General features: G+C 41.1%; 2 protein-coding genes across 2 annotated transcripts; both read left to right on the top strand.

Annotated features, from left to right (window-relative positions):
* Positions 1 to 51,041: 51,041 nt before the first annotated feature.
* LOC119732106 (protein dispatched homolog 3-like) lies at positions 51,042 to 103,714 on the top strand. The gene is made up of 20 exons (XM_038205497.1): positions 51,042 to 51,239; positions 69,115 to 70,240; positions 71,072 to 71,218; positions 78,829 to 78,947; positions 79,714 to 79,805; positions 80,778 to 80,957; positions 82,379 to 82,539; positions 83,581 to 83,708; positions 83,882 to 84,078; positions 84,622 to 84,807; positions 85,615 to 85,916; positions 87,353 to 87,524; positions 88,672 to 88,902; positions 90,008 to 90,291; positions 90,782 to 90,914; positions 91,890 to 92,020; positions 93,198 to 93,363; positions 94,761 to 94,874; positions 100,690 to 100,856; positions 103,045 to 103,714. The coding sequence occupies exons 2-20, from the start codon at positions 69,206 to 69,208 to the stop codon at positions 103,408 to 103,410; spliced, it is 4,311 nt and encodes a 1,436-aa protein (XP_038061425.1). The 5' UTR covers positions 51,042 to 51,239; positions 69,115 to 69,205; the 3' UTR covers positions 103,411 to 103,714.
* Positions 103,715 to 131,038: 27,324 nt separating this feature from the next.
* On the top strand, positions 131,039 to 132,485 carry LOC119732560 (ski oncogene-like). The gene has a single exon (XM_038206127.1). The coding sequence runs from the start codon at positions 131,281 to 131,283 to the stop codon at positions 132,472 to 132,474; it is 1,194 nt and encodes a 397-aa protein (XP_038062055.1). The 5' UTR covers positions 131,039 to 131,280; the 3' UTR covers positions 132,475 to 132,485.
* The last annotated feature ends 11,694 nt before the right edge of the window (positions 132,486 to 144,179 follow it).

Below are 144,179 nucleotides of genomic sequence, written 5' to 3'. Positions count from 1 at the left end.
AACTCTGTTGGAAAGCCATTGCTTTTTGTGAGCTTAACAATGCATGTTGCTCCCGCGAGAACACGTTCTCATGTTCCAGTGTTTAATCCGATAAAGCACAACTATTAACATTGGTGCACGATGTCTTAAAGGTACAGTCCATCATTTGTAATTTGTGCATTTTGTTCGTTTGAAGCAACAAAAGTGCTCAAGATCTAAAGGGTGCTGAACAACTAACCTGATGAAGTTTCAGCTCAGCTTTAGCTGTATATTTCGAGAAAAACAACATTCTAGGATATCTCGATTCAAATCAAAAGTTGCTGAATCATGTTTTGAATTAGGCCTGTATTCAGCGTCCGAAACACGTTCTCACTGAGCCGATTCCACCTAGGCGATGTCGTGCACTGATCCGACAAATTACAGCAACCGCGCGTGCGTGTGCGTCGTGCCAATACTTGCGAACTTCTAATTTGAATTTGAATTTCCTACGGTGCTTCTTAAGAAGCACCGTTGGAAAGGCCTTCTTTTGTTGATTTCTTCAAAATGACAGCTTGCCAGAAAGAATAACTTCACAGGGAGTTTAGTCCCTTACTATCTTTCAACCTAGTATGTTTTTCAACAATAATTACGCCAGTTACTTTTTGGATAGCTGCAAATGATGGACTCTGGCTTTAATTGTACCGGTATAAAGGTTTTTTCGCGCGCTTTTGGGTGGTTCCCGCCAAAATGCCACATTGTATGTTGCCAATTATGAGCTTCTTTGATTGGCTGCCGCTGCAACGTGACTAAAAAAAAGTGTAAAAGAAGCAGCGAAGAAAACCCGAGGGAGGGCCAACGCGATCGCATGGATGAGAAGAAATTTGTCATATTAAGAGAAGAAAAAACCTTTCAGACCCGAGGCGAAGTATTTAACGGGGAAAAGTGAGATGGGTCTAGCGCGTGGCGCGCGGCAACGCGCGCTGAGGGTTTGTCGCACTCTCCACGGTGCCCGAGAGAACGCGGCGCTACTGTCACAGAAATTAATCCGATTTATCATTGTGACACACGGATCAGGTCTCTCCTGTCCAGAATTAAGCGGCATTTTCACAAGACACGAAAGGGAAAAATGGTGAAATTAGAACGTCAAGACTTCAAGGGATGTAAAGGGACTAAGCCTATGGTCATGAAAAAAATATTACAGGTTGAAATAGCGCTGCGTGGTGAACATTAGATACAAAAGACGTGTTTTAGCCATTGAGCTATATTATTAATTTAATATAGCTCTGTGGGTTTAGCCGACTTTTAGCTTCGCAGCCTGCAACCTTAATGAAAAAAATAGTATAGGTTGAAACAGCGCTATAGCTTATACGTGGTGCAAATTAGGTACAATAGAAGTGTTTTGGCCGACTTCGCAACCTGCAGCCTGCACACTTTTATATCCTTTTTGTTACGATATAAATGATTCTATATAATCGTTTGTAAGTTATTTGTTAGGATGCACAGATATTCAATGTCCTTCTCTGAATTGTCTTCAACTGTGGATTACAAGATTGGGCTTTTTATTGTTGGGGAATTAATAGCATAGCTCTGCTCAGTCGAGCGTAATATAGTGTGGCGCGGCACGAAATTCAATCAACGCATATCCTGCATACGTTAGAGAAGGAGCTGTGTACTCTGCTGTCGTTTCTTCTTCTTTCAAGTTATGTGCCAACTTCATGGTTAAGACTAAGGCATATTGTTGGATGTGCAGCTTGTGGATGGAGTGCATAGCCTACTAATTTAACATTGGAGACTATTAGTATCTGCTTAAACTTTGAAGGGTTGCAAGCCTCTACAATAGACTCGGGAAGCTTGTTCCATTGAGTTACAAAACGGGGAAAGAAAGACATCCGGAAATATTCTATGGAGTTCCCTTCGTTCCTGTTTTCAGCTGCATCACTTTTCATTTAACGTGCTTTGACTGAGAAACCTCACCTGTGTCTCACGTCATTAAGAGGACCGCAAGCCTTGGGCATGATCTTCAGGTGAGTTGCTAAACTATGTCACTAAGAAAACATTGATTATCGTTTTGATAAATGTTCTTTCTGCTCGACCAAGGATGTATTGCTATGGATGCTACTCACCTGGTTAATAACCAGGAAAATGAAATTCGATTTCTGTAAATGTCGAGTTACCCTGTCATTTTTAGGCAGAATTTGCAGAGAGTTTGTCCAAAAATGACTACGGTATTTTTCATGAGGTCGTGAGCGAATATGAAGTGCAAAACAACAGTCTTGGTTTCAAATTCAGGAAACGCAACTTTTCATGATTTTGTAGCATGCATTGGTGTATGGCTCACAATGCGGACGTAAAGGAAGTCCAATATTGGAGACATTTGTAATATGCGGCTAGCTTCAGGCCGCTCCCCCCCCCCCCCCCCCCGCACCTCGGCAAATTGACGCCTCCGTCAAATCTTCAGATTGATGGTGCCTCCTCCACCGCCTCGTGCTTGACAAACAGAGAGACAAGGGAGTATCTGTCCAATCTTTGGTAAATACAATCACAAGTGTTTGCTTGTTGGCCATGACTCGGGGCTTAATTGAACGCCGCAAGGAGAGGGCAATTTACGGTAGACCAAATATGAGTGGTTTATAAGAGGGCGGAACTGCTTTAATGGTGACACGCATTTGTCGTTGTCGATGCTGTTCATTGTGTTATTTGACTTCCCCCTAAATTTAAATTGCCTCAGTATTTTTGGGCTGCCCCCTATAACAACAATTGACTGTATCAGGATTTCAACCGACGACCTCCCAAACATGTACAATGTATTTGAAGCGACTTAAGACGAATGCATGTGAACTGAAGCTCTGTGAATCGTTGTAGCGTTACGTGTTAAAATGTTATCGGGATGTCGGAAGAGCAGCACAGCTTTAATCAGTCGGAATAGTCGGAGGGGAGGGCTTAATTTGAAGTCGGAATGTATCACTGAGTCAATGACAAAACCTTCTGACACGAACGCTATGTTGCTCTGGGCAAATGATGCACGCAGCAAGAGAGAGAAAAAGTACAAAGGAGAAGAAAACGAGAAACGAAAATTTGTATTGCGAGATAACCATCGCCTTGTGTGCAATTTCCTCGTCTTTTGGGCGATTTGTGAGCAAAGATCGAAATCAAAATGGGCTTGGATGTTTGACAAGTGATAGTGATCACGGGGGAGGAACCCCCCCCCCCCCCACCACTCGCCCAAGACCGAGAGCCAACTCCGCGGATACCCACGAATGTGTCATTTTTTACGGAGTGATTATCTCTATTAGACATCATCTTCGCCACAATCGGCCGGGTCGCGCGCGGAGCACCACCCGGCGCCGCGCGTCACGTCAGCTGCAAACCGTTCCGGTGTATTAATTCAACCCCTGCCCGTCAAGTTGCATCTTGACAGGAAACAAATCTGAATTGTGCACTTGATCTGAAAGAACTCCTGCTGCTCAAATAGACAGTGCGATGGTTTTAAAACAAGTAATACACGGTTTACAGTGAGCGAGCATGGTTTATAAATGAACAAGTGGCACCAATTTGTAACCTCTAAACAATTAAACGAGCCAGCGACATTCCTCCGTGGTCCGGCTATGAATAGTGCTTGTATAATGGAGTGTTTATTTGAGTAGAGTGGGTGAAAGCATTTTCTGAGGTAGCTTTTAAATCGAAGTTGATGACTGCCTGAACAAATTGCTGCTGCGCATCACACGGCATATTGTACAGAGGGCGGGCATTCTGTACAATTTCGCAATTCTCAGATCACCTGGCAGAGACTTTGTGGTTTAAAACTTGGAATAGTTTTAGTCAAGTGGGCTGTCGAAGTTGTAAAGCTGTAGCTAAAGTAGCATTCTTCAAGCATTTACAAAACGAGACACGCAAGTTAACTTGAAAAGACATCTTTGGATGTTAAAAAGGGGTTATTTTTTATCAAATCATGAAACTTTGATGGATATGTAATTCGGCCTGCGCCGCTTGTGTCTTTACTACTATTCGATTACGGCATTAAAATACAGCCATCAAAATTTAGACCTTATCCCACGAGATACGATGTATTTTTACAGACGAGTCACGATATTTCAGGGCAGTAAGCGCGCTTGAAAGGTTCAAAGAGAGGTGACAGACAGATCAATAAATGACAGATAACGGTTGTCATTAGATAAGGAATTACCGTTCTTTAACTCACGCCCACACGCTGTGTAGCTAGGGCGCATTCAGGATTCTGTGAGCTATAAAAAAAAAAGTACGATCTGCAAGCGTGGGTCTTTTTACATCATCAGGGGGTGCACCAGCGGCCACTGGCAAAGCCGGAGGGGTAAAGAGCCCTCAAGAGAGAACAATTGGCCAGTACTTCCCACTCTTTTACGAGTAAGTGCGTAAAATGTGACAGCGCTGCACGGTTGACATTTGATGAAAATGTTAAAAGGCAATTTCGACAAAGTCATACCAGAGACTATTACACTTTACGAGTACGAAGATGCCTTCTGCGGACGTGTAAGAAACAACATGTATGTATTGGTGCTGTGTGTAATTTATGTGACACACACAACGTGTATCGTACAATTAATGAAAACGATAGGAAAAACGTATGCGTACTCCGTCGGGTCCGATGCAAACAACCAGTTTTTTCCGTCTTTTCTCGGGAACAGTAAGACATTAGGTTAATTTCCTTTCACCAGACCTTTTAAATAGCACTAGTAAACAATCCAATACATAAAATTGTCAGGCATTTCAGGCCGTAACGCCCTATAAATCAGGGCTCAGAAAATCCGTTGTCTGTTTCTCTTCAAACAGGAGTTCTCATTTATACTAAACGCAAACACAAGACAGCCGGAATATATCAACGTTGTACGATAGCGCCAAAACGAGAAACTGCGCACTGCAAAACTACGGTGCTCCATTGTACCACCTGACATCTTTTGAATAACCAATCGGCCTTTTGCTGTTCATTTTGTCTTGCAGGGTGCGTACAACATCGCTGTACGTCATTCCGACGGTCAATTATCAAGCAACAAAAGGCAGACGATCAAAGCACTGTGTGCTTTATGTAGTCGGACTCGCTACAGAGACATAAAGCACTGGGGTAAATTTTAAAGCGGGAAAAACACACAAGTTGAGCCGGGCGTTAAACGTCAAAGAAGAGAACACGTGTGTGTCAATGATCTACACGGCCGCAAAGTAGGAAGACTCTTTTTAATATGAAATTCTAACGAACAATGAATGTCACTGAGGCCGGCTACAACCATCACACGAGGAAAGCGTTATTAAAGGACTGAGTTTTTTTTCACTTCATGTTTCGACAGTTTAAGGGGATTATGGAATGACAGTTATAGGTGGGCGGTCTGCAAAAAAAAAAAAAAAGTATAACAAAAACGTGAGCATGATAATGAAGGTGTTTTAGGCAAACAGTTTGGATATGTGAAAACAACCGTACGACTAAAATGTTGAAAAAAACACGTTTATATAAAACTGCAGAGTATTTTGAAAGCACATTTCTTGTTATTTATTAACTGCTCACTTTTTTTCGAATGCAAGTTTGGCCATGTATCTAAAAGTAAAATAGATTTTTGGGGCACAGATGTTCGTCAGTCTTTTTTGTGTAGATTCTTTTGGAATTGTGTTCCTTGCATTGATTTTTTCCTAGTTTACACAACGAAACCGCATCCTCGGAACACACACACAAAAAATCAATATAGATTTCGTTTTTATTCCTGGCCCACCTAAGTTCCAACTAAAATCCATTTTAAAAATCGGGTTGTAGGGAACATACATCGAATCTACCTATCAACTTTCTGTTATATACTTGCCAAGTTGAATTCAAGTTCCAACTTGTGCTTTTGCTTCGGTATTGTGTGGAGTCTTTTCAAAATCTTCCGCAAATTTTATTTTCTGTCTCAAAATTCAAGAAAAAAATTCTCTGACGGTTTTAGTACACCCTGGTAGGTACCTTGAGATAACAGACAAGCGTACTTTGTTAATTCAATATAGAGATTCCTACAGGACGGTATCTAAATACCTTGTCTCCCCGAGCCCTCCAACGTTTACCGATATTCGATACTGGGAGGCTGACATCGCTGACTCGGGTAATAACCGTAACCGAATAGCCCAGGGGGTGGTCTGTCTTAACCCGATGGACATGAACCACTCGATACTCGATACCTGAGGGGCTGACATCGGTGATTCGAACGATACTGATACCGAATACCCGAAGGGATGATTTCCAGTTGTCGATTTTATTAGTTCGCTTGAGTAGGTGCTGGGTTTCACGTGCGGAAACCACGAATTTGAACTCCTCTTTCAGTTTGTTGTTCCGCACATCTAATATCGAGTTTCGTGATTTTTCACGCAAACGGAAGTCCGCTTGCTGACAACAGTCGGTGAAACCTGATGCTATTTTCGTCTCTTTTTAATTCGCAGTTTCGTCTTTTCATGGATAATTCTTTTTTCTCATCTTTTATGTATTCCAAGGCGCGAACCATTTTAAACCAAGTAATTAAAAATTTACCTTTCACACAAACCTGACTGGCAGAGAAAATGTCAGATATTTCTGACTCTTCACGATTTTATTAGCAGCTGTTCAACGACTGTTTCATTATGAAAAAAAGCTTGCGTTGACGAAATATTAATTATTTCATTACATTCTTGCTTCTGATTAAGATTTCAATATAATTGACTTTGTATATTAGATTGAGCAAACTTAGTCCTACAAATTCTGATATGCTCTCGATCAACGATCAAAAAGACAGTTTTGTGAAGTGTGTGAGCAGTAATGAACTCAACACCAACATTGTAAACTTAGAACGATATCAAAATTGTATGCGACGAAAGACGGATGTTATTACAACTCAAATGTTAGTTTTTCTCTATATAAATGTTATTTTTAATGATTGTTCATCGCCCGTTCATCAAGGCTTCCTTTCCTCCAAAATTCCCCCATTTATTTGTCTTCGCTGACCTATAAGAGGAGAACTGAATCGCAAAATTTGCGCGATAATGTCATTAATTGCTGTAACTAAATAAATTCCCCGTCGGGCCGGAGTGCGAGGGCAAAAGCCTTGGGACGGCGATCCGGCCGCCGTGAATCGCGTCGCTATACGGTCAGTGACCAGGCAAGATCCCGCTGGCCACGCTGGAGGTAATAATTCTTCGGTCTTTATAATAGAAGAGAAAAGGTAGCGTACACAAGGGAGTCTTTTAATGGCCGTACTCTCACAAGAAAAATATTTTTATTACAGACGAGGTTTAGGCCTACTGCAACCTATTTTTTTTCCTATGACTCAGTAGCTATCTTTAGTATTAGAGAAATACAAACCGAGTAAACGTCAACAAGAGTTCTGTAAATCCACGGTTATATCCATAAAATTGCTTTTAAAAAATACAGACATAAAAGAATCCATTAAAAGACGGAAAGTGATAGAGTATCAAGCCAAGAAGGAATTTTCTTGATCCTTTAAGCAGAAGTAAGCGCAGAGCGTGCGCAGTCAATGAACTTCATCACGTGCGGGGAATTAGCCAATGACGATCCCGTAATCCATGGGGATTACAGCTGCGAGGTTTCATGTTTGCTATTTGATACATGCAATAGTACATAGATACCTTTTGCTAAGATACATCTTTTTTTTTAATGTAGCCGTACTCCGGTTATTAAGTAGACAAACATACACGAGTGTGTAACGCGAGCGTGCGCGGCATACTCGGCGAGACATTTACAATGGAAGGCCGCCTAATAGGTCTCGGATGCCACTGTAATTTACATAATGCTGGAGCAGGCCCTATAATGTTGCATCAGGCAGATAACACTGTAATTACTACCAAAATAGGAGGCATACATGCGAGAACTAAAAATTTAAAGATACGCATACTTCCAATTCAAGTTGAGAGGTTTTCCTGATGTTTTTCCAAAATTACCATGCACTTTTAGTCACTGTGAGCTTAATAAGACATTAATTAACTAGCTGGGTAGTCTGAAGAGCTATCTTAGTATGTCGAATTTCGGATGTTAGCTGGATCTATTTGCGTCAATCGCGCACGCGCGGTGGGTTTTGTATGTAAAGAGGCGCGCATCAATAGGTCGACCATTAATGAAAGTCAATACTGCGGACGAGCCTGGTTAAGGGATGTCTGGCATGATGCCAATATTATACCCCTTTAGCCTCGTCCGCATAAATCTTCCTAGAGCTGAACAAACAGGCTGACATCGGAACGCACACACAACGTGTGTTTAGGGGGAAGAACTGGACTGGTGTTCAAATATTGGCAAGAAGATGACAAACTTTGACTTTTACGAAACTACGGCAACGTATCCACTCAAGAGCGACGACTGTGTGAATTGCGGGCACAAGCCACAGATCTTCACGGGAGATTGGTTGTGTGTAGAGTGAACAATTAGAACCAAGGGGATGGTTCATTAATTTAAAAGCATCGTAAATAAGACTATAGTCTTCCTTACAAGACAAACAAGTAAATCATTCAACAGCCACCTCATCAGTCTTACAAACTTTTTTTTAATCTGAACGGTTGCGTCATGATGGATTTCCTTCTTCTTTTTGGCACTATCAAATTTTGTTCCCCATTTTTCACTTCTTATTAACAGTTTAGAGAGAACAAAAAATAAGATCTAGGCTTTCTTCTTTATTTCCGATTGTGTACGTATTCTGACATTAACACCACCAAAAACAAAATTGAATACAAATTCCTTTTTACTAAAAATGTAATCGAAGACTTTGGCAATATTCGATGTCACTCCTGCTTCAATGTGAACAACAAAATGTCATCCGGTTCGTCCGTCAACCAACATGTTATTGAACGAGCTTAATTGGGGCTCTTCATGACTCCAAAATATTACAAACAAAAACATGCGATATTCGCTTACGTGGGTTGAAAATACCAAATGTCGCGGCTCCAATTTGCTCTAGATTGCTATTGCTTGAAATAGCAATCACCGCCCTAGTCGCGACAACAATCAACAACAGTCGATATTATGTTATTGTTCATTTCTGTTCATTTATTGGGTTGTTTGTTTGTCGGTATCTGCCTGTTGATTAACGTAAATGCGCTGTGCCTCTGACATTTGAGTTTACTGCCGGTGCGATCAATTCAACTAACGGTTCGATGACAAACAGTTGTTTGTTGAAATGTCCAAAAAAAAAATCGAAACCATTTAGAGTTCCGTCGACTACATCTAACTTGCAATTATCAGCATTGTAAATACAGGGTGAGTCGGAATCATCTGGACCCAAATTTATCGGTTTTTGTCAATAGAGTATATTGAGAAAACCAACTGAGAGCTTCATATGAATGGTTATTACCTTATCTTCCACAGGAATTTCGAATTTTTCAAATTAGTGGCTGTGGTGAAGAATTATGCCATTCTCACTGAAGTGGCTCATTTTCCAGTCTGCACACGGAATTGGTTTTGCCTTAAGTGAGTCAATCACCATGACTAGGTTTTTATATGTTATTACACTGCTTCACATCAGAACGCGATTTCAATCAATTTGTTGAACCATGGAACCGTGGTCAGAGTGGTTTTTAGCGTGTGTTCTTTGCTAGCGCTTTTCTTCAAAATGGTACAATGGATATGCATGAAACTTTCACTAAATATGTCCAACATAACAGCCTAGAACATATCTCATTTGCACTTGTTTTGATAAATGCTACACTTTTTAATTTTCTTTTTTAATTGGGTCCAGATCATTCTGACTCACCCTGTATATCCAAAAAGAAAAGTGTCAAATTCCACACCTCCGAATTTTACACTTTAATAAATCTGCGGTGTTAAATTTACACCATTCTGTTAGCACCATGTGTGGCCAATTTGGAATGCTTACTGTCAACTCTGGTACCAGCCAAAATACGTGTGATGCATATTGTGTTTAACTGGTTCTCAGAATGTTAAGTGGGCCCTGTTGTATTATGTACGCATTGGTTTGTACAAAATAATATTCAACGTCAATATTAAAATATTTGTTCAGTGTTAAAAACGTATATTGGTGCAGAGGAACACCATTTAGAACAATGTCATTTTTCAATTAACACTATTAAATACGTATATAAAACCGCATCGGCAAGTTGGTTCTACACTCTTGACACACAATGTACCTAATTTTACACTGGACTGTGTAAGAACGTGCTGAGAAAAGTGGGCATTTTTAGAGATCAAAACAATATTTGAGACGAAAACAAGAATAGTTTAATCAGCATTTACATGAAAACAAACCAGGCAGTCTTCGGACAATATTTTTACCGTAACAGTTCATTTAGAAAGAAAAAAATGCTCGGATATCGAATGTTACATGTGATGGCATTGGCTGTATCTTGGAACTATCAGTTTACTTCGCGTGGGCGTGCACAACGTTGCTTACCGTTGGAAGATTTTTTTACCATGTCCATAAAAAAAAAAAAAAACCGAAAATGATGGAACATCTGGTTGCATAGCGGGGAGCCCAGTTACAATTTCCGAATTGATTTCTTTTTCCAAAACCAAAATAGAAATGATTGAAAGGTAAGGAATACTGTAATGTATTAATTTCATCTTTTTTCTCGGGGATTTAAAACATTGTATAATAATGCAACAATTCTTTTGAAATTTAATACAATTTGAAAACATTCGCCCGTTAAACCAGTCATTTTTTTATGATATTTTACTGGAAAGTGGATGTGAAATGTTTCCAAAACCTTATCAAAAACCTCAAAGATTCAATGCAGGAGGTAGCATTAAAACTCAATAAAACATTCAAGACACAATAATATTGATGAAGTCTCAAATACTGCTTTCAACAATGGAGCTATGTCTCGGAGGAATGTTTGAATTTACATGAGCGTTAAGGTTGGTGGAATACATTACTTAGAAGTCGATCATGAAATTCAAACAGATATCGCACTGGGATACCGGAGGACGACGAAAACATTTATTTCAGGAGGACCCTCTTACTGCGCAAAAGATGTAATCTTCCGAAATGACGAGGTATTTCACAAAGAATAAAACTTTAGTCGACAGCTCGACATTCGACCCTATTGAACAATTCTGCCTTTGATCATAAAGATTTTTTCTAAAGCTTTTGGTCCATCATTGGCACATGATAGAACCAAAATGTAGCACTGCAAATCTCTGAAAGATTCTTCGGACATATTGTAACACAATCATTACTTAACAACTTTTTAAAAAACACCATCAATACTTAAAAACAATTCCATGATACGAGAGTTCGTAACGAACGCTACGGTTAATTCAAAAAAATTTAAATTGACAGTTTAATGTGTAGATTATCGAATAAACGGCCTGGATTCGGTAACGGAAGAAAACCAAAGTGACCAGAATTTAGAGAAGTGAAATTTCACAGAAGTTGTCTTACCATTTCGCGTTGTTCCCTATTTGTGTCGATGGCCGTCACTAGGCACACAATCATCAGGGCAGAGAACAGAGTCAGCGTGATCGACTTCATCTTGAATTTGTTGAGCGGGCGGCCTTGCCGATCTTAACCCAAACGAAAAATTGGCGACTGTTGGCTTCTCTTGCAAAGGTTTTGGCGCTCACTTCGTGTACGTCTCGTCTGCTTTTTTTGGCGAAAGTATTAATTTGTGATTTCGTACAGGACGTGAGGGCATCTTATATAGACGGCTCAGTGGTGCCGTGGCTCCGCCCAGCGCGCATGCCCGGTGGCTCGTGTGCTGATTGCGCATGCTCACGGGAGATGGTCGGGGAGCTGCGCGCGCAGCTTTCTTGCTCTGACGTCTATTGTGCGTTGCTACAGTTGCGCAATTGCGATTTTTTTTTTCAAGAAGGCGGTGAATCGACCAGCCTTTTCAACGCGGTTAACTTGATTGCTGCTCCGGTAATTAACCGCGGTTCTCGGACGAGAAAAGCGGGTAAACACGCGGTTTGGGACTTCGGGACATGCATGCCCACCCCTTGTTTAGGCCTAAATCCCAGTCTACCGAATTATCAAGCCCGCGGCGCGATTCAACGAGAGTTTGACGGTGCTGGAGTTGTTCAGGGGAGGGAGGCGAAGGGTGGGGTTCACTCAAGCGGCGTGTCCAGCTCATAATTGCAACTTGTAAAACCTGGGATAAAATCTAATCAGCGGTTGACTTTTGGTCACGACTTTGGGGGCGACAACAGACTTTCAACACTTCAACGCTGCTGTGGTTACAAACCTTCAAGAAAATAATGAAGCTTGGGGCGGCGTTGCGATTATCCTGAAAGGAAAAGAGATGTTATGAGCGGTTTTTTTTCGGATATTGATGTAGAAACGTCAAGAAAGACCGGGTCTTTATGGTGACATATGTCGCCTTGAGTCACTCGTGTATAAAGGATCCGGTCGAGCGGATGAAATTAAACAACATTCCTTAATTAAAGTTTCTGATCCGAGCGATTAGACTGTGGACATTGGGTACGATTAATAAATACCGAACAGTGCTTGGAATATTGTGGTCTATTTATTTGAATGGTTAACAACGAGACTTGTTTCTTTCTTTCTGCCTTTCTTTTTCCCTTTTCGTGGTTTATTTGACCTTTTTTCTTTCTTTCTTTCTTTCTTTCTTCCTTTTTTCTTTCTACCCTTCATTGTCTCTTTCCTTATTTCTCTTTATAGAAAATCAAACAGCTCATCTCGCACATTTAGATTATATAAATATTTTGATGCAGAAAGTGTTATGTGAATTACTATGACAAACCCCTTCTTGAACTCGTATCCGGAAAAACACACACACCCTAAAAATGACACATGAATGATGATAAGTTCAAGCACTAAGAGAGTGTTTATATCTCTGTAAAAAAAAATCCATTACTTCGGAGAGAAACTCATCTCACTGCGAAGAGAAAATTGTTCCCGTAAGACAAAATTCATAAAACATCAATCTGTCAATGAGTTCTTTTCGGTAGATACGAAATTCCTCTCTCAGGTGTGACGATCCGAAAGCCTTGCATACTTAGTCGCGGAGATGCGATGAGTTTTGCGTGCCACGCACAAAATGACAACTTTGAAAACTATGTAGATAGCCTGTAATGGGCGCTAAATTGTCCGTTTCTGGTTTGGAATAGCAATCTCTTCGCCTCTGAACGAAAAGTAAGCGATCGAAAAGAACCTGGCCACTTAGGCAAAATGGCCGCAGGAAATTGGCTTCAATTTTTCCTCAAGGGCGCTGGAACTGCCGCTCTGTCTTTGTTTTCATTTCTTGAAGGAATAATGATCGTGAATGCACGATCCGCATGTTGCACGAGTGCATTGCATTTCAACGGTAAACATTTAGTGAGCATGCAGATTGATTTACGTTCGTGTATTAATTCGTGAAGATAAATATTTCCGATTTTGCTCGGCGGAATTGGTCGGGTATAAAATGTTTCCCTGTTTTACATTTAGAATTTTGAAATTAGATGTTTTTGAATGTTGTCTTTTCTTTACAAGGTCGACTCGTATGGGAAACGCGGGTTCCTTCACCTGATTCCGTGCGTACAGATAAAAAAAAAAAAAAGCGGGACACGCTATCAAAAAAACAATTTGCTAAAATGTTCAGGCTTTTAGTTTGAAATTAGTGACATTTCAAATAGGTTGGGTAGAACATAATGTTTCCTATCACAGCCGACCATCAACCATTGTGTAAGAGGTGAAAGTGTGCCGGCGGGCACACTTTTTGAAAACACCTTCAATGGTTGTTTTCTTTCGATCGAAACCATTTAATAATGTCACATGGTATTTGGTACCGGTCCTATCTTCACTTTGAGCGAGATTTTTTTCTCATGAAATCGGTAAGTGCGTTCACGGTTATTACCAATGTTCATGCGTGCCTTTAAACAACCCACGCATAAACCATGTCTTTTGCTTCACCATTTCCTGCTAAATTTGGACACATTCTAGACCTCTCAAGAATTGAAAACTTGAAAAACAAACAGAAATCAGAAATTCCATTAACAGTGTAAATTACAGGCAGCGCTTCAAGAGTGCGTGCAAAAGTGCACCGTCGGGGAAAAAAACGCAGTCGTGAGACAAATTTGGGAAATAGAAATCGAACTAAATTCGCTTAGAGCGCGCGCTGCCTCCCTTCGATAGTAACCACGTTCACTCCCGTCCTAAAACCAAGTAATGTGACGTGTCCGAATGTCGCTCGCCAGCTCTCCAGAAAAAAAGTCAATTTTCGCGCCTGTAGTTTCCTTGTTTGCGGGCAGATTCATCGGCAAAACAAGAAGTCATTTCTGCTCAGTGTTACATCGCAGTTCTTAAAACCGAGGGGCTGCCATGAACCCCATACCATTGTAAACTCGTACAGGTCTTGTAGACAACAACTTGAACATTTAGTCATAGAAGGATAGTATTCTTTGAGTCGTATGAGTAATAGTGATAAAATATAGTGCGTGTCAGAAAGAAAGTATATCTATTATAAGATGGAATTTTGCGTCGGGGTGATATAAATCAAATTAGGTTTTGCCCTTCACAGCAGGAGGTCGTGGGTTCGAGTCCAACCCGAGTGATTTATTCCAGCTTTCACTCGGGAGGTATACAGTGTTTAAAACGTCGGTGAAGGGCAAAACCTAATTTGAAAGTAAATCTAATTAGAAAAAAAATCTTTAAAATAAAGTACATGTTCATCATCATCATCGTCATCAGGCTGTGGTCATCCATTGTTGGATGAAACCCTCCTCAAGCAGTTTCCATTCTCTTCTGTTTGTCATTCTACTCCATGTTGCCGTGTTCTTGTATGTGGTGATTTCATCTCTCCATCTCCTTTGTCTACCTCTTCTTCTTCTGCCTGTCCTTGGTTGCCATTCTGTGAGTCTCTTGATCCATCGGTTGTCTTGTCTTCTTGCTAGGTGCTCTGTCCATCTCCATTTCATTTTCTTGATCTCCTCTAGGGTATCTTTGACCTTTGTTTTTTTGTCTTATGACGGTATGTCTGATTTTATTGACTAGTAACTGTGAAAATTTCACGTAATTTACATACTCTATTCCCAATTTAGGTCTATTTTTATCACAAACTTCAGCTGTCCACCACTGTATCATTTACCGTTGTACGAACTGATGAATACCCATAAAATACAATGAAACATGGCCGTTTCCCCACCTCCATGAATGAGCGAAAACTTGCAAAGGAAAACATACAAAAATCACCATCAATATTTCAGGGGGAAAAAGTTGACTTATTCCTGATATTCGAAACACAAAATCTGACAGGACAAATAATCTAAATAGGATGCCTCTAAATAGGAGTTGTGACATTAGGGACACATTGAAATGTCTGATTAAAAAAATTAAATAATACCATAAACCATATGGAAATTTCAAGATTGTGAAATTCATATATCTTCAATTTGGATCACGTCTTACGTATCGAGTTTCCTATAGGTGGTTGCTTCTCGCGTATGCGTGTGACCGAAGCCGATCCGAAATTTGGCCTCGTTTTCTTACGCAGTTAGTAACACTAGCAAGAGATCCATCTCTTCTTTCCTGGCCATAAATCGCTCCGCATGGGACATAAAAAAGCTGATTTGGGTTTTCGGATGTAAGAGGTATCTAGCAAAAGGTAATTACTTGTCACCTTAGGCGTTGGGCCATGGTGACTTTTAATGACCCGTAATCTGTTGACAAGTTCTCAGAAGGGTTACGAGATACATCAAAAGACAATATTTACTTGAGGTAGTTTGATAGTTCATTTCCTCCGGTGGCTTGGTTTCACAATCGTAATTACTTGGGGAATGGACGCATGCTCAAAAAAGAAGTATCAAGCTTTAAGGAGCATACCTTGTAACTTGAGAAATCGACAACGAAATCTGAAAAAAAATAGAAAGAGGTAGGATAGTTGAACTGGCTTTTTTGAAGGTTTTTTTTGGGGGGGGGCGGTTCGATATTTTTTGTTGGCAGATATCTGTAGATATTAATGGGGTATTAAAAGCCTCCCTCTCTGGCTGGCAAATTCAGCTTTGCCATCACAGCAGTCAAAATCAATCAAGTGACTGTTTTTGACAGTCAGAATTCCCTTGTTGATTTTGATATAGCCATGCTTTGACTGGAGGTGATTGATATGCCAGCTGTACCTACCAGTTACCTCTTTTGTCTGTTGACGGAATTTGACTAGTCACAGTGTTTACATGAATGTGATCTCACTGGGGTTTTTTACAAGCCATTATACAAATGCGTGGCAAGGGAAATGGAAGATATTTTTGACTGTCTGTGACTGATCGGACAACAATGTGCTTGATCTGACGAAGCACGTTTCATTCTTTCTGGCTGAGTGATAATCATGACATTACTCATAGTTATCGACCTTATTGTCACGATATCTCTGGTTGTCGTGTCTAATTGTCATCAGTGACATCGTCGATATTCTCCCGTCATTGTCATAACCATCATCGCCGTCCAAGGGCGGATCCAGAACACAATTTTGGGGGGGGCCAAAAAAAATTTTGGTCTCCCCCCAAAAAAAAGTGGGTCTAAAAAATTACGGCGTGGGGTTCGGGGCCCGTGAGGGCCACGAACATTTTTTGGATTCTAGATGCTCTGTGGTGCGATCTGAGGCAATTTCTGACCACTTTAACCAATTTTTTTGAGGAAAAGATGGGTGGTGTACTCATTGCCTGCCTTTATTGCGATGTCACATTAAAAAAAAAAAAAATTGGTTTCGTTTTTGGGGGGGGGGGCCATGGCCCCCTTTGGCCCCCCCCCCCCCTGGATCCGCCCTTGTCGCCGTCTTCGTCAGTGTCATTCCTATTTAGGTCAGGTCTCACTCTACTCGAAGGTGAACGGGAACGCCCATTCGTGACGTCACGGCAGGCATGCGCGCTGCGAATTCGCAAGAAGTTGAGCACATTTCAACTCCGGTGAATCTCGCTGCGAATGTTTCGTTTCGTCAAATTCGAGTCACGTTCGCATAAATGTTTTCGATGCGTTTGAACCGGCCTTGATTTCAAGAAGAGCGATAGTATGTATTTTGACTAACTGTGTCATGCAGGGGTGATATATTTATGCCGGACCTTCAGTTGTCGGTTAATTGATTCAGCTTCGAAAATATTTGCTGATCAGACGTTTTGTAATGAAACTGGCCAAACATTATGAATCTATTTGCTAACAGCTGATGAAAGATGGTTTTATTAGATACTCGAGATATCCCTACACGACACGTTTAATTAAGCACCAGGCGGCGCGTCTGTTATATTATGTGGTCAATCAAATCTAATCTATGAGGCTAGAACAATCAAGGGACGATCGGTTTAATGAAGCCGGTCACGTGATATTCACGTGTGAAGTGTTTGATGGTTACGTAAACGAATTTTGGCTGTGAGCTGCTTTAGGAAAGCTTTTTGAACGGCTTGACTTAACGTCTCGAAAAATATAAACCACACAACATTTTGATGTTTATATTTCATTTTCTGTGACTTTTTTCTTGTTTAAAGGTAGTAGGAACATTGGTAACTACCCAGAAAGGAACCCAGTGATTAAATGAGAACAACCTTGCTGAAAGTGAAGACAGGTCTGGTACCAAATACCCTGTGAAATTATTCCGCCTGAAATGGTACCGTTTGGGTAAACACAAGAAGTGGTTTTAAAAAAGTGTGCCCGCTGACACACTTTTTTACGTTCGTTAGCAACGGAATCCAGTTACGAAACCAAAAATTGTGCATATGTTTTCTCTGTGTTTTCCCCCCAAATGTATAGTATCCACTAGGCTGAAACGTCAACATATTACTTCTTATGCACCCTCCTTAAGATTTTGAGCAATGCTGTTGCTTCAACCGAAAACAAAATGCGTGTAAAGAAAATTATCCTATGTACCTTTAAGGTGTTCACTGACAACTGGTATTGAAACTAAAGTTTCGATCCGGTTCGTATTAGTGTGACGTCACTTTGGTTTAAACCACGCCCACTGCACATTAAGTAGCATTGGAACCATTGGAACCGGAAGCTAACGCAACTTGAGTGTTTATCCAATGGGCGCTGGTAATCAGTGGTGCGCGCGCGTGTATGACGAAGTCGCTTACGGACCGGATAGGAGACGGTGATAAGAATGTTTGGTTTTATAGGCGGGAAGGGAAAAGTCTAATTTGGAGAAAACACAATGAAACATGAAGAGACTGAAACCACTCCACATGTCATTCTTGAAGTGATTCGAAGAGTCCCACTTTCCCAATAAAAAAAACCACATCTTTTTACTCTGTACATTTTGTGTGCATGGCAGCTACATGATTGTATGTACCGACGCAAAGCGCACCTCTCCAGGATAAACAGCCGTTGCGCTCTCGTGCGGAGATGTCAACACAACAGTCTATCGAGTCCATGAATTCAAACAACTGAAAATTACATCGGTTTGTTCAGCTTTAATTGGCCATTTCGGGGAGTTTTCTCAATTTTTTGTTCTTGGAATTTTGAACGGGTGAATCGTGGTGTAAGGTAGTCCAATGAGGGATGACGAGCGATCTCGCCTCGGTATTTGGACAGGGGGAGATCGCGCGTTGGTACGGGGCATTAAGGCCCAACGACTCGCGCTGAGTTGGTTCGGAATGGGCACGTGGACACGGGAAAACACCCCAAGAAATCTATGCAGAAACACGAGTTAGCGGGAGTGCCATGTTTGCTTTTGGTCGTTCAGGATGAGCCAAAAGACACTCTTTAATAGTGTCATCAGAGTGTCTGGTGCCACTGCTCAATGGGCACACTTGTAATTATAGAGGAGTATTAGTCTGGACAAAGCTCTCATTGGTTTACGCAATGGGGAAAACACGATGAGGATTAAAGCTGGGTGGTTGGTTGGTTGAGGGTCTACAACCCGATTGGGCGATTGGGTGAATGAACGGCTGACCGACAGGCAGACCGATATACAAAGTGACCCAAAAAATGCAACCCTGAAACATTTGCCTTTTTTTCAAAAACGTGATCGGTGAGTTTTTATGTTTTGGACATCAAATTGAAGATGAGAGCTTTTTCTTTCAAATACTGAAACAATCATGAAAACAGCACATTGGGTTGCTGAGAAAATATAATTATGTAAATAAGTGATTGTTCATCCGTTCCAAAAGTGCTTCAAACAGTGAAACATGTTACTGTAAGCCCACTGTGCAATTGTCTTTCATTTGTGCAATTTCTTTACTATTTTGACATATTCTTGACGCTGAAAAGGTTTAAAATAGAGAACTAAAAAGGATAAGATACCTGTTCAGTTAAAAAATAAAAGGTATTTCCATCAAATTCATTTGTACCCTTGTCAAGTTAAGTGCCGTGTTGTTTGAAAGGATTTGGACACAATGCGCCACACGCATTTCATGCACAAACAGGCACAGTGTAAATCCCGTATGTAATGCCATTGAAATGAACAAGAAGGAGTTGTGTTACATACTTGACATTATCTCAGCAACCCAATGTGCTGTTTTCATGATTTTTGCAGTATTTGAAAGAAAAAGCTTTCAGCTTTGATCTGATATCCAAAACTGAAAAAAACTATACAGATCACGTTTTGAAAAAGGCAAATATTTTAGAGTTGCATTTTTGGGGCACCCTGTTTCGCAACGGACCGACAAACACATCTAAAACCAGTGACGTCTATAGTCCATCACAAGTCTATAGTCACAAGTAAATCACATGTCAGTCACATGTAACAGTGGATGAACAATAACAAAGGAATGCCTTTGTCAAACTCATTTAAATAGCTTGTGGGTTGAATTGAGGCTGGAGGAATAGACGTGACTGCAACACTGCTATAAACCGAAATAAAATATGTGCCTACGGTTTCTTCCGTTCAATTTTTTGAAATCAAATTTCGACCTACACCCTCCCAATAGCCCAATTCTGTCGTAACACAATACGTGACAAATTTCCCCAAAGCAGAAAATTCAGTATGCATAAATTTCGAGTAGTTCTTCGCACGACATGACAACAATCGTCTAGGGACAAATATAACAGTTCTCGATGTTGCCTCCTCTTCAGTGTGTGCCGTTGCGCAACGTGTGAAAACCTCTTCTCTCTCCGGTCAAATTTATGCCCGTTATTTTGACGGCAACACTTGTGAATAATGATGAAAAGAGAATGCGATTTTACCGAGCGCATGGAATGAAATACTGTTAATGACCTACATAAATAGTCTCACGGACGAAATAAAGGGTCACTTTGATGAACTTAAAGGGTCAATGTTATGTATTGTTTGTAATTCAATCCTTGAAAAAGCACCTCTATGTCGCATTTAACCTTATTTCCAATTTTCACTTTGCCATTTTTAAGGGCACGTCGGTGCCTTTTTGGTTTTTATGTTAATGCAAATTTCCATATTCATGAGCAAAAGTGTGATGTCACTTCTGGCAGAAACGATGCTACAGGTATTCCGGCACAAAAATTTGCCAGAAATATCCGATATTTTGCCGTCGTAAAGTTTCTTTTCATTGGTGATTCGTTGTTGTTTTGGTACATGAAATGTACAGTATGTTTGGTACAGCAAGCTAATGAACAAAGTTTTCTCACAAATGTTTTCAATGAGCAAATTTTGAGTTCACAATTAGAAAAAAAAACCTAAAATGGACAGTGTCCTGAAATGACATCACAGCAACAGCGCCCCATTTGCAAAGAAAAGCATGGACAAGTCTTAATGTTTGAAAAGTGCACTTTATTATAGAATTAACCAATAAGAGATATCAAATAGATTTTCATGCATTTAAGAGGAGTAGAAAGTTGCACAAAATATGTTCCCAAGTAAGATTCATGTCATGACCCCTTAAAGGCTTTCGTCTGAAGCCCATTCCGCATCCATTTGCAAAGGTTGTTACACGTATGTTTTTTACTTTGCTCAAAGTTTGAAATAATCGTTTCCACTCGATGGATTTTCAAATAATCTGGTTAAAAGTTTGTTCATTTTTAGATGATGCGGTTTTTTGTGGTATTATTCCACAGTTAGAGCTCTTGTTATTGTTTTAATAAAATAATTATAGCGCTTCATCATCGTTGTTCAACTCTTTCAATTTGTGAATTATGCAGCGTTATTTCAATCTCGAGAATCAGATGGAAAAAGTCGTTGGATATGGCGCGAATCCTGACAAATGTTAGCGAACCTTTTACCCCTTGAAAAGGTCTGCCAAAAGATTACACTTATATAACTTTCATTTTAGCAAACGTAAGTTCTTAACAGGAACTGCAACATATTCCAAGGAGTTTTGAGTGATTCTGTTCGGCTTCGGTTTGAGATATTCTACTTACGACGAATTCTAATTTCTAAATTCGTAAACGAAATCCTCCCGTCCTTGTGACTCTGAAAACCAGATAGTATTTCACGCCAAATTGAATTCAGCAAATCGGGGGCTAATTAGTACCGAGGTCCCACGCATAAGCCTCACATTTCCACAACTCCCTTCAATTAATTCACGACAAAACAGCAAAATAAAGGGTGAGTCAGAAAACAGCGTAACCCAAACCCCAACAAATATCATTTATAATTTAATAATTATGAATTTCAACATTCTTTTTCAAAAGACGGCCTTCAAAAGGACTTTGTAGAATATTTGTAACTTTTAAACTGAGGTTTTATCGCTGGAGATGTTTAAAGACAGTTTTGACGACGATTCTTGAAATCGCATTTTTGGACGAAAGAAGTTTTAGGGTCATTGTGTTTAAATCATAAATGGTGATATACTTTGAACGGATTGAGCAATTTCAGTATTTTTTTCATCTAAACGTAGGTTATGAAATTGGTTGTCCAGTCGTTATTATGTTTGGTGCTTCGTATTTTTTTTAAATATAACATATATTTTTTTGAGGTTTAAGTTCCTCTTTTTTGATTCGCCCCATGCAACTTGAAAAATCAAGTTTGGCCGATTCCCCGTATAAAGGGGCTATTTGGTCAGATATCTTTTTCCCCAAATGTACAGAATTAACACCGAGACATCGCAGATGTAGTGTCCTCTGCGAAGATTCTTACTGAAATTACGGTGTGCGGTTTACGTATAAAGTGTACAATGCAACATGTATATAAAAGAGGCAGTGCATTCAAATGCTCAAACTCAAAATAAACCCAGTAAGCTTCTTTTTGAGGGTAATTTAATAACTCAAAATTTAATTAATGGAATGATGTGAGCCAGTTGGATAGGCAAAAAAAATGATATCCGTAAGTGCCTTTAAGACCAATTTGCAATAACGCATATAATGATAAAAAACTGTCATTTGAGGAATATTCTCTTTTTAACCGCAATCTCTTCTTCTCATTTTCATCCTTGCCGCAGATTCTCATAAAAAACGACCAGCTCTCTGTGAAACCCTACCCAGAAACCAATTTGGCAACGACATTTAATCCTGGCCGATGCCCGTTTATGACGGAAAACGTTCCCGCCAAAATATTGAACACACACTCACAAATAACCGCGCGCAGCGCGGCGCTTCTTTTCACAAATCAGCATTAAGTTACAAGACCTTTCGCGCCTTAAAACACAGCGCGCTACTACTTCGGTTTTTTTGTTAAAGACCGCCGAGCGGGAAAGAATAAACCCGCCATGGGTGCAACAAAAATGTAATTGTTTGGTTCACGTTTCGTTTTTATGACTAGAATCAGGGTCCCCTCGGTGTTTTTACAGTAATAATATTATGCCTGATGGATTCAGGTACTTTCTAGGGAATCTGATGGCATTACAATACTCACAGAATGGTGTTTCAAAGAATTGGACATATAAGATAAACTTAATGCAAATGCTTTTAAACGTTCAACCACCAATGGAAATATATTGAAGCGCTGGAATTGAGTTTAATATAGACAGTATGTATGATTTATCGTCTACACATTTCAATTACAAAAAAAAAATTCTCCAGCCCGGGTTTATCAATTTTTTATCGTTTTTTAACGTGCCGAGTTAAGTAATTGCTGTATTTCGTGCATAATATGAACGGGGAACAGGAAGATCATTCTGGGGAAAAATTTGTTTTCATTCAATTACAAAAAACGTATCAGATGTATTTCTTCATCAGATCGGTCAATTAATATTCTTCTCTTGCAAGTTTAGAAATGGATATTAATTTCCCCGGAGCGTGTTTTTTTAATTTTCGACGGCCTTATGATGAAATTCCCAATACACAGAGTGGAATTAAAAACTATTTTGGGTGCGTTTTTTTTTGGGGGGGGGGCAAAACTGAGATTTTCGAGGATTAAGTTGTCGTATGGCGTGCAGTATAAAGACCACGTGAATTGATATGGGGCTTACATTATTACGTAGGTCTTACATGTAGTACAGTATGATGCAAATGAGCATGCGTACTTGTATCAAGTAACATAACTCGATTTCAGGCGGGACAAGATTTTAATCGCACACTAGTATCGAATGTCATTCTCAATCGGTATTCCCGTATATTCACAGATTTCAATAGATTACAATAACACGCCAAAACGGTGCACAATGTGCTACAGCACGTATTAACACAAATGAATATGATTGTCTTTTGTTCAGAAAAACAAAGCTGGCGTTGGTATGGTAACCGCAGTATGGTTCGGGGAATTGCAAACATTTGACATGTTAACAATGATAATAATGTGTATTTATAAAGCGAACGCATCAACAGTATTGGTGCTCAAGGCGCTACAACATTGTTGCCCCTGCTCATTGGGCAAATAAAACGATGCTGCCATTTCGGCCCAAATCAGTTACAATCAACCACAATAACCATCTCTGCCCTCATAGGTACTCATTTGCCCCCCGGATGGGTGGAGAGAAGCAATGAGTGACAAAGTGCCTTGCATGCCCAAGGGCACCCATACTGAAATTTGTATCCTTGTGGAGACATTTCTTTGTTCTCGTGTACTAAAGTTTTCGAGTTTGAAAGTGTAGTTTCAAAATGTTCTTATTTTAACCAGAATTTCCTTGGCTGAAAATCGGACTTAATAGGTCTATCCCTTTTCTAAAACTCTACCATTTACGACATATCGACATACCTTGGAAATTCCTATAGTTTTTGAGTAAAATCCATGTATCTATTTCGTGAAAACCTTGTGAAGACGTATTGACCTATAGAAATTGCCCTGAGGAGACGTATACAATCTTTTGTTCCCTATTGTGTGCATGTCTCAATCGTGGACCCCCTATTGTCCCTCTTTTTGTTTGAAATTTTTTTCGGAAGACCTCCCATAAGTTTTGTACACGATCGTCAATTGTGGACCTTCGGGAATGGTGGACCCTTTTGTCCTCTAATGCTCATACATAAACATACCCACCATAACCGAACAGCCTTACATACATACACATGTCGGGAAGACCTTTGTTTCGTTTTCTTTTGTTCTCCTTTGTTCAAAAATTAATTTAAAAAAAATTAAAAAAAATTACAATAGAAATGTTGCCCTCTACCCTTTACGCATGCTCAACGCCAAGTAAAGTAGAATAGAAGATGGGGAGAATTGTGCATGTTTGAAAACGCCAGTCAATCGAACACAAGGCGTAATGGACTCAATTTGCAGGGCTTACGTCAGACGAAATGTCAGACAAACAACATCCAGCCTTGATAGGGGCTTTAGGGATTTGAAAATCTCCCTTTTATTGTCGGAGTCGGGTGAAATTGAATGAAAGAGATCCTTACCAGCCTGCAATACATTTCTTTTTCTTCTTCTTCAATGGGATTTTTGGATGACTTCTCTTTTTGTGACAATCTTTTCTGCTTAGGAATCGTTGCACTGAAATCTACCGTAGGAGTGCAGCACAATATGTTCTGCGAATCGGAAAGAATTCAAATGTTAAGACCACATAAAGTCTGTTCCCCAAAGTAAATAAAAAGAGCAGTTAATGGATTAATTTATTATGTTCTATTTTTGATCATGAGTATCATACTACATGTATTACATTTAAACTATTGTATTTCACTAATGTGATATATATTTACTGAAATATTCCAATGGGAAAGTGTCATGTTTGAACAATGCTAACTAGACGTATCTATTAAAGACGTTCAAAGACCTAGTAAAGATAATAGGTTTTAAGATTAGGCGTTTTGTAGTAAAACCGAATGATAATCCACACTTCTGGTCATAGCCTACATAGATACTTCGCTTACAAAACATAACCTTGTACTTCGCAAAACCTTGAGTAAGTTAAGCTACTTGCTGTGTATCATAATAGGCTTATTATTATATCTATAAATAATTCAAATATGCATACTATTGGTCGTCATATAATCTTTACTGTCGCGCAAAGGTAAGTGGCTCAGACCTCACTTAACGTTTGCACGTATTCCGTGACGTCATAGGCCAGCTCATGGTTATTAATAAACCACTCGGATTTACGTCTTTTCTCTGAAATTAAATGTGCCCCTTTGACTAAAAATCTGTTTATCTTGATTGATGCATTTGTAACATATTCCCGAGTGTCACCGCCACACGCGATTGCGTATTTTACTCGCGGAAAATTAATGTGGGGGTAATTTTCATATGCAAAACTCAAGCGAGAGACGCATGGTTTACGCGCTGACTGATCTGCTAGCGCGGTGATTCGTTAAACGACAGCTTTTTGGCGGCGAACGGTGAAAAGGGTTTTCAACGGCTGATCGGAGGCCGAGTGTTAGAGTCGCAAGCCCCACTGACACTTCAATTACACGCTCAATTTACAGGCATTGATCGGTGATTTCTCTCCATCTCCACCCACGCCGTGTCTTCTCCATCTTCTGTGTTTTTGCAAATTTCATAACTTTGTTTTTCCTTCAAAACGAAATCCAGCCAATAACGTTCGCGTTGGTATCCCAGCCGTTTTGCGCATGCCCGAAGCAGCAATATTAAAATGGAGTGACGTCAGCTCGCAACTTTAATCACGCATGCGTACGATTGTAGTCGAGCGTTGCGTAAACCTGACCACAAAATGACCTCCGAATAATCAGAGCAGGTGAAATCAGCTGAAGAGTGTCCGCAGAAAGGGCTGAACACAACGGTCGTTTCTAGGTGAATTGCAAATACTGTGCAGGAAGCCCAAATGATGTAATTAAAAATTTACTATTAGCTAGAGAATTTTCGAAGTTGTCGTTATCTACCTTATTTTGGACCTGCTCCGCATGCTTGTACATTGGGCCGTAAATTGAGTAACTTTACTCCGTGTCAATTCGATATTGCCGAATGATCGATTTTAAAGCCAGTCTACAATGTTATGCTAATATCATTTTGCCAGGATTTTAGCATTGACATTTTACATATCCCACGCCAACATGTATGATTTGCCTTTCTAATGTATATTACTTGCCTTCGTAATGTTAAATATACCCGTCCCATGCACTAAAAGCTTCTAAGTTTTGTCACTGATGAAAAAAATTTCCAGTGAAGGAAGCATATCAAAAGTCCCCAGTGTCATCTCTATGCCTCTCAATGATACAGAAGAATAACACTTTTGCCCAGTAGTGGATATAACACCGTGTCACTGACCTGAACTACGAACAAAAACAAAGACGATAGATTCTAGATATTTCTATAGTTTTACAGTTTCTTGTTTATTCAACGGGTTTCGAGTTCTTCACCGGGCCCGATGTTTGTGTCCCCTTGCGGTGATTTCCGTGTGAGATCGCGGGCCGTTGCTCGCTCCCAGACCGCCCCATCCAAACGTGCCAGCCACGCGCCATTAACACCGTAAGGGGACGGGTTAGGCCGGACGACCGACCGCGCGTTATATCATGACAAACAAAAACGTTCCTGGCTGTTCTGCTGGGGCCTTCGGTGAGATAGATATGTTTACGACTAGACTTGAATTTCCAATAACCCACTCTCTTCGGTATTCAAACTGTGCATGCGCATATCAAGATTTGAAAATTCCCAGTTAAGAATAAACAAAGTCCCGTATTACTGCAAACATTAATTTTAGTGAAATTGAAGAAAAAATTCCAGTTCTATATGAGACGATAACATTTAGGAGACTATAATATTCATAATAAACTATAGGAGACTGTTACATTTTCCATAAACTTTATTCTCATCTTCCTTTTTTTTATTTCAACTAAACTGAAAACTGAGGTTTCAAAAACTCGTCGATTCCTTTTGTGCGCATGCGCAGTTGGAAAACCGAATTGCCTTGTACCGCAGTCTTTTATAATCCAGAGCACCATTGTTATTACAGTCTAACTCCGATTCCTTAGTCTAGAACTAGTCTTAGACAATTACAACTAGCCTAGACACGTGCTGACAATAGCCGTAGCCCTGGAGTCCCAATTCTTATTTTCAAAATGTTAGCCCCTTTTGGCCTCTTGGTGTCGCTTTCAGGTCTACCGTAGACTGGCTCCTAGTCCCTCCAAGAATACCTGATTGGTTTTTATCAGTTATTCGATGTTAACATCTCCTATAATTTACACTATAATAACCAAACTTGATAATAACGAGAACTAAACTTGACAATAATCAGATCTAAAGTTGATAATAACCAGAACTAAACTTGATAATAAACAGAACTAAACTTGACAATAACCAGAACTAAACTTGACAATAACCGTAGCTAAACTTGACAATAACCAGATCTAAATTTGATAATAACCAGATCTAAACTTGATAATAACCAGAACTAAACTTAAAAATAACCAGAACTAAACTTGACAATAACCAGATCTTAACTTGATAATAACCAAACTTAAACTTGATAATTAATAAACAGATCTAAATTTGATAATAACCAGATCTAAACTTGATAATAACCAAAACTAAACTTGATATTAACCAAAACTAAACTTGATAATAACCAAAACTAAACTTGATAATAACGAGATAACCAAAACTAAATTGTACGTTTATACCGCTTTGTTTTCAATCTTATCGTCTATCTTTCGTTACACTTTAACACTTATGATGCGACAAACACTGCTATCTATGCAATATGACGTCGATGAGATTTTGGCGGTGTGTGTGTTTTCACTCATCGGAATGCAGCAAGTGCAACCGGCCGTTACCGGCCCGGCGCGACGGCCCGAACTCTCCCTCGCCATTCATCGCTAACACCCGCTCACTGATTTGCCTGCTAATTATCGGCGATGAATGGCAAATCTTGATACCAATGTGTGAAAAGCGTGGCTGAAATTCGGATGCTTGTCTGTGGAAATCTTTGATTTGTTTGGTTTTGGTTTTATCTTTTTGTTTTTGTTGTGTATTATAATCGTTAATATTTTTGTTGGCCAGCCTTGCAGGCAATCAAATGTCTGGCATAGTGATTGTGTGTATTTACGATCGCTTGGTTTGAGATGCTTATTCAAGCAATCTTAAATTACCGTGTCCCCTAAGAGTGGTTTATGTTGGAAAATGAAGACACACTCTAGGAAAATATAAACTCGATGTCCGTCAAATTTACACAAGTCAACATTCTTTGATGAACGACAGGCCATTCCGCACGGATCATTAGATCCTTTAATCGGTTGACCTTTAAAAGAGAGCGAACCGTTTGCATCTTGACGCCAAGTTGGTGTGAATTACGCAAGGCAATATTATTCTGCAACTGTGTGTAATAAATAACGTAAATTATAGTTCTTGGCCATGAAACGTGTGTTAACCTTTCCTCATGCGTACTTTCTAAACCACTTCTGCACTTTTTATCTTCCACGCCATGGCCCTGTTTCGTGGCGCTGCTAAGCACCTGATTATCTGCTAACTGAGCCTCCGTCTATTTCATAAAGACTGTCAGCATAAGCACAACAAAATTACGCTTACCTCAGAAGAAAATTGCTTAAATCAGTGACGTCACAATAGAAATATCAATGCGTGCTAACCGTTATCACATCACGCCGTGAAATTAAGCGTGAGGTTAGCCCAATTTTCTGCTATAATAATCACAACTTTTCTGCAGGGCTATGAAATTGAGCCCTGAGTTTCATAAAAGTGGCTTTTCAGAGGAGACACAGAGGTGAAATGGTATCTTCCAGGTTAAACAAAGTATTATTGTGACCAGTCAAAGTGCGTCCCTTTCTATTTCTATGGTTCTCATTTGTTTTTGCCTCTGAAGTCGAGTCGGTCGGTCGAAAAACAAACAATAAAAATCTGAAGAAAACAAATTGCAGTGACACCCGTATAGATGATGCGTATTGTCGCTAGCTATGAGTTGATATCTCTAAATACAAGAACTAGAAAGCACTCAGAGAGCGCAAACCTCCGCCAAGGCTAAACAATTCCCCGCCATATTGTCAGTACACCAAAATAAATACTTGCATAAATAGTGAAGAATCCTGAAAATAAAATCCTGGATCCAGACCCAGATCCGGATCGCTTCCAAAATCTAATCGATTTGCACTTGTGCCAAGGACCACCCCTAAAAATGTTCATGCAAATTTGTCCATAACTTTTTGAGTTATTTTGTTACCAGACAAACTAACCAACCAACAACACACTGGCCAACGCCGATAGAAACATAACCTCCTTGGCGGAGGTACTAAAACCAAGGCAAGATGTAGTTGTACCCAAATGTCGGAACCATTGTCGGGACCATTTCATTTTGCTGAAAGAACACTGAACTTTTTGTGATCCGTGGGCAGAACCTTAAAACGGTGGTTGTGTTTAACATTCTGTAACATAAAAAGTTCATGTGTGATTTGAATGGTTCTTGTACTAAAAGAAAGCTTACGAATTGGGCTTTCATATCCTATATTTTAAAAGTGCTACATGCAGAACTTCACTAAAACAATGGTCCCAACATTTACCTAATACGATGAGAGGCAACATCCTTGATCGCATCTTCTGGTCGCTATAAGTCGTAATTCGCGTAAAACTCGGGTATTCATTTTCAATAGCTTTTTTAAATAACACCGAGCCTGATTGCCTGAATTTTGTATTGAATTATAATTTTTTATTGGTTAACGCAGTTTTCAGATAGGGTTGGCAGTTATAAAAAAAAAATTAAAAAGGTTGTTTTTTTCTTGGTTCGGGAACCCAAAATAGGGTTGGTCTTAAAGAAAACCAATGAAATACAAAGGGATACTCAAGCATACTGAAGATACTATCTCTTAACGTCAAAAGAGGGGGCACAAACTTGGTGAGCAATGACCCTTGGGCCACTGTTTTTGTTTATTCCTTGTTAGTGGGACGGTAACAAAAATCCATGGCCGAAAGCCGCTCTCAATACATTCATCCAGTCACCAAAATATTGAAGTGGTTCAATGGGGAGGGGGAATTCACACCGTAGCTGTCGGCCTGAACACAAGCCTCGAAAGCGGTCCTCAGCCTCCGCAATTTCCAATGACGTCATCAGATTGACGATGAATAATTCAACAGCGGTGTGAAATAGCCAATTGGGAGCGCAGCTGGGTTTGCCCACGCAAGATTTGCGCCGCTGTCAAAAAGGAGGTCAATTTGCGCGAGTAGATGGTGTCAGAATGGCTGTCGGGAGACTGTAATGACTTTTCGCTGGCAATGCCGATCCATCAGGGCGGCGTGGCGGCACCATCAAACGCACGTCGGTAAACTCTCCTGGGTAGGTGTTGGGGCAAGCAGAGTTGTAAAACAATTTTCATCGACACAGAGGTCTGACATAGCGCCACAAGGCACAATTTCACGAAATAGATGCAGCTATAGATCATGCGCGTTGGTTTACCTAAAATCAGCGAGATTTTGCGAGTTTATAAGGCTACCGGGCAACTTGCGTATATAGAAACAACCATTCGTGCAGCTTCTCATTATGGGACTAATTGGTAATTAATCAACAACAGAGACCTGAAGAGAGATTCGTGCAATTACTTTTTTTCTTCACAGTCATTACAGTTGTCTAATAAGTCATTTTTTTCCAATGCAGGAAAATATCTCTTGCGGCTAACACTAAAATGGCTATTTGGAAAATTTGTTTTTGGTAAGACGAAAGAAATGTAACTGTTCAAACGGTTTCTAATGAGTGGAGCATTAATGTCCGTTCTCTAAGCTGTGAAAACTTGGAAAGTAGGCCCAGTGGCAAAGTCGGCCTTCGAAACTTTCAACATGACGTCGTTGACGTCGTTGACGTCACGCACATTTTTCATTCGACAAAATCTTCGTCATAAATTTCAAGCCTTAAGTCTTCTGGAAAAAGAAAAGCAAGGAAGACCGTGCTCCGATGTTCAGGACCTTGGGAATTGAAAGAGACGGAATCTGTGACGGTAGTTAAAATGGTTGTGTATTGTTCTCGCCTTTCCTCACTACGTGCTCTGTCGGTGGGAAAGATCCTTAAATATTTTATTCCAACGTTACATAAAAAGGCTTACGTTCAGGCGACCGAGTTTGTTCACACAATAGATTGGGCTCATTGGGCGAACGAAAAGGTCACTTTATGACAAATTTTGAGTCTGCCGGCTTAAGGCTTGAAAGCTTAGTTGGTAGACTACCGGTACGATGTACGGACGTCGCAGGTTCTAATCCAGGTCCTTTGTCCAACCCTTTATTGACAAAAGGTCAAGCTGTAGACCATGCTTAATGCATTTCTTTACAAACTGGACGTTGTGGTCACGTAATGCATTCTTTCAGCAAACTGCTCTCTCTTGTTTACGAAATTCTCTAGTGTTGTTTACGAATTGTCTAGTGTTGTGATCAAAAGTTTACCTCTAAATGATATCTAACTACCAACACCGATGAGCTTTAACGCTAATGCTCTCTCTTGTGTCTCTTTAAATTTGATTGGTGTTCAAGTGGTGACATGAACTGTGTAATGTGGGCAAACTAACATGCCAGAGATGCTTAAATGTTAGGGTGCCCTGTTGGGTGCTCGTTGATGTGACGTCACAGGGCACATGTCTATAGTTTCCGCATTCATGATTTGAAGTTTCAGCTTCGTGAGGTTGATAACGCGAACTCACAGATGCGCGTTTGGCAGAATTCCAATGATATCCCGGCCAATTCCCAACTCCATAATAATCTGTCCCCACAGCCAGATTTCTCTGGCCCATCATTGCATTAGAAAGCTGTATTCAGGGAGATATTTGATGGGTAATTAAATCAACCAGACGTGGGTAGTTTGTGCAGCATACACCCCGCCAGCTGCGGCTCCGTGGGCGCCCGTTGCGCTGGCCACAGCCAAACAAACCCGCCGGTAGCTACAAGGCAAACTCTCCCGGATAATTCGCTGAAAACTTGGTCCGCGGTTTGTTTTTGGTCATTAATTTGGTTTAAGTTTGTATATTATAGGTCGATATTCGTTTTTATAAGGTCAATAAGGTTGAGAGTCTCCTTTTTTTTCTCCTAAGATTGAAACTAGAGGCCACACGATTTAAAGTGAGGTTAGTTGCCTAATGTCGATTGAAATTCTTTTGAAAAAAATCCCTGCAGTGAAACTCGATCCTAAAATTCATTCTAAATCGTCTTGTATCAGAGGGATGGAGTGAATTTTCACGCGAATACCGTAATTGTTCACACTTTGTAAATAAGAGACCAACACCCAGTGTGAGCGATCTTGAAGCAAAGGGTCTTGTTCACGGAAGTCTCGGGCGGGGTTCGAACCACCGAACACCCTGTCGGTTACTTGACAAGCGGCAGACATTGTGGGCATTTCGCCACTTGAGATGGCGTGCGTTGGTAGATGGTTCGAATCCTGTTTTGTGTTGAATGTAAACGTTGGGTCAGTCAGTCAGTCAGTGCTGGAAAGGTTAGAATAGGCACAGATAGTTCTTTTGGACGGTTGAGTGGACAGTTTGTCCGTTCATTAAGTCATTGGAAATTATACCTGTGTGGTATATGGTATACACTGTGTCAACTATGACGTCATGCAGTCGAGTACCAAGTATCTTTCTCATGTTTCCAACAAATTATAGAGCGTAACATGAAACTTTTTTGATCCAAGCCACATGAAAGCAATATACAGAACTATAATGTACATTACAGCGATTTGTTTTTCAGCGTCACGTGACCACAACTTACAATTGGTAAACAAACAGTGACACTATTCACGATTTGGTAGAGTTTACGAAACCTACTTGGAATAACTCTTTCCTTGACTGACAGTGGTATATTCTTGCTTTTACAAAGAAATTATGTTGTTTTACAAGACCAAAATAAACATAGAATCGTTGGGCACTACTTGTTAACAAGCCAAATACAAATGTTAAATTTTTACTTCTTTATTAATCCTTTGTGTTTAAAGTTCTGATATTTAAACGGGTTGTACCTGTCAATGGGTATTTTTTCACTATATTTAATCGGTGTACATAATACCGTCGTTCGTGTAATGCAATATGAATTCCAATACGTAAATAGAGCAATTTGACAGGTTTCGGAAACCAGGCAGTCTGCTCCTGTCACCGTATAAAAATCAATACTGGTACCCTTCCTCAATCCAAAGCATTATTTCACATTATGGCATTGACATTTTCGTACAGTATCCGTATGACAAGTAGCTATGTCGGGTACCAGCGTATGATGGGAGTAGCTGCATGAGCATGTTTTGTCTTTTTGGTTACCAAGGCTCTTTTAGGTAAACGAAAACAAAACATTTATTGCTGCACTGCTTCTCCTAGTCATTTTGGATCTAATCGCTTTGGTCTGTTTCCCGACCGTACGGCCACCCACGCCAAGTATTATTCTAGAGAGAGCGAGATAGCGGACTGAAAATAAAACAAAAACAAGACTTCCATTTTGAGGGCATTTTGATGTGTACGAACGTTGATAATGCGTCCGTCTTTGACTTAAAACCAGGTAGAACGTGGACATCGATAGAACGCAGTGACTGGCTAGACAATCGAAGCATAGAATTTCTGATCCATGCCATCAGACTAACTCCAGCAATTAAATCACGTATACCATCTCCCGCTTTGTTGTATCTGCTGCAAGAGACACAAATTGATATGACCGGCCGCGGAGAATGTCATGTTTATTTTCCTTTTACCAGATGTCTTGGAAATGTTGACATTTTACATCATAGCGGGGAGTGGATCGGCACTGAAGGATATTGGTTTACTCCGTTATTTTGAATCTGTATTTTGTTTTTACAGCATCCAAGTTATTATTGTCAACAAACCATGTTTTAATTTCCCTATTTACATTGGAGAAGGATGGATTAACAGTCACTGTAATGTTTTATTGAGAATGTTGAGTCTGGATAAGGGTAAGGGTAAGGTTTAGGGTTGGGTTGGGAGGGTTAGGGTTGGGGTAATGGTTAGAGCTAGGTTAGGTAAGGTTAAGTTTATGTTTGGGTTAGCGTTAGGGTTAGGGTTAGCGTTAGGTTTAGGGTTAGGATTTGTAAAGTTTGAGCCGTATATGTAGTCTTCAAGACGCTCCCAGAGACTTCATCAGGGCCGTAAAAGTATTAAAACCAGGATTCGACTTTAGCGGTAGCCCGCTAACCAAATGGTAGTCAAAACAGCGGCGGGCTAGTCAAACTTTTACGTAAGTAGCCCGGCTGGCGAGTCAAACAAATTTGGGCTACGGCAAAGATGAAAGGACAAGAAGAAATAAATCATTAATAATTCAGAAAGCAAACCTGTATCAATTTGTGTCTAGTTTTATATACTGTTTAGGGTTAAATTATTAGATCTGTTTATTAAAAACACTGACAAGATTGCCTCAGGATACACGTTTTACATGTATGCAATTTGTTGTTTATGAGACACTCTACAAAAGAAAAAACATGCGGGCTAGTGCAAATGCCCGCGGGCTGGTGAAGAGTCTGTTTCAGTAGCCCGGCTGGCTAGTAAAAATAAAAATTAACGTCGAACCCTGACTAAAACCCCTTCCACTAAGATGTTCCCATGTCCGTCTTTTTTTACAACCCTCGCGCGATAAAAACGGATCATTATGTCGACCTCAAAATGAATTATGGAAGCCATATCATGCACACGGGTTATGTGCTGGCTGATTTCCAATGTGTGCACATACATTTTACCTTAAAGCACCTTAACGTGTAGCGTAACTTGCAGTCACTTAACATTCCTACATAATTGACGCTGAAAATATCGTTAATCGTTTTGATAAACAAGTTAGTAAAAAAAAAACAGCTACGGTTGTGGCTATGGAAGCTATGCAGCCACTTCCAATAGATTCGTGTGTTATTTCCAGTCGTATCCAACTAATTCGGACACGGCCATGTACAATTATCTACCTAATTATGTTTGTTATGAACAGCGCCCTCAAATTTGTTATGAACAGCGCCCTCAAGTTTGTTATGAACAGCGCCCTCAAATGGGCATTGTTTCAGAAGTTCTCGTCCAACGTGTTTTCTGCCTCCATGGCCAAAATATTTACACTACCTTCACTTCGGGAAAAATTCTTCCCAAAAGTTGGTAAATTTTAGTTGAATCAACCAATGATCGAAGTAATTTTGACGTATTTGTCCCGTATTTTTCTTTACCATAAGTTCAATGTATTTGTCACTTTTTTCTGTAAGCGAAATTTCCAATGAGTTGGAGTTGCCAATGTATAGTCTAGGCGAACTTGAATGTGTTGGTGGGATTTTGTACGTCCAAACTTCACACTTTTTACAGAACATGTCAAAGCCTGCTGCAGAAGTATTGCCATTTTCCCCTACGCCGTGAAATCAACAGGCTAGCTCACAAAAGTGTTCTTAGATTTTTCACGCAAAATTACCCAATGCAATTCACCTTGGTCTGTCGTATAGAAACTGACGCACGTGAGTTTTGTTCCCAAACCTTCAAGGTTAAACATCTTTTGCCGGAAAGTGATTGTAACTTCAAATTCCCATCAAAGCGAGTGGCTTTTGTGCTCTTTCGAGTAGATTTTGCTGTCATGACAGTCGGTTGTACCGGTGTCTAATGTCAATACTTAAAGACTTCAATTCGCACCGTTGTTGCATCCTGCAATATCTCTTGAAAATGTCAATTTAAAGTGATAAGAGAGGGAATGATTTTCTGATCTGATCTGACAAGTTGAACATGAGCACATGTTTTAATGACAATCCATCTCCATGAGACGGCAGAGAGAGAGAAACACAGAGAAGAACTAAGTTCTGTGATCTTCCGCTGTCTCCCGTAGAGCAGTGTCCTTGGACGAAATTTTGCAGGTGTCGCCGGGGGCAGAAGGTGTAAGACTCGGTTCCTGTCCTTGCGGTCGTAATTCCGTCAGGTGAGCCGGGCAGGCGGCAATTTCGCACCAGGTGATGGGGCCCGCCGGCGCGAAACCCCGGGCCGGCGGCCGGCCAAACGCGGTAAAAATCACACCGTTGTGACATCCGAGTTGTCGGCGGGTCACCCAGCGCAGTATGTGAATACCTATATCGTTATCAGGGTCTAGTTGTATTTCCGTTGGAGGTGTCTCTGTGTGTGTTAATCGTTCCAGTAAATTGAAGGAGCGGTTAAATGATGCTTAGAATTCAGGTGCATAATCATTCAGGACTTTGTATCAACTTTCAGCATCCTCTTTCTTTTAGTCAAAATACAATAGTCCGTTGGGGAGTCAGTCAGTATGTCAGTCAGCTATTTAGTCAACCCATATCTGTCTATCAAGGTAGTTGAGCTGTCTGTCAGTCGGTCAGTCAATCAAACAGTTACGCTGTCTGTCCGACAGTCAGTCGGGGAGTTAACCAAAAGCCAGCCTGCCAGCCAGCCATAAAACAGTCACTCAGTATAAGTCAAACGGCCAGTCATTCAATTCAATTCAATACAAACTCACACTTATTTCCATACCAAATGAAAAAAATATAAGCAGAGAATACATGAATAAGTAAATGGAATTGTCGAAAAGATGTAATTAAGAAGCGAAAATACAAATAGGTATATAGGCATCTTCTCATAGGCTTTGTGGCGAGATGCCTTGAACGGACAACACAGAACAGAAACAAAAACAAGTACAAGTGGACAGTTGGACCAAAACAGAACCGAAGCATGAAAACTAAAAAACTACGTTTTGAAAGGGGATAAAAAAAAAATGCTGAAAAAAAATGAGAGATACAGGGCGAGTAAAAAAAAACGAAACCCAAATGTTGGGACCATTGTTTTAGGGAAGTTCTGCATGTAGCATTTTCAAAATTTAGGATATTAAAGCCCAATTCATAAGCTTTCTTTTAGTACAAGAATCATTCAAATCACTCATGTACTTTTTAAGTTACGGAATTTTAAACACAACCATCGTTTTAAGGTTCTGTCCACGGATCACAAAAAAGTTCAGTGTTCTTTCAGCAAAACGAAAACAAATCACATAGGGCTGTGTGTGAATTGTTTTCGTTTTGCTGAAAGAACGCACACTTTTTCTGTGATCCGTTGACAGAACCTTAAAACGAACGGTGGCTGTGTTTAAAATTCCATAACTTGAAAAGTACACAAGTGATTTGAATGATTCTTGTACTAAAAGAAAGCTTTATGAATTGGGCTTTCATATCCTATATTTTGAAAATGCTACATGCAGAACTTCCCTAAAACAATGGTCCCAACATTTGGGTTTCGTTTTTTTACTCAGCCTGTATTGGGAGATAAGAGCTCTTTTATTGGCATGTTTGAATCGACCCACAGATGAGAGGGATTGAATAGATTCGTCAATGGCATTCCATAGACGAGGCCGCAGAATTGAAGTGTATTGAATGAGTAGGATCTGCGAGCATACGGCACATAAAGATGTGATTTGCATATTTAAGTCAGTTTTGTTGTCAGTCAGTCGGGCATTATCTCAGTGACTAGGTTGTTCTATAAAGAAAAAGCTTCATTAGTATCCAAGAATGTAGCATTTCAATACATTTGATGGGGTTTTAATCCTCGCATGTGTAATGGCTCTCCAAACTAACTCTCTATATAACGGAGCAAGGGTGAAGCTTGACTTCGACATGATGCTGTGAACATAAATCCCCTGGCACAGGAATAGCCCGAGCTTCGTCTTCATCTTAATCGAAGCCGACCCCAATCAGGGAAAAGCGGAAATTAAAGGGAGATTTTTATCGGTTTACGTCCAATTTTATGGTGGCGGGGCCATCAAGACTGTCACTCATTACAACCGGCTGGAGTGCCGGGAGGCTTGAGACACCAGCGGTGCTGCCTAGCGACCGGGAACCAAGGCAAAAAAATCAATTAACGTTTAGCTCGTACTTTCCCGAGCTGTTCCTTGTCCGTTGCCCTTGGATACCAAGGGCAGGTTTTTTCAGCAACTGGAAGGCAATTTCTAGTGGGTGGGTTGGATTTTGTGTTCGCGTCTTGATTTTGTTGAACGGTCATGTAGGTATGTGTTTTTTCCTTTTGCAGCAGGGCCTATATGATTCAGATTTGCGCTTCGTTTAGTGTAAACTCTGAATGCATTGCATGGGTATGATGAAAACAGACTGCAATAGAACTAAAATCCTGATTGAAATAATAAATAATAATAATAAACAGTGTTTATAAAGCGTATTCCACACTAGGTCCCAATGCGTTGTACAATAGTCATTATTACCCCTGCTCATTGGGCCAATGAAACATTCCAAAGACCATCTCAGCTCCCTGGGGAGTACACAGCTCGATGCTACCATTTCGGCACAAAGCAGCTAAAATCAACCACAATAACCATCTCTGCCCTTACAGGTACCCATTTACTCCTGGGTAGGAAGAAGCAATGAGTGACAAAGTGCCTTGCCCAAGGGCACACGCACCATAACCCCAGGCTGGACTCGAACCCACAACCTGCAGAATTACCCGCAGACCATGAATTCAATGCTCAAAACCACGAAGCCACGTTTTTGGGGGAAACAGAATCGAAGAACGGGTGTTAAGTTTGCGTGTATATATTCAATTCCTCATCCTATGAAAACTACATACGTATAGGCTTTATTTATCCACTGTGAAGAAAATGTCATATTCATTGACATTTACCAGCAGGATTTTTGTTTTCATCTCGAACAAATCTGCAGCTTGGAGAGATGAGCATTTTTAGCGAGATTCCCCACCGAAATCCCGCGAGACTTTGTTCGATTTCTCCTGAGAAATTTGGATAAGTACCCGTTTACATCAGCAGGAATCTCAGAAATTGGGTTCAGAAAATTATTGTTCTTTTTTTTTTTTAATTATTTGTCTAGAGACATTCTAGACTCGATTGTCCTGTTATTAGATTATTTCATAATTTTCTAAATTCCCCATCTGTGACGGCTGGCAAGTCTTCAGAAATGAAATTTTTCAAAACCAATCTCTTGGGTTTAGAAAAACATGTTACTAAAATGATTCAATTTCAGAGAGTTGTGTATTAAGAATGTGCATGTTGCCGACGCTTTGTTCCTGTGTCCGTATAGACTACCTTTTTAACGGTAAATTTGAGCGTAAACATTTGACCTTCACCGACGTGATCTTATTAGCAAACTTGGGGGTCTATTTTTCTTAAACTCTCGGCGCATTTTGACATCACAATGGCGAAGGGTAAAGATTAATTTTAAAATGTACATCACGTGGAAGCAAAATTCTACCATACAATAGGCCTATTTGTTCACAGTGTTGACACTTTTTTCATGGAGTATTGAAAACGCGTGAACAACATACGTGCAAGATTTTATTGTGGTCGACGGAGTACAATAGTATGTAATGATCGCAGACTCTAGTCTAATGACGTCATTGTGGGTGTCGCTTTTCGTGTAAATGGCGCCCTCCACAAAGTGACGAATTAAAAAGATCACAGCTATCACTTCGTAAGCTAATCCAGGCGCAACCGTACCCTATTATCGGAATCAAAACCCCGTAAGTAAAACACTCGACTGCTCGTCAAAACAAAAATCCTGCCTCGGTCAGGCTGATTTACCGCTAGTCATTTCATATCGCGCTCGTTATTAGAGTTCTGTCTTCGTAGCAGTATATCAAAAACCAGTGGCGTGCCAGCTTGGGAGCTATGATCTTCGAAGAAATTTCCGCATCATGTTGTAATTTCTCGGTGGGAAGAAAATTGACGGCCTCAGTCGCTCGTGTACGTCGGTAGTCAGCCGTGCACTGACAGGATTCTGGTTGCTCCTTGCTCACTTGACTGCGCGCTGATGTAGATTTTTTTTTCAAGATCTGATATGAAACTATTTTACTGCATTCGTAGCCTGAAAGAAAACATTACCAATCAAGAATTCTACACGAGTTAATGTTTTAAAACTGGTCTGATTAGTTTTGGCGTTAATGCAGAGAATGCCTTATTAGGTAAACTAAGATTTGGTGTTGAATTGTGAAATATGAATTACTAGATAATGAAAAACTGTTACTACGTTGATTTTTGTTAAAGGCATATGGGATCATTTGCATTGATCCCAAAAGTAACCTACCGAATTATTGCCAACAAGTTTACTTGGATTAAAGATCATATTGGTACTAAACACCCCGTGAAATCATTTCGTCTGGCTTGCTGTCATTTAGAAGAAATCAAGAAATGTAGGTGATTTCCAACGATCAGTCAATTGACTGATTCTTGGGATCAGGAGTGCAATTGACGAAATCATGTTTCTTGATCAAAAGGTTGTGCATGGTTTTTCACTGTTTTCTCGAAAACTGTAATATCCACTGAGCTGAAACTTCAACCCAGGTTGGGTTTTGAACGTTCTTCTTGGGATTTTGAGTAGTGTTTTTACTGGAATGAATAAAATGCCTGAAAAGTAAATGATCCTATATGCCTTTAACTGCAGGGTGATTTAGTTGGCGTTCGTAGAATAAGGTATTGAGCGAATGAAAACATGTCTGATATTTGACTCAACTGCTGTTTCTGCAAATTTGGTAACAGAAACAGACAGTTTAAAGATTTCATTCGGTGAAGCAACGCAAGCGATATGTGGTAGGCAAGTAGAACATGCAGACGACACCACATTTAATCAGAATCATGTAGATAGATCTCCCGCCAAAAATAACTACAAACCAGTGCGCCGTCGTGACGTCACGCCTCGAGAAACATCTGTCCGCGGTACGTGCGTTACGCGGTGAACCCAAACATATGCTAGTTAGAGGGGGTCGGGGAACAGACATTCGGGCGGGGAATTAGTGGTATTAATCCGGTAAACTCGGCTTAAAACAACTGCGATGCGCTTGATTTATCCGCCGAAGGACTGTTCATGTTTCAAAGCCTGGTGCCGAGATTTCATTATCGAGGCAGTTTAATTCAATAACATCGATAGCAAAGGACTGTAATTTGTTTCGTTTTCAACTGTGTGTAAACATATGGACCCACAAGCTCTTTCGTGTGTTGTAATTTGCTAGATTATATTTTAAAAAAAATTGTGTCAATGACTTCTGGTAAACATAGGATAAACATAAACAACGGCAATGGTTTACTAAAAGAAATTATAATTGACCTCTATTTAAATCAGTCACGTAGTAGCGTGTGCAGCGTTGATTCACTAGATGAGCCAATTACAATATCCGTTCTATTTTGTTACTGCGTTGCCCGGCAATCTAAGCTGAACTGTGATTGGTTACTTGATAAACACGTAGGTCGAAAATTCTGATTACTTGACGTCACTAAAACTAATCTTCTGGTTTGTTTTGTTTTTTGGGGTCCGTTGAACACGAACTTTGGTGAGGTTAGATCTGTATCGGGACAAGAGGGGCTAGAGCGTGAAATTAGCCTCTTTAAATCTTACAACTGATAACCCCGGAGCAAGAAAGGAGTTGGGATGTACCACTTATCACAAGCCTGTCAGTTTTTTAAGGGATGCCTATGTGTCATGTAAACCGAAAATTATTTGAAATGCCTTCTTGGGAAATCATATCTGTGCTTAGATTGTTTGTCGTCTACAAATCTTGCAGACGTGTGTTATCACGTGGGGAAATCTGTGGTCAGTAAATTGTAGGTTTTTTTGGGGGGGGGGGGTTGAGGGGTTGTACTGTTTTACTTTATCTTCTGAAATGTGTTCAACAAAAACGCCATTTTGTACTTGTTCTACATAACCCCGAGGACAGACACACAAAGAGAGAACAACAGATCCTTTCAGTCCTCGGGAGTTGGGTCTTTTGTTCAAACGGTCCTCTGTAGTAGCTTTGTGTGCTTAGTCTACGGGAGAGTGTGTATTACAGGGACAAAGGAAACACAAAGCATTGACCTCGGGAGTATAGTAAAACAAGAGTAAGTGCGCATACACATACCTCGGTGCGTGTATAAACACTGCCTTATGGGGTACCGGAACAATGGGAGGTACCCCACAAGGCCATTTTGTGACCTTGGGGGGGGGGGGTTCTAAAGTGGTACCCCACAAGTTATTCACGAAATAGATATATGGATTTTACTCAAAAACTAGGAATTTCCAAGGTGGGTTGATTTGTCGCAAGTCGAAGAGTTTTAGAAAAGGGATATTAAGTCCGAATTTCAGCCCAGAAAATTAATTCTGGTAAAAATAAGAGAATATTGAAATTAGTGCGCGACATTGCAAAATTTTAGTACACGAGACCAAGGAAGTACCCCACTTCTATGCCTGTGTAAGGGTGTGTGGGTGTGAATAGGATTTACAAATTTATACGAAATTTTAGAATGCAATATTTCCTTGTAATTTACCCTTTTGTCACAAACATCTTAATTCAAATCTTGTTATTGCCATTTACAAGGTATTCTCCAGGCATGGTTTACGTTATTGTTGACTTTCATATTCAGTAGCAAGACCATGATATCAGTAGGAGTTGTGACAGCTCTTGAAGAATCCAAGTTTGCCAAAATTTGAGAATTTTCAATTGTTCAAATTCCTGTTTTTGGTGTCTTGGTTTTTTTTCAGTGCATTATAGCCAATTAATAAGCAAACATTTCGCACAAGTGTTTTCTATATTCAATCTATACATTTTCTGCAATCTTAATTTAAACAGAAAACTCACAATTGTGTGCCAAAGTGACATCCTAGCAACGGCACCCTCAGTTGTCGAAAACAGATTAGGATATTTGAATATTGAACGGTGCGAAAAGGATGTCTCATTGTTTTAATAGCCTAAACTTCATAGCACAAAAAAAGGTGTTTTCTGTTTTAGTTTATATATTACAATTGACATATTTGGCGGTTTTTGAAACCATATAGGAAATGCCAGAAATAACCGGCGAGTAGGTGGTATTTTAAAACTGTTTAATTGAGTAGTTTACTTGATGTAGATCTTTCCTTTTATATTAAATGAACGAAAGTACAACTTCAATGATACATCAATAAATGCCTATACATGGGAGAAAATCACCGCAGGCACGCGACATTTACAAATACACGTCGTAACTCGCAACAGCTGATGTCCAATTCAATTTAAAAATGCTATTGGCGTCACCAGAAACATGACTTTCGGCCGCTGATCGTCATTTGAATGCTCTGTCGGCTCCCTCACAACGTCTGAAAAGGGCGCAGGGTTTTAAGAATTCCTTTGTTTTGAACAACCTCGTGCGTAGAGCAAGGTCTTTAATGGGTCTAGTGGCTTGAAGATGCACGTAAGCTTCTTTTTCGTTTACAAGGAGGTTTAACCTTTTCCATCGCTTGTCTTGTGATCGTGACAAAGACTGTATCAAGCAGCAACAGTGACTCTTGGTGAACGATGTCGGTTCACTTTAGCAAAAATCTGCACCAGGTAGTGTTGTAATGGATCGCAAGTTCATCACAATCCTAGTCACAAGTAAATCACAAGTCAAATCACAAGTTCAGTCTAATAGCAGGGATGAACAATAACAAAGAAATACCTTTTGTTGTTGTTCATTTTGAATAGCTTATGAGTTGACTTGGGACTTGATAATTTGTGATGGACTTGTGGTGGACTTGAGATGGACTTGTGAGGACTTGTGATAGACTTGTAATGGACTCGTGATGGACTTTTGATGGGCTTGTGATGGACTTGTGATAGATTTGTGATGGTTTTGAGATGGACTTGTGATGAATTTTGATGGACTTGTAATAGGCATATTATGGACTTGTGATACACTTGTGATGGACCTGTGATAGACTTGTGATGAACTTGTGGTGGACTTTTGATGGACTTGAGATAGACTTGTGAAGTACCTCAACTTTACCACTGCTATCAATCGACGTAAATATCGATATAACAGGAGCTTGAGAAAGGGAAAGGGCTAGAGTTCAGTTGTATATATTCTTGGTTTTTTTTCAAGCATCATCATTTGCCAGGCATTCACAACTTGTAATATCTCAGTGTCATTTTAGTTTTAAACATATTTTACTTTATTGGCATACTGCGGATTTTACCCCACTACAGATAGTTCTGGGAAATAATTCAGAGAGTCTGTCCTAGTTTGTAACTAAGGAAGATGCTGCCCGAGTTTCGGACCGCTACAAGCCTTAACTTTCATTTTACCGCAATCGCGCATGGCGGCAAAATCTTCGACGATGCCCTGAAAGACATTACTCAACCCAAACCAACATTATAAAACATTTTTAATAAATACCTCTTCTCCTGTACGTAAAAATGTTAGCGATAGTAAAACAAAAGTGGACGTTGACCATATTGCAAGTGGGACAGACATCATCGAACATGGTCCATTAAAAGAAAACTGTTTAATTTCGAAAACCGGACCCAGTTATCTCAAATTGTGATCTTCTCTTGTCTCCGGCGCTGATTTTTAAAAGTATTTGCTTTTCTCAACCCTTGAAATGCGGCAAGCCGAGAGAACTTTCTGAGCATTTTTCACAGAGATAATAAAAAAAAAGGCCAAGTTGATCTATATTGAGATTGCACAAGTACTTTGTACGTAATTTCCTCTTTCCGGCCAGATTAACAAAAAGCAAGATCTTAAGATAAAGGAGAGGAATAAGTGGGGACGTGACAGTAGAAGATTAATTGGAAAAACCAATATTTGGTAACCAATAATTTGCTGTTATCTTTTTTTTCTGATGCTGCGTCACTTTTGCCTACGACACGACAGGACAGCTACACGCATGCGTAGAAAAAAATGGTACACGTCCACTCTATTTTGTTAAATGAAATGATGGGTTTTGCCTTCATTGACATAATACTTTCCATGTAATAAATAGCTTGGTTGCGGTACCATAGCTATTACGATTCGAACCAGCCACCGTACTTCTGCAAGCTCAGTGGTCGAGTGGTATCTGCACTAGTATTAAGTAGGAGGACATGGGTTCGAGTCCACGGAAAACACTAAGTACATATAGGTTTTCTTTTTTTCTTGTCTTTTTAAAGTAGGTTACGGCGAAACCCAATATTTATTACACGTCATCACTATCATCTACGAAAAAAGCCAGTGCAGCCATTTCCCACAACAGGGCTCCATTTCGGCTTTGAATTCTCTCTTGCACTGGCTTCAGAATCTTTATGAATCTTTATGTCTTAGAGGTTCTTAAAGCATAGAAATAACGTGGTTTTAATTATAAAATTTGATAATCCTGAAGCGTTAGGCCGAATCTCCCAAAATAGGAGCTACAAAACATTACAGCTTAATTAAGCCGATACTGGAGACAGAGCCGGCGTTTAGGGAATACCCTTTGCCTCAGCTGTATCCATCTCCTTCGAAAAACGTCCCGCATCCGAGAGACCGTGACGTTTCCAAGGCAACGCAATTTCTGCCTCCTACCTGAAAATGGCTCTTCGATTCGGATGGATGGCGGAATGTCAAACAGCGTGTCACTCCGGATGCGAGGAACCACACAAACACGGTAAACGAAGAGGGAGATAAGACCAAGCGAAATCGCGCTTTCATGAAGTGTTAAGCACATGGAACAGTTCATGACATGAAACATGCGTTACACTCGTGCAGCGCAGATTAGCATTAGCCATACGGCTGTTTTATGTACGACCGTCAGAAAAACCGGGTGACGTTTTCAGGTGTGTTTTTAATCAGGCATGAGCAAAATCTGAATTTCTGAGGGCGACAGAGCAAGGGCGCCCTCATTGTGGCCAGATTTTGTTGTTGAATTTCAGTGACGTTGAATGACCAAAGTTTCTACGCATGCGTATCACGGTGGAACAAATGAGGGCACGATGAGGGCGCTGTTTGCAAGCTGTCTATACAAATATCAGACACGATTTGTTTGAAAGCATGGCGGAGTCCCCAAAAAAACAATCACTCAAAAAGTGTACTTCATTATGAAAATAATTTGCAGACCGACTTGTTATCGTCACTTCACTGTGAACGACCGTTTCATGTTAGCTAAGCATTCAAGTATATAAGCATTCAAACATAAAAGACAACTAAGAATTATTGTTTTAACAAACGGAACTCCAAGACGACTGTTTGGTGTATCAAAGCTGATTTTGTTTTACTGCTTCAACCTAAATAACGTCCACATGCAACAGCCACCTGCTTTATCACTCCAAGTAACAGTTGAAGATTAGCGGGTAAATTTCCCTCTTGTTTACCCGTCAACCCGAAGCATTTCCAGCTTCCTCACCGGTTCCTCATCGCTCACTCCGCGTGGACACTCTTTTTATAGTGAAATCCGATCGTCAGGTCTAGCCAAAAACCCCGACAAACGCGGAATTACCAGGCACGTGCCAATTTGTCAACATTTTCTCCCGCCCCAAAAAGACGACATCGCGCCTCGTCTGTCGTCTGAAACCCATTCATGTGTGGCGGTCTCTATCCCTGTAACACGTCATAGCCAGCCTGGTTTTCCGAAAGCCATAAATTTTTACGTTACCATGAAAGTCTGACAACAGATATCGTCTGTTTCTGTTTTGTACACACTTTCAGATAAGCGCAGCAACTACGTTTCAAGGCATGCATTTGATCATTTGCATTTTATCCCAAAAGTAACCTACCGAATTGTCAAAAACAGCTCACTTGGATTAAAGAGCATACTGGTACTAAACACCCTGTGAAATTATTCCGTCTGGCGTGCTGTCATTTAGAAGAAATTAAGAAATGTAGGTGATTTCCAACTATCAGTCAATTGACTGATTTTGTTTTTAAATATAGAGTGCTTTCGTTATCAAAAAGGTTGTGCATGGTTTTTCACTGTTTTCTCGATAAGTGTACTATTCACTGAGCTGAAACTTTAACAAGTTAGGTTTGCTACATTTCTTTTTAGATTTTGAAAGGTGCTATTAATGAATACCGTCGAACAAAATGCACGAAAAGCAAATGTCTTGACTTTCATAGGACATGAATGGTTGATACTACGTCATCTCCTTTTTCCTCTCATTAATATTCTCCATGGGTAAAAGAAAAAGACTGGTACCTTGTTCTCCAAACAAGCTTCAGCCACGGTATTCAGGGAACCAGACAATAATGCCTGCCCGAGCGTTGAACCAAAATTCTCGACTTGTCATTAAAGGCCAAAGATTTACCTTTTTTGTCTGAGCAGAATTACTATTCCGGCGGGAAAAATAATTCCACAAGATCATCTTAGGCGCCCATTCGCAGGCATCACAAATTAAAACCGAATCGAGAAGCGACGTCAATAACTGACCGTTTCGAATGCGCTTGATCTGTTGCCATGGCAACTAATTAATCCTCTTGTTATGAAGTCGATGACGGGCATTCACAAATCGACGATAATTGTCTTGAATAATTCTAAAGGAGCGAGAAGAAAGATAAAAAACAAGATGCTGCCGTTGACCTTCGAAAAATAACTGCTCGTAGTTAGTGCGAGTGCAGCTCGACCCCTCACGCCAAAAGGGTGTAACTTCAATTTTGGCCTTTTTGAAATCATGTAATTTCTTGGGTTATTGGGGGCGCTGTTTCCATTAAACGAACCCTCCAGTCCACACGGCCTTCCGTTTCAAAGATAGCAGGGCGTATCTCGTGCAAAAAAACGTGCTTGTTTGGTTCAGTTTCTTTGACAAAAGTGTGTATACTGAGATACACCCTGTTTTGTGCTAGATGTGACCAGATGTGACAAGGCAAAAGGGCGTAACTATAAAAAAAGACAACATTTTGCCATGTTATTTGGCACTGTGTTATACGCATCGTAGAAATGCAACAATAGTGCATTTGGATATGCTTTCTCAAGATACACCATTTGCCAACTTAATCCTTTTAATCATGTTTGTGCTACTTCATGGTAAAAATGGTGTAACTGTTTTCAAATTGCCTCAATCCAAAACTCAGTAAAGACAAGAAACTGAAATGTGTACTGTTTATTAACAACATTATTCACAAAATTGTTTTAATTGATGGTCAAATACAATAAATAGAAGACATTGAACTTTCAAACTGATTTTTCTTGCAATGTTAGCTTGCTCATAGTACGAGATTGTGACTGCTATAGTCTTTGAAATTAAAATTGTGTGATCTAATGAATAGACCTTATACATAGAGCGCCCTCACTGGGGTAGATCGGTGCTCCTCTGTGATGTGCATGAGCATAGACACTATATGAGGGCGCTCTATTCAAAGGTCAATGTCGGGAGGCAATTTTTTCTGCAACAAGAAAAGTCAATAACCGTAATGCGCATGCGTAAGTCGGTGAGGAAATGGTTCTCAAACTTTACTGTCCTTTATAAAGCAAAAATCATCCGGAGCCAAATAAATCATGAAAAAAGATGAAATTTATTTCAACGAGGAAGAGGCCTACATGATGTGATTAAACACATCACGTGATATGTTCCACGCATGCGTGTTAAGGTAAAATGACTTTACTGACCTGCAGAAGAAAAGAAATGGCTGCTGGGATAACGGATCTGCGCCATACGAAACAGCCTCTTTCAATTGCTATAATCCCAGCACTTTAAAATTGCTCAGGAGCGGTCATTGATATTCCATCTACAGCCTATTTCTAATCTCGTACTTCCTTCTTAGCCTCGCCGAGTCAGGAAAATAATGGCCGTCAATTCCGCGCCGAATTACCGGTAAATGGCGATTAAATTAAGTTTTTCCGTTGTCGGCATTCAGTTCCTATAGCTCTATGGTATTCAACACTGCAGTCTACCCACGGATTTTATTCCCTGTAGCGTTGGTGAATAGAAAAATACCGTACTGTTTCCTTCAAGTACTTTGAGATTGAAAGAATTATGCAGTAATAATGGTTTAAAAGTGCAGTGCAGAAGATTATAATTGTAGTTGGTGCTGCATAATTTGTCAAAGAACAGGATCTTCTTTTTGCTTTTCGATAATTTTTTTGATCCATTTTAAGCTTCGTTTTCGTGACAACAGATTTTTTTATTTTTCTGATGAACAAAATTGGCTCGATTTATCGTTGCAGGCCTGCTCCTGTGCACAAACAAACATACAAACACATACGATGAATTTAAACGAAATTTTTTTGAACTTCATTATATCAAAATAAAATTGCAGGATAGCTGTCTTTTGGTTGTCATCGTGTACGCAATGCGCCTTGCAACTTTCCTTGCAGTTCCATTCACAAATAATTCACAAGTACATGTGAGGTACGAAATAGGAAACACAAAATAACAGGACCTTTTTAATGAAATCCTGCATGTTTTGAACTTGCATAATATAGGACATGATATCCCAAGTAATGAGCTTGCTTTTAGTACAAGAATCATTGTGTATCACTGTGTTTTGTAAATGGCGCCCTCTATAGCGGGAAGAAAAACTTGCCAATCTGCTGATACATTCTACGACATAGTCCTTATGGACACGCTAACTCATGAATTAAATGATGCATTGAATTGAATTGAGGCCAGATGATTGGCCATGACAAATAGAGAAAATAAACAGAATATTGAGACAAAATATTGTTTTTTCTTTCCATAGATAGTGTCGTGTGTCAAAACCAAGAAAACATTGCGAATCTGCAGTCACAGTACAAACAGAACATTAGGCCAAAAAAAAAAGGCTCCGGTTTCTGGTATGCGCGCGCGTCGCCGTAGCCATGCGCGTCGGCAAAATGAAAAAGTTTTTTTTTCAATGAAAGATGATGTCTCAAAACCGCCAAACTCACTGGTTTGACTGGAATCCTGCTGCTGCACAATTTTAACGTGTTTTTAGATGGGGTTATGATCGAGAATAAGCTTTATGTGGCCTCTCTGGACTCCCATATATTTGCACTAAGTTTAGTCGGGCACCATTTGCAGTCATCAGTCGACATTTGAAGCAAAAAAGTCGGGTAAAAAAAAAAAAAAAGCCGCGTCGCCGCACCACTTTTTGGACAAGCTCCATACCAGAAACCGGAGACTTTTTTTTCTGGCCTTAGCCTTACTTTTACACAGAAACGACAGTCCTTGTAGACACGCAAACTCAAAAATTAAATGATGCATTGAATTGAATTGTGGCCAGATGATTGGCCATGAAAAATAGACAGAATATTGAGACAAAATGTTGTTTTTCTTTCCATAAAGGCAAAATAAAAAAAAAAACATGTTTAGCGTCCTGCCTCTTTGACAAAAAGGAAGGAGGAGGCCCTTTTTTTTTTTTTTTTTCTTTTCAAAATGGCCGCCCGACACATTTTTCAAGACAACGCGGCCGGGCTATTTTTCAAGATGGTTACCAGCTTTTTTCAAAATGGCCGCCACTTGGACTCATTGACTGTTTCCACAGCTTTATACACGGTATAAAAGTCTAAAAATACGATTTCTTTCGTCAGAGATCGTTAAAATTTATCAATTTTTGTCTTTAAAAAAAAAAAAAAAAAAAAAAAAAAAGGAGGCGGCCTCTAAAAAGGAAGCGGGCGGGGACGCTAAACATGTTTTTTTTTTTACTTCGCCTAACAGTGTTTTGTGTCAGCACGGAGAAAAACTCGCTAACATCCATCACAGTCCAATCAGAACACTATACTTTTGCACAGAAACGACACAGCCCTTATGGACACGGTAACTCATTAATTAAATAATGCATTGAATTGAATTTCAGCTAGTAGATTGGTCATGACAAATAGAACAAACACACAAAATATCGAGACTACAAAGTGTTGTTTACTTCGTACATTTTTATTGTTTCACACCGCCGTGGGAAAAAGGATAGCGTGCGTGTCTCCGGCGCGAAGTCGCATTTAAGTAAAAACATTTAAACACAAACACTCGCTTGGGCCAATAACTAAAGCAACTGTTGTATTAAATAGAAATTGCTTGTGAGGTTTTAAAAATTTTTAATTACATATATCAGGAAGAATTGTCAACTAATAAAAATTAATAAATAAAGGCCGAAGTGTCTTTAGCGCGATTTAGGCCTATATTATTTTCTTGACGGGAATGCTTTGTTGAGTGGACAATAACTCAAGAAATATTAGTTGTATTTACTTGGATTTTCGTTCATAACTGCTTTTGATGTATAAAAGACGTTTGTGAAACATTGAGAATGATTCAGCATTTAAGTTGATATAAAGCGTACCAATTTCACGGTATCAACGCTCAGTGATGATATCAAATGAATAATGTATTTAGGGTCGCCCATTAAAGTGTTATAGCGCCCTCTTTCCGTTCACCGTTGGGAATGCAGCGCGCCCTCTATAGTTTCAAGCAGCACAGCTGGTCAATCAAAACACTATTGACCTTGAAATGACCTTATTTAGAATGTAGGCCTATTGCGACTGACGAGATTCATCCGGTTCAAAGAAAGAGCAAGAGTTCGCCTCAAAAAAGGCCAATTTTTTTGCTGTGTTTAGAAAGTCACTTGAGACAAACAGATTCGTAGATGAGGAATAGTTCAGACAACTCCCTGGGCTGAATCGAAGGACGAAAAGAAGCGAATTGATGGTGAGAAATTTGTGTGAAGTTTTACTGTGTCAATTCTAAATTGTTTCATTGTTTACATAATTTTCATTTTTCATTTCATATATTCCATATTTCTCAAAAAAGATAAAGTTAAAGTAGATTCATAAAATAGGTAGGCCCTTAGGTAACATGAGTAATTTTGGAAAAAATTCCATACTGGATCACCACTTTCTTTAAAATTAATTTTCGAGTGCCAAAAGTTGCATGCTAGTTGCAACTCTCACCCTCTCCTTTCCTTTATTCCTATTTATTAATCAGTCACTTACTTCATTGAGATTCAAACCTCGGACTCTTGCTCGAAACACGAGACCGCTAGGCCACGCACGATCGCTGTTGCAATAATCAATCTTTGGACGTATTTGAAGTAGCCACTGAAATAAACTAAATATTCATGAGAAAATAAATATTCATAATGACGTATTGGCCGGCACATGCGACGTCATGGTTGTCGATGTCATGCGTATAACGTACCGCTGTCTTTCAGCCACTTCAATCAGTTTTGACCGGCTGCTTCAACTTAGTTCTGCACGACGAGTGCATCCAAAATGTGTTCTAAAAACACATTTTGCCTAATTTTTTGTTTGTTAGTTTACACAGCTTCCTGGATTCCTCTTGGGTGAAATCACAAGGTGAGGTAAAAATTGATGTGTTTAGCGGCAGGTAAAGTGGTGACCTAGTATGGACATTTTCTCAGACAGAGCATCCTGACTATGGCGATTCTGTAGTGTAGGGCCCCGTTTTGTTTCGATCAAATTAGAATCAAGACACTTTTTATTACTAAAAAATGACGTTGTCAACCTAAGGCAGACTTGTCTCGATATAATGACACATTAATTTTTGAACAGTTTCTTGTGGTAGAAATTACGATTTTCCTACGCGGTTTACGGGCCGGTTGGTGCCATGCAGCGCGACTTGCGTGGCCATCTTTATTTTCATGTTGTGTTTTGTCGTTGTTATTGTCATTTTACCCCAAATTCAAAATCCTGCCCTTTATCTATGACATATCCTCGACCCTCCATTATCTGCGCAGTTGACGCTTGCATACAGGCGCGCGTTGTCACACACAAATTGAAGGTAAATGCGCAGAAAAAGGACCGCGTAGCTTTAGGGGGTCTGTGTTCTTAATTATGTTCTTAATGTCGCCAACTAGTTTGGTAGGTTGATTAATTGAAAAGTGGATTTTGTTCCCTTACCGTACCTCCATGCTTATACGAACCTTTGACTTGACTTTTTAGGACATGTTATCTCTTTCTGATGGCCAATAGGTCACTGAAGGGAAAAACAAACAGTGTCCATGAACGACATAGGTCCCCCCCCCCCCACCCCTCATTTCCCCTGGAATCTGTACAGCAATACCTTATTATATTGTCTAACAATGACCATGAAATTGGTTTTGAACAGCATCCCAATTGAAAGATGGCGTCCAACCATCTCCCCCACCCTCTCCCCCCCCCCCCCCAACCCCCACTATTTGATCTGACGAAGGCAGGGTGTCCGGTGAAAAACCTGTCTACCTTTTAGCACGGATGAAATTGGGCGCTCTTCCACATAGCATCCAGCCCCCCTCCCCAACCCCTTCCCCCCCCCCCCCCCCCAAACTCGCCCTCCTTGGATGAGAACCCTGCCACAGATGTCCATGTTTGGAATTCTTTCCAATTAAATCAGTTACATCCAACAAAAAGTTTGAATGTTTGTCTGCCTGTTTTTTAATCAACTTTTAAACATTGTTAATTTACAAGCATCAAAGTGCATCTTCAATCTTTGTGTGTCATTCTCGCCCATGTTGTCTGCCGATTTTGACGTTTTTACAAAACTCATATTAACCCTAAAAATTAACTGTGGTAGGTACATGTGGAATATAGAATTCTTATTTGATTGCCGTACAGTTGTTGACGGCATTGGACATTCGGCCTGTACCTGTTTCTATTAACTACAGTCAGTCCGACAGTTCCGGATCATCGACAGTTCCGGATCACTTGATTTAATAAAAATTAATTCAACTTTAAATAACCAAACTTTTTTTCAGGATTTTTCTTTTCATCAGTTTGAAGGTCTATCATTTTGCAATTGTCGGGGAAAAGAAATTTTGGAAATCGCTCAAACATTACCCACAATCCAGTTTGGTAAAATATCCACTTGTTTTGTAACTGGCCTACAAAAGGAAGTGTGTAAAGGCAAAAATCTGGTTTTCTATGGAACTTAGTCAACATAATTTAAGGAAATAAATTCTTGTAAGGAAATAATCTCAAGTATCACTGAGTAATAATGATTTGGGCATTTGAATTACAAAATTAATTGCCGTATTCGCCGAAAGACTTTAAAAGTCTTTCATCCCCGCGTGAGACAGCCATGCACATGATGCAGTTTTGTGTGCAGATTTAATACATGATAAAGGTGTGACACACGATGCACGCGTTGAGCGCGCTGTGAATGATGAATTTATGCACGTGTACCAGGTAGCGCAGCGTGGGTAAACCGGAACTGTCAAAAGTGATCCGCAACTGTCGGGTTCAATCCTGTACAAAAGCCAGAATTTATTTCCGTTTAAGTTGAGTCTGTGTGAATGTGTGTTTGGGAGTTATTAAAAACTCTGTTTAAGACAGGTTGGAGTCTGGATGGGTAATTATCAGCACTCCAGACTCCAACCAGTCCTAAACAGAGTGTTTAATACCGACCAAGCACATATTTATTCCCATTCATACCTTTTCGGTAAAAAAACAAAAACAAATCTTTTCAGTCCAAAACTCAAAACAAGTAAAATACTAGACGTTGCCACCATTTTTTCCCCACAATTTACTTCAAGTTTTATGAAACACCCCTCTGACTATGATATGGAATGTCCCTACAGTTCCGTACCTTATAAGGATATTGGTACGCGTGTCGCGAGTACTGCAACATGTCGCGCAAAACGCAGCTTGGCTGGTGTAGTGTGAATTTCGGACCATGAAATACTGATTCACTGATAGTATTGCGCATGCATACGTGAGGAATGTGAACGTTCAACCAATGAAATGTTAAAAAGCACCAGATTTCATGGGAGTCCAAATTTCATGTGACACAAGAAAAGTGTTTAAGACCAGCTAGCCATGTCTTTATCATCCGTGTAAGACTGGTCTCATGACGGGCTCTCGACCAATAGGAATGGGTAAATTGTATTAGGTATTTATGAATATGAAATGTGTCACTCAGACACGGAAACTTTGAACATAAACGGTTGCACAGTGGTTTGTATAAAAAATGATCAGGAACTGTTGCATTAATGTAAATTTAGTAAACGGAGGAGTCAAAAACAACCTTCAGCAAACTAAAAGTTTACTAAAACAAAATTGGCGTATTGCAAAAGTTGCATGTACAATGTATGCCATAATAACAGCAACATCCGTCTGCCAAATATTCACTGCCATTGAATATATGACCAAGGTGAAACGCGCCAGAAAATGTCCCAGAAACTAGTTCACCCCCAGAACACAAAGGGTTGGGTGTAGCACAAAAGAACATGAAGGTACCAGTCTGTACCAATGCTCGGTTTCCAGAAATCTGCGTCTGCCCCGCACCCCTTTCGTTGCTGTATTCATGCTGAATTTCTTTGGCTGTTGTATGGGGATTAGGGCCTATATGTGTTCACCACTACAGAGGAACATGAGTACTTTTATGTAATGTATGGCCATAGCTTGCTGAGGAGAATAACATAAAAATTCATTTTTGAAATAGAAAATACAGCTTAGGCCATTCAACATTGATTTTTAAGCTTTTCATCACTTAAGATTGAAAAACATCGGTCAGGAGGGGAATTTATATTTTATATTTTATAAATTCAACTTCTTCACATTCAAAGTGAATTGAAGGGATAACATCAGATTAACCTAAAAGAAGACCAACAAACATGAAAACTACTTAATATTGAGAACCAGTCAGCTGTTAAAATGACCTAGGGTTTGTGTCTAGAATTTAGAAAGGGTGATGAACCTCACAGTTTATAGACTAGGTTTGTTTATACGATGACATATTGCAATAGCATAATAAATTCTGCATGGTGCCTGGAGCATTGTTGTATCAATTACACATCAACCCGTAATGGTACCCAACTATACGATGACGTACATGCATTAAAGGGAAAATACAACATTTGCAAACATCAAAAATTAAAACTACCAAATCATGTTGAAATACCTTGCTGGACTGTGTTAGTGAATGACAGTGTAAAGCATCCTGTAAAATCATGGCACCTGGTATACTGTCATTTTCAAGAAAAGTGGTATTTTTGTATCAATTTCCAACGCTGGTCGGCCGACCAGCGTTGGAAAAATCTGGCTTTTTTCCAAATACTGGCCCCAATTGACCATCGCACTTCTTTGCAATCGATTACACACCTATGAACGGGTACAAGCCAGCTAGACTGGTTCCCTGACCTTACAATTCCCCAATGTATGTAAACTGCTCTGTTTCTTCTTATATGGAGTCAGGGAACCAGACTACAGGAAAATGATTGTTTTTCTTGGTTTTTATAGCATTTTCGAACCCAAAAACCTCATAAAAGTCAGTGTAACTATATTTGCTATATATTTCCAACCCCCCAATTCCATCCATTTCTGAAAATTACAGCAAAAGCCAATGATGTATATTCCCTTTAACACTATGATTTTGCGCGATGTAAACAGTAGGCCTATTAGTGGGGGGGCCAATGTACTTCCGTTGGCATTTCATGTTAATTTATGGCAACCATTATAAATGTAATCTTATGAGTCCTGAGAACAAGAAAATTGATGTTGCCATTTTTTCCATTGACCTTTAGTGACCTTGACCTGAGGTCAAAGTTCATGGGTCATTTTCACCTAAAATTTGCCTTTCGGAAGGGTTTGCGAAGATTTTCGAGGCAAGTGAGCACATATTGTATTTGGTTGAGAGTTTATCCATTATAATAAATGTTATTATTAATGTATTTATGGGTTTTCCTGAAGAAAACATGGGAAAATGCCCCCCCCATGACCTCGGCCATCGAGTGACGAAAAATTATGAAACTCGGTACATGCATAGAACAACTTAACATGAACAAACCCAAGAAATTTCATGACTATGGGTCAAAGGGTTTTGGAATTACGGCTAATTAATTATTCATAAGCACGTATGGTAATTCAAATGTGTACACTACGTATATGGGGAAATTCAGTTTTGACGGAGGGTAGCGCCGAAAATATTTCGCTGCGCGGCAACCTGTGGTTCGAATTTTATGTTTTTGGTATCAAAAGATGTGCAAGACTCGAGGCTAAAAAGTAAGGACAGCTCAGGCCGCGAAATAAATAACTTTTCAAGAGTATCGCGGAAAAAGTTGAAAGGGGGAAAATCTGCCCCCCCCCCCTTTTAGGGCCAAAATATGACCAACCCTTTAGTGCCTGGCATTTAAATATGAAATGTTGTAAAGTGTCCTCTGCAGTACCGCACTCACACAGGGTGTTTGTCGGTTGAGGAAAATCCCCACTTCTTCATGGTGCGTTTGGTGCGAGCCACTTCAGAGCGGTGGTGATTTAAGCACCTCCAGGTCTTCCATCCTAATGCCACCGCCACAATCCACAAAACAGCCAAAGCCACGCATAATTATCGGGATTTAATAGCCACAGCAGCATCATTGGCTATCATTCCAGCACAGACGTCGACGCTTTTGAATCGCTGGCGGAAGCAAGTCAACTGAGCCTTATTCACAATCAGGCATGCAACTTTTCCTCAGATCAGCTGATTTCCTCTTTTTTTATTCTCATTTCTGCCATTCAAAATTGAAAATCACTGTACAAAGTCTTCTGAATTTAGGAATTTCCTCTTTTTTGGTGAGTTTACAGTTGCATGCCTGCACAATGCGAAACTGTCGAAGTTTTTCCACAGTGGAGGCTGGAGATAAAGTTTCAACCCTACTCTAGCCCTTGTGAGCCACAACATTGCCTCACTTAGCAACAAGATGGTCCTTGACCCCATTCCAAAGACCTGACATCGCCGTATTGGAATCAAAGTGACTGCTGCTGTCTCTTCGCAACAATTCCATTCCACCGCTGTTTCAACTTCCAACTGTGAAGGCTTCACCAAAGAGCTCAAACACCATCTAGCTGACATTGATCCAACCCCTGATAACTATGACACCGGTTTGTTGATGTGGTGGTGCAAGAACATCCCTAGGGGCTGCCGCACTGATTACATCCCAGGCTTAGCATACCGTAGTGCTGAACTTTACAGGATATAGAAATGCATGTATGAAAATGACTCTCTTGCTGTCGATACCATCTCATCTGGGGAGCAATTAATAACAGCCATATCAGAACAGCTTCAAAGCTTGTGGCAAACCCTTGTGGTAACCACCAATATGGCCAAGAAGCCAATATGGCCTCCAAGCCTGGAGCATAATATTAAAAAAAAGCTCAGCCAAGTGAACATCATTGTAACATCACCACCAACCAAATAGCCCACAACAACTGCTATGTAAATGGTAAAGTGCCAAGTTCTCCTAATAAGCGACCGAAAGCCAAGCTCCGCCAGAAAGACCCCGCCATCGACCTAATTGGCTTCATCAAATCCTTCTCTGCTAATGAACTTGCGACTGGCATAAATGAAGAACAGGAAATCAACCAAACTGGATAACATTTTCACCAAAGAACTTAAACATCTTGGACCAAACGCCTCAAATTGGTTACTCCAGCTCATCAACACCTGCCTCGCCACACAAACAATAACTAAAGTGTGGCAAAAGTCGAAGGTCATCGCCCTCCTAAAACCCGGGAAAGACCCAATGCATGTCAAAACTTATCGTCCCAAAGTCACACATTCAAGTTGCTGGAATATTTCCTCCTCAACCTTCTTGCCTCTTCATTGAGAAAAAACTGATACAGGAACAGGCAGGCAGGCTTCCGTCCCAGCAAATCTACAACAGGAGAGCTTCTAAACCTCACTCAGTACATTAAGGACTGCTTCCATCAGAAAAAAAATAGATCACCGGCGCTGTCTTTGTTGATCTTACAGCTGCTTTTGACAGTGTTAACCGTTGCTGACTCCTTCAGAAGATCCTGGACATGACGGCAGACCTGACCCTTACCCAGTTATCGGTGTTCTACTGAAGAACCATCGTTTCTTTGTAGTATTCAAGGGCAGAGTAGAGTACGTCTTCAAAGGAACGGTCCCCCAAGGGAAGACGTTGACCGATGCTCTTGACCAGTCACAGCAGTGCTACACTGTGAGTCACCTGAAAGCGATCAATCCTGCTATTAAGACCCAAGTGTGTGCCTCCTGGGTTGACCAGGCTGGTGGCGTCTCCCCCACTACATGAGATGCATCATCAAGCCTGCAGAAGCCTTACCTACAGGATCCAATGCAGGATGGAAGACCTGGAGGTGCTTAAATCACCTCCGCTCTGGAGTGGCTCGCACCAAAAGAAGTGGGGATTTTCCTCAACCGACAAACACCCTGTGTGAGTGCGGTACTGCAGAGGACACTTTACAACATTTCATATTTAGATGCTAGGCACTAAAATAAAAGGGTTGGTCATATTTTGGCCCTAAAAGGGGGGGGGGGGGGATTTTCCCTCTTTCAACTTTTTCCGCGATACTCTTGAAAAAATTATTTATTTCATGGCCTGAGCTGTCCTGACTTTTTAGCCTCGAGTCTTGCACATCTTTTGATACCAAAAACATAAAATTCGAACCACAGGTTGCCGCGCAGCGAAATATTTTCGGCGCTACCCTCCGTCAAAACTGAATTTCCCCATATACGTAGTGTACACAGTTGAATTACCATACGTGCTTATGAATAATTAATTAGCCGTAATTCCAAAACCTCTTTGACCCATAGTCATGAAATTTCGTGAGTTTGTTCATGTTATGTTGTTCTATGCATGTACCGAGTTTCATAATTTTTCGTCACTCGATGGTCGAGGTCATGGGGGGGGGGGGGGCGGAATCTGCGTGAGATGGTCAAAACAACCCGGCTTTTTTCAGGCAAAAGTGACATTTTCCCATGTTTTCTTCAGGAAAACCCATAAATACATTAATAATAACATTTATTATAACGGAGAAACTCTCAACCAAATACAATATGTGCTCACTTGCCTCGAAAATCTTCGCAAACCCTTCCGAAAGGCAAATTTTAGGTGAAAATGACCCATGAACTTTGACCTCAGGTCAAGGTCACTAAAGGTCAATGGAAAAAATGGCAACATCAATTTTCTTGTTCTCAGGACTCATAATATTACATTTATAATGGTTGCCATAAATTAACATGAAATTTCGACGGGAACCCCAAATCTACACATTGGCCCCCCTACTATATATGTCGTGCACAATGTTTGCGTGCAAATCAGTGCGACTGTGCCAGTGGATTTGGTGAGAAACTTGTCTGGAAAATACACTTTTTTTGAGGAAAAAAACTCACTTTCACAAAAAAAATGTTAAGTATTTTTAAAAATCAGGGCGGGAATGAAAATTGAGGTGGGTTTTCATTTCTAATAAATCAGCACCACATTTTTTGCCAATTCAGTGTTAAAATTGTTCAACAGACAAGTTTGTTCGATAATTTCAGTTGACACCACTACGTAGGCCTATGTATTCATGATACATACACAGGAAATAGACGTATCATGAGCATTATTTGGTTAAAATAACATTTTATAATTTCCTGAAATAAAAAAGAAACATTTTTGAAACGGAAAATAATCTTTACAATAAATGCATACTTGAGCAAATTATAGTATCGAAATTATAATAAAGATTTTTGAAAAGTCATTTTGAATTCACTATTCGGTTCAGAAACCAGCCTAAAAAAATCAGGTCTTTTATTTTGTTGTGACACAGGCTAAAGAAAATAGCTTTTTTAAGCATCCCCTAATTTGCTCAACTACATCTGATTGAACCACCTTCACTCAGTGGTCTTGGTTCATGAAAAGCCTGCCCATTCCACTGATCAGAAAGGCCATTCTTTGGTCACTGTGACATAAAATTGGGCTCGTCTGATTGTTGAAGCTTTACCCCTTGTTAACTACATCTGACATATTACTTTCACTGATTCATCAGGTTAGTACTTTTTACTCCCTACCTCAGAGTATAGTTTCTACTTTCACAAATTGTGTCTCAATATTAGGAAGGGTCATGAAAGTTTGGTCACATGAGCACCTGAAAATGTGTGCAGGTCTTCACTTACATGTATAAGCAAACATGGTCACTCCCAAAGAGTTAAAACACACATCACGTCTTGTTCGTTACTGGCCAGCACATTTGAATGCATGAAGTTTACTCGTTGCTACATTGTACATGTACAATGAGTAAACTTCATTCATGTGTTCAAATGTGCTGGCCAGTAACGAACAAGACGTGATGTGTGTTTTAACTCTTTGGGAGTGACCATGTTTGCATAAGTGTAGACGTGCATACATTGTCTAGTACACACATCATGTGTGCACGTAAGTACACCTGTTTTTCTATGCCCAAGCCGATCGCCTGTATATGGCCCATCATGCTTCACTTCACAATATAATCAATCATCTGAATACTGTATTATTTATGTTTGCATTTGAAGATGAAAATTGTCAGGGCTGCGCTGTATAGAAAAACCGAGTTTGAGTCTAGTCGCATGCTGTGAGGCCTACATGTACATTAAAGTACAAGTTATATTTGCGAAAAGGTTTGCATACTACACGGAAATATTCCAAATCATGAGTTTCAGTGCAATATGAATGCAATCATATTATAATTTTTCCCAACGCCCATCTTGATTGTGATGTATATTTTTGTATGACATGAATAAATATTAATAAATAATACTAACAATTGCAGTCAGGGCATACAAAACAAATGCAGTAATTTTCAGGGTCCATGCAATGAATTTTTTCGAGGAACATATTTTGTGCAACCTTCTACTCCTCTTAAGTGCGTGAAAACTATTTGACATCCCTTTTTGGTAAACTTTATTGCAAAGTGCACTTCTTTAGACATTTAAAATGTCCGTGCTTTTCTGGACAACTGAGCGTGATTTGCTGTGATGTCATTTCAGGAAGACACTGTTCAACTTGCTTTTCAAACAAATTTTTAACAACAGTAGAAAATTGGTTTTCATCTAACCAACTATTTTCTAATTGTGCAGGAGGAAAATAATATTGACTTACAAAACCAACGATATCTCTGGTTTGCATTGATGGATTTTCTTGATATTTTCTCCAATTATAAACAACACCATCTATAGGCTTTAAAATGATATAAAATTTGATTAGCTAGTTTGACCATCTTTTGAGCAAATCAGCGACTTCTTCATGCACAATGTTTATTGGGACACACTGTACATGCTCACTACAGAATGTATGTTTTGTGTGAACTAACACCTTTAGAGGAAGTGAATGCCAGAAAGTACTCGAAAGAAAATATTTTTGCAAAAAAAAAGTCAAATGCAATATAATCAGATTATAAATACAGCCCTCCTGTTTCCTGTCGTGAAAGGAAATGAGGTATTAGGACAAATATTTCCGCAACAAAGGACCAGAGCAGCCAACCATACGAGTTTGAGGAACAATAATGAAATAATCGAGAGTATCGCAGAGTTGAGTTGACTTTTTCAGAAAAGGAAGCAACAGAACGGTGAGTCTCAGTTTTGCTTTTAGTAACAGGGCCAAATTCAGTGGGAATATTTCAAAGTAAACTTATTTTCTAACCCGCAAGATCTGTGGTTTGAACCTACCGGTATGTCCATTTTCATCAAATATTTGTGTTGGTTAGGATTTTGAAGGGAAAACACTAGTTACGAGATCCTAAGTGTCTTCCATCCACACAGCGTGATAAATATTCATGTTAGGGGTAAGGGTGCGTGATGTGATTGGTTAAAATACGATGTATGCTGCAAAAAACAGGTACATGTACGCGGCTTGGGACTGGGGTAATTAATTGAGAGGGTCTACCCGTGTAGAAAATCAAAAAATTGACAGCCAACCCATGTATAAACTGTGATAAGTGTGAGCGCCGCACCTGGCCTTCTCAGGTTCAATTCGGGCGATTCACAATGCAGTGGGCCACCAAGAGTTTGCCATGGAGAGTCCATTTTTCATATTTCTGGTCGACAAAACATGGCCCATTTGAACGAGTGTCAGTAGACAACTTGAGCTAACTTGTTATAGAATGGGGCATAGCGTTCTGCCGCCTTACAAAAAAAAAACCATATTGATAAAAAGAAAAGAAAAGGGCAAAACAAACATGCTTGATGCTTGATGTGTAGACTCCTAAAAAGCACATTGCTTGTCCAAGGAGAAACTTATACTCGAATCATACGCTTGCGAAACTACTGACTGGAAAAACTAACAATTTCAAATGAATTTGTCGAACATCTCCCACAATGCACTGGGGAAAATGAACTCTCTGTGGCAAACTCTTGGTGGCGTACTGCATTGTGAATCGCCCGAATTGGTCCAGTTTTCCTCATAGCGAGCCCATGTTGATTTCAACACGACTAGACGAGACCTTGTAATTCCCTGTAATACATGTCTGTCACTTTGTTTGCCCAGATTTTCCCCTAAAGCGTCCCTAAGGTCATCCTCCTTTGACTGTGTTCTTAGCAAATCTCTGACACCACGGCCACATTTCAAAGCTCGTCCTTGGGTGACCCTAATCTTAAGTCATCCCTACAATGCTGCAATCTCAACTCTTCCTTTTATTCTCAATTTGAGTATATTTGATCGTCAGGCAAGGTGTCCGAAAAACCTGTAAACAAAAAACACAAGTGTACGAACCTCGTCCTTGCATTATGTCAGTATACAGTGTAAAACTGTGGAGTAGAAAGGTGTAAGGTTTTTAAAAGAAATCAAATTTGGCAGAACAGGGGCAAGTCAGGAGAAGTTTGAAATACTGATCGGAATTTACCATCTTGGAACATATTTGCCATTTTGGTAAGTGTTTGTGATTTTATTTTTTTTCAGTGTTAGGCAATATAGGTATTATTGGGTTGTTGTTTTACTATTTGCCGAGGCGATTTTTCGGGTCTTTTTATGAAATGCGTCATGTTTTACCATATTTGGCAGTTGTGGGTCGTGTCTTCAAAAAAAGTTCCAAACAATGACCAGCTGTAGATTATTAAAAAAACTACCATTATAGACGTTTGGTAAGCCTTTTTTTGGGGGGGGGAGTGGCTTGTACTAGATAGAGATGGTTCACAACTGTTTCCAAATTTAGTTTTTTAGGTTATTTTGTTGAATTTCTCTCAGCAGCTATTTTAATTTCCACATTTTCTTTGCTATGTCACGCTTAGAAAGTTGAACATCATTTCCGTTCAGTTTATATTTTGTTGTCATTTCCTTCAGTTGTTTTTTTTGTGTACACCGTCCTCTTTCAGACTACATAGTTGCCGTGTTTGTTGTCGCTCGACATCAATGCACTAATTTGAAAATACATGTACGTAGCACCCAAAATAACAATCACTGGAAAGTGTATTTCATAAGCTACTTTTAGATGAAAAAAATTACTTAAATTGCTCAATCCGTTCAAAGAATATCACCATTTAAACGCAATGACCCTAAAACCTCTTTCGTCCAAGAATGCGATTTCAAGAATCCTTGTCACAAATTGTCCTCAAACATCACAATTGCTGGTGATGTTTGAATCTCAGTTCAAAAGTAAAACATATTCAACAAAGTTCTTTTGAAGGCCCGTCTTTTGAAAAAAAATGGATTTTATAAATCATATTGTTTGCCTGAGCAGGGTTGTTAATAAAGATATTGTGTGCTACAGTTGTTGAAACAGGTTTTTTTTGTCATTTTCTTTGTTGTTCCAAACAGTCATAACACAAAATAAATTGCTATTTTTTGGACGAAACAGATTTTAGGGTCATTGCATATATTTTTTGAATGGATTGAGCAATTTCAGTAATTTTTTCATCTAAAAGTAGCTTATGTAATTGGCTTTGCAGTCACTATTATTTGTGGTGCTAGATATTTTTTTAGATATGAAATATATTTTTGGGGGTTTGGGTTCCGCTTTTGTGACTCATCCTTTACTTCTTTGAAATTGAGACACTTCATGAAAAGGAAACAAAAATTGCAAGCATAATAAACAATTGATTCTGCGAAGAGGAAATTGCATTACCTGTGCACGTACTATAACTCGTTTCTGCTGTAGAAATTTCTTATCAGTCACTCACACAAACAAGACATTTATTTAAAGAAAAAAATATCAGTTTCTCTGTTGGGTGTCCAGCCAATTTTATTGCCTGGCTTAATCTAATCAGCATAAAATACAACATACATAAAAACAAAAGTACAATGTTCTTACTTTCATATAACATTTGTTAATACAGGAAGCTAGACCTTAACTCTTTTTTGCACCAGCCAGCCAGGCTACTGAAACTACTAAAACAGCCCGCGGGCAGTTTCCACTGGCCCACATTTTTTTGCTTTTATAGAGTCTCATAATAACCAACAATGTGAATACATGCAAAACGTGTACATCCTCAGGCAATCTTGTCATTGTTTTTAATAAACAGATCTAATAATTTAACCCTAAACAGTTAATAAAGTTAGACACAAATTGATACAGGTTTGCTTTCTGAATTTAATGATTTATTTCTTCCTGTCCTTTCATCTTTGCCGTAGCCCAATAATTGTTTGACTTGCCAGCCGGGCTACTTAAGGAATAATTTGACTAGCCCGTCGCTGTTTTGACTTAGCATTTGGCTAGCGGGCTACCGCTAAAGTCGAACCCTGATAAAAGAAATGTATAGATTTCATTTTTGCCCTTTTTAGAAACTTGAAAAAAACATGAAAAAAAAGTAAAACTGCTGCAAACTGCTTACTGACTGGATGGACCTGAAATATATAAATCTTAAAATTAATGTGGCCTGACGTTGCGAACTTAGCAAGTTCTTCTTCAGAGGCTAAAACAGAAAAGAAACTTGGGCTTTTATCAAGTCCAGAAAATCTACACTGACCCAGTTCAGTACTTCACTACATCCCTGGCCTGACAATGACCGTACAGTCAAAGATAACAATTCTGACGTGTCCAGACACAATTTCCTGCGAGTGACCACTTGACCGTCACCAGCGACAAAGTCATTTTCATGGTCATAGTAGATTCGCAGTGACCTCCTGTAACAGTCGTTCACTATCCCATTTCAAATTGTTCAATGTATGTACCTTTATAATTGTCAGGTAATTTCTTGTACAATTGACTGATTTGACTCCTAAAATAAATGTAGGTGTGCAGTGTGACTAAATGCAGAAATGTATTTTAATTTCCACATACACCAATAAAATGTGGTGCTTGTATACAGTGGAACGCTGCTATAACGAACATCGCTGGATCCACAGAAACTGTTCGTAATAGCGATCGTTCGGTATAGCGATTTTAAGCTGCTGGTGCTCCGGTACTCACTTTTCAATAAATAACGCCCTTCAGAACTTCACCCTGCATGCCCTGGTAGTTACTGAAAGACGACTTTGAACATGTGCCGCCTTTGGAATTATTTAGATACACAGTTTTTGAGCTTACTACCTACAGCAATGGGTGGCTTTCCCCTTCTATTCCTTGGGGAAATAATAGCCACTTGTCACTCTTCTGTTGACATTTTTCAACAACAATGTGCGGTACGTTTTGTACACAAAAATCGGGAGCCAAAGACGATGTTCGATGTAGCCGAATTATTTTTCGGTATAGTGGTGTTCAGTTTGGCGACATTCCACTGTAGCGCTTTATACCAAAGGTCTCAAAGCACTTCACAATTATTACCCCTGATCATCAGGCCATGAACCCAGTTTTTGCAGCAGCTGGAGATCAGCGCATTATGGTCTCTACCTTCACAGGTACCCATTTATACTCCTGTGTGGAGAGAGGCAATTGTAGTAAAGTGTCTTGCCCAAGAACACAAGCACCATGTTCCTGTCAGGGTTTGATCCCACGTACCACGGCGTGTGAGTCTACAGACATACCAGTACATCGTATACTGTGTACTGTATCACATGGTTCACAGAGAGAAATCCTTCATTTATTGTGGTTACCTTGAAAAACAAAGTTGCAAGTTTTCACTTCTGGAAAATTCTGAAAAGTGGGATATGGACATGCTTTTAATATAGCAAATACACATGTAGTGATCTCACTATACATACATACTGGTGTATGGCTACTTTTCCCCCCCCCCCCCCCCCCCCCCCCCCGAATCCATGTGCTAAATGGAACATTTAGAATTCCCCACATCCAAATATTGGTGCGCAATGCTTGAAAATTATGTATAATATAACACTGAAAACTTGATTTGTGCTATTATTACTGTGTTGCATACTGCACTAAAAAACACACTGCAAAAACTTCCTCAAACACAGGAAAGCTCCCCACCCTGAAACGTGCCTAAATCCGCCATTTTGCATTTCCTCCAAACCTGTATGATATCCCATGTATTATGAGAAACTTCAGTATTTTATCAAAAGTGTTTACGTAGATCTATAGAGGAAGTTGTGTGCCAGGTCCTTCACACTCCAACATTTCCTGAACTTAGATTATTAACCTTAAAAAATACCGGCCTCAAACTCTATAAAAAAAGACTACGTCAGGGTCACACAGCGACATTGTCTGGCATTGCCGTGTCACTGAATCCTTGCAGAGAATTTCTATATAAAGGGGCAAGTTTGGTGCGTTTCAATTCTTTTGATTGTGATGTCAACATTCGCACCAGGAATGTGAACCATGCAGGAACAATGTCGGGCTTCAGAATTTAGAGCAACAATTCAGAAAAGTTTTATGACAAGGCTGGCCTACTTTTGAAAGGACTGAGAATTCAATCCTTGGTGTCGCTGCGGACTTATCCACCTGTGAGAAAGGAGTTACATGTATGTAAGTGGTACCTGACTTGGCTGGTTCTATGCAGGGTTCGACCTTAGCGGTAGCCCGCTAGCCAAATGCGAATAAAAACAACGGCGGGCTAAAAACCATTCTCTAAGTAGCCTGCCTGGCGAGTCAAAATTATTGAGATAAGGCATGAAACTTTTAGGTTTTTTAAAGCCGGTCTTAGAAAAATAATAATCTGACACTGACGTGCATTCAGCTTGTTACATGCCATTGCGCACCGAATGTTGCACCGAAATCGCGAGCGTATATATTAAAGGAAGAACATGGACTGGCACTGTGTTTTGGTACCGAAAATACAGGACACAGACGCCGTATTTTTATGAATGATCATGTCGCCATAGCGCTTTCTAGTTACTCTGGCAATAAGCCAAGCATGAACGCATCGGGGGCACTCGTTAAAAAACCGCAGCCTACTATACATATATAATCTGTTCAAATTTTACATCGTAGAAATGTCGCGAAAACATTCACATAGCCTTATCTCTCTTTCTCTGCATTTTCTCCTTATTTGTACATGTATATATTTCGAGGTCATAACGCCGGTACTTGTGCTGATAACGTGTGGCCGCGCCAGTTATCATGGCAGTCCATGCCCACTGACACCCCTCGGTACTGTCCCCCATGGACAGTGTTGGGTAGTATCTGTTCATGACGGTCGACCATTCATGACTGCCACATTTTCTCCTCATATTTTTATCTCTTTGAGGGTTCAGTTTTGAAAGCATTTGGGTCGCAAATGAAAAAGGGACCACAAACGAAAACGGGATGTGAATACATTAATCACCGTAAAAAAATACATATATTAATAATGGAAAATAATAATTATTTTTTTATTTTATGGTTGATTTAAATTTATTAATAAATGATCTATTTAATTTATTAATAACGTTAATCAATTTGTGTCTGTTTTAATTCACTTTTATTAGTATATGTTTGTTGAAAACACTGACAAGATTGCCTTAGGATACACTTATATGCACATTGTTGTTTATGATATTCTGGTGCTTTCTATTGTGGACTAGTGAAAAGGCCCACAGGCTAGATAAGAGTCTGGTTCACTAGTCCGGCTGGCTAGTCACAAAAAAGTTAAAGGCAAACCCTTGTGTACAAATCCGAGTCCAGATTATTCAAATCGGTAATTGAATTCGACGTACACGCATTTTGGGCCGAGGATGCAAGAAATGTTCCCGCATGTGCGATACCAGCACACTACACGTAACCCGGGATGTCGACAGTATGCAGCACATACAGCGGTCGTACTCAGCAGCATACATGTAGGCGAACTAAACCTGGCCAATTACGGACTTGATTTCACTTAGCCAGCCAATGCCAGCAAGTGATTTGAAATTCACTATATACTGTATACATGCACATGTACATTGTAAAGTAAATTATTCCATAAGTAATTGTGTGTGTCATATTCATAAGTGGATAGCTTTTAAATTTCTAGAATAATCGCAACTCAAAGATAACGCAAGGACTGTAAGCGCATGTACATGTATGCAGCTTCGTTAATAATATAATGGAACTGTAATTTAATCTAACTCAGTGGTTAATACACGTAAAAGTGATTGAATGTGTGGACTTTAACCCGGCAACGCTCAGGTTTTCCTGTCCCTAGTTGTCATGGTAACGCCTATCTGTATGCAGATGTTACACGGTAGGGCTCCGTAATATAGAGGGCATTTATCAAAGCGCCACACCCTCGGCTGAAACGGAAGAAGATTTCACCGAATCAGTCCGTTATTTCGGTTCTGTGAATTCTGAATTGTGTACCATTTCAGTACCTGACGTATTTTATAAGTTAAGGAGAAACGTGTACAATGTAAGTATTTTTGAAGTGTGCGTACATTGTAATTTGCACTTCAAATTGTTCAGAAATTATTTTGACAATAACTTTGTAAATCATTAATTTTTCCCTGTGTCGTTGTTTTCATACATTGTACATATTACAGTTACATATAATTTGAAAGATTTTATTCAGATTTCATTTTTTTTAACCATTTCTGTTCTTGTTACAGACACTTCCAGGATAGAACGTAGAGGCAGACACGTGTGTGGTCATACCCCACGCCAGAACCCACACCACACCCCTAAGCACACCTGTCCACCATGTCAGGCCAGCTGTGTTTCCTGACCCGTAACGGGCCTTTCAGCGAGAGCCTAGACGACGAGGTCACCTTCTCGACCCAAACTGACCGCGAGGACAGCGAGGTTGACAATCAACCAGACGCGGACAATCTTCCCTTTGACTCGGATCCGCTGATCCAGAGTTTCCCCGCCTCCCCGCCAGTAAGTAACTTTCAGCGACTCACCAACGGCGCTCCGAAGAACTTCAGTTTTCAGAGCAGTCCTGGAGAAAGTAGCACTTCGTCCGAGGGAAGTTTTAGCAGTCAGGAATCTCTGATTGAAATTGTCCCGTTGGGTCAGCCGTGGCGTGCCCTGGGCCGCTGTTTCAACAGTACTATCGTCAGCATTGTGGTGCTGTTCCTCGTCACTGCAGTGTCGCTATCTCTAGCCGGGATCAGTGTGTTTGTCGTAGGGCCCACGCCGTACTTCGACAAGTCCCTGAATGCCTTCCAGATCCCCAACCACATCTCCACCAAGCGGCAGCTGGCCTTCGACGCAGCCAGAACCGACGATTTTCACAACTTACGCAAACGGAGCCTCGACTTTCAAAACCTTGGCCTGGACATCAGCTTTCTCAAGCCACACAAAACCGATTCTGAAATTGACATACTTTCCAGCAGTATTCAAAACTCGTTGCTGGACAACGCAATACCAGATGATGTATTTAGACCTGGAAAACTGAACTTCAACCTTATCACAAAGAGGCAGCATCAGGAAACCGGCGAGTTCGGAATGACTCACAACCGAAACCGGAGATCAAGCAGCCGAGTTCGAAGGAAGAAGTACAAGATGGTGATCGTCTACAAGGCGCTGGGGGAAGACAAGAATATCTTCACGGAGGAACGACTGCGGACCATACACAAGGTTGAGATGGACATCATGAGACATCCAAACTTTACGGATTTCTGCTCCCGCGACAGCCGCTCCCTCAGTGACCCAGCCTTGAGGCCTTTCAAATACTGCTCACCAATGATCTCACTCATGGGCTATTTCTACCCATCTGTTGACAATGAGAAGGTAAAAAGAAATCCTTAAAAGTTATGTTTAAAGGTAATAAACATCATTTGCAAACATCAACAAACAAAACTACGAAATGATTATGAAATACCTTACTGGACTGCAAGTGATAGTCTCAAGCATCCTGTGAAATCATGGCCCCTGGTGTGCTGTCATTTTCAAGAAAAGTTGAATTTTGGTGTCGATTTCCAACTATGGTCGGCCGACCATCATTGGGAAAAAAAACCTGACTTTCTTCTTCAAATACTGCCTCCCAATATACCAAATTTAGTTAGTCCACATTTTGTTTGCAATCGATTACACATACATGAACCAGGTGTAAGCCAGCTAGACCGGTTCCCCGACCAGACGATTTCCCGACGTCTGTAAATTGCTCTGTTTCGTTTGAAGAAGGGTCAGAGAACCAGACTACAAGAACAGCATGTTTTTGTTCTTGGTTTTTCCAGCAGCTATGAACACAAAAATTTAAACAGGTAATACATTTGCTAAACAATACTAACATACTAATTACATAGGTGTGTTTTCAATTGCAAACAAAATGTGGACTAACTAAATATGGTAAATTGGGGGCAGTGTTTGAAAAAACGCTGGTCAGCTGACCAGCATTGGAAATTGATACAAAAATAGTATTTTTCTTGAAAATGTCAGCACACAAGGTGCCATGATTTTACAGGACTGTCATTCACTAACAGTCCAGTAAGGTATTTCATAATAATTTAGTAGTTTTGTTTTTTGATGTTTGCAAATATTGCATATTCCCTTTAAAGCAACAACAGAACTGATTGTGTGCCATTTTCTAATTCTCTGTCTTTCTCTTTTGTTTGAATGAAGATCGTTTACGACGGCATGGGAAATAATCTGGCCGACATCAATGGCACCCTGGCCCTAGCCCGAGCCGCGCTAAAGAGCAAATTCTATTGGTTCGTGGATACTCAGATGAGCTCCAACAGTGTCACCAGTAAATTATTGCGAAGCGAGGTAAGATGAGGTAGGCCTAGTAGAGCTGGTCCTACAGTGCACACAATTCTATTCCATTGATTCCGAATGGCTATGCACTGGAAGTCTTTTCGGGGGGAGGGGGTTCTAATGGTTACGGTGTACGACTCATGTGCTGTGGTACGTGGGTTCGAATCCTGACGGGGAACACTGTCCTTGTGCTCTTAAGCAAGGCACTTTACCATTATTGCTTCGCCTTTCGGATGGGACGTAAAGCCGTAGGTCCCCTGTGTTGTGTAGTCTACTTCACTCTACTTACCTGTAGAGCAACACTACTTATGCATATTCCCCCTACCGGCAGGTATTTTCGCTAAGAGTTATATACAATAGCGCCCTCCGGCGCCCTACCCATAACACCCCGCGGCATGCGTGCCTCGTGAGCGTCCTCTTTTCTCTTAGCGGCAGGTCGGGTAGGACGTGCGTGAAATAGCTCGCTGTTTGCCTCGTCATTTACTACCCTTTTTTGCGTTTAAGAGAAGTATTTAATAAAAGAGTTAGTAATCATTAGTTTGTAGAGTTTCATCATCTTCTTGGTTTCGTTTATTTCATAAATATGAAGCGTTTGGGGAGGGCCGATCTGTCACTAACCGGAGGGAATAGTTCTCCCACGGGACGGACCGAGTTCTCGGGGGACTCTGCCGTTAACGCTCCGTCGTTACCGCGGCAGCAGTCTCTCGTCCGGCACCCTCAGCCACAGTCGGCTGGGGGAGTTGGCAGTTCCGCCGATCAGTTAAGGGGACCTCGGTCACCTTCTCCGGTCAACTCGGGCGGAACACCCAAACTAAAGGCACACTCCGGCAAGGTTCCCCTAAAACATATCTCCTGTGCCGGAGCAAAGCCTAAGAAGGGCCGTCAGGGCAAGCGTGGCTCGGCAACGAGCGCCGCTTTGGCACCTAGCCCTCCCCCGATCACGGGGCAGCCCGAGGGGACTAGCCGTCACACTTCGGTGGGCTCTAGTCACCCGTGCCCTCCCGACACAGTGCCGAACACCACTGGTTGTCGGGATGGGCTATTGCACGGGCTACCGGTCCGTCCAGCGCTCGCTCAGCCCACGGGGCCTGAGGCGCTGTCGGCCGGGTGCATTATGAGCGATACGGAGCCGGTCGCCCCGGGGGATCCCGGGCCGACGGCCCCCGTGCTAGCTCACTCAGAGGGACTACTCTCGTCATCGGATTTTTTCCGTTGTTCGGGGGTCCCGGTGCCCCAGGTGTCTTCCGATTTTCCTCGGACACACCTCGGGGCCGTTCTTCTAAAAAGAAGAATAAGAAGAAAAAGGCTGCACGTCGATTGCACCGTTCTTCTTCGGGGTCTGACGACTCCTGTGACCGGTCCCGCCGGGGCAAACGCTCCCGGGGGGAGGACGCGGTTTCTAGAGGAGATTTCCTGCTGGCTTTTCAGTCGATTTCCGATACGCTATCGGCTATGTCGGCAGGCCGCCGGGCGGGCCCTATTGGGGGCCCCCCTGCAGCAGTGGACTACGGCCCACAACCATCGGTCGTTGGGCCCGCATCACAGTCTTCAGTCACCGGTCACGCTTGGGTGACCCGTGAACAAAGGGACTTACTGCACAGATAGCCGTGCTCCTGGAGTCTTTATCTGCAGTGAATGCTTCATAGTCGTCATTCATTGGTCACGATTGCGTGGCCCAAGCACAACGAGGTACATGTACAAAAATGAAGAAAAAAAAACAAAAAAAAACCCATGTTCATACATGTTCATGTATACCACACATGGTTGCGCGCTATACCGGAAGCCCGGCCTACGGCGAACGGGACTTCACATTCGCCGGCCGTGGAACACGGTCGCGTGGTCCAGAGACAACGGGACCTACCGCACACAGTTAGCCGTGCGCCAGGATTCCCGCTTGTGTTTAGTCTTCACCATCTGCATAATATTATGTATATTATCTCCGAGGGTGTTGCCCAGCCACCACCGCGTGGTTCTGTACAACTAGCCCCTCCAGACGGCTCTCAGTCATCGGGGTCATTTTGGCCTTCGCATTCGGCTGATTCATCCGATAATGACGGAGAATCAGACCGGTTACAATGGCTGTCCATCGAGGAAACGATACTCCGTTTGCTGCAGAGGGACATTACACGGGTACTTAAATTACCCTCCGCCGATGAGCCCCCTCCGCCCGATCACAAAAATTTTCAAATCAAGCGCAGGACGGGCTCCAAATCTAACAATGACAAGGTGTTCCCCATACCTCCGTTGGATCAAATGTGAAACACATCGACAACGGACAAAGTGGTGTCCATTTCTCAGGCGGGAACGGCTTTATTATTTTTCTAATCCGGCCGAGTTTATTGCACCGATCCCACCGCGGCATACGATACCGGGATGAGGACTCGGTTTTTCGGCCCACTCATTACAAGCCTTGCAATTGTTCTCGGCTTTATTATCGGTCATACATGTACATGTATACGTTTTATACACGTACATGTACATGTATTGCCAGGCGGGCACGTTAATGAAACGTCCGTCTTCGTTCAGTTGCGAGCCGTGAACTCTGTAGCCCTCTACATTAATCACGGTTGGGTGACTCAAGGACAATGGGACACGCCGCACGGTGCTTAGCCGTGCGGCGGTGTTTCTTGCTGTACTGAGATCGCTACATTTTTTATGTACATCGTACATTGTCTCCGAGGGAGTTGTTCAACAGCTGACTGTGGCCGTGTGCAACTCGTCCCTTCAGATGTGTTTTACGGTTCTCGTTTACGGGGTCTATTCAACTCTTGCAGGCATGTTGTGGACCACATTCGAAAGATTGTGCCTGTATTCAAACTGCTTGCTGCTCTTCAAGCAATAATGTGATCATTACCGTTTTCCGTTAGCGAAATTCGGTATTTTTGTTGTTGTTGTCACATCTTCCCTCTTCAATGCAGCTAAGTACAAGCTGCCAGCAGTAGAGGGACCCCATTATTCAAGCGGCTCTTCGTAAATAATACTCGCAGAAGCTTGAATACACTTTGCAGTGGAATAATAAAGTGGGTTCGGCGATACGCGTTCAGCCTCCCTCTTTACCCTCATGAAGTACATTAGGTTTAATGTTTTAATCTTGACTCGACAGTCTTAGCGGACGTGTTGACCGCTATTTTCTTTATCAATTTCACAGTCTGCACTCAGTACTCTATAATTTTACACGAGTGCAGACCCTAACAATCTTGGCCCGCCGGGATAACATGATTGATGAACTGTTTCTCCCGTCAAAGTGCGCCCGCCAAAGATTCGAGTCCCACCTTTTAAATTTTTAACGGACAAAGATCTTTCTTTTGCGGTGCATATCGATGTTTACATCCATATTGGTCGATGTCGACTACATGTGGGCCAGCGCAGGTGAAGAACAAACAGTTGTTTGTTTTCTCAACTGCATACCTCTTGAAGTTGGCCCAGATGATTTTGTGTGGCCGTGCTAGCAACATTTGCTGTACGCCATGCCACGTAGGATAATGTAACAACGATTTCGATTCGGCTTCAGTTGTTTTGATGATTTCCATAAGTGACCTACCTGACTCATGACGACCTCCACCCATCTGTCACGTAGGAGCTCGTCAGAGAGACTTTGAGGCTGACATCAATAACATCGGGCCAGCACAGTGTTGCGCCCGTCTTGTATTTCCCTTGGAAAGATGTTGATGAGATTTAGTCGACTGTCTAACACATCAGCATGGGGAATGAGCCCTGGCCTGAAGGGTACACAACTGCAACTCATTTTCAGGCCAGAGCACTGAGAATTTCACGGTTTTCAAACCAAGATTCTCGCTGCAACTTCATGGTGGCTCCATCCAGCCAGTTTTTCCGCCTCACTCCTGGCCTATGCTCAGATAGTAAAGGCGATATGACTGCGCCGTGGAAACAAAGATTGGTGGCATTCACCTATTTGCTTGTATCGGCCCAGTCCTCACTGCATTCAGTGCAGGCCATGACCTGACTTGTGCAGTACCTCCTGTGGTTCGGCGTTGCCAACCTCACAAGGGTGGGCCTCTCACAGATTGCAGCCTAATTCATTAACTGTCATGGCGAACATGTTACCCTGCCAGTTAACTGCCCGCCACACGCATCTAGTGGCGGATTGGTGAAGCCCTGTGTGAGCATCATTCAAGTTCCATTAACATACTTGAGATGCTGGCAGTCTCGGAGAAACTGCGATGTTACTTCTATATTCGGTGTTGTGCCAGATGATCCTGGTTCGATGTGACTTTGACACAGTTGTAGTTTACATCGACGACCAGGTGGGCAGGCAGCCTGCACACCTGTGTACACTCACTTGAGAAATACCCCATTGGGGTTTTTTCCTCATAGCTTCTTGCTTTCGACGGTCCTCCTCCCAAGCAAGGACAACTAACCACATGTCAATCTGACTTGTTTCATGAACTAGTCACAGATTTCCAGGCTAATGCCTGAGGGTTCCTGACCCCTATACATGTACATGGCACGCGAATACGATGGTGATGAAGACGGACAGGCTACTTATATACACCTTCCTGTCGTCTTCCTCTTATCCATCGGGTACTTAATCAACTGGAGCAGAAAGATGACAAGGTCCTCTTCTTAACTCCATGTTGACCTCATTGATTGGTTTTCCAGGGTTATAACCATTCCCTTAGTTCACCAGTTGGAGGTACAAATGCTCTTCCGAGCAGAACAATATTCTGTTCCAGCACAGCTTGGGTTTCCTTCACCCAGCTCCGCAGGAATTTCTCCTGATGTACTGGATGCTGTAATGCTCTCCTGTTCACATCAGACCTTTCTCAAACAAGCTATGGCTTTTACAGCCTGCACTTGAGGGACTTCTAACATGACAGTAGATTACTTAATGTTAGTCAGTTGAACGTCCGTGTCAGTTAACTTAAGGGGATGTTTTAACACCCCTGAATTGCAGGACCTCTTCAACACCTTCTTATCCAAAAGTGTTATAGAGATCTTTAGAGTTCTGTGAACCAGTGAACAATTTCACATCTGTTTCATTGGTTCCTACGGTTGTCTTTTTTCTTTTCTGTTTTGTAAGCAGTTGTTACTTCTTGGTATACATGTAGTAAAGAACTGTTTTCTGTATAATGGAGACGGACCACATCTGATGGGAACCGAGTGTGCCCATCCGATTCCTACGGGAGGATTTTTGTTTTTTAACTAAGAATGTCGGAGTCCTCTTTACCTCCGGACATCTTTGTTCTAGGCATCAAATCATTGTCCATTCCAGATGGAAAATGTTGGTGCCGCTCATGACTTTGGCGTCTGATCCCTAAGGAAGGTTTTTTGAGCTAAGACGGTCGGAGTCCTCTTTGCCTCCGGATGTCTTTGTTCTGGGCATCAAATGATTCTTGTCCATTTCAGACAGCGAATTTTGGTGCTGATCATGACTTGATGTCTGCTTCCTAAGGAGGGATTTATACTAAGGACTGTCAGAGCCCTCTGGGCCTCCGGACGTCTTTGTTCCGGGCATCAAATCATTCTTGTCCAGACGGAGAATTTTTGGTGCCAATCATGACTTAAACGTCGTACATTAGCTGCACTGGGACGCTTTGAATCGGTCACTTGCAGTTACAAATGTAATTGTCACGACAACCCTGCCATACCAACAGGCTTCTCGCGACACGTAGTTGTCATGACAACCCTGCCATACAAGCAGGCTTCTCGTGACATGTTTTTTTTTGTCATGACGACCCTGCCATACAGGCAGGCCTTTCATGACATGTATTTATCATGGTGACCCCACCATACCTGCAGGCTTTCATGACAAGATTGCCTGAAGGTTGGCTACGGTCATCCATGAAACCACGGACATATCAACGGCAGAATCCGTGTGATTGGTCCGCATGCACAAAATAAAAGGCAGAGCATGGGAGAACAGTGTTGAGGGCGACTGACTGAGCCCCACCATGTTCTCAAGACATTTTCAGACCGGAGACCTCCCCAGCATTGGTGTCTCCTAACTCTGATTCTTTATTGAACTCTGTACATGTACATGGGCATATTATAGTGTCTATATGTACCATGTCATGATGTTTTGCCTTTCATGATAATTCTTATTTTGTGTGCCCCACCGAACTCTTATGTGTAGGTATCGGTGGGCTGTAATTCATTACGTGTGATTCCCACGGGGATCACATCTCTGTTGGCATGTTGAGGCTACCATTATGACTAATGTCTTTATCATGCCGACCTTTTTGGGCTGCCTTATCCACCCACATGTGGAGCGACGGGCCCATCCAGGGTTTACGCGTATTGTTACGTGCCCCTGTGAAAACACAATAGCATCTCGCATGACCCACCTCCTTGACGGTGCTAGTCTATGCATAAGTAGTGTTGCTCTACAGGTAAGTAGAGTGAAGTAGACTCCCCCCCCCCACAGAAGTGTGGTTGGGGTCTACGAACGAATACTTACCTGTAGAGCATCCCTCCCTCCTACCCCACTCTTCTCGATGCCTTGGGTACTTTGTTGTATTCCGACTTAGCGCTCGAGAAAAGAGGACGCTCACGAGGCACGCATGCCGCGGGGTGTTATGGGTAGGGCGCCGGAGGGCGCTATTGTATATAACTCTTAGCGAAAATACCTGCCGGTAGGGGGAATATGCATAAGTAGTGTTGCTCTACAGGTAAGTATTCGTTCGTAGACCCCAACCACACTTCTGTGGGGGGGGAATTCATGTTAAAGAACCCAGTAACACTTATCGCTTAGAGAAGCAAGGCACTTTACCATTATTGCTTCGTCCTTCGGATGGAACGTAAAGCCGCAGGCCCCGTGTGTTGTGCAATGCAGGTTAAAGAACCCAGTAACACTTATCGCTTAGAGAAGCAAGGCACTTTACCATTATTGCTTCGTCCTTCGGATGGGACGTAAAGCTGGAAGTCCCGTGTGTTGTGTAATGCACGTTAACGAAACCAGTAACAAGAGAAGGGGTTTGCCCCGGTGTTTCTGGCAGTGGCTGCAGTATGTGCCCCAGCACCTCGCAAACCTTTATAAACGTGCTACATAATTGGTCTCATATATAAATTTCATTTACCTGTCTTTAAAAATAGACATAATTTCCAGCGCCTTGAGTACCTAATTGTTGGTAGATACGTGCACTATATAAGTTTCAGGTATTATTATTGTCATGCATCTGGTCTACACGGTGGGCCAGAGTTGACCCATTGCATTAGTGTTACGGGGTAATCCTATACAACAGCACTGCCCGGCTCCTATTTGACAGTCAGTCAGTCAGTCAGTTGATAGAAAAGGTACATATGCAAGAGGACTCATGGCTTGCCCTCACACTGCTTAGTATGAAGGATGTGACTTGACCCAAAACAAACAAATATCCATTTACTAATTTCCCCTTGAGTTAAATGAAACCCCGATTTTAGTTACGAGACCTGGTGTGTTTGCTTACACTCTCAGCACTCCAGTTTTAATTTTACAAGTCTACAACGATTTTCATAAAAGCTGAGTGTACCTGATCCCACAAAATGATGTTTAATTACTTTTTTTCAGGAACTAGTTTTTCACATGTAGAAAGGGCATAACATTGTCCTCATTGTGATGTGCCCCTAAAGTTGATCATGAAATAAGTTTGATCACATATATTTGATTGATAACTGTCCTTCAGGTGTATTTCGGACCGCCGTTCGGTGAGGATTCGAACCCTCCGAGTGACCGGGAATCATCTCAGTTGTACGTGGATTTCCTGGTCACATACATTGACCTCCTAGAGAAGGCATCGACTGAGTAAGTTCTGATTTTATTTACTACATGTACATAATTTGTTTTTGGTAATGAAACCAAGGATTCCTCAAAAGCGCCCTAGGCACTGTAGCTCGCAAGCCTGACGAAACCTGTAGAGAGGAGACAATGAGAAGAAATTACAGTTTTAGAGGTGGGAGGAAAACCCATGAAGAATGTTCTGAGGAAAACCCATGGAATCAGGTAGGGACTGAAAACCCAATCCACATGTTGGCCAGAGCAGGAATCGAACCCGGGCCATAAGGAAGGCGAGGAGAGAACCACTGCAAAACTCTGACTCCCCAAACGCACTTCTTTTGTTGGTCGATGTTTCAGTCAAATTTTGTATTTTGAAATTGTTTCCAGATGCGTATAGTGTTACTTTAAAAATAAGCTCAATCGGATTTCGGAAGCTGCTGGCCAACGAATGCCTGTTCTTGCATGAGTCACGTGATTGTGCCATGTAATTTCTGGAAGGAGTAGTGTTTTGGGTGACCCCATGATGACCTTTGACTCCAGTTTGGTCATGTGACATGTTGGGCTGGGCTACTGATACTTTTGACAAAGTTTGGTTGAAATTAGTCAAAATATGTAGGAGAAATAGACAATGTCGACATTTGTTACAAATCAACGTTTGTTACTAACTAACTAACTAAACAGAGAGACGTGTTGATTTGTTGAGCTGTCCTACAGCTGAAAATAAAGAAACAAGTGTTATTAAAGAGTCCTGAATATGATTTAAAAATACTTCCTGCTTTTGTGTTCCTTTCAGTAAAGTGCGTGTTTTGTACGGCGGCACTCAGCTTTTCGACTATGAAGTTAAAGAAGCCATCGCACATGATTTGCGCCTCTGCATACCAACTGGTAAGAACTACGTGGCTATGTGTTGTGTCCTTGGGCAAGCCACTTCATCCCAACTTGCCTCTCTCCACCCAGGAGTATAAAGGGGTACCGGCATTAGCTGGGGAGTAACCTGCGATGGACCAGCATCCCATCCAGGAGGATTAAAAATATTCTCAGTCGTTTCATGCCAAGGAATAATGGGCCATATTGATAATCATAATGCGTATTTATAAAGCGCACATATCCACCAGTATTGGTGCTCAAGGCGCTACATCATAATTACCCTGCTCATTGGGCCAATGAAACATTCCAAAGACAATCTCAGCTCCCTGGGGAGTATATAGCTTGATACTGCCATATCAGTGCAAAGAAGCTGGGTGGAGAGAAGCAATGAGTGACAAAGTGCCTTGCTTAAGGACACAAACACCGCAAACCCGGGCTGGACTCGAACCCACAACCTGCGAAATGACCAACACTTCACTTACTTTCTTGTTTCTCCGTGCTCAATCTCTAGGTATATTGCGATCGCGTATTCCTTCTGTGTGTGTGTGTGCTATTTTTGATAGGTTCACTATAAGTTCAGTCATCAATCTCAACCAAACCTGAAAGGTGGTCTATGGAGAGAAGGCCAACGTCAAAAAAATCCTTTCCAATATGGATATTTACGAGGTCTCTGGAGAGCTCAGTTCAGTATTACTAATGACTCTAACATGTGGGCCTTTCCACACTAAAGGGGTACAAAAGTGTGACATGGGATTTGGAAATGAAGCAGGAAAACAATATCAAGTTGTTTGTCCCATTGTTTACTGGTACATTCCCACCCCATTGTTGAGGATTGTGTTTTTAAAGAATTTAAGACTTTCCAGGCGAATTTGACAAGATATTTATGCTCACAGTGCTAGGTATATAACATGGACAGAAAGTTTGCCAGGGGGATCGCGCAAGCTTTACTTGCAGTATTTTTTTATCTTCTTCCCCTGTTCTTACATCCAGGCATCACCATCTTCGTCCTCCTCTTCGTCCTGACCTCCTTCTCCCTCTGGTTGACCTTCTGGGGATTCCTCAGCATCATCCTCAGCTTTGCCTGGGCTTACTTCATCTACCACGTCGCCTTCGGCAAGGCGGCCCTGGGCCTGCTTAACCTGGTCTCTGGCTTTGTCATCATCGGCATCGGTAAGAATTTTTTTGAAATGCACGTAGGAATTTCAATTCAATTCAATTCAATTCGATTTGTCACAGCCCAAAGGGTGAATTGTGAATGTTTACAGTAAAGTACAAATATAACAAAACATTTGAATTACTTCATAAAAAAAAAAAAATCGTCATAAATTAATAGCTATCAAATAAGACTAAATGAATAAGATGTCAAATACATGTAGGATAGCAATATAAGGACACACATAAAGAATACATATTTTATCTTCTAAGTAAACAATAAAGCAACATTCGTGCTGATGAAATTAAGGTTTTTAATAAGCTCAATTGAAAATAGAAATTTTGATTTCTATGTTATTATAACAAATTATCATATATGAATTCTCACTTATGAGGCAGAGCGCTTTTCCGGTAGTGTTCTGTTCTACACCTAATTTTCTGAAGTCTGCTACCAGAACGCAATTCCGTGCGTGAAGTGCGTGTCTCAGGTAGCCAGTCACGGAAGCAACGAAACAACCGAGATGCGAAATTCCAACATAGATCATAACGTCTGCTCTGGAGTGAAACAAGGTTGCACGTTTCAAGCGCTTGTTCATATGATTCGTAATGACTAGAAAGTATGGTTCGTAGAGCGCGTTGTTGATTTCTTTCTATTGCTACCTGTTGCTGGGTCAGGGAAGATGTATGATGTGAATACTGTTAGAAGATTAGTGGTTGGCATTCCAAAACGTTGGAGCATGGGGATGATGTACAGTTTTCTGGCTGCCTTGGAAGTGATGTGGTTAACATGGTCTGTCCATTGGAGGTCATTTATAGCTTGACATGAAATATGTAAATATCCGGAACAGACCGACTGATTACACGAGTGAAATCCATGCTCAACGTGAATAAAGGACTGGTACCTACCCTGATATAGTATTGTTCCAAAGAAAACAATAATTATTAAAGGTGGTTTTAAAATATGTGCCGGCGGGCACATTCTTTTACCTGTTACCAACAGAATCCAGGCATAAGACCTGTTTGCTGTTTTTTCAAAGTGTGCAGTAGCCACTAAAGCAAAAGTGAAACGCGATAGTTGTTATGTACTCTTGATGCTCACATGAAGACGCAGTGGGATTGTACACATTTTGGAATATACTTCACGTGCACACTTCACGCCATACACGCATTTACGTGTTTTTCATAACCCCCGACTACCGACGCACAAAGGGAGAGCAACAGATCCTTTCAGTCCTCGGGATTTGTGTCTTTTGTTGCAAACGGTCCTAGATCGTACGGTTATGTGCTTAGTCTATGGTAGTGTGTTATATTACAGCACAAAGGGAAACACAAAGCATTGTCCTCAGGAGTATAGTAAAACAAGAGTGTGTGTGTGCTTGTGGTGTCCATCTACTCTCATACACACGGTTCATTCTCCATCACTCTTGATTGATTATTAGGAGTGGATGACGTCTTCGTCTTCGTCAACACCTTCTTGCAAGCTGAGCATTACAAGGATCCAGTACAGCGCATGGCACACACCGTCAAGACGGCGGGCATTGCAACATTCTTCACGTCATTCACAACCGCCGGAGCCTTCGCAGCTAACATCGCTTCCCAGGTAAAAGAAGATGAGGCCTCCCTTCCTTCCCCCTCCCCAACCTTCCCACCCCCTCCCCCCTCGAAACCCTGCCCTCAATACACTCTTGGTTTAAAATATTGCTTACTATAGTTGATGAATTCAATAACCTAAAAGTGGACTTTTGTTCTCTCGTAAGAACGGGCCCCATAACTATACAATGGCCATACAACGTAGGCCTACAACATAGCCTGATCGATTAAACAGAAATTTTTTGTCTGTTTGCTCCACGAATTCATGGCAGATTTGATTGATTTTATGAGAACTTTTATGGGTTTGTTGATGGTGAAAATGATGGTTAAGGCAGACGGTGAATTTTAATTCAGAATTTTGGATTCAGAATGGATGAGAAGAGACCATAACGGTTTGCACTGTCTCTGAAATCGCTGGTACAAATCATACCAAGTCATTTTTTCCTATCCCACACTATCAGCATTGCGTCGCGTCGGACAGTAGCTGACTATTTTATCGCGCCAAAATTATCCATTTAGGTCAAAGGTTATTGTGCACAACACCCGCAATCGGACATTCTGCAAGTCACTCGCAGCGAACAAACGTTCCGTCGGTGTTAAAGAAGTCTGAGTTGGAACGCAAAGTAGACTTACGGAAATGTCGCGGTAAGCTTCCGCATGGCTGTGGGAACAGGGCTTTATTCTCATTCTCAGTTTTGTGTTTCTCACCATGTTTGTCACCCTATCTGTTGTCCCTATTGACATCTCCTTTCTCTCTTTCCCACAGATCCCAGCTATCATTGACATTGGCCTGTTCATGCGCCTCATTCTTATTCTGTGTTTCTCACCATGTTTGTCACCCTATCTGTTGTCCCTATTGACATCTACCCCACGTCTCCCTCACAGATCCCAGCTATCAATGACTTTGGCTCATTCATGTGCCCCATTCTGTGCCTAACTGTGTTTGTCACACTGTCTGTTATCACTCTTGTCATTGTCAGTTTCTGTTTCTCACCGTGTTAGTCACCCTGTCTGTTGTCCCTAGTGACATCTTCCCCTTTTTTCCCCACAGATTCCAGCTATCAATGACTTTGGCCTGTTCATGTGTCTCATCGTCACGTCTTGCTGGATCATGGTGGCGCTTGTCATGCCATGCGCCCTCACGCTGTGGCAGCGCTGTTTCCACTGCGAGGTTTTCATGTAAGTAGACCAACACAAAATTTTACGATATGTTTAAGGTAGTAAGTATTTTTTTTCTTTTGCAACTCTGTGAATTTCTCAACTTATAGATAGATAGACTTGCCTACATATGTTTGCCTTAATATGACCATGCATAAATATGTCTTAATGTTATAATGTCAACCTGTTCTCAGATTCAGGCGTTGCACAAGGCGCTCTGATGATCCAGCAGCTGCCATGGAGACGCTCTCCCGTGTCCTAGACCGCCACGAGAGACAGGCCACGCCTCCGAGCGAGACGTCGTCAAGCGAGACGGGCTCGGGACCGGAACGGTCACATGAGGATAACGACATCCCAATGCTGGACCTAGAAGAAGATACCAACATTCAACGTAAGATTCTTGGGGGTTGTTGGTCCATCACAAGTCCATCACAAATCCTTCACAAGTCCATCACAAGTCCATCACAAGTCCTCACAAGTCCATCACAGATCCTTCACAAGTCCATCACAAGTCCATCACAAGTCCACTACAAGTCCATCACAAGTCCATCACAAGTCCATCACAAGTCCATCACAAGTCATCACAAGTCCGCACAAGTCCATCACAAGTCCATCACAAGTCCATTACAAGTCCATCACAAGTCCATCACAAGTCCATCACAAGTCCATCACAAGTCCATCACAAGTCCATCACAAGTCCATCACAAGTCCATCACAAGTCTATCACAAGTCCATCCAAAAGTCCTTCCGTCCCAACTCAAGCCAAAAGCTATTGAAGTGAACCATGCCAAATATATTCTTTTGTTATTGTTCATGTCCTGTTACATGTGACTAAACTTGAAAAAGGACTTGTGATGGACTCCAAATCTGGTATAGCGCCCTCACTAGGGTGTCCACAAACACACTTAATGCGCCATTTCTCCATATTAAACAGATCTCCTGATTGATGACAACGATGAGCCTCTGATCTTGACAAACGACGACGACTACTCCCACGCCCCCACTATCCCAGCCAGAGGCCCCGCCCCCAAACAGGCCCGCAGCATCACCAAAATTCTCCAGGGATTCCTGAATCGATTCGTAGCCACGCCCTTCATCCGCGGCCGCTGGCTTGTCATCCGTGAGTTCTCTCAAACCCATCCATCTCGTTGAATTGCTTTAAACCAAAGAATTCCTTGAGATTTCTGTCTGTACTTTATTCATGTAAGAAATATTGAATTACAGTGTGTATTAAAAAAAACGCAAACAAAAGATAACAGAATGCGAGACGTAGAATGTGTAACCAACATAGATGAAATAGGTATGGTTTGAAAGATACGCCTTTCCACTTTAAAATGACACATCAAACGTCCAAATCTGATAATTTTTGACAGAGTTATGAGTAATTTTCCAAGAGAGGTCAAATTGACCATGGGACTAAGTTTTCCATTTTGGGCATCGGGACAAAGGTAGACTAATTGCCTCTGTGTGGATATTTGCCTGGCTGACAAAAAAATGTGTAAACACAATTCTAAACACTTTCTTGCTATCAATTTTTAAACATGTTAACATGCTAAACAGTTTTAGCATAAGTGTAAGCAAGTGTTTAGAATTGTGTTTACTCGCTAAACACATTTTATTTTGTAGGTCTGGCAATTATCCACACAGAGGCAATTAGACTACCTTTGTCCAAATAAACTATTTTTCTCCCAATGCCTAAAATTGAAAACTTGGTCCCATGGTCAATTTGACAGCTCTTGGCAAGTTGCTCATAATTCTGTCAAAAATTATTGGATTTTGATGTTTGATGTCTCAATAGCGAAAAGACGTATCTTTCAAATCATATTTTATGTTGGTTACACATTCTATGTCCGGCATTCAGTTATATTTTGTTTGCCTTTTTTTGATACACACTGTAAACTAATGTTTCATTTTTCCCTTGCTTCAGTTGTGTATGTAATGATCTTTACTGCCTCACTGGTACTCGTCATCCACATCAAGCCGGCGACCCGCCCCCCGGCCCTCTACAACAAGCAGACCAACTTACAACAGCTCCTAGACCTGGCTTACAACTTCTCGGGCAAGGATATCAGTTGTAAGGGTTGCTCGGGGCTCGTCACGGACGGTCCCCATGTTCAACCGCAACCGGTCCCAGGCGGGCCTGTTACCTTACCGATGGTACCCATACCCACCAAGCACCCTACCCCAGGGGGAGGGCAACACCCTGTGACGCACCCCCACGGGAAACCGGTAAGAACTGGGCTGCTTAATGCTAGGCACAAATAGGGTAAAGAGAGTAGGCTAAAGGGAGCAAATTCCTTGAGTGGATTCTCATGACTGGTCACTAATGTATAAAGTTGCAGCCTGTGTAGTTGTAGTGTTTTGGTGGTCAGTAAATTATTGTTAACATTTTTAAAGGTATAGTCCATCATTTGTAATTCGTGCATTTTGCTCGTTTGAAGCAACAAACATTCTCAAAATCTAAAGAAGGGTGATAAACAACTAAGCTGATTAAGTTTCAGCTCAGCTTCAGCTGTATTTTTCTACAAAAACAACATTCTAGGATCTCGATTTCAAATCAAAAGTTGCTGAATCAGGTTTTGAATTGGGCCTGAAGTCAGCGTCTGAGACACGTTCTTACTGAGCCGAATGCAGCTACGCAGTGTCGCGCACTGATCCGACAAATTATAGAGGGCGCGTGTGCATCGTGTCAACGCTTGCGAGTGCTATGCCGTATTAAAAAACGAACTACTAATGGAAATTTCCAGCGGTGCGTCTTAAGACACACCGTTGGAAAGGCCTTCTTTCGTTGATTTCTTCAAAATGACAGCATGCCAGAAAGAATAATTTCCCAGGGAGTTTAGTCCCCTTGCTATCTTTCAACCAAGTATGTTTTTCAACAGTAATTACGTCGGTCACTTTTTGGATAGCTACAAATGATGGACTGTAGCTTTAAGCGTTGCTTTGAGTCTGGTCAAGTCATTGGCTGGCAGTGAGTCACGAGAAGCTGTTTACCTGCGATGGCTTAAATGGAGTCGAGTCACCAAACAAATGTTAAGACTCAAGTTAAGATTTGAGTTGAGTCACAAAAAAGTGTGACTCAAGTTGGACTCATGTTGAGTCACAGAAAACTGTGACTCAAGATAGACTCACGTTGAGTCACTGAAAATTGTTACTCAAGTTGGACTCACGTTGAGTCACTGAAAATTGTGACTCAAGTTGGACTCACGTTGAGTCACTGAAAATGTGACTCAAGTTGGACTCACATTGAGTCACTGAAAATTGTGACTCAAGTTGGACTCAATTTGAAGCACTGAAAATTGATTCAAGTTGGACTAATTGAGTCAATTGAAAATTGTGACTCTCAAGTTGGACTCAAGTCAAGTCACGGAAAATTCATGATGGAAGATGGAATTTTGCGTCAGGGTGATGTAAATCAAATTAAGTTTTGCCCTTTACCGACGTACATGTATAAACCCTCACGGAAAATTGTGACTCGAGTTGGTCTTGAGTTGAGTTGTTGCAAATTGAGACCCAAGTAAAACTCAAAGTGAGTCACTGAAAAAAAACACAACTTAAATTGGACTCGTTGAGTCATAAAATATGGTGGACTTGATTTGAGTCATTGTCTCGAGTCATTACAACTCTTTGTCAACTCACTATATCCACTAATATGTCCACTATAGATGACCCCTGGAATTGCTAAGCCAACGCAGCCCTCCATCCACACCCAACCGCCTGACATCCACACCCAACCGCCACACGTCCACACCCAACCACCAGACGTCCACCACAAATCCACAACTCGCCAACATGTGGCACCAGTTCGACCCACAACAACCACTAGACCTGTTCAAAGTAAGTCGGGGGAATATCATTTATTTGGACAAAAGAGGGCGCCGTTTAAAAAGAAAAGCTGAGCTAGCTGGTTCACGCACACTGTTCTTTAGTTATATGCGTAGTGTTCTTTCAGACTAGATTTTTGGCAGTTTGTCAAAAAAAGGTTTTTGTTGGACTTGAATGTCCAGATTACTGTCCTTTTACTGACTGATCATTGGGCGGGGCTTCATGGATCATTGGGCGGGGCTTCATAGATCATTGGGCGGGGCTTCATAGATCATTGGGCGGGGCTTCATAGATCATTGGGCGGGGCTTCATAGATCATTGGGCAGGGCTTCATGGATCATTAGGCGGGCTTCATAGATCATTGGGCGGGGCTTCACGGATCATTGGGCGGGGCTTCCTGGATCATTGGGTGGGGCTTCATACACTTATTGGGCGGGGCTTCATTTATCATTGGGCGCTTCAAGGGTCATTTGGGGTTTCATAGATCATTTGGCGGGGCTTCATAGATCATTGGGCGGGTCTTCATGGATTATTGGGCAGGGCTTCATAGATCATTGGGTGGGGCTTCATGGATCATTGGGCGGGGCTTCATGGATCATTGGGCGGGGCTTCATGGATCATTGGGCGGGGCTTCATGGATCATTAGGCGGGGCTTCATAGATCATTGGGCGGGGCTTCATGGATCATTAGGCGGGGCTTCATGGATCATTAAGCGGGGCTTCATGGATCATTAGGCGGGGCTTCATAGATCATTGGGCGGGGCTTCATGGATCATTGGGCGGGGCTTCATAGATCATTGGGTGGGGCTTTACAGATCATTGGGTGGGGCTTTATAGATCATTGGGCGGGGCTTCATGGATCATTGGGCGGGGCTTCATGGATCATTAAGCGGGGCTTCATGGATCATTAGGCGGGGCTTCATAGATCATTGGGCGGGGCTTCATAGATCATTAGGCGGGGCTTCATGGATCATTAGGCGGGGTTTCATGAATCATTGGGCGGGGCTTCACGGATCATTGGGCGGGGCTTCATAGATCATTGGGTGGGGCTTCATAGATCATTGGGTGGGGCTTCATAGATCATTGGGCGGGGTTTCATGAATCATTAAGCGGGGCTTCATGGATCATTAACTGACCCTGACTAACATTCTTTCCTGTAGGACAAACCTGCGCCGATCGCAATCAGCCGTGCCCATTCTACAGCACCTGTGACGACAGTGACCCATCCCAGGGCCCTGTCTGTCACTGTAAATTCTCCTGCCCCAACATGTGGGACATAGTGTGCGGTTCCGACGGCCAGAACTACAAAAACCAGTGCGCCATGCGGAAGGCATCCTGCGAAAAGAAACAACTGATTGAAATGGCATACTCCAGTCCCGGCCCCTGCTTCAGTCAGTATTCACTTCGTTCTGGCTTGCATGCTTTCCCTTGGATCAGCTGATTTTCGTTTTTCACTGCTCACTTCATTGTGCCATTAAAAATTCCTCATTTATTTTTGGTTTCTTCCGGGTTGCATGGCTGGATTTGAGATTTAGTCCTTGTTTTGGGGGCATATTGTTGGATTGGTTTTTAGCATCAATATCAATTCCTCTATAGACAGTCCAAGTTTCAAGTTTGTTTCATATTATACAATGTCTGAATAGATCCCTGTTCTCTGATTGGTGGGTTTTTGATCACGTGTCATTGAATTCATCGTCCCAACCCAGGGCCCTGCCGCACTGCAAAAAAAAAGAAGTTCGATTCCACAGTAACACTATTCAGGCGTTGTATAATATATGAATGTTTCACTAACATGCGATGGAAAGAATAATGTCATTCGGTGACATGGAATGTTCCATTTCGCCTCATGGAATGGAATATACATCTGTCACCTCATGGAATTATTCTTACCATTGCACTCATAAACATTCATTGTTTGAATATTATTATGGAGCCAATACAAGACACAAATCAACAATACACAGCTTTCAGCAGTGCAGTCTGCGATAAGCACATTATGTAGTTTGCTATGAAGCGTTCTTGCAAAACGAGTCAGAAGTGGGCAGAGGTCAAAATGAGGGTTTGCAGGTATCATTAACGGACAAATTCTCCTTACATTTCTGTTTGTTGCAGTTTAATCCGATATTCAATTGACAAGCTATGGCTGTTTAAAGTTTGCGTTTATTGATATGCCAAAAAGCAAAAACTGAGAAAAAGGCCTATAAAAGTTTCAAGTTTTGTTTTCGTGAAAATGAAAGATGCCAATTGTTTTCCTTTAAAACACTTGTATTCCACGAATTTTTTAACGATTTCTTTAAAACATGTGTGGCACACATATCAAAGATTATAAATGTCAATAAATCTGAAATTCAAAACAAAAATAAGCCCATTCAGTTTTTTTTTTTTTTCACTTCTCTCCACTACGGCTTGTGCCCAGTTCCGTCTCATTTTGCCAGAATGCCTAGTATTAATATTTTCTATTGTACATGTTTCATCATTTCTGGTTTCTACTTTCAGATCCACATACTCCAGCCAGTGGAGGGGGCGGAGATTCGGGTGGAGGAGGAGGAGGAGGAGGTGCAGGAGGTGGAGGGAGTCAAGGGTCAAATACTGTCAAACCCGGAGGGGGAGATGGTGCCGGATCCCCTCATGCAGGGTACAACCCTTGCCCAGGGGGCTCGTGTGGTAAGCCGGGGGAACGACCAGTGCTTGACAACACTGCCCTCGTGTACCTGGTGTTTGGAATCGACCACTATGCCCCAAGTAATACAACGCAGGAGCATGTGGTGGAGGACAGCAAGGTGAGAGGGAGGAGCCTCAGACTGGATTGGTCTGGTTCACTCTGGTTTGATCTGGTTCATGTCTGGCTCAGACTGGTTTACTCTGGCTCAGATTGGTTTGGTCTGGCTCAGACTGGTTTGCTCTGGCTCAGATTGATTTGGTCTGGCTCAGACTGGTTTGGTCTGGCTCAGACTGGTTTGCTCTGGCTCAGACTGGTTTGCTCTGGCTCAGATTGATTTGGTCTGGCTCAGACTGGTTTGGTCTGGCTCAGACTGGTTTGGTCTGGCACATGCTAGCTTGGTCTGGCTCAGAATTGATTGTATTGGTTTGGTCTGCTTCAAACTGGTAAGCTAAACTGGTTCAGACCAGATCTAGCCAGTCTCAGACTTGTTTAGATCGGTTGAATCTAGAGCAAATTGAATAAGGCTGATTCCTAAATTGTTTTCTATATTTTCATTTCTCTTCATGACCATGCCCACATTTTTTGTCCTTTTTTACATTTGTTTGTAGGGTACAGCAATCTATGATCCAGACTTTGACCTTGGGAGAGATGAGACAAAAATAGCTCTGTGTAAAATCTGCAAGAAGATTGCGGCGAAGAAGGACCTAGTCATTCCAGGCGGCGCTCAGTGCTTCCCAAAAGGTATCAGTCTCGGTTCAAGACTCATTTTGTTCCCCTAAAAACAGCCGGTCCCTGCTAAGCATTCAAGCCGCTGCGATGGTAGAGGGCGCTCTTAAAAATATAAACCAAAATCCAGCCTTGGGAACTTTTGCACTTGAATCCAAAGAAATTCTCTGCAAACCTCACTCATGCGCATTAGCTTGAAAGCAGAGTGCCAGGCATGCTGGGAATTTCTCGGGTCAGCTTGCCAACATTCTCAAGACTGGGCTTGATTCATCTTGTTGAGAGCGTTTGACTACTGATGCCGAAGATCTGGATAGTCTTAAGTATCACCCGTTGTCCAACGGAGCAGTCTCAGTAACCAACGTATGATATAATAATAATAATCTGGGAGGCTAACGATGCAGTTTAAAAAGTTGCTATTTAAGAGATACGCGAGGAGAAATTGCTAAGCGCCAACACATGTGCCTGTAATTTATTGGTCCTATCGACTGCACAGTACACGAACAAAGCACGGGTAATACAAGCACGGTGCGATCGAGATTCCCTGCCGTTCGTTTCGGGCAGTGTCACATTGTCACGCAGCAATTTCCACTCGACTCGCGTACTCATTAAATTTGCAATTTTCAAACTGCGTCATTTTTCATAAACTGTTGTCAGTATTGGACAATTTACAGTCTTTGGCAGCAAGCGGGGTATCAAAATGTAGCTAACAACATTCCCCAAAGGTCTATGTAAATGACGTTATCATGAAACGATCTGCTTCAAAATTGTGACCCTCCAATGAGTTTGGACTTTCTTTTTCTGCATGGTTTAGAAGGCACCCACTGAATGGTCAGAATATCGAGGTCAATTGAGACGCAGTCTTGTTTTGCATGACTTAATCGCCAAATTGCTTGCATATCATAGTCCCTTACATATCATAGAATGGGGCCACTTGGGCCTTTGATTTTTCATCCTTTTCATTACTATATTTTGTTCGTTTTTAACTTTCAGAATATTCTAGCCTCATCAACGCTATGAAAGCCACATATGAGGATTGCAAGGACATCCCAGATTCCTATTCCAATAAGTTGATCGGACTTCACAACAACAAGGTTTACTGGTTCGCTATGGCCTTCAAATCGGTATGTTAGATTGGGTTTTACCATTCCAAGTGGTTCATTTGAACAATCTACTTTCATCTCTGTCCGCTGTTCACATTTTATGACTATAAGCCAAGACATTCTTGTAGGTTCACTGAGGAATTTCTTGGGGGAAACCCTCTGTCATTTGTTCGCAGTCTCTGGAAAAAAACAAATTTGGACTCAATTTATTTATTCAGTTATTTATTTATTACATTTTGTTACCCAGGGTATGCCCTAACGCCATTAACTGGTTTCCATTGGGCCCTGCATACAATACAAATAACTACAGACATGTACAAATACACTACACTACACTACACTACACTACACTACACTACACTACACTACACTACACTACACTACACTACACTACACTACACTACACTACACTACACTACACTACACTACACTACACTACACTACACTACACTACACTACAAAAACTGAAAGCACATGGGATTAATAAATAATTGTTAAGCAACTTTTATAAATATTGCAAAACTATTACAACTACATGAACAACATCGCTTTACTATAAGGTGAATTCAGTGAACACAAAAGAATGTGTATATTCATTGTGAAATCAAAAAATTAAGGCCGCTGATTTGCTGATTACTGGAGGGGTGAAAACCCCGCGAAAAACCCTTTTGGGAGAAAACACTGTAAAATTCCCATCCGGCTCTGTATTTCTATGGCAACCAAGTTTGGCAACTCGGTAGATCAGCACAGATTTAGATCTAATAAATGAAGACAATAAAAAAACGCTCACATATTTGCGGAATATCACTGACTGAACTTTTTACGTAGTGCAGATTTGAATGAGGTTAGAGAAGTCTTTGTTCTCAACTGTACATGCAAGTTATTCCAGATGATTGTACCAGTTACAGCAAAGCTCGAGGCATAACATTCTTTTTTGGCAAAGAGAATCCTCAGTGCCATAACATGATTGTCTCGTTTCACGAATCTGAATGTGTGGTGTAAACAGATTTGTCATATACAAAGTAGTAATTTTGTTTATACATTTGTAACAAGAATAGCTTTTTGTACTAAACTCATGACACTAAAATTTATGACGACATATCCATGCTGTACCAATATTTAACCGACTGAATCTGAAGTTCTTCAAAAAGAGGTTTTTACAAAACTATGAAAAACTTATTTTATTATATTTCTTTAGAATATCTTCCAAGGCAAGTCCTCCTTCGCGGCTTACAAGGATTACAATGCTTGGGAGACGGCCATCCAGGAGGCAAAAGACTCCCTGACTGACGAGGAGAAGGTGGGTCTGGAGACAATGTTCCAGACGAGCGATTACTGGAAGCAAGTCTTCATGGAGATTGTGGGTAAGTTACAGCCTCTTGTAGACCACGTTAAGCACATGGTGAGTGTCCACAATATACTTCACGTTCCTGCTTGTAGTGTCCCACAGATTGATATCCGTCCTTTATAACCACACAAACACAAATGCATTTGGAGGTCTTGTTAAGATAATAATCACTGTTTAACACAAAACAATCTCGGTCGGAAATATCTCGGAAGCTGCGGGCCAACGAATTCATGTTCATGCATAAGTCACGTGATTGTGCCATGTAGTATAGTATGTTGAGTTTTAAAAAATAGGCCTTTGACCCCAGTGATCCCATGATGACCTTTGACCCCAGTTTGGTCATGTGACATGTTGGGGCTGGGCTACTGATACTTTTGACAAAGTTTGGTTGAAATCGGTTAAAATATGTAGGAGCAAAAGACAATGTCAATGTTTGTTAACGTACGGACTAACGGAGAGACATGATGATTTGTTGAGCTGCTATCCCGCAGCTAAAAAATTCGCACCATAAAGCGTACACTTCAAAAATATAGAACTCCCAAGTCCTTGTGGCCCAGTGCAATCGGAAGACCATTTGGCAACACCTATGGCCAAGTTCGGGCAAGGACCATTAGTCGACTAGTGGTTGATTTGTGACGTACCGTACGCCTGCGCACTGGTAGCAACGTGCGAACGTCTCTAGTCAAACGCTGGTCAAAATGTTATCGCAAAACTTCTGGATCCTGGCTCTCTGCTAGCGTTATGAATGCGCACGGCTATTGGTTACCAGCGAAGCAACCAACCCCAGTAGGATGGTTCCAAATAGTCGACTAGCGTAGTCAACCATCGTTGACTAGACAGAGTTCAGGCAAACGTTAATTAACCATTGGTCAACTATAGTCCTTGCGCGAACTTGGCCTATGATGTCAACTTCTGATTGACTTAAGATTGACTTGCTACTGACTTGTGATTGACTTGTGATGGTCTTGAGATGGACTTGTGATGGTCTTGAGATGGACTTGTGATGGACTTGTGATGGACTTGTGATGGACATGTGATGGACTGGTGATGGACTTGTGATGGACGTGTGATTGACTTGTTATTGACTTGTGACTGACATGTGATGGACTTGTGACTGACATTTGATTGACTTGTGATTGAAATGTGATTGACGTGTGATTGACTTGTGATTGACTTGTGATGGTCTTGTGATTGATTTTTGACTGACTTGGGATTGACTTGCGATTGACTTGTGATTGGCGTGTGATTGGCTTTTCATTGACTTGTGATTGACTTGTGAATGACTTGTGATTGGCTTTCATTGACTTGTGATTGACTTGTGACTGACATGTGATTGACACGTGATGCCGTCTGATCCATCACAAATATCCTGACTAAAACACTGCTAATTTGCTCTTGTTCATCCCTATGCAGGCGTAACGAGTGCCATATACGGCGTTGCCTTCTCGCTTCTAGTGTGTGTAGTAGCTGTAGTGATCTTCACAGCCCATATAGGCATTCTTCTCATAGCGTTCCTCACAATAGGAGGTAAGTACAGAGCAAAACCAATTCCAAAGCAACATCACAAATCACCAAAAATGTAACCAACAGTATCTCTTTATCCAACCTTTTAGTAGTGACCATAGCAACCAGAAGTGGCCCAAATGGGAAAAACAACTGATATCTTTTCGTAATCCATACAAAATTTGTTTTTAAAACCCTACGATATACAGGGTGAGTTAAACAAAAGTGGAACCCAAATCCCAAAAATTATATTTCATACCTGTTCATACCATACTTGTACCTGTTCTTAGGTGTGTAATTGATTGCAAACAAAATGCGGACTAACTAAATATAGTAAATTGTGGGCAGTATTTGAAAAAAGTCAGCTTTATCCAATGCTGGCCGGCTGACCAGCCTTGGAAATTGTTACAAAAATACCACTTTTCTTGAAAATGACAGCGCACCAGGTGCCATGATTTTAAAAGGATGCTTTAGACTGTCATTCACTGACTGAGACCAGTTTAAAGTAATTCATAATAATTTGGTAGTTTTGTTTTTTTATGTTTGCAAATGTTGTATATATTCCCTTTTAAATAATAAAACGACTTCTCAATAAAAGATATTGTTTTGTACAATATTTCCACATCAGAAAGAACCAGTTTTCCTTGTTTTGGAAACATCATGAACAAGGGAATGTTGTGGACACAAAAGGTACCTCAAATAGAGTTTGGTCACACACAAATTGAAGACCAACATTACTCAAAAGCAACTTGTCAACTTTCAAAGGGGCTTGAAAATACTGAGGCAAGCTACCAGCAAATGGCACCCTCAGTAATCCATGTGTAACCTGGAAAAACGAAACAGTATGGGGGAACTCACACTAAATAGACTCTGTGGGGATTAACTAACGAAACTAAATTAAACTCAGGATCTTTGAAGGGAAAAGTCGCGAGGAAATTTAATTAATAGAGAGACCAGAGACAAGACTTTAGATTTCAAATAAAAATGGACAAAAAAGGGAAATTATTTACAAAAGAGCACCACAGAATAAATTAAAGGGAAAATACAACATTTGCAAACATCAAAAAATAAAACTACCAAATCATTTTGAAATACCTTGCTGGACTGTTAGTGAATGACAGTGTAAAGCATCCTGTAAAATCATGGCACCTGGTATACTGTCATTTTCAAGAAAAGTGGTATTTTTGTATCAATTTCCAACGCTGATCGGCCGATCAGCGTTGGAAAAAACTGGCTTTTTTTTTCAAATACTGGCCCCAGTTGACCATCACACTTGTTTGCAATCGATTACACACCTATGAATGGGTACAAGCCAGCTAGACTAGTTCCCTGACCTTACAATTCCCCAATATATGTAAACTGCTCTGTTTCTTCTTAAATGGAGTCGGGGAACCAGACTACAGGAAAATGATTGTTTTTCTTGGGTTTTATAGCATTTTTGAACCCAAAACCTCAAAAAAGTCAGTGTAACTATATTTGCTATATATTTCCAACCCCCCAATTCCATCCATTTCTGAAAATTACAGCAAAAGCAAATGATGTATATTCCCTTTAACCAAAGCAAGAGCTAAAACCAGGACTGAACCAAAATAATGACCAAAACCAAGAGTTAACTACAAAAACTAAAACCTAAACCAACACAGTGTGAATCAGTGGATCTTAGAATACACTTAGGAGTACGGTGGCCCACAACTGTCACGGCAAAAGCAAAAGCGCCACGGCAAGCGCAAAAGCGCCGCGGCAAGCGCAACAGCGCCGCGGCAAGCGCAACAGCGCCGCGGCAAGCGCAACAGCGCCGCGGCAAGTGCAACAGCGCCGCGGCAAGCGCAAAAGCGCCACGGCAAAAGAAAAAGCGCCGCGGCAAAACAAAAAGCGCCGCGGCAAAAGAAAAAGCGCCACGGCAAAACAAAAAGCGCCGCGGCAAAAGAAAAAGCGCCGCGGCAAAACAAAAAGCGCCGCGGCAAGCGCAAAAGCGCCACGGCAAGCGCAAAAGCGCCACGGCAAGCGCAAAAGCGCCACGGCAAGCGCAAAAGCGCCACGGCGAAAGCAAAAGCGCCACGGCGAAGGCAAAAGTGCCACGGGTTTATTGGGAAGGGGCGTAATCATACATGCCGCTACTACATCAAAAAATAAATGGGAAGGAGAATGGCCGCCACCAGGAATTCTTATTAAGCACAGAATTTAATTCTTTGAGAAGTGATTTTATGGCTGAGAAAATAGCAAGGCCAAGGAAAACCGGTCAGGAAATAAATCGTCGATATTAATTTGTTGTAGGATAATTATTATTCCAAGAGAGTTGCTGCCGTGAATCAGAGTTTATCAAGGAGTGGGACTCGCTATCGGCACCATCAGGGCCGTTCCTCATTTCTTTACATTTCTTGGGATGCAAACAATTACGAGGACGGGAGGCTCTGTGAGCTGATGCATTTTTGAAAACATTTTTTTCCCCTTCCGACTAGCATGCAGAGAAGAGTTCCGTTAATTTGAGCCTTTTTTCACAGGTGTGTATACCAGTGTAGGCACGAAAGTGAGCTGCCCAGAGTGTATGAGTTAATTTTTTTTTTCTTTTTCAGTATATCATACACATCTATAGGAAGTCGATTAAGGCTCTCCTGCAGGGCTGCGGCAGTGGGTGGGTAAGGCTTGTCAACACGTAACTCGCCCGCGGGCCCATTAGGTTAGAAATTCCCAGAGAGCGGGAATTTCAAAACTCTTCGCTGAACGTTGCTTGCACTGACCGGTTTTCCTTGCTATTTTCTCAGCCATAAAATCACTTCTCAATTCATGGTGGCGGCCATACTCCTTTCCATTGAATTTTAGATGTAGTGGCCGCATGTATGATTACGCCCCTTCCCAATAAACACGACTGAGTTGAAGATAACTCACAAATCGAGAAATGGATCGTTCTATTAGACAGTTGCAACGCTTTCAACAGAGGAGGTTAGGTCGTGGATTTCATGTAAGGAACGTAACACAGGCGAAGACTTTGGATATAGAATAAGAAAGAAAGAAATTAACTTAAAAAAAAGGGGGGGGGGTAAGGGAGAGACACTAAACAAAGGAGAAGTGTTATCGTTGAGATGCACAGTTCTAAGCTCTTCTATGAAAATTTGGTGGCTCTGAAAAGAGCCGTTTGCTTTGTTTCGAGTGAATACGGAACTATTTGATGCAGGAAACAAGCCCTCTTTCTGCCCTGCAGGCTGATTCTGCGATGATGTGGAAGACTGTCCACAGGGCAACTCATCATCGCTATCGCTAAGGCCAAAAAAAAAAGTCTCCGGTTTCTGGTATGGAGCTTGCCCCAAAAGTGGTGCGGCGACGCGGCTTTTTTTTTTTTTTTACCTGTTTTTTTTTTTTTTTTTGGCTTCAAATGTCGGCTGATGACTGCAAATGGTGCCCGACTAAACTTAGTGCAAATATATGGGAGTCCAGAGAGGCCACATAAAGCTTATTCTCGATCATAACCCCATCTAAAAACACGTTAAAATTGTGCAGCAGCAGAATTCCAGTCAAACCAGTGAGTTTGGTGGTTTTGAGACATCATCTTTTATTGAAAAAAAAACTTTTTCATTTTGCCGACGCGCATGGCTACGGCGACGCGCGCGCATACCAGAAACCGGAGACTTTTTTTTTGGCCTAAGCATCATGAGGTCTTGTTCGGCTTGTTGGTTTCTTGAGCCGGGGGTGGGTGGGCCAATGAGTTCTAGGTTCTGAGTTAATTTCTTTCTTTCTTATTCTATATCCAAACTCTGGGCAGCTCAATTGTGTGCCTACACTGGTATACACACCGGTGAACTCATGGGCGTCGCCAGAATTTTTTCTAAAGGGGGCAAAACATATTTTTCCCAAAAACTTCTTGTATTTCTGAACAAATCTCTCAGTTTTTTCCCCTTCCTTTTTTGTGTGCTATTCCAGGGGGGGGGGGAGCGCCCCCTTGCCCCCCTCGCGACGCCCATGGGTGAACTGAGTCTCAAATTAACGGAACTCTTCTCTGCATGCTAGTCGGAAGGAAAAAAACTCTTCAAAAAAATGCATCAGCTCACAGAGCCTCCCGTCCTCGTAATTGTTTGCATCCCAAGAAATGTAAAGAAATGAGGAACGGCCCTGATGGTGCCGATAGCGAGTCCCACTCCTTGATAAACTCTGATTCACGGCAGCAACTCTCTTGGAATAATAATTATCCTACAACAAATTAATATCGACGATTTATTTCCTGACCGGTTTTCCTTGGCCTTGCTATTTTCTCAGCCATAAAATCACTTCTCAAAGAATTAAATTCTGTGCTTAATAAGAATTCCTGGTGGCGGCCATTCTCCTTCCCATTTTATTTTTTGATGTAGTAGCGGCATGTATGATTACGCCCCTTCCCAATAAACCCGTGGCACTTTTGCCTTCGCCGTGGCGCTTTTGCTTTCGCCGTGGCGCTTTTGCGCTTGCCGTGGCGCTTTTGCGCTTGCCGTGGCGCTTTTGCGCTTGCCGTGGCGCTTTTGCGCTTGCCGCGGCGCTTTTTGTTTTGCCGTGGCGCTTTTTCTTTTGCCGTGGCGCTTTTTCTGTTGCCGCGGCGCTTTTTGTTTTGCCGTGGCGCTTTTTCTTTTGCCGTGGCGCTTTTGCGCTTGCCGTGGCGCTGTTGCGCTTGCCGCGGCGCTGTTGCGCTTGCCGCGGCGCTTTTGCGCTTGCCGTGGCGCTTTTGCTTTTGCCGTGACAGTTGTGGGCCACCGTATAGGAGTCACTTCCCATAGACCCATGTGTGACTGCTAGCCATAAGCCAAATTAATTTGAACACACATACTGGAATTTATATTCTTCTTGAGTCATTTCTTTATTCTTGTGTACTAAAATTTTAGAGTTTGAAAATCTACTTTCAAAATGCTCCTATTTTAACCAGAATTAATTTCCTGGGCTGAAATTCAGACTTAGTAAAAAAAAAATACTTCAATACAAGTATCCCCCATAAAATACTTCAATTTGCGACAAATCACCACACCTTGAAAATTCCTACTTTTTTGAGTAAAATCCATGTATCTACAGCCTGTCTCCAAAAAAATGGTACAATCAGAAAAAAAAATTGGTTAAATATGAAATTTCAAATTAAGTCATTCTTACTTGGCATAATATTAAAGAACAAAGACTGGGCTTTCCTATAGTGTTTGTTTGATCTTATTTGCTGTTGTCAATTCAGAGATATAATCAATTTAGTGCGATACACCAACATCGATTTTGTGCCACTTTTATGCATGGGCAGAGTTGTTTCGAATACTGTGCCATGCTGTCTTGAAGCTCACAAAAGATTGCAACTTGGCAAAAGAAACAAAACACAGATTAAAGTACACAAAGGAAGTCTGGTTTTCTCGATACAAGCTTTAATAGTCAACATAATAAGTTCAATGATAAATAGTTTCTTTATGAAGTTAATCCCTTCTTTGAATTTCAAATCTGTTCAAGTGTGAATAACGTTTTGTTTAACTAATTCTTTCACCGTTCTCACTCAACCAGAAAGTGGCACAAACTCGATTGTTGTGTTCCACAGTAAACTGGAGTTATCTCTGGGTTGACAAAAGCAAATGAGATGAAACAAAAAGTATTGGAAAGCCTGGTCTTTTTTCTTTAATGTGATGCTCAAAACGACTTACTTATGTTGAGATTTAATATTGAAAAAAAAAAATCGTTTTCGATTGTACCATTTTTTTTTAGACAGGCTGTATTTCGTGATAACCTTATGGAGACGTATTCACCTATAGAAATAGCCCTGTGGAGACGTATACAAACTTTTGTTTCCTATTATGCATGTCTCCGTAAGGTAGTGAATTACAAAACACTGTTTCTCTATGTGTGTCATCAGGTGTGATCATGGTAGTAGTCAGTATGTTCTACCTCCTGGGCTGGGAGATGGGTGCGGTAGAGGCGGTCTCCCTGTCCATCATTGTGGGATCTTCCATCGATTACTGCATACATCTCATTGAGGGGTACCTCGTAGCGGGAGACAGGGTTCCAGACATCACTCATAAGGTAAGACACAAAGATTTACATTTGATTTGATTTAATTCCAAACATCGTAATTATAACAATGACCAATTGAAATTAACGGAATATTGTTGATGTACCCTAACGTGGCGTACTTTGATTTTTCGCCGGTAGCGCCTAGCAAGGGCAACAGTTTTAACTGAAATTTCACAGAAAGTGAAATTTCATCAAGTTCTAAACACTCCCGCTCATAAATCACCAGTTTGTCTTCCCGTTACAAAGTTAAAATTTATTTTGATGTGATTTTCTGATTTTGTTTCGAAGTGCACAGTGAACCCTTTGAAAACGCCCCCCCAAAAAAAAAAAAAATAATTTTTCGACAAACTTCTAGTTGGGTATGTAAGTAGAGATAATAATAGTTTATCAGAATTTATCAACTTTACAGAAATTCTTAAATGTTAATTTGGAATTTTCCAAGATTTATTCAAGTGCGCGAAGTTAGGGAACACTCAGCCGATTTTGTGCCCAATTTCCAGACGCCACCGTTTTTGAATTTCGGATTAAATTTCATGACACCGAAATTGTTCACAGAGATTAAATAGCAAGCGTTGATAAGGCCAAAAAAAAAAAGTCTCCGGTTTCTGGTATGGAGCTTGCCCCAAAAGTGGTGCGGCGACGCGGCTTTTTTTTTTTTTTTTATCTTTTTTTTTTGGGGGGGGGGGCTTCAAATGTCGGCTGATGACTGCAAATGGTGCCCGACTAAACTTAGTGCAAATATATGGGAGTCCAGAGAGGCCACATAAAGCTTATTCTCGATCATAACCCCATCTAAAAACACGTTAAAATTGTGCAGCAGCAGGATTCCAGTCAAACCAGTGAGTTTGGCGGTTTTGAGACATCATCTTGTATTGAAAAAAATTTTTGTTTTCATTTTGCCGACGCGCATGGCTGCGGCGACGCGCGCGCATACCAGAAACCGGAGACTTTTTTTTTTTGGCCTAAGGTTAAAGTACCAGTATTTCACTGAATGAATTTGAAGTTTGTCAACAAAGAAGTTTGGAAACACTGCATGAGGAAAGTTGGGGTAAACGTCGAAGTGCGCCACGTTAGGGAACACCACTATATACAGCAAATCAGGGTACGCCATCGTGAAAATCAAAACGAGGCAAATAACGCTGTTCAAACATGACAGCCTACGGTACATAGTGTGCCACGGTGAACGAGTGGCTCTCGCAAAATAACAGCTGATTGACAGTCTTATAAATGGACGGATAGCTCAAATTCCCCTGAAACTTCAATCCGTATTTTTAATGGGTCATGTCTCATTGTATTTTGAAGAATGATCTTGGAATATAAAGCCTAAAACAATGGCTGAACTGAAGTTTCTGTGTAGTAGTTAATGCCGCAGCACAGCTGTCAACGTCAGACTTTCTATTTTCACTCATCCATCCGTGGCATTTTCTGAGCTGAAGTTTCATTTATTTGGAAGGAACTACAAGCCTATCTGTGAATTGTCAATCGCACAGGACCTGTCGTTTCCAAAAAATTGAATTGTAACTGGAGCCCAATACGAACATGAAAAAGTTCTTGTACTTTAGGAAATTTCTCAACGGTAGTGCACTGTACCCTGGCTTGTTTACCTGCAAAACGATATGGGCCTTTGAGACGCCCGTCTATTAGTAGTGCAGACGGGTGTCACGAAGGCCCGTATCGTTTTACACGTAAACGAGTCTGGGTACAGTAAGAAAAAAAACTTAAACTGAGTGAAATATAAAGCTGTATTGCCCAAACCCAATGTCAAGAATCTATTATACCACGCCTGAAATGTAACAACCACAGAAAATATTTTTAAAAAACCAGTAGAAAACTTCCCAAGATTTCAGAATTTTCTATCAAAGGACCCTTTTACGTTTACTGTACACACAAGACTCACAAAAGTGCTGTAATTAACATTCTGGGCATGCGCAATCCATACTTTTGTGTGTACTCAATTCGCAAATAGTCCCCCGTGAAAGGTTCCCAAGGCTAGGCCTAAATGCCCAACAGCTGTGGAAAACATCCCAAGGAGCGGCAAAGCTGGTAGCTAAGCACATTTGCTATGCACATCTGCTTAGCAAAAAGAGTTCATCATTAAAAAGTTAGCGGATTGATAAAGGGCCTCCCGATCTGACAGAACTTTTTTGTCCTAACAACGATTTTGTCCCGCTCTTTTTGTGTTCGCAAAAATCGCTAGTCGGCGGCAGAGATTCGTCGCTGGCGCACCCGGTACTCAGTCAGCACCATTGGCGTGTCGATACTGAGCAGCGCCCTCACGACCATCATCGCGTCGGTGCCGCTCTGCTACACTACCATCCAACTCTTCGCGAAATTCGGCAAGATCGTAGCGATGAACACCTTCGTCTCCATCTTGTACACGCTGACGGCCTGCACGGCGTTTCTGAGCCTCGCGGGTCCTGCTCGTTACCGCTGGAACGTCAAATGGTTCGTCTTCAGCGCGTTGGTGCTGTGCTGCCTGATAGGTTTGGTCGTTTTGATTCTTTACGTTCTCCATACGTCCGGCATGTCCATCCCAGGTCCATCTGGTAACCCTTTATTTTAAGTAAATCCCTTACTTCCTGTATCAACCACCTTAAACCACCTGAGAATCCATCAGCGAGTAAGTACATTGTAATAACATTGTAATACATTGTCAGTACATTGTAATACAATGTAATACAATGTAATACAATGTACTACAATGCAATACAGTGTACTACAATGTAATACAGATATAATAAAGATATTTTCAAGATAAATATCCACACAGAACGATTGACAGGTTGCAAATGGATCTGAAATGGTCAATTCAGGTTTGAATCACACTTTCATGTTATCTAAAGTTAGAGTAGATCGTTTGCAGCTATCCAAATACCCTCAACCAAAAAAAGAAAGCCCCCTTAATACTTTTTTGTCTAACTCAAAAACTACTGGGCACATCTTGCTCAAATTACGACTGATCAGTACAGAAATTCCTCAGCAAACCAGCCATACTCTTTGTTTGGCGCAAAACAGTGATCGTGTGTACAAAATTATGCAATTTATGACAAATGGTACCCCCAAAAAGTTGCACTTTTGTATACGTGCGAGTGTGAACCACAACTTGCACGTATACAAAAGTGCAACTTTGCGTGCATGCGGTTGCTATAAATCGCCTGTTCAGTGCGTGACATCGCGTAGATGCAATCGGCTGAATGAGAACGTGTCCCAAACGCTGATTTGGTGCAATTCAAAACATGACTCTGCAACTTTTGAATTGAAATCGAGATCCTAGAATATTGTTTTCTCGGAATATACAGCATTCACTGAGCTAAAACTTCATCAGGTTAGTTGTTAAGCACCTTCTTTAAATTTGAGCACTTTTGTTGATTCAAACGAAAACAAATGCACAAATGACAAATGATATACTCTACCTTTAACATTGTTTGTTGCTGCAATTTTTCTTGCTTCATGCGTAGACATCAATGGGGCTTATGTCCGGAATGCTCCATTTTATATGCAGGGTTTGTTTTATTGCCTCCACAATGAAAATTGGGAAGAATATATTTTTTACATCTATACAACTCTTTTGCCCCCCCCCCACCACCACCTGAAATACTGTCAAATTCTATTTGTAGTAACTTTTTATTTTCTGTTAACGTTTAGTTTCATTTATTTACATACAGTATATCCCCCCAAAAAAGTGTCTGTCTTACTATTTTTGAAATAACTACAAAACATGAAGTCAATTTTGAAAATGTTTGATTGTGCAGATACTCCTTATCCTTGGCCTTAACCCCGATGAGTTTCATTTAATTTCAGTCATGCATCACTACACAATTGTCGATTGATCATAACAACATTTTGGACACTGTGACGAAGTTCCTTGCCTTATTCAATTTCAGTGCTGTGATATGTAAGCTGTGTAAAATCTTGCATGTTGTGAAAAGGGCTGCGGTTGGGATTGGAATCATTTGCCTGGCTATCAGTCATCATGGCAAGACCTCAGTGTAATGCTCAACGGTAAATGATTCCAATCCCAAACCAAATCGGCCTTTTTTCACAACATGCAGGATTTTACACAGCTTACATAACACAGCACTGAAATTCATTAAGGCAAGGAACGTGGTCACAGTGTCCAAAAATGTTGTGCTCAATCGACCATTGTGCAGTGATGTGTGACTGAAATTAAATGAAACTCATAGGGGTTAGGCCAAGGATAAGTAGTATCTGCACGATCAAAAATTGTAAAATTGACGGACATTTTTTTGGGGACATACTGTAGTTATATTTCATAACAACTCACTGTGTGTCAGCTAAAATACATACTAACTAAGTTTGAACTGACCGTGTTTGAAATAATGTGTTTGTTAAATTGATAGTTCGTTGGGTACCATGCTGGTTCACTTGACTTGTATAACGGTATGCACATGTACATGTACATGTACATTGAGTCCGACGTGAGCAACCATTTGACACAGAACAGTAATTGCAATTCGGGCGATTCAAAATGCAGTGCACCTCCAAGAGTTTCTATGGAGAGTCCATTTTTCAAGTTTACTGTTGCAAAACATGGCCCATTTGAACGAGTGTCAGTAGACAACTTGAGCTAATTTGTTCCAATAGATTTGGGCATAGCGTTCTGCCGCCTTACAAAAAACTCCATATTGATTAAAAAAAAAAAAAAGGGCAAACAGATACTCCAATCATACGCTTACAAAACTACTGACCGGACAAGCTAACAATTTCAAATATCCCGCGCTGCGAATTTGTCGACGATCTCCCACAAAGCACTGGGAAAATGAGCTCTCTGTGGCAAACTCTTGGTGGCGCACTGCATTGTGAATCGCCCGAATTCGATATTAATTATTCAAATAATAACTGTAATTGAATTTGCTTCAAGACATGAGAGAAGCTCTCTCTCGTCTTCCAGAATTTGTTTTCAACTTTTCGTGTCTTCGGACACTTTAAACGAAATGTTCATCATGTGTTACACAGAGATATCTATTTTGTATTTTATTACACAGCAATTACTTGGCATAAAATATAGCAACTCAATTTACGTTTAGGACGTAAGTTATGTTGTGACTAAAAAAAAATGCATTATTTAAACGGCTTACAAAGTGTTTTGTAAGGAGGGTCATAGCAGAAATATTTAATTAATTGAGCATTGTATATTTTTCTGTTAAAGCGGCATTAATTGTATTTTTTTAAGGGTTATAGTTTAAGTGTGGCATTATGAGTAAAAATTTCATGTGGTTATATTTTTCACTTGCGGAATATTTATTCTAATATGTTTTGAGCAGAAAGCTATGCGTCTTGTATTTTTTAAATGCCTTTAAAAAACTTTTCTTCGCATGCAGGGTCCGAACCATTCAGGTAGGCCTATCATTTGCAAGTTCTGTAGTTGAATGGTCAAAAACAAGCAACAGTATATATGTTGTTATTTTTATATTCATAATTACTTTTAGTTTGTTACCCTTTTTTTTTTGGACGATACCCAACATGCTCTGTGCATATTACATGTACCAAACATGTTGGCTCCTAAACTGCACTGGTACCTTTACTTTTAAAATGTAAGCTTCATTACCATGGAGTGCGCGTGAACCAGCCAAAACTCTCGTCTGGCTCCCAGACTGCTTGCTGTCTAACTTGTATACTGCCCTCAAGCGGCCACGCACAGTCCAAATAAAACTGTGGCTGTAATTTAATTTTGGTCTATCCGTAACGCCTCTCCGATGTTCAGAGATAAGTCGCAAAATCCATCAAGTGATAGCAATCCTCTTTGTGGCTTTCGTAAGAAGTCTGACCCAGTAGTGACCTTGTGATCGCCACTGGGTCACTTTGACCAACCTCTGACTCACTTGGGACTGCAATTTTGCCTGTGGAGGCTTGCTAAACACCCCCCCCCCTTCCCACGTTACTTTTACCGACAGTTCCTTTGAGCTATCCCTTGCCAGATCAATGCCGCAAATATTAGTAATCAAAGTAATCCCTTTCAATTAAGTCGGGGAAGTTATGTAAATTGATGACGCATGCGGCACTCTCTGAGAAGACATCTGATAGTCTCAACCCGGCTCTTGAGACAGCTCTTCCAAAGATTGTTTCCTTTCTATCCACTTTCTCTTTCTTCCTAAGATGTTCTTTTCCTACTCGGGTTGTTTTGTAACTTCAGCACTAGGTCTGCGTTGCTTACGAAATTGTATCAGTGAAGGGAAAAACCCATATTGAATGTAAATCACCTGACCAAACCATTTCACCATTCAAAACTGTTTTTGATTGCAGTACCCACTCTTACATCAGATTCGAGCCAGATTCAAACCCCAGCAAGTTAAGGGGCAAGTAGTAAGACATCTGCGCTAGTAAGCAGGAGGTTGTGGGTTCGAGTCCCACCCGAGTGAACTTGGTGACTTTGTTTTGCAAGCCCTCGGACAGCACTGAGTACACAATGTTTATAAAACTTCATTAGTAAAGAACAACACACAATCTTGAACTTACATCACTTATTTCTTTCAAAACCTTATTGCTCTGGAGTTAGAGTTTTCCGGAGCACGTTTTTCATTTCTCTTCCAATTAAGAAGTAGCTGAAGCTTCAACCTCCTTAAGTTCTGTTTATTTTTTTGTCCTGAATGTTACTGTCGTGACTCTCTTCATTAATTAGCTGTTTCGGTGTACACACCAAACAGCTGTTTCTATCGTAAACGTTTTTTGTTTTCTTGTCTGTTTTCTCTTTTTTTTTTCTTTCTCAGACCTCTCTCTATAGGTTTTGTACACATTTCTTCTACCCATACACTTTTGCACTTCGCAAATTCGAACGACTTCAAACTTGGCACATATACAGCCTGTCTAAAAAAAATGGTACAATCAGAAAAAAAATTGGTTAAATATGAAATTTCAAAATAAGTCATTCTTACTTGGCATAATATTAAAGAACAAAGACTGGGCTTTCCAATAGTGTTTGTTTGATCTTATTTGCTTTTGTCAATTCAGAGATATAATCAATAGTGCGATACACCAAAATCATTTTTGTGCCACTTTTATGCATGGGCAGAGTTGTTTTGAGTACTGTGCCATGCTGTCTTGAAGCTCACAAAAGATTGCAACTTGGCAAAAGAAACAAACTCGATTTTTGTGTTCCGCAGTAGACTGGAGTTATCTCTGGATTGACAAAAGCAAATGAGATGAAACAAAAAGTATTGGAAAGCCTGGTCTTTTTTCTTTAATGTGATGCTCAAAATGACTTACTTATGTTGAGATTTAATATTGAAAAAAAAATCGTTTTCGATTGCACCATTTTTTTTAGACAGGCTGTATGGACAACGACCTTAAGATGTATGCCGAAGGTTTTAAGTTCATCACATTAAAGGCACATTTATTGGATATAGACTTTGTACATCATGGAAGCTCATTGTAATGTCATTACACGGAGGTGGAACAGATCTGACCACATGGTTCTCCAGAGGCCTAGTCAGGACTCCAGAGAGGTCTTAAGTTAATTCCCAAATAACATATTTTATGGATTGATCCAATTTCCTTTATTTTCTGTAACCACATTTTGTAGTTAGGGAGTTCTTTGCTTGTTCTTCAAGTCGCTTGTCTTTGTAGGTATTTGCTTAAAATACCTGGATCACCTGTTGCTTGTTTCCGTTGACTTGAATATGAACATACATGGATGTGTTACAGATGAAAATGTAAGAAGCTATAAAATCATAACCGAAGAAAGACTGCCTCGTGGTAGCTATAAGTTGGAATGATTTGAAGATTAATACAATCTATGTTCCAGACATAAACATCCGAAACAGCTTGACTTTTGTACTCAAACTCATTTCTAATTCACTTTCTTTTGTCTTAAAGCTACAGTCCATCATTTGCAGCTATTCAAATAGTATCTGACATAATTTTTGTTGAAAAATGTACTTGGTTGAAAGATAGTAAGGGAACTAAACTCCCCGTGAAATTATTCTTTCTGGGAAGCTGTCGTTTTGAAAAAAAATCAACTAAAGAAGGCCTTCCAACGGTGCGTCTTTAGACGCACCGTTGGAAATTTCCATTAGTAGTTCATTTTTTTTATTCGGCAAAGAGCGCGCAAGCTTTGGAACGACGCACACGCATGGTTGCTTTAAATCGTCGGATCAGTGCGCGACATCCCGTAGCTGCAATTGGCTTAGTGAGAACGTGCCTCGGACGCTGAATTCAGGCCCAATTTAAAACATGATTCAGCAACTTTTGATTTGAAACGAGATCCTAGAATGCTGTTTTTCTCGGAATATACAGCTGAAGCTGAGCTGAACTTTCATCAGGTTAGTTGTTCAGCACTCTTCCTTAGCTTTTGAGCACTTTTGTTGCTTCAAATGAACAAAATGCACACATTACAAATAATGGTCGTACCTTTAATAGTTTGCCAATCCAGCGGCATTTGATTTGTTCATTAATATGGTTTTTGGTTCGAGCTCAAGGTCGTCTCGTTCTTGTCCGCCATAGATTTCTTGAACTCTCAGCCATCTTAATAATCTCTCATGAGTTATCAGTGCCCCAAAGCGCTAGGTGAAAAGTGACTCATTTGGGCACTGAATTCCGCCCTAAGCCTCCGTAACTTAAACCAATCAAACTCAAATCCATCAAAACTGACTTTTTTAAACCATGATTGATGTTTTGGGGGTTTTCCTGGGAAAATCTTACGACCAATTATAAATACATATTTCTTGATTAAACATGTAAGTTGTAATATCGTCTGTCACATTTTCAAGTGTTGGAATGTTTTCTCCAGGGGGTCATTTCATTTGGCGCAACATTTATCCTTATTATTATGGGATGTTGCGGGAGTCTCTGAGTGATTTTATCTGTGCATTGCCTGGTAAAGATGATAGAGTTGTGCACTTACAGGTACTTTGGAAAATGGATACCCAATATCATTACAGCAGAATATCAGGGTATCTGATAAGTGTTTCAGCGTCCAGTGAACATTTAGTAACTCAACCTGTTGGCACTCACATGTACTTGAAACTAATTAAAGAGGCGAACTAACAACAAACCGTCACATATCTGAAGAAAATTATCTTAATGAAAGTGCAACGACGAAAAAGCACAAACGGAATCTTGCCGTTGATCCATATTCTCAAAGCCTGTTGACTGTTTGTGCGTTGAGAGTTTGTGACTCATGACCAGAGGGTCAGGGGTTCGAATCCAGCCGCTGGTCATATGTTGTGTCCTTGGACAAGCCACTTCACCCCCACTTGCCTCTCTCCACCCAGGAGTATAAATGGGTACCAGCATTAGCTGGGGAGTAACCTGCGATGGACTGGCATCCCATCCAGGGGGATTAGAAACATTCTCAGTCGTTTCATGCTACTGAAACTGGAGATAAACGCCGGCCTGATGGGCCATATTGGCTTGTGACAGATGGAACTTGTATAGTTGGTACCCGGTCAGCCGGTACCCGTGTTGAGCACACTGACCCAGATGTGTTGCATGAACATTATTGACGGGTTTTCACAAAACATGGAAGTGAGCCGAGGGCACTGAACGGCGGCGTGACAAACAGAAGTCACGATATTCCAGAATTTGTTGATTCCGAGTATTCAATAAAAAATATCGGCACCTGTTGCAATTTCATCAAAAAAGTTTCTGTGAGGAAAAAAAGGGAAACAACAATCTGTGCTGGCTTTTCAACAACTCTGTCATGTTGCAAGGGATTGCGAAGGGAAGTTTTGTGTGAAGGAAATGTTGTTGGACTTGTGAGAAAGACACGTCCCCCTCTCCAGAATTAACCTTGTCAGGACAACCTGAGAGAATTGTGCAAACCCAGCTATCAGTCGGCAGTGTCGTAGCCTAGATGCTTGTGATGATCACAAGTAATCACAAGCCCTGTCGCAAGTAAATCACAAGTCAGTTCACAATCTCAGTCACAAGCTCCAAGGGATGACCAAAGACAAAGAATTGCTGTAGTCACAGTTCACAAGGGTTCTTGAGTTGACTTGTGACTGGACGGCTTGTGATGGACTTACGATTGATCACAAGCACATCACAAGCCCTGTCACAAGCACATCACAAGTCAAATCACAAGCTCAGTCACAAGCTCCAAGGGATGACCATTAAGACAAAGAATTGCTGTAGTCACAGTTCATAAGGACCCTTGAGTTGACGTGTGACAGGACAGCTTGTGATGGACTTACGATTGATCACAAGCACATCACAAGCCCTGTCACAAGCACATCACAAGTCAAATCACAAGCTCAGTCACAAGCTCCAAGGGATGACCAAAGACACAGAATTGCTGTAGTCACACTTCATAAGGACCCTTGAGTTGACGTGTGACTGGACGGCTTGTGATGGACTTACGATTGATCACAAGCCCTGTCACAAGTACATCACAAGTCAAATCACAATCTCATTCACAAGCTCCAAGGGATGAAAAAAGCAAAGGAATGCCTTGTAATAACTTGTGAGTTGGCTTGGGACAGGACGGCTTGTGATGGCCTTGTGATTGGCTTCTGACGGACTTGTGATGTCTTGTGACTCATCGCAAGCACCGCCACTACGACACAGCCAGTCTGCTCAAGCAAAACCACCAAGCTCCCGTCTTAAGATTAAGAGAGAAAAAAAACCTGGAAGCGGAAACGTACATAAATAAATAAGGGACGCTCTCGTGCTAGGCTTGAATTAGCCGTTTCCCCTCATGGCTACAAACCCCGGCCGTGGTCTCGTTCCTACCCCCTCCCAGCCTCAATGAAAGCGCCAAAAAAATGTCTCTCCAACATTTCTATTTCCGTCCTGTCGTCAATTAATTACTAATCTGCTTGACTTGGATGATTGGCCAAAAATATTTTTCCCCCGCAGTTTTGCCTACCCCCCCCCCCTTCAATCTTCCAGAAATCTTGAAAAAGTACTTTGACACTTGATACGTCCTTGATTTTCTCCAACGTTTTTTGTTCTGTCATTGACAAGTGATAAGTCTTGAGTCTGTTACGATCCATCTTTGAAACGTTCATTGTACTTCGTATCACCCAAAAGTTCTTTTCAGCGTTTAAGTTAACAATACCTTTCATCCAAGATCGGGTTTTGTAGAATTTAATGTTGATCACAGAAGAAAAAAAAACTCAACTTGACAAACTACACTTAAAAGTTCTTTTCAGCATTAAGTAAACAATACCTTTTGTCTAAGATCAAGTTTTGTAGAATTTAAAATTGATCACAGAAAAAAAAGATGCTAAACGTCACAAACGACTGCTCTAAATGTTATGAAATTTTAACCTAAACCGCAATCGGTTAATTTGATGTCCAAAAAATACCAAAAGAACAACTTTAGAATCAAGTGACAGTGAAATTGCTACTTTTCCTGACTGAATCTTTATTCCCCCCCCCCTTCCTGAAAAAACATGTTCCAATCACTGGGCCATGATTTAGCATAGAATGTATCTGTTAAGCAGAATTAGCAGTAACTGCCTGCAAAAACCAACATCTGACTCCACTTACATCTGACGTCGCTAACATCATTTCTGACAAGTCCTGAGATTTAGAGTACTTAACAAATAAAACTGGCTAGCCAGTCTTTCTTTCCAATTAACTTTACAAAAGCCAAACACAAAAATATGCATCCATGTTCTGTCCCGTCAAATTTCAGAGTTCCAACTTCGCTGTTCAACCCAGCACAGTTGTTTTATCCCCGGATTAGCCGGAATACACGCACCGGGCGCGATCGGGCATCCAGCTCGACCGTAATTCATCTGGAGACCGTATTACTGCTTGGGCTGCAGCTCTTAATCGGGTGACGGGGCCCCGCTTCTGAAAGGAAATCATTCATTAAGGGTAGCTCTTGGAGTCCTGGAGTTCGGGACCCAGACATTACTTTGCTACCCCCATATAAGTGTCACGGGCTTCAAAGTACAGCGCCTTCTCTTCCACATGGTGTGCCGGCCTTAAACATCTCAAGACAGGTGTGCGTTAATTTAACAGGTGGCCTGGATGAACGTAGCACGATATCAAGTTTTCCACGAGATAATTAATTTATGTTTAATAGCTGCTTTGTCATCTTGCATTTCGTAATTGTCAAATCTCGGGGTTTTTTTTAGATGGTTTGAGTAGCTGGCAAGATCTGGTACAGTTGATGATTTGTAGATTTTATTCTTATTATTATTTTATTATTTATTTTTGGTAATGAAACCAAGGATTTCTCAAAAGCGCCCTAGGCACTGTAGCTCGCAAGCCTGAAGAAACCTGTGGAGAGAAGACAATGAGAAGGAATTACAGTTTTACAGGTGGGAGGAAAACCCAGAATGATATTCCAGGGAAAACCCACGGAATCAGACAGGGACTGAAAACCCAATCCACATGTTGGCCCAGGCGGGCTTCGAACCTGGGTCACAGCGGTGGAAGGCGAGGAAAGAACCGCTACTCCAACCTGACTCCCCCAACCTGACTCCCCCAACCTGACTCCCCAACCTGACTTGTCCTTCTTCAATGAGTCTACTTTATAACTTGAGAGTTTTACAATCATGTCCGCTACTTAAAAAATCCTGAACACTCTGTTTTTTGCAAAGTTTCCTTTTTGTGGAGCACGTGTTTTCAAGAGCCGTGAATCCCTTAGCCGTGAATCCCCCCAAAAAAATAATTGAAACATTTTCAAGCCTGTCTTGTGCCAATAATTATGCTTTCTGTACAGCCCAAGTTTTCCCCAAATGTGAGGATTATCTGGAAAGGTTTTCTGATGTCTTCAAATATGTCTCAAAATTGTTCTTAAAACACTTTTGCACACCCCCTTGTTGTAATGTCAATGTTTATAAAGTAACTTAGTTTATAGAGTTACAATTTCAAGTGCATTGCCTACATGTATTACTTTGTTGCTAAAACATATCCAGCTGCAGATTTCCTAGTTAACCTGAACCCCCCCCCCCAACAAATTCTTTCTATCCTTTTCCCAACGCCGTTAGTGGCAGGCCAGGTGTGACAGAAGTAGGTTGCACGCTAACAAGGTTGGTGGTTTGGCGGTTATAGTCCGGTGGGGATTACCGCATCCGCGGTAGGCCGGGGGGATCAAGCCATGCGTCCCGTGTGAGTTAGATCACCATGCGCTTGACGTAATTGGCCGTTACATCTGAAGGCCAAATCGAGCGAGTCATTGGTCGTTAACGGCAGGATTAGTCCGACGGCAAGTGCTACTGTCAGGAACAGGACCATGCATGGTTAGTTGGACTTGATCTGGTCCCAAAAGTCTCAATCATTCATAAGCAGTCAGTCCATCTGTCAGTCAGTCGGAAAGATAAAATGCGGACCATTCCTTTACAACCTAGCATATTTTTCAACAAGACTAAGCTTGCCTACCAGTGGCGGCACCAGACTCTGAAATTGGGGAGGGGGGAGCAATCCGCTCGGTTCACAAGTACCCCCTCACCGGCAAACAAAAGTACAGTTGGGGGGAACCGACCGACGCCATTTTGCCTGACTGCAATTTTGTTGCGACGCGCGGCCGTACCACTGCGTGAAGTACAAGTCCCGTGGTAGAACAAATCCCCTGGTGTACGTGCGTCACAAACTTGGAACGGTGCGCGTCAACCAGCTAAATGTCCCGCCCATGGGACGTCGTTGCTAGGTAAAAGGGCGCCTTTTCCGTTGGCGCACGGAGCCCATTGGGGGACAAGGAAATATTTTTGCGGGCTACAGTCAAAATAAAATCTTAAGCCTGTGTACATACAAGCGCATGCCCATTGTCAATGGTCTGGAAATAAGCCACTAGAACAACTTAGAAGTGTAGTCGTTTTTATGAATGAGAAATGTATCAAACCGCAGAATGGTGTATAACAAATGTATAACAAATGTGATGCCATCGAGCTGAATGAGTCATCTTTCGACCTTAGTCAATTTTTTTTTTACAGATTTGAAAAGAGCACAATCTCGGCATTACTGCTGTAAAAAACAACATGTTGGTACCATCTTTAATTCAAAAATTATTTAAGTCGGAACACAAAGAGATGTGATGAAGTGATGTAATGAAGTGGCCCTATTTTGGCCTGAATCTCCAAATGAAAGTTCCCGTCAAACGACTCATTTAGCTTGATCGCATCACAAATGTACAAAGACCTGCACACTATGGCTGTATAAGTGCATGTGTGGCACGTTCTGTCGGCCAAAGTACCAATGTTTGTAAAGCTTTCATTGGCCCAAAATGTGTCCACATTTTATTAATCTTAACAGTGAAGAAATAAACATGATTAATCTATTTGTTGATAAAATGTTGGGAGAAATTGGGGGGGGGGAGGGGAACAAACTTAGCTAAGGAAATTCATATCAGTCAGTTAGTCTGTCCATCACATTTAACTCAGTCAGTCTGTCAGGGTGACCGTTTTAGCCGATTTTTGGCTAACTTTGACAGAATTTTTGTAAAAAAAAGAGTTTTACAGGAAAACTGGCAGATTGGATTTTTTTGGCAGATTTCTGGCAGAATTCTGCAAAAATGGTCATTTGACAGAAAAACAGCAAATTTGAACAAAAAAGTGTACGTTTGTTTAAAAAAGCTTCAATCCTTTCAAACAAACCCTTGCATAATGGGACAGGTTGGCTGGTCTAGGTGCTGAGGTTCACTGGGAAATGGACTTCGTCGTGGCCGGATCCACGTTTTGCCCGAAATTTACTAATAATTTCACAACATCTTTATGTAATAGATTGTTTATTATGTAATGTGAATCTTAATTAAGGCAATACTACCAATCCGCATGTGATTTTAAGTGTTTATAGCGTATTTCGAGTAATTCTGGGGAATTTGGCAGATTTTTGATAAATCTGACAGATTTTTGATGGGCATTTAGCAGAATTTGGCTCTGACCTTACGGTCACCCTGCAGTCAGTCAGTCAGGAGCAAAAATGCTGGACGTTCATCAGTCTGAAGGGTAGACATGATGTATTGCAATTTGTGGCACAATCATCCTACCTTCTTACTTATGCTTTTTTCCTCCAATTATTAATACTTTATTTTCTTTCTCTATTCCCCCAATGTCAAGTGCATTTCCATGGTGCCATGATCTAGGCCAGATGTTTGAACTAGAGAATTATTGAATTACAGATTGCAGATTTTGCGATTTCGTCTCTTCTTGGCATTTCTCAGGGCGTGACACGACTTTCGTTCCCGTTATCGTGAGTCTCACAGAGACAGCATGTAATGTGCTAACCAATTCTGATAATCCAATGAAGTGCATTCTTGCTTCCTTTCATTACGTTGACGCATTTCTTCAGCCGTATCGGGCACCCATATTGAACATTTTCCGTTCCGCTCGACAAAAGATGTTCCACTAATCTGTAGACTGTTCACAGCCAACTGTCGACATATCTTTTCCCTTCTTTGGAATTAAAGATGTGAATTCTCTCGACTTTTTTTCTAATCAGATTTGAAGCATCTGCAGAATTTCATGTGCTACATGTGCTGCCAGGCTTCTTGTCCATGTGTTTTTTTTCTGTCTTCTTTCCTGTTCGTGAAGGGATGTTTTTCTCAAATCTCACTGTCTCCGAAAGTCCTTAATGTGATTAGGATGTTACTCAATCGGCCCATCGCAAGGCAGGCTAGACTTGCGCTAGTCCCAGTGTGTTCAGCATTGAGGTGGAGTGACAAAGAACACTAGGTACATGAATAATCAACTCATTCTTTGGTCTCCTGATAGCGACAGATGCTGAAGTGACTTGGACAAGTCTAGTAGTCTATTACCATGACAACATGTACATAATGTATTCTTATCACTTCTGATACCCTTTTTCTACCTCATTCCCGTGTCATCAAAATGAAGAGTTTGTTTCCCACCGTGACAAAATGCCATTTTCTTACTTTTTAGAATCTTGCCCTTTCCTCATGTTTCTAGTTGCCCAAAATCAGTTTTGACGGCCGTTATTTGGTTAACACACTTCAAGAATACAGAGATGCCAACCATTACTCTTTTGGAGTAATTATTAGGATTTTGAGGCATGTTACTACTCTTGAAAATTCCAGCTGTCAACGCCAACATTGTGGTTACTCTGAAAAGTACTGTGGTTACTCTTAAACTTGACTGTTGTCCTATGTATTTACATTAGCATTACTCTTTGCAGGAACAATCATTACTATTTCGTAGTCTGTAAAGTTGGCATCTCTGTATTTATTTAAGTTTTTATACCTTTTTGTTTCAAATTAACACCGCCAAAAAAAAAGGAAAGTCAACACTCATTGGAGGGGTCATAATTTTGAAACTAATCGTCTTACGATAACGTCATTTAAGTACATGTAGACCTTTGGGGAATGTTGTTAGCTACATACACTGTTTACCACCAAAGACTGTAAATCGTCCAAGATTGACAACGGTTTATGAAATACGATGCAGTTTGAACAGTTGCAATTTAAAGAGTACGCGAGTGGAAATTGCTGTGTGTCCATGTCACACTGCCCGAAACAAACAGCAGGGAATACCTATCCCACAGTGCTTGTATGCATGCATGAGAGCTCGTGAATTGGATTACCTGCGCTTTGTTTGGGCATTGTGCAGTCGATAGGGGCCAATTACAAGCATGAGTGGTTATGCTTAGTACTAATTTCTCCTCGCGAAATCTATAAAATTCCACCTTTTTCAAATAAGTAAGATTTGAGGCTTTTCATGGTGGAGATACTAAATAATGAAAGGTTTGCAGAAACACCATGTGGGAATAATTTCTCAAACTAGGAGAATGGTTCTGAAAAGAACCAGAGGTATAAACTCGACGTTCCGGTCGATATGCTCTGACCGTCTTCAAACTGTATCCTTTTTCATAAACCGTTGTCAATCTTGGACCATTTACAGTCTGGTAGCAAATTGGGTATCAAAATGTAGCTAACAAAATTCCCAAAGGTCCATATAAATGATGTCATCATAAGACGATCAGATTCAAAATTATGACCCCTCCAATGAGTGTGGACTTTCCTTTTTTGCGGTGTTTAGATATATAGCATCTTGGACATAAAGTCTTCAAAAACACATATCTTACAATTTGGCAAATCTCATCACGCAAACACCCCCTCCCCCTCTGGCCGTACTTCTTTGTTGTACTTTTGTTTCTTCGTTGTTTGCGGGTACAACACAAAAACCCCATACAATCCATTCACAAGCCAAAAGTCCTCCCAAAATCCTCAATTTACTTAACGTTCCGCCTCGAACCCAAAGTGCCTTGGACAAGTTTAGTTCCAACTTAAAGACTTCCGAAGAAGTCAACACCCCTCCTTACATGCCTCTCTCTCTCAAGGTCGGTAATGAGGAGGGCACATTACTCTGGTGCCATTCAGTCTCCATCCGGATCTATCTGTCTTTGTGGCTCCCTTACGGGCCGTCACTTAGACCCACATAACCATTATCCCCCCCCCCCCCCCCCGTCCCCCTCCCCTCACGATGTCTTGAGGAGGATACATTCATTAACACTTTCTCACATCTTTGATCGACATCAAGGTCACCCAACGACTTTCTCACTTTCAGAAACTTCCAGCATTGATCAATCTTTATCAAAAAATACTTCTGGAGATGTAACACGATTTCATCTCTGCTAGCAAATTTGTAATCGGATGGTGTGGGCTTTTGTTTTTCCTGTTGTGTGATTGATACTGCTTTTTTCTTCTCGAGATGGAAGTAAATGTTTCCTCGGTCACTCAACAAGATCGAGCTCATTCTAACACTTTCCTATTTTCTGCTATAAGTGAGACCTTTTTTCCTAATCATGCACAGTTTAAACAGGAAGTTTTAATCCTTTTAAGACTGAGCTTTAACAAACTACACTTGTGTCATTTCAAACAACTTCAATTGATTGAACATGGAATTAGGTCAATGTAACATTGAGCTGAAATATATCTTCATCTTACGGAAGTTCAGTGACATTTAAGCCAATTTATAGTGCAGTTTGACCTTTGGGTTATCAAGAAAATTTTAAACCTCATAAGTGTCACAAAATGCTCCTCTAAAAGATTTTTTTTTAATGTATTACTTTTAAATTGGAATGTGCACGATTCATTGAGGGCGCCAGACACAAACATAAAAACAAATGAGCAAGTTTCAGCTGGTTCACATGACGGTTAACATTCAAGCACTGATGGTTACCGGGGAACAAACCAACAAGTTAACAGTTTTGCCAATAGAGGGCTTCTATGTGCACAGAGCGGATGAAATATTTCATATAGTTATACCATAAACTAACTCTGACCGAATGTAAAATAGTACATAATTTTTAGACTATTGACTTTTTAGGACCAGACTTCCAAGTTCGATTGCATCACTGGTTACCCATAGCCTCAAGCATTGTAATATACAGCAGGGAGCCAGGACCAAGGTTTTTAGCAAAAAAAAGACCATAGTTTAATTTAAGATATTAGTGAACAACTGCATTGTATGCATCACACATCAAGACGCTATTTTATCCTGTGGTATTTGTCCAAACTTTCTCGTGTTGGCCAAAACTTGTGGTTAATTACGCCCTTTCAAAGACCAAAAAACAACCCCAACTTGAGTGATAAGGGTTTAAAAACAAGCTTATTAGAGTCTTCCTTCCAAGGACTTGAAGCGACCTAGATGGTGCTAATGTGGTCATCGCTGAGCTAATTGAATTAGCCAGAATAATATGCTGCAATCTCATGACCAATTAGGCTGTTCTTAAACATTCAGTCACCTTGAAAACAAAAATCTGAGGTGGTCTCTATTAGGCCTGGGCGAGTAGTGGATTTCCCTACTCGAGTACTCGCAGAGAAATTACTTGAGGGTAATTGAGTACTCCCAAGTAGTTTACTAAATCCCCATAAAACACACAATGGCATTAACATTACGGCTTCAAAGTATCTCCACTTGTAAGAATGAGGAGTTAGTGCCCTAGAAATTTAATATTTTAAATTTACATACAGTTGCCTTAACATGTTGAACATATTGTATTGTGACAAAAATGAAAATACTGTTTGTACATGTATTGTATTGTATTGTGATTACCCTAGTCTTTATGGGGTCTGTCCATGCAGGAACAGTAGAAAACCCTAAATAAACTGCAGTTACAGTGAACAGACACATACAGTTTATGTGAGACATGTTTATTCTTTACCAGATGTACACAGTTATTCTTATATAATCAATTGTAATGTATTGAAATGTACATAATAATGAATTGATATTTTAGGAGCTTCAAGCCAATGCTTTTTCAAAGAACTATAATATTTTATGATCCTGCACTGTTTGGATTAAACTGGTGGAACAATTGTCATATAAATACTATGTATTTAATAATTGATAGTGAAATAAATACAATATACTACCAGCTATACTAGTATATAACTGATGGTGATATACTAAATGAATATTTTAAGATCAGAATATTTTAACCCACTGATAAGATACACGGAAAGTATTCATGAAAAACAAAATAACAACTCTAATGTAATAATTATAATGTCCTGAAATTTTCTTAGTATTTGTTCTTGAGTCATTTAAGGAGTTAGACACAAGAAATATTTTTCAAAGTTTCTGAAAGAAACCATAAAGTATCGTCATCACCTAATCAGCAGTTCAAATGACTTTTTTATTCCGCAATATTGTTATGAATATTTTGAAAAGTGTTAAGAATATTTTGAAAAGTGTTACAAATTGCTGTTTAATGTTTAAAATGTTTTCAATATAATTAGTGAAAAAAGGTTCTCAAACCTTGATTGAAACTGGTTTCTTCATCTTCTATGCGAAACTTTTCCTTCTTTGATAAAAATTAAGAAATAAGAAAATGCTTGACATGCTAAATATATAAATATGTATTGTAAAAGTTAACTTGTTTTTTATGCAGAATCAATTGAAGTATAATTTTGTTGAAATAGTTGAAACATCTGAGAGCAATCAGTTGGCGTATTAGTGTTTTGAAACTCGTAGTTTTTCCTAGCTAGTTCCACAGGGTTGTGCAACAATTGTCTAGAGTATACCAATTGTGGCGTGGAGAAGAATGCCGTTTTATTTTGTATATAATCGTGAAGATGGCATTAAAGTGTGGACTGTGTCAAATCAAACATGTATCGGGATAAATCATTGTATTAAAATTAAAAGTTGTTTTGTTACCATTTTGCCCACCACCATTAACCACTATAATTACCATCATTATTACCACCCTGCAACCGACATGGAACCGCCTTAACCACCAACTCACCAATTACTATAATTACTACCATAACCACCATAATTAACACCTTAACCACCATCATTCACCACCTTAATTACCAGCACAATCACCTTAACCACATTAACACCTTAACCTTCACCTCACAAACTTCAGCACCATTGCCAGCACCTTAACCATCACTTAACCACTGCCATAACAAAATGCATGCCTATAACTATTATCACATGTTAACCACCACCTCACCACCTTAATACCACCATCTGTATCACCTTAACCACCGGTCACGGCCAAAATATCACCATCAATGCACCTTAACTACCACCCACTGCAATCACGACCACCTTAACCATAATGACATCTTAACCACCACCTCACCACCTTTATACCCCCTTTTTGTGACCATCAAGACGACCTTAGCCATCATCACATCTTAACTACCACCTTAAACCACCATCAACACGACCTTAACCGTTGCTACACCTTAACTATCGCCTTAGTCATTATCCAGACGACCTTAACCATCATCACACCTTAACTACCACCATAACTACCATCAAGATGACCTAATCATCCCGCACCTTAACTACCACCTTAACCACCATCAACACGACCTTTACCATCGCTACACCTTAACTATTACCTTAATCACCATCAAGACGACCTTGACCATTGTTACACCTTAACTACTTAATCATCATAAAGATGACCTTAATAACCATCGTTACACCCTAGCTTCCACCTTAACCACCATCATAACCACTTTTAACCATCGTCACCCCACCACCACCACGACCGCCTTAATCATCATCATCACACCTTAGCCACCATCACAACCACCTTAACCATCATGAGTACACCTTGACAACTGCCATCACTACCACCTTAAACACCATCATCATCACGCCTGAACCACCATCTAGACGACCTTGACCACCATCACAACCACCTTCAACCATCATCACAACCTTAACCACCAGCACGACCCCCTTAACCATCATGAGTACACCTTGACAACTACCATCACTACCACCTTAAACACCATCTGACCACCTTTTGTACCATCATTGTAACCTTATCCACCATAATTACAACTGTTACAACCATCATCCCCACCTTAACTTCTGGTATCACCACAGTACCACCTTTTTTATCACATTTATCACCACTACCACCCCCAACCATCACGCATATCACCAACATCATTTAATTTCCCCGCATCTTCCTACATCGTGACCTTCGCATCATCCGTCTCCTTATCTCTCAGAAGGAAACATCTCTATCCCAATCCTCACAACCACCATCCCCAAGATACCCAGACTTCATCCAGCTCATTACTCAACTTCCCCAATCCTTCAGTCCCGCCTCCCCACATCCCCAACTTGTCGAAACCCCGTCTTCGTCAAATCTTATCAATTACCCTGTCCCATCTTCTCTCCCTCAGGTCTTCCTTCTTAAAAATAGTCTTCACCTAAACATAGCCTTGTCACAACAAATCATATCAGTGCATCATTTGAAACATCCCCTGTATACTGCATCTCCTGTAAAGATTTTGATCCGGCACGGATCTGCAAATGATCCCATCTTGTCGTGACGACGAGCGTCCACCTCCGGCCGCCGGACTTAGCGCCCGAGACAGTAATTGCATCAGATAGGCATATTTCGTTTCACCAGCCGGACATGATTATCGTGACTGTTCCAAGAAGTTTGTAGATGATGCTGACATGTCTATTCGTGAGGATACAAAAATGATGAAGAGGACCGTAGGTTTCTGGCGGATACAAGTTTGACTTGACTCTAGAAGCTCAACCACAAACGGAACATCAGATTAGGGGGGGGGTCAGCAAACTGCTCGACTAAATCACAGTCCACAAAATAAATGACGCAACACTCGTAAGTTTTTGGGCTTCCGAGAGAATTATGTTTAAGCGGTTTGATACACTTTTACAATTATTAATGATGTTGGAATTAGAAGTGATATTGCTCTCTGTTTGAAATTCATTATGTGTTATTGCGGGCCGTTTGTTTGAATGCGATCCCTCATTAAAAAGTTCATGTCTTTAAAAAGTTAATGGAAAATGTAATCAGCTTTTCAGTTCGGACATTATAGTTTCCGTGTCGCCACATCCAAACCACGGACATGCATGCGAATGTAAAAAAAAAAAATGAAACATCCCAGCAGTTATCATGTGGTTAGCCTCTATGTGGTTAATCGCAGTTTGACTATCTAAACCTCATTAAGCATTCTTGAGACAAGAAAGATTGCAAAGATAGGGCGGCCTATATTCCCAGGCTATTCAATAATTCTGCATATATTAACCGGGCGCTAGCATAGAGACAGCATTATAAGCCCCAGGAAACGGTACATAGCCCGCGATATAATCCCCCGACTAAAAGATAGTCGGAGCCCGATGACGTCAGTAGCCTGTAAGCTTTCCAAATCCATAAGTGTCGTCTGGGAATCGAAGATGAATATCAGCATGACCAAGTGACGTACACAAACTGCAAGATTCCCGGGTGGAATTTCGGGAATAAAATCTTAAAACCCGTGGCGACTGCAGGTAGACTAATATCTCACCGTAAATGCGATGCTATTTTGTGTCTTGTTTTGGCAATTTCCAACGTGCTAACGTTAAACAGACTTTGCACACACTGTAAAAACGGTGCTTAGCATTTAAACACATTTCTAAACACTTATTCTGTACCCACTTTTTCCACACGTTTAGCATCATGACATGTTTAGATGTCCTTTTTCTGTGACACGTATTATCCGTTTGACATGTTCAATGAATAATATGTTTAGCATTTAAACACCTTCCTAAGCGCATTTAGATATACAATCCTAAGCACATGTCCAAAACGTAAACACGTTTAGTTTCACAACGTTAAAAAGTGGTAAACGTTGAGAATTGAAACACATTCCTAAACGTTTTTAACTCTAAACACGTTCTGATGTGTTTAAATGCTAAACACTGTTTTTACAGTGCAGTTCTTTTGGCGCTTTACCTCAAGGCTTATTTGGCTAACTTTAATTTTCGTCTCGAAATGTTGATGGTAGGCACCGATGACCAATATTACAATCAACAAAACAAAGTACAGTTGTAGAATTTAAGTAAACGAAAGCTTATTTTAGAAAAAAGTAAAGTTGAGAATAAGTTAAAAGAAATCACCATCTAAACAGCTCCAACCTTGTTCTCAGGGTGTACTTTCTATCTCAAAACAAGCTAGTGGGAGTGTACTGCTCGACAGCATGGGGACGAGGTTGGAACAGTTTTTGTTTTTCATTAAACCTGGGGTGTGGTGCGCATGCTCGGATATTGACTATTTTAGTGTTCTTTGTCTTTTTGGGATGGATAGTGTTTTTCATTTTTTCGTTCAAAAGCGTGTTGCAGACGAGATATGTTGGATTTAGAAGGGAAAAAAGGTAATGCATAAAACATCCGTCGGGTGCAGTCACTTCGCGCGCCAGACTGCGGGCTCTAGCTCCATATAATGTAATCAATATAAATTCATAATGGTTACCATCGGTGGCTTACCGTCTATGAAACACTGAAGAAGGGGGGAAAAGCGAAGAAATTCCCGTAGGTCGATCAGGGGGCCAGTGGCCGCATTTTCCGAGAACCTCGACGCATTATCAGACGTTCCGGTCTAGACGAGACTTTCTACGGGCGGCTAGACTGCACCGCGTGCCGCGCAATTCCTGCGCCGCCCCCGCGGGTCGAATTTCCCGGTGCCGGCGCGGTGCTGATACGGCATCTTTGTCTCCGCGCTAAAAACTCGCTTCGGGACTTTTTTGTCAGGCTGGACTTTTTAGGTGATAATTTCGAGGCAATTTCTTGGATGCTTTTTGAGTGCGCTCAATGCTTCTTGACCGGAGTAAAAGTCTTGTATACTGTGTTCTTGTTCTTATGAACTATACTGTGAAATGGAAAATAGTGCTGTATAGGACTATACGTAGAGTCCATCACATCAGTACCAAGTGAAGTCACCGTCATTGAATTGAACCGTGGCAAAATCATTTATTTCTTATTGTTCATCCCTTGTTCGGCCTACTTGTGACCGAACTTGTACGTGTACTAGTGAAGTGACTTTGTGGTGGAATCGATTATGAAACTGCTGGGAAAAATAATTCTATCCAGAAAACAGTACAAAACTCTATAATACAGAAAACTTTCATTGGTTGGGGTGATCATAACATTTAGTTTAAGCTTCTACCAACCTGAAGATTAGTGGGCAAGCTTTCATCCACTCCTGTGGACTTTCTCAAGCCCTCTTGGCTTGAGAAAGTCCACAGGAGTGGATGAAAGCTTGCCTACTAATCTTCAGGTTGGTAGAAGCTTAAACTACAAGTACAAAACTCTGTTCATTACTTACGGCAGTGGCGGTTGGGCCGCAAAGAAAATAGTAAAATACCTGCCAACACGCCCCCCCCCCCCCTCTGCTGCTCCGCTTTTGGCCCATGCCAGTCACCCCTTTAAAAAAATCCCTCCTGGTCTGAAGTTGAACTGATATTCAAAGGTGGATTTCAATGATTTCATTTACAAAATTTATCTTGCTTGTGCCTTTGATAAATTATTCCTATGCATCTCATTGACCGGGGGAGTTCCCCCGAGTCCTCGCCGTCAGACACGGCCCGGCTCCACCGATAGCCGCCCGGTCCAGACTCTCGCGAGTACGCGGCACGCGAAATCTGTCCTCGACCACCGCACCACCCCAGGGTAAGAGAGAACAAAATACATATAATTTATACATATTTATTTGTAATGAAGACCACATTTTTATGCCGCGACCCAGTACATGAGTCACATCCGGGTTGTGTAATTCAAAAGGGGGAAAGGGGACAGATCGTAATATTTTTTCAAAGCTTTTTTTTATTAATCGTTGGTGACCGTGCCGTGAGCAAGGATCTTCCTGCGGCAGCGCGACGCCATCTCCCCCTAGAGAATTGCCGACAAACACGCTAAGTCAAGTCCGACCGGCGGAGTAAACCTATTAAAAAACCTCCTTCGAAGGGGGATGGGCTTTCCATGATCCACTGCACACGCGGTGTCGTTTTAATTATAAAGCGCGCCCTCTAGTGGCATCCCTAATTTCTAGTTTCCCGCACAACCAACCTCCCCACCCGCGGGAGATTTAGGGGTGAGTGGTAGACTACCAGCTTCATCCCAGGGTTACTTTATTTTCAACCATGTTTCTAGCTAATGGGAGTGCACTGCTCGACATCATGGGAACGAGACTGATCGACTATTAAACCCCCTCCCCCTTACAAAATCGTCTGGCATAACGCTTTAGTAGTGGAAGGCACACTCGTTTGAATAGGGTTTGTTGAATAAATAGATTCGAGGAATACGACGTAAAACCAAATGGCCGCCCCTGAGTGACATCCGGCATGCATAACTAGAAATAGAAATGGTTTTTAATGGATTGCATGCTGGACATGAACAATGAATGGGAGGTTTGCGGTAACACCGTGTGAAATTGTGAATGATATCTCTTTAGAGTTGTGTGGTTCTGAACCAGTTGGTAGAAATAGAAAGGCTTATATTTTATGGTTATATCCACATCAAAAAGCAGGATTTTCCGCCCGGCTAAGTCATACTAAAAGCCTCAAGACGGTCATGTTAGGTACTCGGGAAACCATTCGCATTTATTGGTCATAATGCAATGGCGAAGCGATATCCTCTGATACTACAGTTTGTGGTTTGAGAAATTAGGTAACTTCAAATGGCGATATCTGGAGAAGTCTTCACAGGATGATTACGAAAACCGCCCAAAACGGAGGTGGAGATAGCCACCAGTAACTTTCTTGGAAATTGCACATTTCTCTTTACGTAATCATAGCGTGTTCCTTTGTCACTGAAAAGCAAATTCTCATAAAAATGAGGGAACAAAATGGTTCACGTCTGTACACTCGTGAGTTGCAGAAGTCAATCTTAACTTGTTTCCTATTGGTTTGTGACCATTATGGTGCCAAAGTACATGTGCTATTTGCGCAAAATTATGTCAGAAATCTTTTCAGGAAAACAATACAAAGAACAGTTCGATGTGACGGATGTATCGCGCGTATATACCCACACGTCATAATTATGTCAGGACAGTGCAAGGGCGGATCCAGAATATAATTTTTGGGGGGGCCAAAAAAAAAATTGGTCCCCAAAAAAAGTGGGTCTAAAAAATTACGGCGTGGGGTTCGGGGCCCGCTAGGGCCCCGAAAAATTTTTGGATTCTAGATGCTCTGTGGTGCGATCTGAGGCAATTTCTGACCACTTTAACCATTTGTTTTTGAGGAAAAGATGGTGGTGTACTCATTGCCTGCCTTTATTGCGATGTCACATTAAAAAAAGAAAAAATTGGTTTCGTTTTGGGGGGGGCCATGGCCCCCTTTGGCCCCCCCCTGGATCCGCCCTTGGGACAGTGTACCGACGGAAGTGTACAAATAGCTTTGTAAATTGACTTGCTGACAAAGTAACATACGGCTAGGGAGCCAGTCACGTGCCAATGACGTCACATGACATGTTGGTCTGCAGATGGGAGTTCATTGTTGATTTTAGAAAAACTGTTTTCCTGGCCAAGTAAATGTTTGTTGGCCTTTTGGCTGGATTCCACAAGAATAACTTTCCCACGCTCAGACCTGCACGCAAACAAACCAAGCACATTTTCAGTCCGGAAATTCCGGCCTCTTGTGCGCATGCGCAATTAATTAACAGGCAATATCGGGAAACAAATCGAGCATCAGAAAATAAAACAAAAAGTGCAACTGCACAACCAATATCGTTTGTTCAGCTCACCGAACGAAATGACTTGGTCTATTTTTACAGGATCTCTGTTTCTAACCGCCGAATAGGTGCAGTGAACTCTATGGATCTACCGTATGCGTATCCACACTGTCCATTCTGGGAAAAAGTGTAGACGACAAGTCGTGTCAGAGTACTTTTTAGTATTGAACCATTCTCTTTGTAACGTCATCATGTGTTGTTTGTCCACGCACGTTGCGTGCGAATTAACAGCAGTGTTTCCCTGCGAATTATTTCCTCAAGTCTGGGAAAACCATATCCCATCGAGGATAATTATTGTACATCCATCGAATAATTCCTGAGAAACTAATTGAATTTTGGATAAAACATAATCGCTCCCAAACCTTGAAACGTCTTTTTGCACCTTGGTTTAAAAAGGAATTTTAAAAAGGTGTTTCTTGTGTTATTCTTTTATCAGACTATGTTGTTGTTTTTTAAAATCAAAATCCACATTAACATTAGCCTGATAATTATCAGACATTCGTGTGCAGAGCTAACGCGACGCACGTCTGACGTTTAATAGCATGCACATTTTATGCGACTCCGCGCGCAAGCCTGTCGGAGTCAACTTTAGAAATTGTGACGTCATTTCGATCAGAAATGTGACTAAGCTGTTGATTGGTCAATTTGGCACCATGTTTTTGTAATACAACAACGGGTTACGGAGGACCCGATAGAAGGCCCCCGTTGAATAGTCAGAATCTAGAGGTCAAGACGTAGTCTTGTTGTGCATAATTAATCGCCGAATCTGCTCGCATATCATAGACCCTTGCTGCGCAAGGGGATATTCCATATACTATTATAACCTACCCTACATAATAATGATATCTTTTGTTCATATAATATTACTATAGGAGGTAACAGCAATCAAAAAAGAAGAGAAACAAAATAGCTCAAACGAAAAATGCCGACACTAATTTGGTTTGGCCTCGAAATAATTTCCATTGCTCGTGCTCATCACACACAAAAAACGACCGTGAGCGACCGAAATGCCTAGAATGCAGGATCCTTCAATTTTGGTTGTCACGGTAACATAACATAATATTGAGCCTTTTGCACACAAAAAAGCGACAGAGCACGAAGAAAACGTTTGGGGGAAGGATGCAATGACGTCATCGAGACAAAAAACGTGACCGCCTCGGTTGAATGGTTGTCAGGGAGAATGTGCGCGTGTGCGGGGGCAGTACCAGCCAAGGCTATGAGGATAAATTGGGAAATCGGTCATTCTTTTTAACGCGGTCCTAGCACGAAGCACAAAGTCAAATAGTCTAAAACAACATTAGAAAGGCAGAAAATGTAGATGGTTTCTATAACATGGCCTACTTGAATTGCATGTTTTTGGTTGTCTTAAAAATAACAAACATTTCGAATAAAAAAGGACCATTCGTCAACATTGTGATTTTGGATCACGCCGTTTTCGCAATTTGAAACACGACGACGATTTGTTTGAATGTTGCAATAGTTTCAGTTAGAGATGGCGATTGGTATGGCGGCCATATTGGAAAGAGTGAATTTCCGACGCTCATGAAGATAGTTAAAAGACAAAATATATCTAACATTCTCGGGGTGAACCTCAGCGTTCCCCGTTGTAGTTCTCGTGTTCTTTTGATTATCAACACTTTTCCCATGAGACTTTCATCGTTTCTTTAGCAATGTGAACACGACCCCTGTATGGCGCATGCGCATAACGTGAACATTGGTATGCAGCATCGGATTGACGTCATAGCCGACCTAAATTGCTATACTAACTAGTTCAGTTGCTTTCCTGGCTATTGTAGAATATACAATTAACGATATTTCTCATTATTTACATAGCTTATCTGTGATAAACCAATTGGTACAGTAATGTCAAAATATGTGCATTTCTGGGCCAATTTCATCTCGGGGTTGAAACTATATACAGTATGTCCCAAAAAGTGTCCGTCGGACTATTTTTGAAATAACTACAAAACCATGAGGTCAATTTTGAACATTTTTGATTGTGCAGATACTCCTTATCCTTGGCCTAAACACCTATGAGTTTCATTTAATTTCATTCACACATCACTGCACAATTGTCGATTGATCACAACAACATTTTTGGACACTGTGACGAAGTTCCTTGCCTTAATCAATTTTATTGCTGTGTTATGTAAGCTGTGTGAAATCCTGCATGTTATGAAACAAAGGTTGATGTGGTTTGGGATTGGAATCATTTGCCCTTGAGCATTAAACTGCGGTTTTGCCATGATAATGCCTATAATCATCTGGAGTAGGGTGGTTGTACTTAATTCTCCTCTTTCGTTTTGTGCTGGCGAATAAACTTTACGGGTGCCATGAATAGTTCATAACGTCGACGGATGTCTCGCGTGACTTCACGAAACCTAACATGGATTCTACGTAATTCTAGACGCCTGCCTTTTATAATGAAATTGAAGTTACGAAATTTGTGAAATTGGTTCTTATTTTGTCACGCATTGTTGCAGAGTTTGCGAAGTCGATGTCTGATATTGGAAGAAAGTTGCGGTGAACTTGCTTGAGAAAGGCGCATGAAAATGGACATTCGATTGAGGGGGTTAGGGTGGGCTCCCCCCCCCCCCCCCCCCCCATTAGGTATCGCCAAGGACATTCAGAAAGTTGGGGATTTATTTGTCCTTTTCCCATATATATTTAAAGTTTACAAAAAATGCACAAATTACAGATTAAAACTTCCAAATCGTCATCAAAAATTAATTCAGTAAATATTGTAGATCTCCAGCCCACGTCTCGTTTCCCACCATTTAGACAAAATGACCACCCCTACCCAGAAAATGGTTGCTTCAAATGACGTGCATCCGCCTCCCCGGCGCGGCGAGAACTGAGTGGAGAATCCGAGTCGAGGCCGACTGATTTGTTTGGCTCGCGCAAAAAGAAAACTTGTTACTCCCTGCAACTTTTTAGCCAGAAAATAATTTCCCCATCTCTAGGAGTTGTCTGGAGAAAGTTCATTAAGAATTTTATTTTATCCGACTTTTTCTTTTCATAAATTAAAACAACCCTATGATCGTGTCTTTTAAAAGTGGAAAACATTATTCGAGTGTGTTATCAAGTTTTGATATAAAAAATGCGGATCTTCGATGCAACACTGACATCACAGTGACTAGTGGTACAAGAAACAATTTTTTTTAGGGGCGCTCGTGGTCCGTAAACAGCCGTTGTATGCAGTCGGCGGCAGACTCGACTAGACGTAGGCTTTTATATCCTCGGTAAAGCTAATTTGCATAATGTCAACACTAGCGCCATGCAGACGGCTGCACAAAAACCGCCCAACTGTGCAATTTCGGCAGCACATGTCGTCTGTAGCGGTATTGTCTGTTGGGCGCTTCGCCAGTCAGATCTTTTGTTGCGTGCATTGACGAGATTGGGCTCTGTGTGTTATGTCTATGAGATAAGTGATAGACGCAACACGCCGTTTATTCAGAACAGACTCAACAACGTAGTGCATGGCTGTGTTTGTAATGTACACAAGACGAATTCACGAATGGAAAACATAGTGGAGATTTATCTACCGAGTTTGTACCCCTTCCGTGAGTATTATGGAGCAGATTCAGACTCAAAGTTTTAAGCACAATCTGGACAAGGTTCTGAAGAGTTACCAGACTGTTGCCATGTCGAGTTTAGGCGGGCCGAGTAGCTACAGTGCCCGCTGGGCGGCGAGCTCTGAGGAGCTCGCCATCGCTGCCAGAAAGCTGGCGGGGTTGCACTCAGCGAGTGCGATGGCATCGCCTGCTGTGGCTTCGGATGCACGCATACACGTAGCCGGCCTCAGCGTGGCCCTCAATAAGTCAACGGAGCCACTCATGGCCGGCCCGACCACCCCAGCCACAACAGCAGCCCAACCACCCAAGAAATCGGCCGCCAAATACCTGGATTTCGACCCGCTGCTGCACCCCCCACCGTTCCCGATCCAGCAAATGCCCGTCTTCACCCCAATCGACCAATCCTCTGGGGAGAAGTGCGAAACGGTCCTGGAGAACGAGACTATTTCCTGCTTCATTGTGGGCGGGGAGAAGCGGCTCTGCCTCCCTCAGATTCTCAACAGCGTCCTGCGCGACTTCAGCCTCCAACAGATCAACGCCATCTGCGAGGATTTGCATATCTACTGCTCGCGATGCAGTCATGAGCAATTGGAGATACTGAAGATCACTGGTATCCTGCCGGCTAGCGCTCCGTCGTGCGGCTTGATCACAAAGACAGACTCTGAGAGACTCTGTAACGCATTGCTGTATGGGTTAGTGGACGACAAGCAGTACGTGCTCCCGTCCCCGCGCGGCAAACGCGGGAGCGCGCTCCACCGAGAAAACTGCTTCTCCGTTTACCACGAGTGTTTTGGCAAATGCAGGGGGATCTTCATCTCGGATCTCTACACTAGCCCCCACGCCCCCACCATCGAGTGTTCCGAGTGCCAGTACATTTTCACCCCGCAGAAGTTCGTCATGCACTCGCACCGAGGCAAGGAGAATCGTACGTGCCACTGGGGTTTCGATTCAGCCAATTGGAGGAGTTATTTGCTGGTCGCCAAGGAGCAAGAAAACAACGAGAAGCATCAGGCGGCGCTCGCCGACATGAAGGCCAAGTTTGACTTCATGAGTCGGTTCAAGAGAAAGCACGTGAGTACCCAGTTGACAAATCATTTCCGTCTTCATTTCAGGTACGGGATTCTGCCGAGAGTTCAGAACGACGCTTGTGGACACCTCAACTGCAAACACGGCATTTTAAGAAATCTGTGAACATTTTTTTTGCAGTTTATACTGTAGACTGTCGGGTACAGACCGACCGAAGACAGACTGTAAATTGTGAGATTTTTCATTCTTTTTAAATAATCGGTCACGCAAGCCAAAAAGTTGCAGCGGTACAGCTGGCTGTAGCCTGTATTTGCTGTCGTTGGACAAAAGCTGGCATATTTGGTGGTTATTCTTTCTGCCTTAACAAAATGTGGTGATGTGTTTCATTTAGTGATCTTTGTGGTGATCCATGGACATCTTCAAGGCATTAGAATTGATGTTTACTGTTGACTAGTCTTGATCTGAGCCTGAATTTATGATTTTTATTCCCTTACACCTAGTCTCTGACAAGCGTGATGAATCTGACGCTGCAGTAAAGGCTATTATCATCAACATGATGTATCAAATCCAACCTTGGGAACTCTGGTAGCGCTATCCAGGAAATCCGAGCATACCTCCCGCACGTGTGCTTAATAAGTTTGAATGAGTACAGCACTTGGATTCTTGGATAAATGGGTAGCTCTGCCGAAGTTCTCAAGGCTGGCTTCAATGCATCTTGTTGATAGTGAGCTCTACATGTAATCTACTTATGTGCCCTGTTTATTTTGTCAATTTGAATACAAAGTTTATACATCTACATTAAAGACAAAAATTAACTCTCAAGCACTTGAATTTACAAAATGTAGGGCCTATACATGTATTTGCAAAACACGCTTAAAGTTAAGGGATTTTTGGTCCTGACCTTTAAAATCCCAGAGTGTCCTCTAGTCACACTCACGAGATAAATTTAGTTGATAAAACACGGCAAATGTTCCTGGTCGGCGATTAGGCAGGTCAAGGAGGCCAGTTCCACTACTCAAGGCCCGACGACGCCACACACTGACACTGCATGATAAACCTAGATTGTCTGGTATATTTAGATGAACATGTACAAAAAGCCGCGATCTTGCAAACAATGTGAACCACTTCCGGACGAGCACATCATCATGTGATGCCAACCCCATATCTTGAGATTGAACTTTAGCCCAAAAATGTATTTATTTTCTAACAAGTAAGATTTGAGGCTTTGCATGGTGGAGATACTAAATAATGAAAGGTTTGCGGAAACACCATGTGCGAATAATTTCTCAACTAAGAGAATGGTTCTGAAAAGAACCAGAGGTATAAACTCTAATTTGTAACAGTTAAAGTTTTCACTACCTCACACCTTTGTCCAACTTGCAGACTTTTTTTTTTTGCCGCCCGCCAACACCTTGTGAAAATTCACCGTATCTGATTCCCGGTTATTGATCTTTATTTCACTGTCTCCGAGCTCGCAGAACGGAACATGCGAACACTCTCAGTGACTGCCGCAGGCTTATCCAGTTAGGAATTGGGTTAAACCTGACAGTTCTAGGTTTTTCCCCGATTCATGTGACTATCTATTGAAGGCATCTATCGCCCGAGCAGGTATTGTACGTGCAGATGCTTACGTTTAAATTTGCAGAAAAGGAATGCGACTGATGAATCGTCTGAAGTTTCACAAGAATTTCGCAATTTTCTCTGATATGCTGATACGCGTTGGTCGGTACTTCTTCTCGTTCCAAATCAGTGAAGACTTTCATAAGAATTGAATAAATAAAGCACGTCCTTCTCCTATGAAACCAATTGTCTCAGCAGAGAAACCACTTCTTTGACCTCAGAAAAAAAATCCCTACTGTCGCACATCCGAACACAAACATTGCGGACACGCACATTAATTTTTTATTTCTGCATCTGCTGACTTAATATTTGTTTTCTCTGTGTGTGTGGTTTTATTTTTTTTTATTATGGCCGGAATTTTGTGCAGAGGAAATCTCGTCAGCCATATATTTATTTGCCCTTTACCGCAGAGTGCTTCTTCCTGTGCTGTATGGCGTGGGAAAATCTTCTGCTGTCACCACAGAGAGTTTCCGTTTATGTAGGCTCCGGTCGTTTGACTTGTACATACTGTCATCAATTACATTGGCAAGACCCCAGAATTTTGTTAGTTTCATTTTATTTTTATTTCATCCTAAAATGTTTAAAATCTTGTGCTTGAGGATTTATTCCACTGTGTCCATGCACGATTCCCTGCGACGTTCATACCCTAACCTTCCCAAATCCTCTTCACGCAAGCAAAGAATTTTGAAGGATCAAGGCTGTATGGCAAAAATGTGTCTGTTGATTTTGGAGAATGCATTGTGCCAAGGTCTAGCCTGTACCTTGTTGTTAATGCTCAGCCATACATAAATTTAGGCCTGGATTACAAACTTAAAATCATCCGCACTGCTTCCGGATATCATCCGCACTGCCTCAACATGTTAACAGCGATTGACAGGGGATTTTGCAGGATTGAGGGGCAGTAGTCACCCCTCCAGTGAATAAATTCAAGAAATAACAGAGGACATTGTGAGAATTGAGTCTGCATCATCCAATTTTTACATGGAGGCAGTTGTACAATTTTGCAAGGACTGAGGGTGCATCCTAGCCAAAAGGCATAGGGAGTAAGGGTTCAAATGTTTTTGTTAATTTTTTTTTCATTCTCATGAGGTACTCTCCCATCAGATACCATACAATATTTTGTAATATCGCGAAACTCTCGTACACCATACAAGTGCCTTGTTTCACAATCAATTAAGAATAGGGATTATAAGTGTAGTAATTTCAGGAAACCTTTTATGAGTTGCACGTCTTGTAGAACCCAAACAGTTGTCGCGTTTTGTAATCTGGCACTAATCCCCCAATCAAACTAATGCATGGTAGAAGAGTTGATAAAAAAAAAAAGACAGAAAATCCACCCCTCCACAAAAAAGAAAAGAAAAAAGGACAACCGGTATTATTTATTTTATTTAATCTGCCCGGAAGATTAGTCACGTCAGGAAAAGGGGGAACAGCTCCATCGGGAAAAAGGAAAGCTTGGTTCTTGGGGAGCAACTATAACTCTGGCGCCCGACTTAGCTAGAAGCGATTTTGACGAGAAGCAAAAAAAAAAAGGGGGGGGGGGAGAAGTTTGCTGTGAGCTTTAGCTTCAAATCCAACAGATATCCTGTATCATCATAAAGTCTATAGGGCAGTGTCACTTAGTGTTAGGTGACCCATGCATCAATCTTCTAGTTAGTTCTCCTGCTTGCCAACCTCGTTAGGGCTGTCAACTTTTTTTGTGTGAAAATGAGGCTTGTTTTTAGTGTTCGTGGAAAAGTGGAACGAATCAATCTTGAGCAATGTCCTGAAAATGTAGTTTATAAGTTGTTGCAGGATCTAGAGACATGATCTTATTGAGATACTTCCCTTAAAAAGCACCGCGCTTGGCGTCGCCTTCCTTATGCTAACACCATTTTCGTTTTTGTTGGATATGTTCTCCAATTTACGATACTGACACATTGCTTGCTTCCGAGGCACTGCGATTCTCCCAAAACCCAGCCTGATTTCCCCTCTGCACATCTTCACGTCTACGCCGTTGTTATTGTGCCGTCCATGCTTCGCGGACACCATAACACATCGCAACGATCGCGCTTAAAGAGTTAAAGGAAGTCTATCATTTGGAATGCAGACGCACTCTGAAAAACGAAAATTGAAAGCGGATTTTGCGACAAGTAAAAGAAACAGCCTAGTCAATTGGGCTCTTCCTTGACTTTCTTCGAAGAAGGGAATTTTTTGCAGGCGGTTGGAAAGAATAACACGTCAATGACGCCTTGGTTGGGCACAGTTTTGTTTAAAGATGATTGCGAGAACCATAGTTTACATAATTGCACAGGAAATTGGCCAGTGCATGTATTTTCACTAAACGTGTGTGCAAAAACGATACGAAAACGAGCCTGTTTATTTTTAATAACTGCAATTTCCGATAACATTAAAAGCAATCAACCATTTGAAGAAAAAATAAGAAAGCAAAGAATGAGTAGCTTCCAAGCTGGACTTGTATGGTCTAACTAAATACTTGACAATTTCAATTAGTGAGATGGATTTATTCATGATGGAAATATGATTTCATTACGGGTGCTGTTTCCCATTGTGGTACTGTACGTTGTTGTTGAAGGAGGTGATTGTGTGACAAAAATAATTACCGTCTATCGCCGAGACATGTTGGAACACGATTCGGTGTATCATATAGCAGCCTCAGGTTTCATGGCATAATGTTGCGTGCGAAATGTGTTTCTCCTGTTTACATTGTGCCATCATTTGTATACAGCCTTTAGTACAATACTTTCGATTCAATCAATTAAGTTGCGTAAATGAGCGTTTTCGAATTTGAAGGAAATTTTTAATACGAGTCGAATTTTGAACTACATGTTCTTTTCATTTACTTTATGTACCTTGGAAACTCATTTTGCTGCAGTTGTACACAGCTAGTAAAAAAAACACCGAAACCCAAATGTTGGAACCATTGTTTAAGTGAAGTTCTGCATGTAGCACTTTCAAAATCAAGGATATGAAAGCCCAATTCATGAGCTTTCTAGTACAAGAATCATTCAAATCACTCATGTACTTTTCAACTTCAAGTAACAACCACCGTTTTAAAGTTCTGTCCACGGATCACAAAACAAAAAAAGCACATGGGTGATGTGTGTGAATTGCTTTCTTTTTTTTTTTGCTGAAAGAACATACACATTTTTAGTGATCCGTGGACAGAACTTTAAAACGATGGTTGTGTTTAAAATTCCGTAACTGGATGAGTACATGAGTGATTTGAATTATTCTTGTACTAAAAAAAAGCTTACGAATTGGGCTTTTATATCCTAGATTTTGAAAGTGCTACATGAAGAATTTGACTAAAAATAAAGGCCCGACATTTCTTTTTTTCTTTTTTTAACTCTCCCTGTATTTTCCTTTATTTCTACATATGAAGCTTAATTGTACACCACCACGTCTCTACCATTCAGCCATACATGCATATTTTTTTAATCATTTTTTTTGCTATGAAGAGAAAATAATGACTCAGTTAATTGCAAATTCCTCTGTGGCTGCGGCAGATGTGCTTTTTTTGTCGGACAAAAGCCAGTTTTCCGCACAAGTGGTTCCCTGTCGAGTGGGCCTTGGTTTTTCTGGGAAAAAATCAAATTCCATGTCAGTCTAGACGTCAGACTGCCGGCTGGCCTCTATTATAAGTTTCCTTTTTCCTGCATCTGGACACTGGATCATCTGTTCATTTATGAACAAAGGATGACCATGACGCATATTTACAATGTGTACGTGCAATGAAATGTGACCAGGAAACTAGAGATACGAGATTTGTTTTCTTTTTTGGCTCTCAACTCTTCACCAGTTTTCGTTTGTGCGTTGTTGAGTTTTCACTTTTTGCTCTGTGCAAAGTTCAGCCAATATTTTTTATTGTTTTCAGTTTAAAAAAAACCCAAAAATCATTGTCCAGCCTGTAACTTTCACCTAATTTTTTTATATCTTTAACCCTAACGTATCAGAATCCGTCAAAATCCACACCCCTGTTTTGGGGGATTTGGTGGATTCAGGATACCTCCATATTGCACAAACTGGGGGATTTTGATGGATTCAGGATTGTAAGCCTAGCGGAACTACAGGATTTTAATGGATTCGGGATACCTCCATATTGAGCAGTTGGGGGACTTTGATGGATTCAGGATCTCAATAGATTTACTCCCGACTTTGGTGGATTCTGATGGACTCACTGGCCACCAGTGAGCAAAATTGATGGATTTTGTCAGATTCAGGATACTTTCTAGTAAATATACCCAAGCGCTACAATCCGAACAAAATTATTGCAGGGATGATGAAGGATATTACAAAGGCCACTGTTGACCGGCCATGCGTCAGCAACAAGTTTAAAAATAGTTTGACCCCAAAATACAACAAACTTTAGTAGGCTCCTGTCATTCAGACTTACATGTAGTTGTTGGTTGCTCGTCAAATCATGTCCGACTTGCGTTATTTTTACCCTGTGTGTTTTTCTCAATTTTTTTTCCCCCAATAACCGAATCTACATTAAACAGAAAATGGTGTTTTCCAGTTCTTCTTGTTTGGAAGAGAGGATATTCTAATATAACCTGCAAACTAGCTTCTCTGTAAATCTGTCAAAGAGTTTCAGGCATAAAAAAACAGTAGATGGGGAAATACAACTCCGGAGCAAAATCACAGCCCTGCAAAGGTGATTCATCTAGCTTTCCAAGAAGTGATCACTTTGGATTTCCAGAGCTATTTAAAAAGAGCTCACGCTTCCTTCTTCATTAGCAACCAGGCAGTAAACCAAATGACAGTCTTTTTGTAATGGGTCCTCATAAAATCTTCTCGGTTCTGTTACTTACATCATGTACATGTACTTTTAGGCCATAAATATAGTCAGTTTGGTTACCCACAAGGCCCATGTTGAATTAGGCGACCCTGCATCAAACCACAAGGTTGCACAAAGGTCATGAAAACCCACACTGACCGCACATAACTGGCGACTTGTCTGTGAACTTTTTGGCTCTTTCAGTCACCCCTCGGTGCACTGTGTCATAAATTCTGCAAGTTCTTTCAGTAAAAATCTCTCTATGCAAAGAAAGCTGGCGTTTAAGTCTGGGTACAAATTATAATAAATTTGAATGTAAGATTGTAAATGTACTATTTGTGAATATGAACGTGATTTTTGGGAATGTCCTAGCAAAAAGGCATAGGGAGTAAGGGTTTAAATGTTTCTGTTAATTTTTTTTTTTCATTCTCATGAGGTACTCTCCCATCAGATACCATACAATATTTTGTAATATTGCAAAACTCTCATACACCGTACAAGTGCCTTGTTTCACAATCGATTAAAAATAGGGATTATAAGTGTAGTAATTTCAGGAAACCTTTTATGAGTTGCATGTCTTGTAGAACCCAAACAGTTGTCGCAGTTTGTAATCTGGCACTAATCCCCCAATCAAACTAATGCATGGTAGAAGAGTTGATTAAAAAAAAAAAGACAGAAAATCCACCCCTCCACAAAAAAAGAAAAGAAAAAAAGGACAACCGGTATTATTTATTTTATTTAATCTGCCCGGAAGATTAGTCACGTCAGGAAAAGGGGGAACAGCTCCGTCGGGAAAAAGGAAAGCTTGGTTCTTGGGGAGCAACTATAACTATGAACGTGATTCTTGCAAATGACATTCCCAAAATATGCGCCACGGAAATTTGCAACAGTTAACAAAAATCTGCCAGTAGGGCCTATTACATACATTTGGAAAAATCGTTATTCAGAATTGTAAAATAAAGCTTTTGTAGTAAGCTGTACATCCCAGTAGAAAGATTAACTCTTTTTTTGGTAAGAGAAGATATTTGTTAAATTGCAAATTTAGTGGTTTCCACTGCCGAAGCGCAGGTCCCTTTAGGGACGAGCTCCAAAATAGGTGGAATTTAGAAGAAGCTTGTAATAGTAATACATGCAAATTCTTGTGTTTGTAATCATAGGACTACCACAGCAAGGCAGGGCAATGACACCGTGGATTCAAATCCCCCCCCCCCCTTTTGAAGATAATGAGAAACACATTCAACGGAGAGGATAAAAAACTGCCTCACAACTGGGGCAATACCCTCAAAGAGTGTGGGTGTTTTCTTGGAAGCCTGCCAACAGATATGCCAAACTGTTCACATGACACCCAAGGCCAGAATGTTCATTGGGTTTGGCCCTTTGGGGGGGGGGGGGGGGGGGGAGGGACCAGTTGGAGGTTACTCCCAGGAACTTAGGTCAATATTATTGCTATCCATGTTAATACTGGCTCATGTTGCTCCGCCGGCCTGCCTGCGATTTGGAAAAAATCCATGTTAATACTGGTTCGTTTTGCTCTGCCGGCCTGCCTGCGATTTGGAAAATTGCCAACTGGCGAAGCAACAGCTGTGTGTTTTTGTGTGTGTATAAATTTGGCTTTACTGTTGACCATGATTTATGCATAGTTTAAATGCACATGTACAATTTATCATTAACATGTGTATTTCTCATATTGTCCGTTCCGTACATCTTCTGGCATTGGTAAAGTGAGACTTATTAATGGATCTTCATGATTTAAAGGGATATTAGTGCTGAAATCCCTGGAAATTATTTGTCTGCGATTGTTTACCTGTCCTATTTCAAAGGTCTGGTTGAAAGGAAACTAACCTACTGTTCCCGTGAAAAGACGAAAAATAAACCCGGTTCTTGACATCGGACTCGGTGGACATTTTGTGGCTTACGCATGTCAATTCAATGAACGTTACACGTTGTGCTTGTGTGACACATAACACAGCACCAATACACAAATGTTGTTTTTCGCACGTCCGCAGAATGCGATGTACAGTGGAACATGTGCAGATTCACGACTAACACCCAGAAGATCAATTTTTAAGAGTCAAAAATTGTGACCCTTGATTTTCATTTTTACACAAAACGCCCAGTTTTTAAAGGATGGTTGTGTAGACATGCTACTTTTAAATGCTCTTTCCAATTAAAATAATTTTATTTAAAATGTGTTTTGTACCCCAATTGGGCACATTCCATACTCATCATGACTAAATGTACATGTACAAGCATCAACAACACAATAGCCATGTATGTTTTTGTACGGAATTTGTAAGAAATGGAAATTTGGCCAGAAGAAATTAGCTAAAGCTGTACGCCCTATATGGTTTTGCATAATCATCAACAAAATTAATATAAAAGGGCCCATATTCTATGAAAAATATGCCACTGCTATATTGTGTAAATTTACAAGTATCTTGATTTCTACCCAATTTTCTTAAATTCTTTTAGTTTTATGAAATAAATATCTGTTCCTAACTAAAAATGTTCATTGTCCATGTTGGTTAAATACACATGTACACACCACATGTACTCACCACATGTACATTACATGTATGTATTCATGTACAATGTACATGTACATGTATTGTGTACATGTATATGTACATGTACATGTACAGTGTACATGAACAGTGTACCAACGTGTGTGTACGTGTACATTCCCTGTGCATAATGCAAAAGGCACCTTTCTCATCCGATAATATATCTCCCGGGTCGACCTTGGGCCGAGACCTCAGACAAACGTTATTTGCATGGTGCCACAGAGTCTGCCAACGTGAGCCCTGAATTGGGCCAGGCCTCTGTGGGCAAATATTCCATAGACCTGCATAGTAACACACCCAATACACACAGGGGGATGCTAGACAGGCAAGAAGATGACAGCATTTTCTGGAAACAGTCGTTGTGCCCGAAGACACAGCCTGGGACCGAACAGACATTTGCGGCGGGCGGCGGGCAGATATTTTTTCCCCCGTGGCGGAGCGAAGCATTAGAAAATATGTGTGATTGATCCCTCCTTGCACGCATGACTGGGACCATAGTGCAAGGTCTGTGGGTCATATGGGGTCGCTGGTAAAGCCAGAGAAAATAAAATAACCGGACTGTGTTTTAGTCTAATTTTTGGCCAAATTATTTGTTCTTCATTGATTGAAATTGAATATTTCCTAACCATGTTTGAAATTTTTTTGTAGTCAAATTATTAGTCGGTCCTAGTTATTCTACATGTGTGGCAGGATTTGTCTACTTGTGTTGGAGTTGGTCTGAAGTTATTACAAATTTCAACTGTTTTGAGATATTGCCTCTTATTTTTCATGCGCTGGTTTACATAAATGCAGTGCGGCTGTGTTTTGCTGTTGGGTGTGTCTTTTCCAACTGAGCAGGAAGTTAGAATACTCTTACTAACTAGTCTTACAGAAAAAAAAGTGAAGCTAATCGACGCTCCGTAAAGTAAAAAAAACATCTCCGTGACTCAACGGGCACACTACCGTATCATGAACACATCCTTCCTCTTGGTGTTTTTGAAAGGAGAAAAAAAAAACTGTGAAGATGTTCCCTTCTTATTCTGCCTCTTCCTGTGTCTTGCACCCCCCCTCCCCCCCTCCCCCCTCCCCTGGGGGTACGAGTTAACATCTTCCTTCCTCCTGCCAATTTGCCCAAGAGTCCTAGGGTCTGGGGCGGACACGAGTTAGATAATGATGACAGAACCGTAAAACGAAACTTCGAAAAAGCAATGAGCTTGAGTCACTACAGAAACAGCAGATCTACGGAGCCTGAACGTTTGTCGCCAACAAACAAGACAAGTTTTCACTCATTTGGACCGGTCAGAGGCTAAAATGTGGCGCGACGGACACAGCTTGACTTGGTTCTCTGAGGAAGTTTTGATACAATGTGGAAAGTACTCGTCCTAAATTCTCAATTTTTTTTTTTAAGAGAGTAAAACCGAAAGAGAGTAAAACCGAAATGTCAGTACATCGATTCATTTTTGATGAGATTTGAAAATGAAAGCCGCGTTGGAAAAACCCATATTTCCAGGCACTTGAAAAATTACACAGGGAAGTGTCATTGTTTAGACTATCAATTCACAAACCCGGAATCTTTTTCAGTCTTTACCAAAAATCAGAAATATATGAGGAAATATATCAAGTTCCCATAGTGTAAACTGGGACATTCCAATCCTTTCCTTTGGAGAAACTAGTAATACAAGTACCCACGAACTACCAAACAGGAAAAAATATGCTAGGAAAAAAATGTCCAGCCCTGAATTTCTGAAATTCCAGACGGCTTGCCCTAGATTATTTTACCAGCCCAGTCTGGCCAGTTGTGGTCAACCAGCCCCCCCTCCCCTTGCCTGCTGACTGTTGGCCTGTGGTCTAGAAACGGATATCATTTCCGCCTTTTGATAAAGGAAAAAACACAGTGGCATGTCATGGCCCAGTTTGGTTGTGAAAAAATGAAAAAATTGTCGGCGGCCAAGGCTTAATATGATCCTGTCAGGAACTAGGTCAGCTGACTGTGGTCTGTCAGGCCGAACAAATCTTTGTGAGGGTTAATATTAGATTTTTGTCTGACCATGACGGACAGACATGATGTATTTAATTGGCAGTTGTGTAAAATTTTTCAGTTTTTCCTCAATCTTTATTCAATTCAGTTTGTTATCTTTGTATGCTAATGTACAAATGAATTTTTCATTTCACAAGATTTTGTGAGGAATGACCTCTTGAAATTATATATTAAAAAAAAAAAATCTCGCGGGAAAATTACTGTAACACATTAAAAAAGTAGCGTTCGAGATGCCAAATCACTGACTGGAAAATTTTGAATGAAACACGAGTTACACTGCAACTGAATCAGTCCCTTATTTTCCAAAAAAAATGTAATGAAATTATAAACAACCAGATACTTTTTTACAGAAAAATTATGCAAAGCATTTTCATTGAGATATTTTGTTTCCTTTGTGTCTGAGCCAATATTGCAAAATTCCTTTTACTTTTTAAAACTTTTTAAAACATTTTTTTAACAGTTTTCGACTCGGATACTCACAGAAAAAAAATATTTGTATTGGCTACTTCCTCCTGTCTGCATTTGTGTTGGCGAGTATACAAATGGAACCTGTTCTTTCACGAATCGGCCCGGACCCAAACCTCCGTTTGTTATTTCTGCTGATTGGGTGGCAGCAGCGCCCGAAGATGGAAAGACTGTCGATGTTTGTCCAAAATTCTCTGAGGGAACAAGAAAAGCAAGGCGCAAGAGTGAAATCGTCCCCGCGGTAACCTTATGTCTTTCCCAAAGACGGGGGAAAAAAAATCACCACGGTCATCCATTCTGCCAATAGCTTCGCCGTCAATGCTGGTTCTGTCTGAGTTTCATTAATTCCGAACCTGAAGGGAGGCCAGAATAAAAAACCTTAAAAAGAAAACCGAGAAGGGTCAATCTGGCTGGCCGGTGTTAC

This window comes from Patiria miniata, unplaced genomic scaffold (assembly GCF_015706575.1).
Source record: "Patiria miniata isolate m_02_andy unplaced genomic scaffold, ASM1570657v1 HiC_scaffold_24, whole genome shotgun sequence".
Classification (NCBI taxonomy): Eukaryota; Metazoa; Echinodermata; class Asteroidea; order Valvatida; family Asterinidae; genus Patiria; species Patiria miniata.
This window is presented reverse-complemented; position numbering and strand designations above follow the sequence as displayed.

Excerpts from the sequence above, each read along its gene's own strand:
- LOC119732106 (XM_038205497.1), top strand. The coding sequence starts at position 69,206 with ATGTCAGGCCAGCTGTGTTTCCTGACCCGTAACGGGCCTTTCAGCGAG. Across the intron at positions 80,958-82,378 it reads CTTTGTCATCATCGGCATCG|GAGTGGATGACGTCTTCGTC; the intron begins GTAAGAATTTTT and ends ATTGATTATTAG. Across the intron at positions 83,709-83,881 it reads TTCCACTGCGAGGTTTTCAT|ATTCAGGCGTTGCACAAGGC; the intron begins GTAAGTAGACCA and ends ACCTGTTCTCAG.
- LOC119732560 (XM_038206127.1), top strand. The coding sequence starts at position 131,281 with ATGGAGCAGATTCAGACTCAAAGTTTTAAGCACAATCTGGACAAGGTT.